Raw genomic sequence first — 144,179 nt, 5'->3', positions numbered from 1 at the left:
ATTAAGTTTGTCTCTCGTCTCAAGGAATTCATTCCTTGAGACTGATCTCATTTTCGCGAAGCTTTGATTAGTTTTGCAGGATAGCAGCCTATTTGCCAGGATGCCTACGATTACAGAGCATACAGAGCCATGTGGAAGATGCGGTGAAGAAGGACATGACCTTTACGAATGCACGGCGGGTGTAGAGCGTGCTCTTGCATATAAGAAGTTCAAGCAGGGAGTTCCTTTCTCCCAGTTATATGAGGAGATAAAGAGCGTTTCCACTCCTTCCACGCCAATATCACAGCCGGGCTCTCCTTCTTCAAGAGAAGCAATTGCCGAACTGAAATCCATCATGTTGCAATCGGATACTGTTATATCGGAGTTGAGAGAGCAAGTCGCGCAGTTAACACTCGCGGCAGACCAAGCCAAGACTCCTCCAAATTGCGATTCCGTCAGTGGGATGATTTTCCACAGTGACCTTATTCACGAAGAAAACGAGGTGTTGACAGCTGAGGATGACTCAGATGACGATTTAGATGAGTTTCTGCAGGAAATGCTTGCTGCGTGTGCAGTAACTACTCGATCGAGCAACACATCCACTCGATCGAGCAGCTCTAACCACCCAGTCACTCGATCGAGTGACAATGACGGTCGATCGAGAAGTGCAGGCCTCCAAGTTGGTCGATCGAGTGAATATGCTGAAGAAGACACTCGATCGAGTGTCAAGATAGGTCGATCGAATGAAATTGAGGAAGAAAGCGGTCGATCGACCGAGTAAGGGTGTTCGATCCAAAGACCGTAAGTGGCGAGAATCCTAATTTAATATCTAATGCCGCCACCGTGTCATCTCCCCTGCTTTGTGGAGACGTCACGAATTGATAAGGGGAAAGGGAAGGTTGCGGGACCACTCATCGCTACCAGGGTACCCTTCCCGAGCCGTCTGAAGGACGCAAGGATCGAGCAACAAGACGGTAAGTTCGTGGACATCGTGAAGAACCTTGTAATAATTGTCCCTTTTTCGAACTTGTCACTCAAGTTCCCACTTACGCTAAGTTTATGAAGGATATTGTGACGCGTAAGAGGAATTTGAGCGAATTTGAGACGATTTCATTTATGGAAGAGTCTAGTAACCTACTGTTAAATAAGGCCCCTCCAAAAATGAAAGACCCGGCGACTTTTCTATTACCCGTGTCATAGGTGATTTGATTATTGATAAGGCCCTTTGCGACTTAGGTGCCAGTGTTAGTGTCATGCCCCTTCCGTCTCGCAAGAAATTGAAACCGAGTCACTTCAAAGTGACTAACATTACCCTACGGATGGCCGATAGATCTCGTTAGGAGACCTTTAGGTGTCCTGGAGGATGTGCCTGTGAAAATAGGCAAGCTTTACATCCCAGTAGATTTCATTGTTTTGGATATAGCTTAGGACACCCGGACCCAGATCATTTTAGGAAGACCGTTCCTTTGTACAGCTGGGGCCGTGATTGATGTCAGACAGGGGCGTCTGACCCTTGCAGTAGGAGATGACGCTATCACATTCAGTTTGCCCACTACTTTAGCCCACCCAATGATAGAGGACACCTGTTATTCGGTCGATATTATTGATGAGTCTATTTATGACTTCTGGTCGGGTTCTTTTATGAAGGACCCACTAGAAGCTCTCATGCTTTTTGACGAGTGTACAGATAGCCCAGAGGACGATGACGCTGCGGTGGATTTGCTTGTCGATGATTTGGATGAGCATGAGGGAGAGCAAGTGGAACAAATGATCAGCACTCTTTGCTCCATTGAGGTAAAGGTACCGGAACGTAAGCCTCTCCCATCTCATCTTAAATATGCTTTTCTCGACGATACTGAGCAAAAGATCCAGTCATTGTTAGTGCCAAGCTTAGTGATGATCGGTGACTTCTTTGTTTATTTGTACTTAAGAAAAACAGGAAAGCAATGGGCTATTCACTGGATGATATCACGGGGATTAGTCCCGATATTTGTATGCACAGGATAGAGCTGGAGGAGGATCACAAACCTTGCAGGCAGGGTCAGCGTCGGCTGAACCAGAAGATGCAGGATGTTGTGATGGCTGAGGTAATGAAGCTGCTGGATGCAGGTATTATCTATTCGGTAGGTAATTCTAGATGGGTAAGCCCGGTATGGGTAGTCCCGAAGAAAGGAGGGACAAGCGTAGTTAAGAATGAGAAAAATGAATTAATACCTACCCGAGTAGTGACTGGTTGGCGGATGTGCATAGACTACAGACAGCTGAATGCCGCCACCAAGAAAGATCACTTTCCCCTTCCTTTTATTGATCAAATGGTAGAAAGGTTAGCTTCACATAAATTTTTCTGCTATTTAGATGGGTATTCAGGGTTCTTTCAGATCCCTATCCACCCGGACGATCAGGCTAAGACTACATGTACTTGTCCTAAGGGCGTTTTTGCGTATCGCAGAATGCCTTTTGGTTTGTGCAATGCCCCTGCCACCTTCCAAAGGTGTATGATGGGGATATTTTCAGAGTATATTGAGTCTATCATGGAAGTTTTTATGGACGATTTCAGTGTATATGGAAGTAATTTTTCTGACTGTCTGTCTAACCTTGAGAAAGTGTTGCGTATTTGTATTGAGGTTAATCTTGTCTTTGAATCGGGAGAAGTGCCACTTTATGGTCAACGAGGGAGTTGTCTTAGGGCACTTGGTTTCTGATAGGGGAATAGAAGTTGACAAAGCAAAGGTGGAAGTGATTCAGCAATTACCACCTCCTGTTAATGTCAAGGGGGTGAGGAGCTTCCTTGGTCACGCTGGCTTTTATCGCCGGTTTATCAAGGATTTCTCCAAAATTGCTAAACCACTTACACAGCTGTTGCTTAAGGATGCCCCTTTTGTGTTTACTGACGCTTGTCTTTCTGCTTTTAACAGGTTAAAGCAGGCCTTAGTCTCCGCGCCGATCATACAGCCTCCCAACTGGGACTTGCCGTTCGAGATCATGTGCGACGCGAGTGACTATGCACTAGGAGCGGTGCTAGGCCAGAGGAAAGACAAAGCCTTGAATGCTATTTACGCGAGCCGAACTCTGGATGAGGCTCAAGTGAAGTACACTACCACTGAGAAGGAGTTGTTAGCTGTAGTTTATGCCTTAGAGAAGTTTCGTACTTATTTAGTTGGGTCAGAAGTCACTGTCTTTACTGACCATGCAGCTTTGAGGCATCTTCTTGCTAAGAAGGAGGCTAAACCACGGTTACTGAGATGGATACTCCTTCTTCAGGAGTTTGACCTGCAGATTAAGGATAAGAAAGGAGCTGAGAACGTTGTAGCTGATCACTTGTCGCGACTGATGCGGCAAGAAGGGGAAGATTCTCTACCTATTGATGACTCTTTTCCTGACGATAGTTTAATTGCTGTTATATCGTCTATTGTTGACCAGGAACCTTGGTATGCAGATATAGCTAACTTCGTTGTCGGTGGCAAGTGCCGACCGACCTTTCTTCTCGCAGGAAGAAGCGTTTCCTCTATAACGCTAAGCAGTACTTCTGGGATGATCCTTACCTGTTTAAGGAATGTGCAGACGGTCTTTACAGACGGTGTATTCCACAGTGGGAGACCAAAATAGTCCTGGAAGGCTGTCACTCCTCTTCTTATGGTGGTCACCACGGTCCATCGCGCACCGTGGCTAAGGTACTTCGACTGGTTTTTTGGCCTTCTTTGTTTCCGACGCCAAATCTTTTGTTTCGACTTGTGATGCATGCCAACGATCGGGAATATTTCGAAGAGACATGAGATGCCACAAAACGGCATCCTAGAGGTTGAGGTTTTCGATGTCTGGGGCATTGATTTCCAAGGACCGTTCCGTCCGAAAAAGGTAAAGTGTACATTTTAGTAGTGTAGACTATGTGTCAAAATGGGTTGAGGCGATTGCTTCACCTCATTGTGACGGTAAGACCGTGATAAAAATGTTCAAAAAGATCATATTCCCCCGCTTTGGTGTCCCTAGGGTCGTCATTAGTGATGGGGGGATGCATTTTAAGGAAAAGAAACTCACTTCCATACTATCTAGAGTTGGTGTCCAACACCGGCGTGGTTTGGGGTATCATCCCCAAACTAGTGGTCAGGTAGAGGTCTCTAACCGTGAACTGAAAGAGATCTTGTCTAAAGTAGTTTCTAAATCACGGAAAGACTGGAGTCTTAAGCTAGATGACACATTATGGGCTTATAGAACTGCCTTTAAGACACCAATTGGTGCATCTCCTTATAGGTTAGTTTATGGGAAATCGTGTCACTTACCTATTGAGCTGGAATGTAAGGCCTGGTGGGCAATTCGTGAGCTTAATTATGATCCTAAATTGTGTGGTCAGAATCGTCTTTTGCAGCTTGATGAATTAGAGGAGTTTAGGCTCAATGCCTATGACAGCTCACGCATTTACATGGAAAAGACGAAGAGATGGCATGACAAGAGGATCCTACCTCGGGAGTTTCATGTGGGGCAGAAGGTGTTGCTGTTTAATGCCCGGTTGAGACTATTTCCTGGCAAGCTGAAGTCCAGGTGGAGTGGTCCATACACGGTGACAGCTGTTACCAAATTTGGATCCGTAGAACTTGAAGATTCCGAGGGCCACAGATTCAAGGTGAATGGCCAATATGTGAAGCACTACCATGAGGCGAATGAAGCGGACAACCGCGTTGAAGTCTTGCGCTTCGACGAGCTCGATGCGCCAGTTACTTGATACCAGAAAGGTCGTGCGGGACCTATTAAACCAGCGCTCTCCGGGAGGCAGCCCGGACAGTTTTATTTATGCTTTTGTTGAACTATTTGTTTTAATTGTTTTATTTGTTTTTCTTAGCTTTACGTCGAACTTTAGACGCTACTTTATGAACAATTTTTGTGCCTTCCTTGCCTTTATGCGTCTTTTACAGGCAGAAGTCACTCGATCGAAGGGTTTTGGTGTTCGATCGAGCACTTTCTGACGCGGCTGCTACTCGATCGAGGGGTGATGTCCTCGATCGACCAGGTCCCTACCCGTGCTTACTCGATCGAGTGATGCTGTGCTCGATCGAGTCCACTCATGCTGTGAAACATTCGATCGAGCTGTTCCAGGTGCTCGATCGAAGGGTCTTGACTCCCAGCCGCCGTTTTGCGTCTACAAAGCCACTGTTTGACTTTCTTTGACCTCCCATGTTCATGGTCGGTTTGGGGAGGTCCCGCTATATGACGTTTTGTAAGTTTCCCAACTCTACTTCTCCTTTTCCTTTCAGTTTGCACTTCTTCCCTATTTTTGGTACAATGAGGGCATTGTACGGTTTGGTTTGGGGAGGTATGCATCCATATCTGTGTCTGCATGTTTCTTGCATTTTTGCTTGCACGTTTATTTATTTCCGCATGCATTGTTGTTTTAATTAATTCCAAAAATCATAAAAATCATAAAATTCAAAAATTTTCAAAATTTTCATGTTTAAATTGAGTCGGAACGTTTGAACATTGACGCTACATTGAATCCTTATTTTGAGCCTTGCATTTTCTTGACATTTAGCTGGCGTGTTTATGTGCATAATCTACGAGTTTTTATTTCTCTCTTATCTGAACGAATAGACTTGATTCCTATGTCGGCAAGCTACATTACATTCTGAGGTTAGAGCTCTATAAACTGGTGACATTCATGACCGGTTTCATTTAGGATGTGAGTAGTACTCTCTTTAAGACATGTAACATCAATTTGCATAAGCATGAGTCTAGTCTTCTTCATACCTGTATGCATTCGGTCTGTGGATGGTGACACGTGTTAGGAGAGGCAGTCCCCCTTATTTCATTCTACCCATGAGCCTTACATAGCCAAATTGCCTTTTTGTCCTATCAACTACTTTCTATAATATTTCCTACCCTAGCTAAGCTAGTAACGAGTAGTTCTTGGAATGTGTTATTGCAATATGGTTATTTCATCTGATTTCAGAAGTTGGCGGAAGAATCAAGGGGAAAGAAAAAATGTGTTGAATTGAGAAAAAAAAATGAAACGAAAAAGAAAGAAAAGAAAGCGGAAAAAGAGACAGAAAAATTCAAAAGAAAAGAAGAAAATTCAAATGAAAGAAAAAAAAATGAGAATTGTGCATTGTTTGACACTCCCATGCCTTATTTATATCCTATGGGGAGTTGACGATTTTTGGTATTTTGTGAAGTTTAGTACATAGTTTTGCACCGTTTCATCTTGTTGTAATAAGTACGAAGTTGGGATGCAGTCTATATTTGGATCCGTTGTTGCTAGCCTAGCTATTAACTCCACTTATCCAAATTCATTTTTGCCCCTTCCTACCCATTACCTCACTAACCCAAATGTAAGTCCTCGGCACGTGTCTTGGTCATTAGTATGGTTGGAATGCTTATGTACGGTTATAGAGACTTTATTCATGTTAATTGCATGCATGTTCTTATAGGTCGAGTTAGGTGAGTGTCTTGCTTCTTCCTATCTTTCACGTATATACTCACCCTGTACCTGATTTTGAGTGACGAGCGACCCGTGAGAGTCCGACATCTTTGAATCTTGCAAGGTCGACGGTTCAGTAAGCTTGAAATATTAATTTAACTCGGTTGCACTTTTTGGCTGCCACTTTGTCATTTTGTTGCATTAAATTGGTTCTGGTGGATTATTGTAGCTGATGCGTTGGTCCCGTTCTATTGTTCACCCTTAGTTGCATTCATATTTGCTTGGGGACAAGCAAAGGTTTGGTTTGGGGAGATTTGATGCGTGTCTTTTATATAAGGTTTTCACCTCATTTTTACACGCATTTCTGTGCTTTTTATGTAGCATCTGGCTACCAATACCCCCGAATGTTCTACTTTGGTCCGTTTATTGTAATTTGCAGGAATTGACCGAGGAGGAGCTAAATCGAGCCTTAATTGTCCCATTTGCATGCATTCATGGGAAATAAGGAGCCGGAGTTTAGGAATCTTACACTTGGAGGACGTATGAGCTGAGTCAAGGAAGGAATTCAAGTCCTGATGCGCTTATATAGTTCGATCGTGTGCCTTTGTGCTCGATCGAATGCTTTACATACTCAAAGCTGCTCGATCGACCAGCTGAAGGAGTCGATCGAGGAGGTCCAGTGAGCAGTGCTCGATCGAGAGGTTGCCCTAGCTCGATCGAGTGTCTTGGAGTTCGATCGAGTAATCTCTCTGCTCGATCGAGAGAATTTCGTGTGTTTTTGGTTTATTTCCGCCTAATCCTTTATGGGCTTTGTAATCAGTCCATAGATTAGGTTTTAGATGTTTTTACAGTATAAGACTGAGGGGAGCATTTTCGTGACCCCCATCTCTTTTACTACGTACATTTCATCTGTTACTTTTGTCACTGTTCTTTGGAATTCTATTCTCTACCTTACTACTCGAATTCGGTATTATCATTTTAATTCTTTATCGTATTTATTCCTCTTAATTCCTTTTCCCTCTTTATTTCGTAACTGTTCAATTAAGTAGATTACTCACCATGTTTAGTTTAATTTGCTTAGTCGTTGTTATTGTTAATCTGATAGTTATGAGTAGCTAATTCCCTTTGCTAAGACTATAGGGGATCCATGATTTGAAGGGAGAGTAATCGAATTCTTTGGGTTAATGCTAGTATCGTCCATGTTGTTAAAATGCTACATATAATTGTAATTGCCTAATTGAGTCGACGCAATTAGACCCTTATTCTTAGTGGACCTTGACCTGGACCGAAAGGTTGGAAGGGGGAGACTAGTAGCGAACAATAGAGTATTGCAGCGAGGACGAAAGTTAAACTGTTTACACTTTAGGGTGAATTAAGGACCGAAAGGTGACGTTCGCTACCCCTTAGACTGTACTGCATTGACCTGGGACCTAGATTACTCGACCGGACGATTGTGGTGAACCGCTTGTCTTAGCTATTCCCTTTTATCTGTTAAACCCTCTTCCTTTTATTTCTCTTTTCTTTACTCTTTTAGTTTAGAAATCACAATTATAAACCCCAAGTTTGGTTACTTAGACGAGCCTAGTTTTAGCAGTCAATTTCCTACCTCTCTGTGGATTCGACCCGACTTCCCTAGCTATATTAGTTAGTTGGCCAGTTGGTTATTTTTGACAGGAACGCGACAGCCGTGTCAACAGGTTTCACGAAATAAGCTATAGGTTTCACAAAATAAGCTATAGGTTTCAGAAAAGCAGGCAAACGAAGTATTAACGAACAAATGACAAACATTAAGTCCAAGTTTGAATATAGTGTAACAATAAGCAATTAAAATTAATTGGATTTAAGTGATTTAATAAGTTTTTCACCAAATCGTAATAGATTAACCACCAAAAAACTGAAATGGAGGTAGTAAATATGTAAGAAAGGAGGAAAATCGTACGAAGCAGCGGGAAAATTGCTGCTCAATTGATTTTAGGCGTTCTGACGGTGCTTCATTATGCTCAATACACAATTAAACCTGCATAAAAACAAAATAATAAGGAATGTAAGCACAATGATAGGTGTGAAGACGAGATTAATCGGAGAAGAAGGAAGGAAAAGTACTGATAAATTAAAACCACAAACTATTGAATCGAAAGTACCTGAGTTAATGGCGGATGGCGATTGACAAAGTGAAGCTCACTATTAATGGCGATCGAAAGCTCACCTTTCTTACCTATTTAAGTATCTGATTTAATGTCGGAGAAGTGATACAAACATTATTTTGACGAAATCCAGTACATTAAACACGAAATCGAAAGACGAAATCAATCGAAAACTTATTAAAATCATAATAAAATAAGAGATAGAAATTAACTGACCTTACGACATTGCAGACCGCCATTGTTGCAAAGAGGAATGATGTAACACCTCGAAAATTGCTACGGATTATGGAGTTATGGATTGATTAACTGGCGAATTGATGATGATCGGTAAATTAGAACGAAATATGAGAAGAATTGGGGTAAATTGAAGAATTAGGTCATAATCGTATAGTGGATGAAATTGAGATTAATTTGTTACGAATTAGGAATTTGTAGTACGACAATAATTAAGATCAAGGAACGAGAGAAGGATAAGTTACTGTACTTCCGGATGATAATGGAGGTCAAAAAGCTCACTGATAATGGTGGACGGAAGCACGGCGAGAAAATGGTGAAAACGGAGGTGAAGAGATAAAGAGAGAGAAAGTGAACTGAGTAATGTGATGGAGTAAACGATTGAGTATGATTGAAAATGTGCAGTTTGTAAGTTTATACAAGGGGACACGTGTCAACATCTGAGACATTTGTAGTTTTTTAATCTGATGGTTTAGGAAGGGTACAGCTACTTCACCCTAAGAAGTTGTTGTCTGAATTTTCTGTATGTTGAGTACGGTAACCTGATTGAATGAAAAAAATGGTAATAATTTGATTGATCTGGCATGGTTAGTTATAATTGCATGTTTATTTATAATACATGTGTATTCCGTGAAATGGTAGGGATGATGGTCATGAGGTGCTTATCCGTTTATTCATATAATTTGTTGCGTTGTCATTTAGTAAAGTGGATTTGAGTAAGTTTTCTTGTCCGAGAAGTTATTTCTGAGTCACTGTTTATGGGATTGTGTATGTTGCGATGTCTATCGGTGTGGTTGTGGTGCCTCGGGTGGTGATCCGGGCACGATACTTAGTGTTGTGATGCAGGTATTTTCGCACTGCGGTGTGGCTGTTTGTGACGGTGTTGCGATGCCGTCACCGGTTGTGGTGGAGTAGGCGGGATGATTATGATTCGAGTTACGAAAGTACATACCAGTTACACATAAATTGTTGTTTTGTTTGATGTTGTTTCCTGTGAGTTTCAGTTTGTACAGATAGACAGTTGTTTTGTTTATTGATGTTTCTTACCAGTTAAGTTTTGGAATGAGGGTAGAGTATAATATGAAAGAGAGTGTATTTGTTTCCGTGGTTGTCATGGCATAAGGATATTCTGTTGATGGGACACAGTTGTCAGAATTTGTTACAATACATTTGATCTTGTTGTAGATGAGGCATCGGTGCACATAGTCATGGCAAGTGATTCGTAGAACATGTGTGGTAATGATCTGAAAGCTGCAGGTGATTCATAATCTTTCGTTGAGACAGTGAGTGTAGGGTGTTGGGAATTAGTGTCATGTTAAGTTATGTATGAGTTTTGCGGTAAAGAAAGAAAAGAACTTGAGGATCTAGTGTGAGTGTATGTAATAATTGTGGTTAGTGAGTTATGAGTATGGATAGGTGCAGGTATAGAGGATTATGTCGTTTTGGCAGTAATAGGGAACAATTGAAGTTTTGGTTAAGCTAAATATTTTGACGTATATGTTAGGTGGCGTGACGAGTGAATTGAAGTATGAGAATTGTTTAAGTAAGAGAGCCTTAGATTTATGCATGGCGAGTGTTCAGATTATAGGTGGTTATCTTTGACATGCGGTGGTGATGGGGATAATGAGAAGATATAGCTAGGATTTAGTATTAGTGAGTTACGAGGACGTAACATTTATCTTAAGAGGAGTAGGATGCGATAAAAGAGATTTTGATGGTTGTGCATATGGTAGTATAATTGGAAGTAGAGTGTTGGTGTAGCATAAAGGACGGATATTTGTTTTGATTTTATTAAAGGTCATGACCGTGCTTGTAGTAGTTCGATGTTTAGGAATGAGAGAATATTTCAATGATGTTATGAGTGTGAGTAAACTTCGAGGACGAAGTTCCTTTTAAGGGTGGTAGAATGTAACATTCCGTTTGATGTTATGAGTATTTTGATATTGGATTTTCTAGTGGATGATATGTTACGGAGCTAGCAGTAGTGTATGGAGTTAGTGTCGAGAGAGATATAATGTAGTTGATACGATATCATGAGACATGTTGTGGAGGTAAGTATAGTTGGTGGAGTTGGTGTTAAGAGTTCATGTGTTATAGGGTGAGGTTTTGTTTTGAGTTCTTAGTTGCGTTGTTGTGTCTTAATCGAGTAGGTAGGTTTGTTTTTATGTATGGGTTGAATTTCGGGGACGAAGTTCTTTTTAAGGAGGTAAGACTGTAATACTATAGTTTTACGAGTCTTTGGGTACTCTATCGAGTGGGGCTTACTCTGTCGAGTACGTATGTTTGTGTAACGAAGCGGTAGTCTGCCTGTAGGGTACTCGATCGAGTAGCCTTGGCACTCGATCGAGTAAGTGGCACTCGATCGAGTACGAGACTTACTCGATCGAGTAAGTCGGTCTTTGGGTGATATTTGACGGGTTTTGTTAATAAGGCGGATTAATATTTAATAACTTTTCGTCATCTTCCTAAACACTTTTGCAAACCTAATATACTGATAAAGAGAGAATTCATCCTACGTTGCCTTGTTCTTCCACTTTATTGACAAATCCCAGAGCTAGAGGAGTCGGTTTCATTCGTTCTTGATATCATTGTGATCCCTGCGTCAAGGGTAAGTCTTACGTATCATTTTTATAGCATTTGGATAGTTTTGGTTAAACCCTAATTTGGGAATTGGGGGTTTTATGATTATATTGTTGTGGTAGTGATTGTATGAATATGTGTATAAGAGGAGGGTTCATAGAAGAAAGATTTTGAGATAGCTGCTAGATCGTCTGAATAGTGATTGCATTCCAGGTAGGATTTCTCTACTCAGTATTAGTTACATGATGTGTGTGGTGATTGTGCTGTAGTTAGTGATTGTTGATTGATTCAGACGGTTGTAATTTCATATTGTTGATTGATTCAGACGGTTGTAATTTCATATTGTTGATTGATTCAGGCGGTTGTGATTTCATATTGTTGATTGTTTTAGACGGTTGTTGATTTTGTGTTGTGGTTACTGTTTATCTGTCTGTGTTCTTCAGGGTGCGTCCCTGGCTGAGTGGAGTCACTTGCGGGAGTGGCTTCACGCCCTTGATTCGCCTCCTGTGGAACCCGCCACAGAAGGGATGAGCACCTTAAGGAACATGGGTTTATCGCTCGATGAGATGAGCGGGGCTTAGATGGGAATGGCTGCGGTCCCCCACTGGCGGTGTGGAGTACCTGTTGCTATTGGGTACTCTGGCAGGGCTACACACTTTAGTGTGTAGTCAGTTGTGTGGAGATTGATGATGGAGACTAGGGATTGATGTGTTGATTGAGCTGCTTGGTATTTGCTTCATGTTGGTTTGTATCGTGTAATTAGTACTGACCTCGTTTAAATGTTTTAAAAACTGTGGTGATCCATTCGGGGGTGGTGAGCAGTTATTGAGCATGTATGGTATGACGCGTATGGGATAGCTGGGATGAGTCATCACATGGCTGTTAGAAGTCTTCCGTTGTGTCAGACGATGTTTTATAGCTTTGATAGTTTTAGCAGTAGACCGTCTGAGAATCTTGTATTTCAGTTTAACAGTTTTGGTTTTGATCATGTAATCACTTTAAACTATATTGTTATTTAATTATGTTTCTTCATTGTCATTTGATTATCATTGCCTCGGGTAACCGAGATGGTGACGTTCTTATACCTTAAGTGATCCTGGTAAGGCACTTAGAGTATGGGGGTGTCACAAAGACAGGTGTTAGTTAGGTATTTCCGATTCCATCGAGTTCCATAAGCATTCATATGAGATTCTAAAGCTTTGCAATGCTCGTTCAAATCTGAGTCTGGAAACATGATTAAGTCTTCGAGGCGAGTAGAAGGTTGAAGAAACATCCTAAGGAATATAAAGGAACAAGTTAGGGTACGGAAATTATATGCTAAAGATGTGCTATATGGGTATGCATATGATTACTAGATGTAAGCTTAGCATGCATAGAAATGTTATGAATATGCCAACTATTTGGTTTAGTATAAAGATCACCTAGGCCAATGAGATATTACCCACCCTTCCTTCTTGCTTGATTTAGATTTATTATTTGTTTCTTTAATAGCTTACCAACGACGTCTAACTTAAACAAGTGACATTGGACATATATTAACATTGATAAATATATTATAATCGTATATTTATATTTGTTCATCTATGTGAGACTCGAACCCACACCTTGCGCAATAGCACAATGCTCTACCTTTTGAGCTAATATATCACTACTACAAATGAGCACTTGGGCCACGGCTAAATTTGTGGCGCAAGTGCTAAATTTCCGTGGCTAAATCATTTTGCTACGGGAATACCTACCGTGACGCAAGTGGCCGTGGCAAAGAGATAGCCACGGGAAAAACAAGAACGTGGCTATTATTGAATTTTTGGCCACGGATTATCTCGTGGCTAATAACTCCCATGGCCAAAAAAATTTCCCGTGGCCAAAAATAATTCCCGTGGCAAACAATATATATGAATGTTAAATAAACAAAACGTAAAATAATTTGTTTTTTTGTCACAATGAATATTTTATCATATATGGAACCGTGACAATCTAGGTACTTGTTTTGCTAGTTAACTTGATTCATTTGAATGTTAACATGTTTTCACTAATCATGCATTCGTGCGCATCGGAGAGGCTTCCTAGGAGGTCACCCATCCCAACACTACTCTCACCTGAGCACGCTTAACCATAAAGTTCTTTTGATGTGCTACCGAAATTGAAAGTTAACTTTGTTGATATAATTAGCGTTTTAAATCCTTTTAAGTTTATTTTTTTTCTTTCAAAATTTACCTTTAATACTATTTAATTACAAAAATGTTACATGATTTACAAATTTTTGCGAGAAAAACATTATTTTGGCCAAAACACTCAAATTTTTGATGTTAACCTCCCGACTATAATTTTGACGTCATTTTTTTTTTTTTGTTGAAGTCAGCAAAACCGTTTTCTCCAAAAAGTAAACTTAATCCTGTTTTCCTAACATTTTTTTATTTCTTTAGTTTATCAACATTCTTATTTTTATTTCTCGTGTACTCATTTTTTCGTGTATTTTTCTATGCAAATTCTATAGTATGACCGTCGTATTTGCGATATCAAAAATGTGACCATTTTTTTTGTAAAATAATGACACCTTTTTAAAACTAATGGTCTTTTTTCCTCCAAAGTGGTCACTATTAACAAAAAAAGTAGTCACTTTATACCCAATAAACACGAAAAATACCGTCGTCCAACAGAATCGCTTATTTTCCTAAACTGATTTCTCTTTGTTATAATTTATCGTTTCTTTTCTCAAAAATTTCACATTATTTGCACTTGTGACTTCAAATTATTATAATTTCTATATTTTCCCTGTTATGCGCTTATTTTAAATGAAAAAAAATCACCATATTGAATTTTTATATTGATAATTTTTCCAATATGTTTTTTTTTAATTGATTTGTGGGAGATCATTTTTCCTTACTTCCATTTTTTAGCGCACTTATTTTACTTAATCAATTTTTCAATCTAATTTTTGTTTCTTTTTCACTCCTAAAAAAATTTCCCAAATTTTTTTTCTCAACAAGTTAAATTTTATATCAAACTCATACTTTTCTATAAATATCTTACAAATAAAGTTATAAATCTAATTTTGAAACGGTTTGACAATATATTAATTTTAGATTTCTCTAAGATATATGGTAAATAACTTATTTATTTAATTTAATATGCTATGTCTTTAAATGTGATACGATCATTTAAGATTGTTATTCAAGATTATAAAGTTTTAATTTAAAAAGTAAAAGAAATTCACGAGTTTATTAAACAAAATTATATATTAAAACAAATTTCTTAAATTATCAATGTTTGTAAAAACCTACAAAACATAATTGTGATTTGTAAAAAAAATCAAAAAATTTAGACGATAAACTTTTCTTTGCTTACATATAAGTTTATAAAATTTAAAAATTTCTTATTGATGTAAAAAAAAAACAATAAAAAATACTAATTAAATTAATCAAAGTGTTTCCAAAATTTTATATTTAAATGTATTTTTATATTATTTATATTTGATTAAATTTCATTCAGATTTTGTATTTTTTTATAATCAAGCAATTTTTAGGTTTGCCTTAACATGAAAATATCTTAATTTAAGTCGGAAAAGATACTCGCCACAGGTGTTTGTTTGTTCGTGGCTAAAAATTGTTTTTGCCATGGGATATTTCGTGGCTAAGTAAAATTTCGCCACGGGTGTGACATAGCTCGTGGCTAAAATGATTATTTGCCACGGGTGTAGCCTAATTCGTGGCGCGAGTGACTTTTTGCCACGAGAAAAGTTATCCCGTGGCATAAATTTTTTTCCAAAATAATGAATAAGTTTTTCCCGTGGCTAAGCAGAATTTAGCCACGAATTATAAATTCCTATGGCATAATTCGTGGCGCAAGTGACAATTTGTTGTAGTGATAGATGATAAGTACAAATAGTGCAACAACAAATAAAAACACATGAAACATGATACATCAACCTCATATAGTTATTTCTTACTAGGAAATTAACCAATTTAAGTCCTAAGTTCACATAACCGGGTCCAAGCTTTACAAAGTCAAGTCTAGATTTCACAAAATCAAGCTTAAGTTTGACAAAATCAAGTTTCACAAAATCAGGTCTAGGGTTCACATAATCTAGTCCAAGCTTCACAAAATCAAGTCCAGGTTTCACAAAATCAGGTCTATGTTTGCCAAAATCAGGTTTCACAGAATCAGGTCTAGAGTTCACATAATATACTCCAAGCTTACATAATATACTCCAAGCTTCACAAAATCAAGTCCAGGTTTTACAAAATTAGGTCCATGTTTGAACCTTATTTTGTGAACCTTGGACCTAATTAATCTTGTGAATCTCGGGCCTGATCTTGTGAACTTTGAACCCAATTTTGTGAATCTTGAAGCTAATCTTGCGAATCCTAAACCTAATTTCGTGAACCCTGGACTTAATCTTGCGAATCTTGGACTTGATTTTGTGACTTGGGGATTATCTAGTGAATGCTGGACTTAATTTTGTGAATCTAGGACTCAATTTAGTGAAACTGGGTCTTTATTTTGTGTATTTAGGACATACGCTCCCAGGAGATACGCTCCCATAGTGCTTCCAAAAGCGAAAAGAAGACTGCCAACACCCTTCAACGCTGCTAACGCCGCGATTAAATATTTCATCTACAACAAAACCAATAACTTGGTCAATAGAAGGTAATGATTTCACAATTTTACACGATATTTCAGACTTCATGTTTGAACGATAAAGGGTGCGTGAACTCATTTCTCACCTCAACTGGAGGCAGTTTAAACCCTGTGTGAGTTGTTACATATTTTGAGAAGACATTAAACTTTGGACGCAGAGCCCTAGCTGTTGGACCACCATCAACACCAAAGGCATTGAACCTGTACACAAAACAACTTTCACAATCAGAAACAACATATTTTAATGCAATGAATTGCACTAAAAATTTAAGTCACATACTACAGTGTTTCAGCATTTTAACCAATACATTATATCTTTTTTACATAATATATTCACATATTCCCAACTCACTCAGAAAGGAAATCTAACATTTTCAGGTAATAATTCAAAAGGCTTTTGCTTCTGACCATCAGAGTTCAATAACAAAACTGAGCAAATGTTGCATGATGCAAGTACACCAACATAAGCAATACTCCAACTTTATCCCTAGTTTCTCTACTAGGCTAGTACCATATCCCCATAGAGGTCGAACTACATAGGTTTACATAGGTGCATATGATGGCAAATCCAAAGCAAGAGATCGGTCAATAACGAAAATTCACTCAACAAACGAAAGTAAACACATAAAAACTAAATGCTGAAATAGATAAAAATGAATTTTCAAAAACTGATTTAAGTTAAGGTATGGAAAAATTGATTTAATTTGAACAAGTCAAGTACATTAACCTAGAAAAAAAACTGGTTTAAGTTGGACACAAAAGTATAGATATATCATAAACTAATAGCGGATGACCCCATCGCTTGCTACATAATACCTCCCTGCATACTAGCAGTAGCCTCACCAAGTAAACACAAGGTAGGGAAAAAAAAACAGAATTACTAAAACATTTCAGACATAGAAGTTCAGGTTTCGTAAAAACACATTCCAGAGAAGTAGAAATAAAAAGGCATAAAAAAACAAGGTAAATGATTCAGATCAAGGTTTGCAATAGCAGATTCTACCGTCACATTTGGACCTGCTAGATTCACAAAATAAGCTGTAGGTTTCACAAAATAAGCTATAGGTTTCACAAAATATGCTATAGGTTTCAGAAAAGCAGGAAAACGAAGTATTAACGAACAAATGACAAACATTAAGTCCAAGTTTGAAGATAGTGTAACAATAAGCAACTAAAATTAATTGGATTTAACTGATTTAATAAGTTTTTCTCCAAATCGTAAATAGGTAAGAAAGGAGGAAAACCGTACGAAGCAGCAGGAAAATTGCTTCTCAATTGATTTTAGGCGTTCCGACGATGCTTCATTATGCTCAAGAAACAATTAAACCTGCATAAAAACAAAATAATAAGGAATGTAAGTACATTGATAGTGGTGAAGACGAGATTAATCGGAGAAGAAGGAAGGAAAAGTACTGATAAATTGAAACCACAAACTATTGAATCGAAAGTACCTGAGTTAATGGCGGATGGCGATTGACGAAGTGAAGCTCACTATTAATGGCGATCAAAAGCTCACCTTTCTTACCTATTTAAGTACCTGATTTAATGTCGGGGAAGTGATACAAACATTATTATGATGAAATCCAGTACATTAAACACGAAACCGAAAGACGAAATCATTCGAAAACTGATTAAAATCATAATAAAATAAGAGATAGAAATTAAATGACCTTACGACATTGCAAACCGCCATTGTTGCAAAGAGGAGTAAGGTAACGCCTCGAAAATTTCTACGAATTATGGAGTTATGGATTGATTAACTGGCGAATTGATGATGATCGGTAAATTAGAACGAAATATGAGAAGAATTGGGGGAAATTAAAGAATTAGGTCATAATCGTATAGTGGATGAAATTGAGATTAATTTGTTACGAATTAGGAATTGCAAGTACGACAATAATTAAGATCAAGGAACGAGAGAAGGATAAGTTACTGTACTTCCGGATGGTAATGGAGGTCGAAAAGCTCAGTGATAATGGCGGACGGAAGCACGGCGAGAAAATGGTGAAAACGGAGCTGACGAGATAAAGAGAGAGAAAGTGAACTGAGTAATGTGACGGAGTAAACGATTGAGTATGATTGAAAATGTACGATTTGTTGGTTTATACAAGGGGACACGTGTCAACATCCGAGGTATTTGTAGTTTTTAAATCTGATGCTTTAGGATGGGTACAGCTACCTCACCCTAAGAAGGGTGCCTCACATGATTCTATATATATATATACAGGGTCAGGATCCGGTGAGAACCAGTAACATAATGAGAACCGTGAGAACCCTTACTAAATCATCATCAAATCTTGTTCTGAAAGATTTGATGGATCATTTACCCTTAGTTTAGTTTATTCTACCACATTTTCAGTATAGCTAAACAAAAAATTTTGATTTTATTAAAAAAATGTAAACTTAATGTACAAAAATACAATTAGGTATACTAAAATGGCTATAGATGCACGAAAACCAATACTAGGTGCATGAAAATTATTACATGCATGAAAGTGATTACTAGGTGCATGAAAATAGCAGCCTCTAGGTGCACGAAAACGAGTTCTAGGTGCGTGAAAATTGTTAGATACATGAAAAATGAGTACTAGGTGCATCAAAATTAATAAAATGTTTCTCTTCTCGATTCCGGTCAATAATTTATACTCTTTGGACCAAGAAATATGTTCTCTAGACATAAAATTCTATTTGAATCCAAATATGTCATTAGTTTTTAGAAATAAAATCATTAAGATGGAGTTCTAACGGTTCTCACTATGTAGGTGGTTCTCATAGGATCCCAAATCTATATATATATATATATATATATATATATATATATATATATATATATATATATATATATATATATATATATATATATATATATATATATATATATATATATATATTAATCTTCTAAGTCTTAAGTGACATGGCAGCTCATATTACAAGCACGTATGATGTGTCAATCAACACTGCAGTAGAGTAGGATGCTTTTAATTAGGCAATATAATATCATATAAGGGAATTATTTCTTTCCATAATTAATCATTTACTACAACATTTAACATTAAATTCAATTGGGATAGTAATTACCAAAACTAATACTTCGTATGATCATTTGCTTTATTTATTGGAAAATATTTGCGTAAAATTAATAACATTTCATGCGCAATTCAACTGTAGAATTGTCTTTACAAATGACATCATAAAATAATTATGTTATACCTGAAAAATAATTTAGTTACCAGAAAAATTAACTTAAAAGTAATATAGTTATGTATGAAGTTAAAAAAATAATAGAACGTTTGAACTTCTAATTTTTTCCATAAGAATTTTTATATTTGTAGAATAGTTTGATCTATCAAAGTATAATAGTCAAATATGTAGTAGCTTTCAAAAAAAAAAAGATTACAAGAAAAAATGGACAAAGTGAATAAGAAATGGATTGATAAACCTATCAAACGGGCCAGGTCAAAATACGGGTCGAATTGGATACGGGTTAGGTCTCGGGTTAGGTCAGGGTCAGAATACGGATCAAATACTAGTTTATGACGTCTTTTATTTTACCATTTTTAAGCCGGAAAATATTAATAATATAGTTATATTAATTATATTTCGTACTTATATTAAAAGATTATAAAAATAAAATTACTTAAATAAAATATTTTTTTTATTAAATTATATAAAAGTTATATAAAATTGATTTTAAAATATTTTTTTTATTAAATTATATAAAAGTTATATAAAATTGATTTTAAAATTATATTTCGTACTTATATTAAAATTGATTTTAAAAAAAGATTAAAAAAAATGGACAAAGTGAATAAGATGTGATTGATAAACCTATCAAACGGGCTAGGTCAAAATACGGGTCGAATCGGATACAGGTTAGGTCTCGGGTTAGGCCAGGGTCAGAATACGGGTCAAATAATAGTTTATGACGTCTTTTATTTTACCATTTTTAAGGCGGAAAATATTAATAATATAGTTATATAGTTACATAATGCAATAAGCACTCCAACATAAGATTCTGACAAGTATTATAGTTTAAATAAATTGTAGAAATTTTAATATATTTAATACGAAGTGTTTTCTTAAACTTATAATTATTCATTAAATTTAAATAACAAGTATTGTATTATGCATATCCAACCATAGTTCGTTGTTCTTACTTTCTAATAATGGTTTGTATAAAACATAACTACTAATTTTTGAAATTTATATGAACATGGTCTTTATAAACAAATTAAATTATAATACCATGAATTTCACGGGTATAAAACTCATTCACTTAGTTTTACAATAATATGTTGGGTTTTGTTGAAACTAGACAAAGTTTGTCTCATTTAAGACGACCGTATTCGTTATATTTGTAAAACAGGTCAAATAATATCGAATACTAAATAGGATAAGGGTTACATTCAGCTTTTTATCTCATTTACCTATTTAACCTGTTCTATTGTTAAAACAAATATGTCGTCTTTAAAAACAAATTTGTGAACAAGAATTAGTGGCCTTCCATTGCAAATACTCAATCCACCTATGTATTACAAATCGGACCCGTTATAATAAAATTAGTTCATCTTAAGCTACAAATCGGACAAGCCAAAGGTCGTCTCAATCACACGCCAAAACCATGTTCCACACACGTGCCACACCAAACCACAACAACCGACACCACACGGTGTACTGTTCAGGTCCACGGCAACCTTCGAACACCGTCGTGCCTGGCCGACGAAAACCGTAGAGGGCCACGACTCTTCCACATCCCGTGCCGACCGACCAAATCATCTCAAATGATTGCCAATCCTCTTTCACAATACCAACCAACAATAGAAAACCAACCAACAATGATAATAATATGATTATGAGATACGCAAGACAACAATTATATCAATATGCTCAACACAGCCAATTGTGACGATATGCTCAAGACAACAGTTATATAACCATCACCAATTAACCAAGTAACATAGTTGAGTAGTTAACCTACCTGACAAGCAATTACTCCAATTAATGCAATCTACTAAAAGTATTCTTCAACAAACCCGTTCCACAAGTCCGTCACCTTTTATCGCTTATTTTCTCTTTCCGTCTCTTAAATCTCCTTTCTCTTATTTTTATGAACTATTTTTCAGATTAGTTTTGTATATATAGTCTAGGTTTAGAGAGTATAAGATACTAATTAGAAAACTTAGGAAACTATTGCCTTATTTAATTATTATAGAAATTACTAGTATAATTCTTCTTATTATTATTAAATCCTGATACAAATCCTGACCAACACACATACAAGGCAATAAAACCATCCCTCCTACCTATATCACACGACCGAATGCCTTAATAACAGCTAAGTCCAATTCCCGACTTGCTTACTTACTTTATTTTTTAATTAACGTCTTATTTGCAATTATTATTATCAATGCCATTAATAAATTATTTGAACTACCTTATTTATTCTCATAAATATTATTAAATTACAGGGTATTACAGTCTCCCCCCCTTAAAATGAATTTTGTCCTGAAGTTCGCCTTGAAATACTATAACAACATCTATCAACATCCATACAATTGAGCAGCATTCCAACTTATGATAACACAATTGTCCATTTACTATTATCAACTATACCAACTTATTTTTTAAATGTAATTTCTTTTCACATTGAAATGAAATGATAATTTTTTGAAAAAAAAAAAGAAACTATACCAACTTACCAAAAGATGTCACAACAATAACTCAAAAACATTTATAGTATCACATTCTACCCCCTCTTAAAATTAACTTCGTCCCCGAAGTTTCAAGATACCAAACAACGGCAATAATTAAACTATTTATTATAACCACACAAGAACATGTAATACACATTTTAGCATAATACAACTATATATTTTAACACAACATTGATTGATGGATAAATGAATAACAACAATTTTCGAATTACGTTGAAATAGCAACACCATATTATATAGCATATTCGAACTAATATTTATTTAAACTTAACTACTAGCGAATACATTGCCAGGATAAATAACAATCTATACCAAAAGATACGCATAAATGTTTACTTAATCTTTTCTTGCTTTATATAACCCTCCGAAGTCTATCCCCAAAACGAGCCCGATTATGCCTCCTTGGTTTCGGGTTTGGTGCCTTTGCTTAACCAAGATATACCACATCTTCATCCAGCTCGTGAACTAAGGTTCTCTGTTGTGAGGTGAAGTCTATTATTATCATCGTCCAATGGTCCCATTCATACGGTATTTACTTCCTCCTCCTCATCATCGCTAATCTCTATCACCTCACATGCTTATCTCTTCCCTCCCCTATAGAAAATACACGACTCCACCTCTCTATAATTACTCTCAAAGATATGGATGACTTGTTCAAGTTTAAGATTGGTGCTATGGCTATCCGACCAACATACATAAACTAAGTATTTCAGCCTTTCCGAGACAACCGCATAACTGAGATGTGGAGGATAGGGATATCCATTATAGTATCTAGGGTTATCCTCAAGTCTCTGATTGTGTATAGTGTACTCAGTCATGTAACTTGCTCTAACTTTACCTAAGGGTCCATAAGAAGGTAGGGTACTAACCAAAGTATAGGCTATAAGACAGGTGTTAGTTAGGTATTTCCGATTCCATCGAGTTCCATAAGCATTCATATGAGATTCTAAAGCTTTGCAATGCTCGTTCAAATCTGAGTCTGGAAACATGATTAAGTCTTCGAGGCGAGTAGAAGGTTGAAGAATCATCCTAAGGAATATAAAGAAACAAGTTAGGGTACAGAAATTATATGCTAAAGATGTGCTATATGGGTATGCATATGATTACTAGATGTATGCTTAACATGCATAGAAATGTTATGAATATGCCAACTATTTGGTTTAGTATAAATATCACCTAGGCCAATGAGATATTACCCACCCTTCCTTCTTGCTTGATTTAGATTTATTATTTGTTCTTTTAATAGCTTACCAATGATGTTTAACTTAAACAAGTGACATTGGACATATATTAACATTGATAAATATATTATAATCATATATTTATATTTGTTCATCTATGTGGGACTCGAACCCACACCTTGCGTAATAGCACAATGCTCTACCTTTTGAGCTAATAGATGATAAGTACAAACAGTGCAACAACAAATAACAAACACATGAAACATGATACATCAACCTCATATAGTTATTTCTTACTAGGAAATTAACCAATTTAAGTCCTACGTTCACATAACTTAGGGTCCAAGCTTCACAAAGTCAAGTCTAGATTTCACAAAATCAAGACTAAGTATGACAAAATCAAGTTTCACAAAATCAGGTCTAGGGTTCACATAATCTAGTCCAAGATTCGCAAAATCAAGTCCAGGTTTCATAAAATCAGGTCTATGTTTGCCAAAATCAAGTTTCACAGAATCAGGTCTAGAATTCACATAATATACTCCAAGCTTACATAATATACTCCAAACTTCACAAAATCAAGTCCAGGTTTTACAAAATCAAGTCCATGTTTGAACCTTATTTTGTGAACCTTAGACCTAATCTTGTGAATCTCGGGCCTGATCTTGTGAACTCTGAACCCAATTTTGTGAATCTTGGAGCTAATCTTGCGAATCCTAAACCTAATTTTGTGAACCCTGGACCCAATCTTGCGAATCTTGGACTTGTTTTTGTGACTTGGGTAATATCTTGTGAATGCTGCACTTAATTTTGTGAATCTAGGACTCAATTTTGTGAAACTGGGTCTTTATTTTTTGTTTTTTAGGATATACGCTCCCAGAAGATACGCTCCCATAATGCTTCCAAAAGCGAAAAGAAGACTGCCAACACCCTTCATCGCTGCTAACGCCGCGGTCAAATATTTCATCTTCAACAAAACCAATAACTTGGTCAACAGAAGGTAATGATTTCACAATTTTACACGACATTTCAAACTTTATGTTTTACAACGATAAAGGGTGCGTGAACTCATTTCTCACCTCAATCGGAGGCGTTTAAACGTTGTGTGAGTTGTTACATGTTTTCGAGAAGACATTAAACTTTGGACGCAGAGCCCTAGCTGTTGGACCACCATCAACACCAAAGTCACTGAACCTGGACACGAAACAACTTTCACAAATCAGAAACATCTTTCAATGTAATGAATTGCACTAAAAATTTAAGTCACAGACCACAGTGTTTCAGCATTTTAACCAATACATTACAACTTTTTTACATAATATATTAATATATTCCCAACTCACTCAGAAAGGAAATCTAACATTTTCAGGTAATAATTCAAAAGGCTTTTGCTTCTGACCATCAGAGTTCAATAACAAAACTGAGCAAATGATGCATGATGCAAGTACACCAACACAATCAACACTCCAACTTTATCCCAAGTTTCTCTACTAGGCTACTACCATATCCCCACAGAGGTCGAACTACATAGGTCTACATAGGTGCATATGCTGGCAAATCCAAAGCAAGAGATCAGTCAATAACGAAAATTCACTCAACAAACGAAAGTAAACACATAAAAACTAAATGCTGAAATAGATAAAAATGAATTTTCAAAAACTGATTTAAATTAAGGTATGGAAGAATTGATTTAATTTGAACAAGTCAAGTACATTAACCTAGAAAAAAAACTGATTTAAGTTGTACACAAAAGTATTGATATAGCATAAACTAATAGTGGATGACCCCGTCGCTTGCTACATAATACCTCCCTGCATACTAGCAGTAGCCTCACCAAGTAAACACAAGGTAGGGAAAAAAAACAGAATTACTAAAACATTTCAGACATAGAAGTTCAGGTTTCGTAAAAACACATTCCAGAGAAGTAGAAATAAAAAGGCATAACAAAACAAGGTAAAGGATTCAGGTCAAGGTTTGCAATAGCAGATTCTACTGTCACATTTAGACCTGTCAGATACACAATATAAGCTGTAGTTTTCACAAAAAAAGCTATAGGTTTCACAAAATAAGCTATAGGTTTCACAAAATAAGCTATAGGTTTAAGAAAAGCAGGCAAACGAAGTATTAACGAACAAATGACAAACATTAAGTCCAAGTTTGAAGATAGTGTAACAATAAGCAACTAAAATTAACTGGATTTAAGTGATTTAATAAGTTTTTCATCAAATCGTAATACATTAACCACCAAAAAACTGAAATGGAGGTAGTAAAAAGGTAAGAAAGAAGGAAAACCGTACGAAGCAGCAGGAAAATTGCTTCTCAATTGATTTTAGGCGTTCCGACGATGCTTCATTATGCTCAAGAAACAATTAAACCTGCATAAAAACAAAATAATAAGGAATGTAAGCACACTGATAGTGGTGAAGACGAGATTAATCGGAGAAGAAGGAAGGAAAAGTACTGATAAATTGAAACCACAAACTATTGAATCGAAAGTACCCGAGTTAATGGCGGATGACGATTGACGAAGTGAAGCTCACTATTAATGGCGATCGAAAGTTCACCTTTCTTACCTATTTAAGTACCTGATTTAATGTCGGAGAAGTGGTACAAACATTATTCTGACAAAATCCAGTACATTAAACACGAAATCGAAAGTCGAAATCAATCGAAAACGGATTAAAATCATAATAAAAAAAGAGATTGAAATTAACTAACCTTACGACATTGCAGACCGCCATTGTTGCAAAGAGGAATGATGTAACGCCTCGAAAATTGCTACGAATTATGGAGTTATGGATTGATTAACTGGCGAATTGATGATGATCGGTAAATTAGAACGAAATATGAGAAGAATTGGGGGAAATTGAAGAATTAGGTCATAATCGTATAGTGGATGAAATTGAGATTAATTTGTTACGAATTAGGAATTACAAGTACGACAATAATTAAGATCAAGGAACGAGAGAAGGATAAGTTACTGTACTTTCGGATGGTAATAGAGGTTGAAAAGCTCAGTGATAATGGCGGACGGAAGCACGGCGAGAAAATGGTGAAAACGGAGCTGACGAGATTAAGAGAGAGAAAGTGAACTGAGTAATGTGACACAGTAAACGATTGAGTATGATTGAAAATGTGCAGTTTGTTGGTTTATACAAGGGGACACGTGTCAACATCTGAGGCATTTGTAGTTTTCTAATCTGATACTTTAGGATTGGTACAGCTACCTCACCCTAAGAAGGGTGTCTCACATGATTCAATATATATATATATATATATATATATATATATATATATATATATATATATATATATATATATATATATATATATATATATATATATATATATATATATATATATATTAATCTTCTAAGTCTTAAGTGACATGGCAGCTCATATTACAAGCACGTTGATGTGTCAATCAACAATGCAGTAGAGTAGGATGCTTTTAATAAGGCAATATAATATCATATTGGGGAATTATTTCTTTCCACAATTAATCATTTACTACACCATTTAACATTAAATTCAATTGGAATAGTAATTACCAAAACTAATACTCCGTATGATCATTTGCTTTATTTATTGGAAAATATTTGCGTAAAATTAATAACATTTCATGCGCAATTCAACTGTAGAATCGTCTTTACAAATGACATCATAAAATAAGTATGTTATACTTAAAAAATAATTTAGTTACCAGAAAAACTAACTTAATAGTAATATAGTTATGTATGAAGTTAAAAAAATAATTGAACGTTTGAACTTCTAATTTTTTCCATAAGAATTTTTATATTTGTAGAATAGTTTGATCTATCAAAGTATAATAGTCCAATATGTAGTAGCTTTCAAAAAAAAAGATTACAAAAAAAATGGACAAAGTGAATAAGAAATGGATTGATAAACCTATCAAACGGGCTATGTCAAAATACGGGTCGAATCGGATACGGGTTAGGCTCTGGTTAGATCAGGGTCAGAATACGGGTCAAATAATAGTTTATGACGTCTTTTATTTTACCATTTTAAGCCGGAAAATATTAATAATATAGTTATATTAATTAAATTTCGTACTTATATTAAAGATTATAAAAATAAAATTACTTAAATAAATTATTTTATTATTAAATGATGTAAAAGTTATATAAAATTGATTTTAAAATTAATTTTTATTTGAAATATTAAAAACATTATTTTTATATTTATTATTTAAAATAAAATATAAAAATATTAATAATTTAATAATATTCTTGATTTTGTATCTTTAACCCATTGGGTCGAGTCGAGTTTTGACCGTAAAATAACTGGTCATTTCGGGTTCGGGTTAATTTGGATTGTTGGTCAAGATTTACGGATCATTGACCCTTAAAAACCGGATGGGGTCGGGTTTACGGATCAGACCAAGCTCTAATAGGTTTAAATGGACATAATGCAATAAGCACTCCAACATACGATTCTAAGAAGTATTATAGTTTAAATAAATTGTAGGGATTTTAATATATTTAATACGGAGTGTTTTCTTAAACTTATAATTATTCATTAAATTTAAATAACAAGTATTGTTATGCATATCCAACCATAGTTCGTTGTTCTTACTTTCTAATAATTGTTTGTATAAAACATAACTACTAATTTTTGAAATTTATATGAACATGTTCTTTATAAAAAAATTAAATTATAATGCCGTGAATTTCACGGGTATAAAACTAGTTCACTTGGTTTTACAATAATATCTTTGGGTTTTGTAGAAACTAGACAAAGTTGGTCTCATTTAAGACGACCGTATTCGTTATATTTGTAAAACAGGCAAATAATATCGAATACTAAATAGGATAAGGGTTACATTCGGCTTTTTATCTCATTTACCTATTTAACCTGTTCTATTGTTAAGACAAATATATCGTCTTTAACACGAATTTGTGAACAAGAATTAGTGGCCTTCCATTGCAAATACTCAATCCACCTATGTATTACAAATCGTACCCGTTATAATAAAATTAGTTCATCTTAAGTTACAAATCAGACAAGCCAAAGGCCGTCTCAATCACACGCTAAAGCCATGTACCACACACGCGCCACACCAAACCACAACAACCGACACCACACGATGTACTGCTCAGGTCCACGACAACATTCGAACACCGTCGTGCCTGGCCGACAAAAACCGTACAGGGCCACGACTCTTCCACATCCCCGTGCCTGACCGACCAAATCATCTCAAAGCATTGCGAATCCTCTTTCACAATACCAACCAACAATAGAGAACCAACCATCAATGATAATAATGTGATTATAAGATACGCAAGACAACAATTATATCAATATGCTCAACACAACCAATTGTGACGATATGCTCAAGATAACAATTATAACAAATCCATCTTTTAACCATCACCAATTAACCAAGTAACATAGTTGAGTAGTTAACCTACCTGACAAGAAATTACTCCAATTAATGCAATCTACTAAAAGTATTCTTCAACAAACTCGTTCCACAAGTCCGTCACCTTTTATCGCTTATTTGCTCTTTCCGTCTCTTAAATCTCCTTTCTCTTATTTTTATGAACTATTTTTCAGATTAGTTTTGTATATATAGTCTAGGTTTAGAGAGTATAAGATACTAATTAAGAAACTTAGGAAACTATTGCTTTATTTAATTATTATAGAAATTACTAGTATTATTCTTATTATTATTATTATTAAATCCCGATACAAATCCTGACCAACACACATACTATAGGCCAATAAAACCGTCCCTCCTACCTATATCACACGGCTCAATGCCTTAATACTAGCTAAGTCTAATTCCCGACTTGCTTACTTACTTTATTTTTTAATTAACGTCTTATTTGCAATTATTATTATCAATGCCATTAATAAATTATTTGAATTACCTTATTTATTCACATAAATATTATTAAATTACGGGGTATTACAGTCTCCCCCCCTTAAAAGGAACTTCGTCCCGAAGTTCACCTTGAAATACTATAACAACATCTATCAACATCCACACAATTGAGCACCATTCCAACTTATGATAACACAATTGTTCATTTACTATTATCAACTATACCAACTTATTTTTTAAATGTAATTTATCTTCACATTGAAATGAAATGATATTTTTTTGCAAAAAAAAAAAAAAAAAAACTATACCAACTTTCCAAAAGATGTCACAACAATAACTCAAAAACATTTCTAGTATCACATTCTACCCCCTTTAAAATTAACTTCGTCCTCAAAGTCTCAGATAACAAACAACGTCAATAATTAAACCATTTATTGTAACCTCACAAGAACATGTAATACACATTTTAGCATAATACAACTATATATTTTAACACAACATTGATTGATGGATAAATGAATAACAACAATTTTCGAATTACGTTGAAATAGCAACACCATATTATATACCATATTCGAACTAATCTTTATTTAAACTTAACTCTTTGGCGAATACATGGCCTGGATAAATAACAATTTATAGCAAAAGATACGCATAAATGTTTAGTTAATCTTTTCTTGCTTTATATAACCCTCCGAAGTCTATCCCCAAAACGAGCCTAGTTATGCCTCCTTGGTTCCGGGTTTAGTGCCTTTGCTTGACAGAGATATACCACATCTTCATCCAGCTCGTGAATCGAGGTTCTCGTTGTCGAGGTGAAGTCTATCATTATCATCGTCTAATGGTCTCATCCACATGGTATTTACTTCCTCCTCCTCATCATCGCTAATCTCTATCACCTCACAGGCTTCTCTCTTCCCTTCCCTATAGAAAATACATGACTCCACCTCCTTATCATTACTCTCAATGGTATAGATGACTTGTTCAGGTTTAAGATTGGTGCTATGGCTATCCGACCAACATACATAAACTAAGTATTTCACCTTTCCGAGATGACCTCATAACTGAGATGTGGAGGATAGGGATATCCATTACAGTGTCTAGGGTTCCCTTCAAGTCTCTGATTGTGTGTAGTGTACTCAGTCATGTAACTTGCTCTAACTTTACCTAAGGGTCCAGAAGAAGGTAGGGTACTAACCAAAGTATAGGCTATAAGACAGGTGTTAGTTAGGTATTTCCGATTCCATCGAGTTCGATAAGCATTCATATGAGATTCTACAGCTTTGCAATGCTCGTTCAAATCTGAGTCTGGAAACATGATTAAGTCTTCGAGGCGAGTAGAAGGTTGAAGAAACATCCTAAGGAATATAAAGGAACAAGTTAGGGTACAAAAATTATATGCTAAAGATGTGTTATATGGGTATGCATATGATTACTAGATGTATGCTTAGCATGCATAGAAATGTTATGAATATGCCAACTATTTTGTTTAGTATAAAGATCACCGAGGCCAATGAGATATTACCCACCCTTCCTTCTTGCTTGATTTAGATTTATTATTTGTTCTTTTAATAGGTTACCAACGACGTCTAAGTTAAACAAGTGACATTGGACATATATTAACATTGATAAATATATATAATCCTCTATTTATATTTGTTCATCTATGTGGGACTCGAACCCACACCTTGCGCAATAGCACAATGCTCTACCTTTTGAGCTAATAGATAATAAGTACAAAAAGTGCAACAACAAATAACAAACACATGAAACATGATACATCAACCTCATATAGTTATTTCTTACAAGGAAATTAACCAATTTAAGTCCTAAGTTCACATAACCGGGTCCAAGCTTCACAAAGTCAAGTCTAGATTTCACAAAATTAACCCTAAGTTTGACAAAATCAAGTTTGACAAAATCAGGTCTAGGGTTCACATAATCTAGTCCAAGCTTCACAAAATCAAGTCCAGGTTTCACAAAATCAGGTCTATGTTTGCCAAAATCAAGTTTCACAGAATCAGGTCTACGGTTCACATAATCTAGTCCAAGCTTCACAAAATCAAGTCCAGGGTTCACAAAATCAGGTCTATGTTTGCCAAAATCAAGTTTCACAGAATCAGGTCTAGAGTTCACATAATATACTCCAAGCTTACATAATATACTCCAAACTTCACAAAATCAAGTCCAGGTTTTACAAAATCAGGTCCATGTTTGAACCTTATTTTGTGAACCTTGGACCTAATCTTGTGAATCTCATGCCTGATCTTGTGAACTCTGAACCCAATTTTGTGAATCTTGGAGCTAATCTTGCGAATCCTAAACCTAATTTCGTGAACCATGGACCTAATCTTGCGAATCTTGGACTTGATTTTGTGACTTGGGGATTATCTTGTGAATCTTTGCACTTAATTGTGTGAATCTAGGACTCAAGTTTATGAAACTGGGTCTTTATTTTGTATATTTAGGATATACGCTCCCATAATGCTTCCAAAAGCAAAAAGAAGACTGCCAACACCCTTCAATGCTGCTAACGCCGCGATCAAATATTTCATCTTTAACAAAACCAATAACTTGGTCAACAGAAGGTAATGATTTCACAATTTTACACGACATTTCAGACTTTATGTTTGACAACGATAAAGGGTGCGTGAACTCATTTCTAACCTAAAATGGAGGCACTTTAAACCCAATGTGAGTTGTTACATGTTTTGAGGAGACATTAAACTTTGGACGCAGAGCCCTCACTGTTGGACCACCATCAACACCAAAGTCACTGAACCTGTACACGAAACAACTTTCACAAATCAGAAACAACATCTTTCAATGCAATGAATTGCACTAAAAATTTAAGTCACAGACCACAGTGTTTCAGCATTTTAACCAATACATTACAGCTTTTTTACATAATATATTCATATATTCCCAACTCACTCATAAAGGAAATCTAACATTTTCAGGTTATAATGCAAAAGCCTTTTGCTTCTGACCATCAGAGTTCAATAACAAAACTGAGCAAATGATGTATGATGCAAGTACACCAACACAAGAAACACTCCAACTTTATCCCTAGTTTCTCGACTAGGCTACTACCATATCCCCACAGAGGTCGAACTACATAGGTCTACATAGGTGCATACGATTGCAAATCCAAAGCAAGAGATCAGTCAATAACGAAAATATACTCAATAAACGGAAGTAAACACATAAAAACTAAATCTTTGAAATAGATAAAAATGAATTTTCAAAAACGATTTAAGTTAAGGTATGGAAAAATTGATTTAATTTGAACAAGTCAAGTACATTAACCTAGAAAAAAAACTGATTTAAGTTGGACACAAAAGAATTGATATAGCATAAACTAATAGCAGATGTCCCCGTCGCTTGCTACATAATACCTCCCGCATACTAGCAAAAGTAGCCTCACCAAGTAAACACAAGGTAAGAAAAATAGAATTACTAAAAATTTTGGACATAGAAGTTCGGGTTTCGTAAAAACACATTCCGAGTAGTAGAAATAAAAAGGCATAACAAAACAAGGTACGAGATTCAGGTCAAGGTTTGCAATAGCAGATTCAATGTCACATTTGGACATGCCAGATTCACAAAATAAGTGTAGGTTTCACAAAATAAGCTACGGGTGATGCGTGTCTTTTATATAAGGTTTTCACCTCATTTTTACACGCATTTCTGTGCTTTTTATGTAGCATCTGGCTACCAATACCCCCGAATGTTCTACTTTGGTCCGTTTATTGTAATTTGCAGGAATTGACCGAGGAGGAGCTAAATCGAGCCTTAATTGTCCCATTTGCATGCATTCATGGGAAATAAGGAGCCGGAGTTTAGGAATCTTACACTTGGAGGACGTATGAGCTGAGTCAAGGAAGGAATTCAAGTCCTGATGCGCTTATATAGTTCGATCGTGTGCCTTTGTGCTCGATCGAATGCTTTACATACTCAAAGCGCTCGATCGACCGGTGAAGGAGTCGATCGAGGAGGTCCGGTGGCGGTGCTCGATCGAGAGGTTGCCCTAGCTCGATCGAGTGTCTTGGAGTTCGATCGAGTAATCTCTCTGCTCGATCGAGAGAATTTCGTGTGTTTTTGGTTTATTTCCGCCTAATCCTTTATGGGCTTTGTAATCAGTCCATAGATTAGGTTTTAGATGTTTTTACAGTATAAGACTGAGGGGAGCATTTTCGTGACCCCCATCTCTTTTACTACGTACATTTCATCTGTTACTTTTGTCACTGTTCTTTGGAATTCTATTCTCTACCTTGCTACTCGAATTCGGTATTATCATTTTAATTCTTTATCGTATTTATTCCTCTTAATTCCTTTTCCCTCTTTATTTCGTAACTGTTCAATTAAGTAGATTACTCACCATGTTTAGTTTAATTTGCTTAGTCGTTGTTATTGTTAATCTGATAGTTATGAGTAGCTAATTCCCTTTGCTAAGACTATAGGGGATCCATGATTTGAAGGGAGAGTAATCGAATTACTGGGTTAATGCTAGTATCGTCCATGTTGTTAAAATGCTACATATAATTGTAGTTGCCTAATTGAGTCGACGCAATTAGACCCTTATTCTTAGTGGACCTTGACCTGGACCGAAAGGTTGGAAGGGGGAGACTAGTAGCGAACAATAGAGTATTGCAGCGAGGACGAAAGTTAAACTGTTTACACTTTAGGGTGAATTAAGGACCGAAAGGTGACGTTCGCTACCCCTTAGACTGTACTGCATTGACCTGGGACCTAGATTACTCGACCGGACGATTGTGGTGAACCGCTTGTCTTAGCTATTCCCTTTTATCTGTTAAACCCTCTTCCTTTTATTTCTCTTTTCTTTACTCTTTTAGTTTAGAAATCACAATTATAAACCCCAAGTTTGGTTACTTAGACGAGCCTAGTTTTAGCAGTCAATTTCCTACCTCTCTGTGGATTCGACCCGACTTCCCTAACTATATTAGTTAGTTGGCCAGTTGGTTATTTTTGACAGGAACGCGACAGCCGTGTCAAATTTTGGCGCCGTTGTTCGGGGAGGTGGTGCATATTTGTTGCTTTAATTAAGTTTGTCTCTCGTCTCAAGGAATTCATTCCTTGAGGCCGATCTCATTTTCGCGAAGCTTTGATTAGTTTTGCGGGATAGCGGCCTATTTGCCAGGATGCCTACGATTACTGAGCATACAGAGCCATGTGGAAGATGCGGTGAAGAAGGACATGACCTTTACGAATGCACGGCGGGTGTAGAGCGTGCTCTTGCATATAAGAAGTTCAAGCAGGGAGTTCCTTTCTCCCGCTTATATGAGGAGATAAAGAGCGTTTCCACTCCTTCCACGCCAATATCACAAGTAGGGCTCTCCTTCTTCAAGAGAAGCAATTGCCGAACCGAAATCCATCATGTTGCGGGATCTTTTGTTATATCGGAGTTGAGAGAGCAAGTCGCGCAGATTAACACTCGCGGCAGACCAAGCCAAGACTCCTCCAAATGCGATTCCGTCGGTGGGATGATTTTCCACGGTGACCTTATTCACGAAGAAAACGAGGTGTTGACGGTGAGGATGACTCGGATGACGATTTAGATGAGTTTCGCAGAAATGCTTCTTTGCGTGTGCAGAACTACTCGATCGAGCAACACATCCACTCGATCGAGCAGCTCTAACCACCCAGTCACTCGATCGAGTGACAATGACGGTCGATCGAGAAGTGCAGGCCTCCAAGTTGGTCGATCGAGTGAATATGCTGAAGAAGACACTCGATCGAGTGTCAAGATAGGTCGATCGAATGAAATTGAGGAAGAAAGCGGTCGATCGACCGATAAGGGTGTTCGATCCAAAGATTGTAAGTGGCGAGAATCCTAATTTAATATCTAATGCCGCCACCGTGTCATCTCCCCCTGCTGTGGAGACGTCACGAATTGATAAGGGGAAAGGGAAGGTTGCGGGACCACTCATCGCTACCAGGGTACCCTTCCCGAGCCGTCTGAAGGACGCAAGGATCGAGCAACAGACGGTAAGTTCGTGGACATCGTGAAGAACCTTCGTAATGTCCCTTTTTCGAACTTGTCACTCAAGTTCCCACTTACGCTAAGTTTATGAAGGATATTGTGACGCGTAAGAGGAATTTGAGCGAATTTGAGACGATTTCATTTATGGAAGAGTCTAGTAACCTGTTGTTAAATAAGGCCCCTCCAAAATGAAAGACCGGCAGACTTTTCTATTACCCGTGTCATAGGTGATTTGATTATTGATAAGGCCCTTTGCGACTTAGGTGCCAGTGTTAGTGTCATGCCCCTTCCCGTCTGCAAGAAATTGAAACCGAGTCACTTCAAAGTGACTAACATTACCCTCTGGATGGCCGATAGATCTCGTTAGGAGACCTTTAGGTGTCCTGGAGGATGTGCCTGTGAAAATAGGCAAGCTTTACATCCCGAAGAGATTTCATTGTTTTGGATATAGCTTAGGACACCGGACCCGGATCATTTTAGGAAGACCGTTCCTTTGTACAGTGGGCCGTGATTGATGTCAGACAGGGGCGTCTGACCCTTGCAGTAGGAGATGACGCTATCACATTCAGTTTGCCCACTACTTTAGCCCACCCAATGATAGAGGACACCTGTTATTCGGTCGATATTATTGATGAGTCTATTTATGACTTCTGGTCGGGTTCTTTTATGAAGGACCCACTAGAAGCTCTCATGCTTTTTGACGAGTGTACAGATAGCCCAGAGGACGATGACGCTGCGGTGGATTTGCTTGTCGATGATTTGGATGAGCATGAGGGAGAGCAAGTGGAACAAATGATCAGCACTCTTTGCTCCATTGAGGTAAAGGTACCGGAACGTAAGCCTCTCCCATCTCATCTTAAATATGCTTTTCTCGACGATACAGAGCAGTATCCAGTCATTGTTAGTGCCAAGCTTAGTGATGATCAGCTGACTTCTTTGTTAGCTGTACTTAAGAAAAACAGGAAAGCAATGGGCTATTCACTGGATGATATCACAGGGATTAGTCCCGATATTTGTATGCACAGGATAGAGCTGGAGGAGGATCACAAACCTTGCGGGTGTGGTCGGCGTCGGGTGAACCGGAAGATGCAGGATGTTGTGATGGCCGAGGTAATGAAGTCTTTGGATGCGGGTATTATCTATTCGGTAGGTAATTCTAGATGGGTAAGCCCGGTCGGGTAGTCCCGAAGAAAGGAGGGACATCGTAGTTAAGAATGAGAAAAATGAATTAATACCTACCCGAGTAGTGTTGGTTGGCGGATGTGCATAGACTACAGAGGCACGGTGAATGCCGCCACCAAGAAAGATCACTTTCCCCTTCCTTTTATTGATCAAATGGTAGAAAGGTTAGCTTCACATAAATTTTTCTGCTATTTAGATGGGTATTCGTGGTTCTTTCAGATCCCTATCCACCCGGACGATCGTGCTAAGACTACATGTACTTGTCCTAAGGGCGTTTTTGCGTATCGCGACGAATGCCTTTTGGTTTGTGCAATGCCCCCGCCACCTTCCAAAGGTGTATGATGGGGATATTTTCAGAGTATATTGAGTCTATCATGGAAGTTTTTATGGACGATTTCAGTGTATATGGAAGTAATTTTTCCGATTTGTCTGTCTAACCTTGAGAAAGTGTTGCAGTATTTGTATTGAGGTTAATCTTGTCTTTGAATCGGGAGAAGTGCCACTTTATGGTCAACGAGGGAGTTGTCTTAGGGCACTTGGTTTTTGATAGGGGAATAGAAGTTGACAAAGCAAAGGTGGAAGTGATTCAAAGAATTACCACCTCCCGTTAATGTCGGGGGTGAGGAGCTTCCTTGGTCACGCTGGCTTTTATCGCCGGTTTATCAAGGATTTCTCCAAAATTGCTAAACCACTTACACAGCTGTTGCTTAAGGATGCCCTTTTGTGTTTATCGACGCTTGTCTTTCGCTTTTAACGGGTTAAAGCGCAGGCCTTAGTCTCCGCGCCGATCATACTGACCTCCCAACCGGGACTTGCCGTTCGAGATCATGTGCGACGCGAGTGACTATGCACTAGGAGCGGTGCTAGGCCAGAGGAAAGACAAAGCCTTGAATGCTATTTACTATGCGAGCCGAACTCTGGATGAGGCTCAAGTGAAGTACACTACCACCGAGAAGGAGCTGTTAGCTGTAGTTTATGCCTTAGAGAAGTTTCGTACTTATTTAGTTGGGTCGAAGTCACTTGTCTTTACCGACCATGCAGCTTTGAGGCATCTTCTTGCTAAGAAGGAGGCTAAACCACGATTCTTCGAGATGGATACTCCTTCTTCAGGAGTTTGACCTGCAGATTAAGGATAAGAAAGGAGCCGAGAACGTTGTAGCTGATCACTTGTCGCGATCGATGCGGCAAGAAGGGAAGATTCTCTACCTATTGATGACTCTTTTCCTGACGATAGTTTAATTCTTTGTTATATCGTCTATTGTTGACCAGGAACCTTGGTATGCAGATATAGCTAACCGTTGTCGTGGCAAGCTGCCGCCACCTTTCTTCTCAGAAGAAGAAGCGTTTCCTCTATAACGCTAAGCGATTTACAGGATGATCCTTACTGTTTAAGGAATGTGCGACGGTCTTTGAGACGGTGTATTCCATGTGGGAGACCAAAATAGTCCTGGAAGGTGTCACTCCTCTTCTTATGGTGGTCACCACGGTCCATCGCGCACCGTGGCTAAGGTACTTCGATCTGTTTTTCTTGGCCTTCTTTGTTTGCCGACGCCAAATCTTTTGTTTGACTTGTGATGCATGCCAACGATCGGGGAATATTTCGAAGAGACATGAGATGCCACAAAACGGCATCCTAGAGGTTGAGGTTTTCGATGTCTGGGGCATTGATTTCCAAGGACCGTTCCGTCCAAAAAGGTAACAGGTACATTTTAGTAGCTGTAGACTATGTGTCAAAATGGGTTGAGGCGATTGCTTCACCTCATTGTGACGGTAAGACCGTGATAAAAATGTTCAAAAAGATCATATTCCCCCGCTTTGGTGTCCCTAGGGTCGTCATTAGTGATGGGGGGATGCATTTTAAGGAAAAGAAACTCACTTCCATACTATCTAGAGTTGGTGTCCAACACCGGCGTGGTTTGGGGTATCATCCCCAAACTAGTGGTCAGGTAGAGGTCTCTAACCGTGAACTGAAAGAGATCTTGTCTAAAGTAGTTTCTAAATCACGGAAAGACTGGAGTCTTAAGCTAGATGACACATTATGGGCTTATAGAACTGCCTTTAAGACACCAATTGGTGCATCTCCTTATAGGTTAGTTTATGGGAAATCGTGTCACTTACCTATTGAGCTGGAATGTAAGGCCTGGTGGGCAATTCGTGAGCTTAATTATGATCCTAAATTGTGTGGTCAGAATCGTCTTTTGCAGCTTGATGAATTAGAGGAGTTTAGGCTCAATGCCTATGACAGCTCACGCATTTACATGGAAAAGACGAAGAGATGGCATGACAAGAGGATCCTACCTCGGGAGTTTCATGTGGGGCAGAAGGTGTTGCTGTTTAATGCCCGGTTGAGACTATTTCCTGGCAAGTCAAGTCCGGTGGAGTGGTCCATACACGGTGACAAAATTGTTACCAAATTTGGATCCGTAGAACTTGAAGATTCCGAGGGCCACAGATTCAAGGTGAATGGCCAATATGTGAAGCACTACCATGAGGCGAATGAAGCGGACAACCGCGTTGAAGTCTTGCGCTTCGACGAGCTCGATGCGCCAGTTACTTGATACCGAGAAAGGTCGTGCGGGACCTATTAAAACCGCTCTCCGGGAGGCAGCCCGGACAGTTTTATTTATGCTTTTGTTGAACTATTTGTTTTAATTGTTTTATTTGTTTTTCTTAGCTTTACGTCGAACTTTAGACGCTACTTTATGAACAATTTTTGTGCCTTCCTTGCCTTTATGCGTCTTTTACAGGCAGAAGTCACTCGATCGAAGGGTTTTGGTGTTCGATCGAGCACTTTCTGACGCGGCTGCTACTCGATCGAGGGGTGATGTCCTCGATCGACCAGGTCCCTACCCGTGCTTACTCGATCGAGTGATGCTGTGCTCGATCGAGTCCACTCATCTTTGTGAAACATTCGATCGAAATGTTCGGTGCTCGATCGAAGGGTCTTGACTCCGGCCGCCGTTTTGCGTCTACAAAGCCACTGTTTGACTTTCTTTGACCTCCCATGTTCATGGTCGGTTTGGGGAGGTCCCGCTATATGACGTTTTGTAAGTTTCCCAACTCTACTTCTCCTTTTCCTTTCAGTTTGCACTTCTTCCCTATTTTTGGTACAATGAGGGCATTGTACGGTTTGGTTTGGGGAGGTATGCATCCATATCTGTGTCTGCATGTTTCTTGCATTTTTGCTTGCACGTTTATTTATTTCCGCATGCATTGTTGTTTTAATTAATTCCAAAAATCATAAAAATCATAAAATTCAAAAATTTTCAAAATTTTCATGTTTAAATTGAGTCGGAACGTTTGAACATTGACGCTACATTGAATCCTTATTTTGAGCCTTGCATTTTCTTGACATTTAGCTGGCGTGTTTATGTGCATAATCTACGAGTTTTTATTTCTCTCTTATCTGAACGAATAGACTTGATTCCTATGTCGGCAAGCTACATTACATTCTGAGGTTAGAGCTCTATAAACTGGTGACATTCATGACCGGTTTCATTTAGGATGTGAGTAGTACTCTCTTTAAGACATGTAACATCAATTTGCATAAGCATGAGTCTAGTCTTCTTCATACCTGTATGCATTCGGTCTGTGGATGGTGACACGTGTTAGGAGAGGCAGTCCCCCTTATTTCATTCTACCCATGAGCCTTACATAGCCAAATTGCCTTTTTGTCCTATCAACTACTTTCTATAATATTTCCTACCCTAGCTAAGCTAGTAACGAGTAGTTCTTGGAATGTGTTATTGCAATATGGTTATTTCATCGATTTTGAAGTTGGCGGAAGAATCAAGGGGAAAGAAAAATGTGTTGAATTGAGAAAAAAATGAAAATGAAACGAAAAAGAAAGAAAAGAAAGCGGAAAAAGAGACAGAAAAATTCAAAAGAAAAGAAGAAAATTCAAATGAAAGAAAAAAAAATGAGAATTGTGCATTGTTTGACACTCCCATGCCTTATTTATATCCTATGGGGAGTTGACGATTTTTGGTATTTTGTGAAGTTTAGTACATAGTTTTGCACCGTTTCATCTTGTTGTAATAAGTACGAAGTTGGGATGCAGTCTATATTTGGATCCGTTGTTGCTAGCCTAGCTATTAACTCCACTTATCCAAATTCATTTTTGCCCCTTCCTACCCATTACCTCACTAACCCAAATGTAAGTCCTCGGCACGTGTCTTGGTCATTAGTATGGTTGGAATGCTTATGTACGGTTATAGAGACTTTATTCATGTTAATTGCATGCATGTTCTTATAGGTCGAGTTAGGTGAGTGTCTTGCTTCTTCCTATCTTTCACGTATATACTCACCCTGTACCTGATTTTGAGTGACGAGCGACCCGTGAGAGTCCGACATCTTTGAATCTTGCAAGGTCGACGGTTGATAAGCTTGAAATATTAATTTAACTCGGTTGCACTTTTTGGCTGCCACTTTGTCATTTTGTTGCATTAAATTGGTTCTGGTGGATTATTGTAGCTGATGCGTTGGTCCCGTTCTATTGTTCACCCTTAGTTGCATTCATATTTGCTTGGGGACAAGCAAAGGTTTGGTTTGGGGAGATTTGATGCGTGTCTTTTATATAAGGTTTTCACCTCATTTTTACACGCATTTCTGTGCTTTTTATGTAGCATCGGCTACCAATACCCCGAATGTTCTACTTTGGTCCGTTTATTGTAATTTTGGGAATTGACCGAGGAGGAGCTAAATCGAGCCTTAATTGTCCCATTTGCATGCATTCATGGGAAATAAGGAGCCGGAGTTTAGGAATCTTACACTTGGAGGACGTATGAGCTGAGTCAAGGAAGGAATTCAAGTCCTGATGCGCTTATATAGTTCGATCGTGTGCCTTTGTGCTCGATCGAATGCTTTACATACTCAAAGCTGCTCGATCGACCAGCTGAAGGAGTCGATCGAGGAGGTCCAGTGAGCAGTGCTCGATCGAGAGGTTGCCCTAGCTCGATCGAGTGTCTTGGAGTTCGATCGAGTAATCTCTCTGCTCGATCGAGAGAATTTCGTGTGTTTTTGGTTTATTTCCGCCTAATCCTTTATGGGCTTTGTAATCAGTCCATAGATTAGGTTTTAGATGTTTTTACAGTATAAGACTGAGGGGAGCATTTTCGTGACCCCCATCTCTTTTACTACGTACATTTCATCATTACTTTTTGTCCTTTATTCTTTGGAATTCTATTCTCTACCTTACTACTCGAATTCGGTATTATCATTTTAATTCTTTATCGTATTTATTCCTCTTAATTCCTTTTCCCTCTTTATTTAGAATCGTTCAATTAAGTAGATTACTCACCATGTTTAGTTTAATTTGCTTAGTCGTTGTTATTGTTAACGATAGTTATGAGTAGCTAATTCCCTTTGCTAAGACTATAGGGGATCCATGATTTGAAGGGAGAGTAATCGAATTCATCGGGTTAATGCTAGTATCGTCCATGTTGTTAAAATGCTACATATAATTGTAATTGCCTAATTGAGTCGACGCAATTAGACCCTTATTCTTAGTGGACCTTGACCTGGACCGAAAGGTTGGAAGGGGGAGACTAGTAGCGAACAATAGAGTATTGCAGCGAGGACGAAAGTTAAACTGTTTACACTTTAGGGTGAATTAAGGACCGAAAGGTGACGTTCGCTACCCCTTAGATCATCGCATTGACTGGGACCTAGATTACTCGATAGGACGATTGTGGTGAACCGCTTGTCTTAGCTATTCCCTTTTATCTATTAAACCCTCTTCCTTTTATTTCTCTTTTCTTTACTCTTTTAGTTTAGAAATCACAATTATAAACCCCAAGTTTGGTTACTTAGACGAGCCTAGTTTTAGCAAATCAATTTCCTACCTCTCTCGTGGATTCGACCCGACTTCCCTAGCTATATTAGTTAGTTGGCCAGTTGGTTATTTTTGACAGGAACGCGACAGCCGTGTCAACAGGTTTCACGAAATAAGCTATAGGTTTCACAAAATAAGCTATAGGTTTCAGAAAAGCAGGCAAACGAAGTATTAACGAACAAATGACAAACATTAAGTCCAAGTTTGAATATAGTGTAACAATAAGCAATTAAAATTAATTGGATTTAAGTGATTTAATAAGTTTTTCACCAAATCGTAATAGATTAACCACCAAAAAACTGAAATGGAGGTAGTAAATATGTAAGAAAGGAGGAAAATCGCACGAAGCAAATGGGAAAATTCTTCGCTCAATTGATTTTAGGCGTTTCGACGGTGCTTCATTATGCTCAATACACAATTAAACCTGCATAAAAACAAAATAATAAGGAATGTAAGCACAATGATAGGTGTGAAGACGAGATTAATCGGAGAAGAAGGAAGGAAAAGTACTGATAAATTAAAACCACAAACTATTGAATCGAAAGTACCTGAGTTAATGGCGGATGGCGATTGACAAAGTGAAGCTCACTATTAATGGCGATCGAAAGCTCACCTTTCTTACCTATTTAAGTATACGATTTAATGTCGGAGAAGTGATACAAACATTATTTTGACGAAATCCAGTACATTAAACACGAAATCGAAAGACGAAATCAATCGAAAACTTATTAAAATCATAATAAAATAAGAGATAGAAATTAACTGACCTTACGACATTGCAGACCGCCATTGTTGCAAAGAGGAATGATGTAACACCTCGAAAATTGCTACGGATTATGGAGTTATGGATTGATTAACTGGCGAATTGATGATGATCGGTAAATTAGAACGAAATATGAGAAGAATTGGGGTAAATTGAAGAATTAGGTCATAATCGTATAGTGGATGAAATTGAGATTAATTTGTTACGAATTAGGAATTTGTAGTACGACAATAATTAAGATCAAGGAACGAGAGAAGGATAAGTTACTGTACTTCCGGATGATAATGGAGGTCAAAAAGCTCACTGATAATGGTGGACGGAAGCACGGCGAGAAAATGGTGAAAACGGAGGTGAAGAGATAAAGAGAGAGAAAGTGAACTGAGTAATGTGATGGAGTAAACGATTGAGTATGATTGAAAATGTGCAGTTTGTAAGTTTATACAAGGGGACACGTGTCAACATCTGAGACATTTGTAGTTTTTTAATCTGATGGTTTAGGAAGGGTACAGCTACTTCACCCTAAGAAGTTGTTGTCTGAATTTTCTGTATGTTGAGTACGGTAACCTGATTGAATGAAAAAAATGGTAATAATTTGATTGATCTGGCATGGTTAGTTATAATTGCATGTTTATTTATAATACATGTGTATTCCGTGAAATGGTAGGGATGATGGTCATGAGGTGCTTATCCGTTTATTCATATAATTTGTTGCGTTGTCATTTAGTAAAGTGGATTTGAGTAAGTTTTCTTGTCCGAGAAGTTATTTCTGAGTCACTGTTTATGGGATTGTGTATGTTGCGATGTCTATCGGTGTGGTTGTGGTGCCTCGGGTGGTGATCCGGGCACGATACTTAGTGTTGTGATGCAGGTATTTTCGCACTGCGGTGTGGCTGTTTGTGACGGTGTTGCGATGCCGTCACCGGTTGTGGTGGAGTAGGCGGGATGATTATGATTCGAGTTACGAAAGTACATACCAGTTACACATAAATTGTTGTTTTGTTTGATGTTGTTTCCCTGTGAGTTTCAGTTTGTACAGATAGACAGTTGTTTTGTTTATTGATGTTTCTTACCAGTTAAGTTTTGGAATGAGGGTAGAGTATAATATGAAAGAGAGTGTATTTGTTTCCGTGGTTGTCATGGCATAAGGATATTCTGTTGATGGGACACAGTTGTCAGAATTTGTTACAATACATTTGATCTTGTTGTAGATGAGGCATCGGTGCACATAGTCATGGCAAGTGATTCGTAGAACATGTGTGGTAATGATCTGAAAGCTGCAGGTGATTCATAATCTTTCGTTGAGACAGTGAGTGTAGGGTGTTGGGAATTAGTGTCATGTTAAGTTATGTATGAGTTTTGCGGTAAAGAAAGAAAAGAACTTGAGGATCTAGTGTGAGTGTATGTAATAATTGTGGTTAGTGAGTTATGAGTATGGATAGGTGCAGGTATAGAGGATTATGTCGTTTTGGCGTAATAGGAACAATTGAAGTTTTGGTTAAGCTAAATATTTTGACGTATATGTTAGGTGGCGTGACGAGTGAATTGAAGTATGAGAATTGTTTAAGTAAGAGAGCCTTAGATTTATGCATGGCGAGTGTTTAGATTATAGGTGGTTATCTTTGACATGCGGTGGTGATGGGGATAATGAGAAGATATAGCTAGGATTTAGTATTAGTGAGTTACGAGGACGTAACATTTATCTTAAGAGGAGTAGGATGCGATAAAAGAGATTTTGATGGTTGTGCATATGGTAGTATAATTGGAAGTAGAGTGTTGGTGTAGCATAAAGGACGGATATTTGTTTTGATTTTATTAAAGGTCATGACCGTGCTTGTAGTAGTTCGATGTTTAGGAATGAGAGAATATTTCAATGATGTTATGAGTGTGAGTAAACTTCGAGGACGAAGTTCCTTTTAAGGGTGGTAGAATGTAACATTCCGTTTGATGTTATGAGTATTTTGATATTGGATTTTCTAGTGGATGATATGTTACGGAGCTAGCAAAGTAGTGTATGGAGTTAGTGTCGAGAGAGATATAATGTAGTTGATACGATATCATGAGACATGTTGTGGAGGTAAGTATAGTTGGTGGAGTTGGTGTTAAGAGTTCATGTGTTATAGGGTGAGGTTTTGTTTTGAGTTCTTAGTTGCGTTGTTGTGTCTTAATCGAGTAGGTAGGTTTGTTTTTATGTATGGGTTGAATTTCGGGGACGAAGTTCTTTTTAAGGAGGTAAGACTGTAATACTATAGTTTTACGAGTCTTTGGGTACTCTATCGAGTGGGGCTTACTCTGTCGAGTACGTATGTTTGTGTAACGAAGCGGTAGTCTCGCTGTAGGGTACTCGATCGAGTAGCCTTGGCACTCGATCGAGTAAGTGGCACTCGATCGAGTACGAGACTTACTCGATCGAGTAAGTCGGTCTTTGGGTGATATTTGACGGGTTTTGTTAATAAGGCGGATTAATATTTAATAACTTTTCGTCATCTTCCTAAACACTTTTGCAAACCTAATATACTGATAAAGAGAGAATTCATCCTACGTTGCCTTGTTCTTCCACTTTATTGACAAATCCCAGAGCTAGAGGAGTCGGTTTCATTCGTTCTTGATATCATTGTGATCCCTGCGTCAAGGGTAAGTCTTACGTATCATTTTTATAGCATTTGGATAGTTTTGGTTAAACCCTAATTTGGGAATTGGGGGTTTTATGATTATATTGTTGTGGTAGTGATTGTATGAATATGTGTATAAGAGGAGGGTTCATAGAAGAAAGATTTTGAGATATTTTGCTAGATCGTTCGAATAGTGATTGCATTCCGGGTAGGATTTCTCTACTCGGTATTAGTTACATGATGTGTGTGGTGATTGTCTTTGTAGTTAGTGATTGTTGATTGATTGACGGTTTGTAATTTCATATTGTTGATTGATTGACGGTTGTAATTTCATATTGTTGATTGATTCAAAGCGGTTGTGATTTCATATTGTTGATTGTTTTAGACGGTTGTTGATTTTGTGTTGTGGTTCTTGTTTATCTGTCTGTGTTCTTGGTGCGTCCCCTGGTGAGTGGAGTCACTTGCGGGAGTGGCTTCACGCCCTTGATTCGCCTCTGTGGAACCCGCCACAGAAGGGATGAGCACCTTAAGGAACATGGGTTTATCGCTCGATGAGATGAGCGGGGCTTAGATGGGAATGGTGCGGTCCCCATGGCGGTGTGGAGTACTGTTGCTATTGGGTACTGGCGGGGCTACACACTTTAGTGTGTAGTCAGTTGTGTGGAGATTGATGATGGAGACTAGGGATTGATGTGTTGATTGAGCTGCTTGGTATTTGCTTCATGTTGGTTTGTATCGTGTAATTAGTACTGACCTCGTTTAAATGTTTTAAAAACTGTGGTGATCCATTCGGGGTGGTGAGCGGTTATTGAGCATGTATGGTATGACGCGTATGGGATAGCTGGGATGAGTCATCACATGGCTGTTAGAAGTCTTCCGTTGTGTCAGACGATGTTTTATAGCTTTGATAGTTTTAGCGATGAGACCGTCCGAGAATCTTGTATTTGATTTAATGATTTTGGTTTTGATCATGTAATCACTTTAAACTATATTGTTATTTAATTATGTTTCTTCATTGTCATTTGATTATCATTGCCTCGGGTAACCGAGATGGTGACGTTCTTATACCTTAAGTGATCCTGGTAAGGCACTTAGAGTATGGGGGTGTCACAAAGACAGGTGTTAGTTAGGTATTTCCGATTCCATCGAGTTCCATAAGCATTCATATGAGATTCTAAAGCTTTGCAATGCTCGTTCAAATCTGAGTCTGGAAACATGATTAAGTCTTCGAGGCGAGTAGAAGGTTGAAGAAACATCCTAAGGAATATAAAGGAACAAGTTAGGGTACGGAAATTATATGCTAAAGATGTGCTATATGGGTATGCATATGATTACTAGATGTAAGCTTAGCATGCATAGAAATGTTATGAATATGCCAACTATTTGGTTTAGTATAAAGATCACCTAGGCCAATGAGATATTACCCACCCTTCCTTCTTGCTTGATTTAGATTTATTATTTGTTTCTTTAATAGCTTACCAACGACGTCTAACTTAAACAAGTGACATTGGACATATATTAACATTGATAAATATATTATAATCGTATATTTATATTTGTTCATCTATGTGAGACTCGAACCCACACCTTGCGCAATAGCACAATGCTCTACCTTTTGAGCTAATATATCACTACTACAAATGAGCACTTGGGCCACGGCTAAATTTGTGGCGCAAGTGCTAAATTTCCGTGGCTAAATCATTTTGCTACGGGAATACCTACCGTGACGCAAGTGGTCGTGGCAAAGAGATAGCCACGGGAAAAACAAGAACGTGGCTATTATTGAATTTTTGGCCACGGATTATCTCGTGGCTAATAACTCCCATGGCCAAAAAAATTTCCCGTGGCCAAAAATAATTCCCGTGGCAAACAATATATATGAATGTTAAATAAACAAAACGTAAAATAATTTGTTTTTTTGTCACAATGAATATTTTATCATATATGGAACCGTGACAATCTAGGTACTTGTTTTGCTAGTTAACTTGATTCATTTGAATGTTAACATGTTTTCACTAATCATGCATTCGTGCGCATCGGAGAGGCTTCCTAGGAGGTCACCCATCCCAACACTACTCTCACCTGAGCACGCTTAACCATAAAGTTCTTTTGATGTGCTACCGAAATTGAAAGTTAACTTTGTTGATATAATTAGCGTTTTAAATCCTTTTAAGTTTATTTTTTTTCTTTCAAAATTTACCTTTAATACTATTTAATTACAAAAATGTTACATGATTTACAAATTTTTGCGAGAAAAACATTATTTTGGCCAAAACACTCAAATTTTTGATGTTAACCTCCCGACTATAATTTTGACGTCATTTTTTTTTTTTTGTTGAAGTCAAAAAACCGTTTTCTCCAAAAAGTAAACTTAATCTGTTTTCCTAACATTTTTTATTTCTTTAGTTTATCAACATTCTTATTTTTATTTCTCGTGTACTCATTTTTTCGTGTATTTTTCTATGCAAATTCTATAGTATGACCGTCGTATTTGCGATATCAAAAATGTGACCATTTTTTTTGTAAAATAATGACACCTTTTTAAAACTAATGGTCTTTTTTCCTCCAAAGTGGTCACTATTAACAAAAAAAGTAGTCACTTTATACCCAATAAACACGAAAAATACCGTCGTCCAATGTAATCGCTTATTTTCCTAAACGATTTCTCTTTGTTATAATTTATCGTTTCTTTTCTCAAAAATTTCACATTATTTGCACTTGTGACTTCAAATTATTATAATTTCTATATTTTCCCTGTTATGCGCTTATTTTAAATGAAAAAAAATCACCATATTGAATTTTTATATTGATAATTTTTCCAATATGTTTTTTTTTAATTGATTTGTGGGAGATCATTTTTCCTTACTTCCATTTTTTAGCGCACTTATTTTACTTAATCAATTTTTCAATCTAATTTTTGTTTCTTTTTCACTCCTAAAAAAATTTCCCAAATTTTTTTTCTCAACAAGTTAAATTTTATATCAAACTCATACTTTTCTATAAATATCTTACAAATAAAGTTATAAATCTAATTTTGAAACGGTTTGACAATATATTAATTTTAGATTTCTCTAAGATATATGGTAAATAACTTATTTATTTAATTTAATATGCTATGTCTTTAAATGTGATACGATCATTTAAGATTGTTATTCAAGATTATAAAGTTTTAATTTAAAAAGTAAAAGAAATTCACGAGTTTATTAAACAAAATTATATATTAAAACAAATTTCTTAAATTATCAATGTTTGTAAAAACCTACAAAACATAATTGTGATTTGTAAAAAAAATCAAAAAATTTAGACGATAAACTTTTCTTTGCTTACATATAAGTTTATAAAATTTAAAAATTTCTTATTGATGTAAAAAAAAAACAACAAAAAAATACTAATTAAATTAATCAAAGTGTTTCCAAAATTTTATATTTAAATGTATTTTTATATTATTTATATTTGATTAAATTTCATTCAGATTTTGTATTTTTTTATAATCAAGCAATTTTTAGGTTTGCCTTAACATGAAAATATCTTAATTTAAGTCGGAAAAGATACTCGCCACAGGTGTTTGTTTGTTCGTGGCTAAAAATTGTTTTTGCCATGGGATATTTCGTGGCTAAGTAAAATTTCGCCACGGGTGTGACATAGCTCGTGGCTAAAATGATTATTTGCCACGGGTGTAGCCTAATTCGTGGCGCGAGTGACTTTTTGCCACGAGAAAAGTTATCCCGTGGCATAAATTTTTTTCCAAAATAATGAATAAGTTTTTCCCGTGGCTAAGCGAAATTTAGCCACGAATTATAAATTCCTATGGCATAATTCGTGGCGCAAGTGACAATTTGTTGTAGTGATAGATGATAAGTACAAATAGTGCAACAACAAATAAAAACACATGAAACATGATACATCAACCTCATATAGTTATTTCTTACTAGGAAATTAACCAATTTAAGTCCTAAGTTCACATAACCGGGTCCAAGCTTTACAAAGTCAAGTCTAGATTTCACAAAATCAAGCTTAAGTTTGACAAAATCAAGTTTCACAAAATCAGGTCTAGGGTTCACATAATCTAGTCCAAGCTTCACAAAATCAAGTCCAGGTTTCACAAAATCAGGTCTATGTTTGCCAAAATCAGGTTTCACAGAATCAGGTCTAGAGTTCACATAATATACTCCAAGCTTACATAATATACTCCAAGCTTCACAAAATCAAGTCCAGGTTTTACAAAATTAGGTCCATGTTTGAACCTTATTTTGTGAACCTTGGACCTAATTAATCTTGTGAATCTCGGGCCTGATCTTGTGAACTTTGAACCCAATTTTGTGAATCTTGAAGCTAATCTTGCGAATCCTAAACCTAATTTCGTGAACCCTGGACTTAATCTTGCGAATCTTGGACTTGATTTTGTGACTTGGGGATTATCTAGTGAATGCTGGACTTAATTTTGTGAATCTAGGACTCAATTTAGTGAAACTGGGTCTTTATTTTGTGTATTTAGGACATACGCTCCCAGGAGATACGCTCCCATAGTGCTTCCAAAAGCGAAAAGAAGACTGCCAACACCCTTCAACGCTGCTAACGCCGCGATTAAATATTTCATCTACAACAAAACCAATAACTTGGTCAATAGAAGGTAATGATTTCACAATTTTACACGATATTTCAGACTTCATGTTTGAACGATAAAGGGTGCGTGAACTCATTTCTCACCTCAATCGGAGGCGTTTAAAACCTGTGTGAGTTGTTACATATTTTGAGAAGACATTAAACTTTGGACGCAGAGCCCTAGCTGTTGGACCACCATCAACACCAAAGGCATTGAACCTGTACACAAAACAACTTTCACAATCAGAAACAACATATTTTAATGCAATGAATTGCACTAAAAATTTAAGTCACATACTACAGTGTTTCAGCATTTTAACCAATACATTATATCTTTTTTACATAATATATTCACATATTCCCAACTCACTCAGAAAGGAAATCTAACATTTTCAGGTAATAATTCAAAAGGCTTTTGCTTCTGACCATCAGAGTTCAATAACAAAACTGAGCAAATGTTGCATGATGCAAGTACACCAACATAAGCAATACTCCAACTTTATCCCTAGTTTCTCTACTAGGCTAGTACCATATCCCCATAGAGGTCGAACTACATAGGTTTACATAGGTGCATATGATGGCAAATCCAAAGCAAGAGATCGGTCAATAACGAAAATTCACTCAACAAACGAAAGTAAACACATAAAAACTAAATGCTGAAATAGATAAAAATGAATTTTCAAAAACTGATTTAAGTTAAGGTATGGAAAAATTGATTTAATTTGAACAAGTCAAGTACATTAACCTAGAAAAAAAACTGGTTTAAGTTGGACACAAAAGTATAGATATATCATAAACTAATAGCGGATGACCCCATCGCTTGCTACATAATACCTCCCTGCATACTAGCAGTAGCCTCACCAAGTAAACACAAGGTAGGGAAAAAAAAACAGAATTACTAAAACATTTCAGACATAGAAGTTCAGGTTTCGTAAAAACACATTCCAGAGAAGTAGAAATAAAAAGGCATAAAAAAACAAGGTAAATGATTCAGATCAAGGTTTGCAATAGCAGATTCTACCGTCACATTTGGACCTGCTAGATTCACAAAATAAGCTGTAGGTTTCACAAAATAAGCTATAGGTTTCACAAAATATGCTATAGGTTTCGGAAAAGCAGGAAAACGAAGTATTAACGAACAAATGACAAACATTAAGTCCAAGTTTGAAGATAGTGTAACAATAAGCAACTAAAATTAATTGGATTTAACTGATTTAATAAGTTTTTCTCCAAATCGTAAATAGGTAAGAAAGGAGGAAAACCGTACGAAGCAGCAGGAAAATTGCTTCTCAATTGATTTTAGGCGTTCCGACGATGCTTCATTATGCTCAAGAAACAATTAAACCTGCATAAAAACAAAATAATAAGGAATGTAAGTACATTGATAGTGGTGAAGACGAGATTAATCGGAGAAGAAGGAAGGAAAAGTACTGATAAATTGAAACCACAAACTATTGAATCGAAAGTACCTGAGTTAATGGCGGATGGCGATTGACGAAGTGAAGCTCACTATTAATGGCGATCAAAAGCTCACCTTTCTTACCTATTTAAGTACCTGATTTAATGTCGGGGAAGTGATACAAACATTATTATGATGAAATCCAGTACATTAAACACGAAACCGAAAGACGAAATCATTCGAAAACTGATTAAAATCATAATAAAATAAGAGATAGAAATTAAATGACCTTACGACATTGCAAACCGCCATTGTTGCAAAGAGGAGTAAGGTAACGCCTCGAAAATTTCTACGAATTATGGAGTTATGGATTGATTAACTGGCGAATTGATGATGATCGGTAAATTAGAACGAAATATGAGAAGAATTGGGGGAAATTAAAGAATTAGGTCATAATCGTATAGTGGATGAAATTGAGATTAATTTGTTACGAATTAGGAATTGCAAGTACGACAATAATTAAGATCAAGGAACGAGAGAAGGATAAGTTACTGTACTTCCGGATGGTAATGGAGGTCGAAAAGCTCAGTGATAATGGCGGACGGAAGCACGGCGAGAAAATGGTGAAAACGGAGCTGACGAGATAAAGAGAGAGAAAGTGAACTGAGTAATGTGACGGAGTAAACGATTGAGTATGATTGAAAATGTACAGTTTGTTGGTTTATACAAGGGGACACGTGTCAACATCTGAGGTATTTGTAGTTTTTAAATCTGATGCTTTAGGATGGGTACAGCTACCTCACCCTAAGAAGGGTGCCTCACATGATTCTATATATATATATACAGGGTCAGGATCCGGTGAGAACCAGTAACATAATGAGAACCGTGAGAACCCTTACTAAATCATCATCAAATCTTGTTCTGAAAGATTTGATGGATCATTTACCCTTAGTTTAGTTTATTCTACCACATTTTCAGTATAGCTAAACAAAAAATTTTGATTTTATTAAAAAAATGTAAACTTAATGTACAAAAATACAATTAGGTATACTAAAATGGCTATAGATGCACGAAAACCAATACTAGGTGCATGAAAATTATTACATGCATGAAAGTGATTACTAGGTGCATGAAAATAGCAGCCTCTAGGTGCACGAAAACGAGTTCTAGGTGCGTGAAAATTGTTAGATACATGAAAAATGAGTACTAGGTGCATCAAAATTAATAAAATGTTTCTCTTCTCGATTCCGGTCAATAATTTATACTCTTTGGACCAAGAAATATGTTCTCTAGACATAAAATTCTATGCTGAATCCAAATATGTCATTAGTTTTTAGAAATAAAATCATTAAGATGGAGTTCTAACGGTTCTCACTATGTAGGTGGTTCTCACCGGATCCCAAATCTATATATATATATATATATATATATATATATATATATATATATATATATATATATATATATATATATATATATATTAATCTTCTAAGTCTTAAGTGACATGGTACTCATATTACAAGCACGTATGATGTGTCAATCAACACTGAGAGAGTAGGATGCTTTTAATTAGGCAATATAATATCATATAAGGGAATTATTTCTTTCCATAATTAATCATTTACTACAACATTTAACATTAAATTCAATTGGGATAGTAATTACCAAAACTAATACTTCGTATGATCATTTGCTTTATTTATTGGAAAATATTTGCGTAAAATTAATAACATTTCATGCGCAATTCAATCGTAGAATTGTCTTTACAAATGACATCATAAAATAATTATGTTATACCTGAAAAATAATTTAGTTACGGAAAAATTAACTTAAAAGTAATATAGTTATGTATGAAGTTAAAAAAATAATAGAACGTTTGAACTTCTAATTTTTTCCATAAGAATTTTTATATTTGTAGAATAGTTTGATCTATCAAAGTATAATAGTCAAATATGTAGTAGCTTTCAAAAAAAAAAAGATTACAAGAAAAAATGGACAAAGTGAATAAGAAATGGATTGATAAACCTATCAAACGGGCCAGGTCAAAATACGGGTCGAATTGGATACGGGTTAGGTCTCGGGTTAGGTCAGGGTCAGAATACGGATCAAATACTAGTTTATGACGTCTTTTATTTTACCATTTTTAAGCCGGAAAATATTAATAATATAGTTATATTAATTATATTTCGTACTTATATTAAAAGATTATAAAAATAAAATTACTTAAATAAAATATTTTTTTTATTAAATTATATAAAAGTTATATAAAATTGATTTTAAAATTAATTTTTATTTGAAATATTAAAAACATTATTTTTCTATTTATTATTTAAATAAAATATAAAAATATTAATAATTTAATAATAATAATAATTTTGTATCTTTAACCCATTGGGTCGAGTCGAGTTTTTACCGTGAAATAACAGGTCATTTCGGGTTCGGGTTAATTTGGATTGTTGGTCAAGATTTACGGATCATTGGCCCTTAAAAACCGGGTGGGGTCGGGTTTACAGATCAGACCAAGCTCTAATAGGTTTAAATGGACATAATGCAATAAGCACTCCAACATACGATTCTGAGAAGTATTATATTTTAAATAAATTGTAGGGATTTTAATATATGTAATACGGAGTGTTTTCTTAAACTTATAATTATTCATTAAATTTAAATAACAAGTATTGTATTATGCATATCCAACCATAGTTCGTTGTTCTTACTTTCTAATAATTGTTTTTCTAAAACATAACTACTAATTTTTGAAATTTATATGAACATGTTCTTTACAAACAAATTAAACTATAATGCCGTGAATTTCACGGGTATAAAACTAGTTCACTTAGTTTGACAATAATATGCTGGGTTTTGTTGAAACTAGACAAAGTTGGTCTCATTTAAGAGGACCGTATTCGTTATATTTGTAAAACAGGTCAAATAATATCGAATACTAAATAGGATAAGGGTTACATTCAGCTTTTTATCTCATTTACCTATTTAAGCTGTTCTATTGTTAAGACAAATATATCGTCTTTAACACGAATTTGTGAACAAGAATTAGTGGCCTTCCATTGCAAATACTCAATCCACTTATGTATTACAAATCGGACCTGTTATAATAAAATTAGTTCATCTTAAGTTTTTTTTTAAATGGTGGGAAAAAAAATTTTTAAAAAGGATTTAACCTTTTCAGTGTAAACGAGTCCATATATGATAAAAAAAATTGGCCGTTTAGTTTGTGTAATTGTGAAATTTTATTAAGAAAAATATATGAAAGTGGCCGCTTTTATGGTGAAGTCGTTCAACCACTATACAATTTTGATGTAAAGTCGCTGAGCAATTAAGCGGTTTCTTTTATGTCCTACGCGAATCCAATTTTGATAATAACTTCACTTCAACCTCCTTTTATCAAATTTTTAATCGCTAATAAATTTGTGTTTTTGTTTTTGGAAAGAGTAATAAATTTGTGTTTAGGTCCGTTTTAGAGCTGATTAAACGCGGGCTTGGGCCGGACACGGGCCAGGCTTAGCTGCTAAAAAAGTGTCCGGCAGGCCTTATTTTATAGCCCGAGCTCGCTAAGCGGGCTAGTTTCCATTATCCGTACCCGTCCACTTCAAAAGAGGGTGCCGGCCTTGTAACACCCCCATACTCCAAGTGCCTTACCAGGACCACTTAAGGCATGGAAGTGCTACCATCTCGGTTACCCGAGGCAATGATAATCAAATGACAATGAAGAAACATAATTTAAATAACAAAATAGTTTAAAGTGATTACATGATCAAAACCAAAACCAAAACCAAAACTGAAATACAAGATTCTCAGACGGTCTACTGCTAAAACTATCAAAGCTATAAAATATCGTCCGACACAGCGGAAGACTTCTAACTGCCACGTGATGACTCATCCCAGCTATCTCATACGCGTCATATCATACCTGCTCAATAACTGCTCACCACCCCCGAATGGATCACCACAGTTTTTAAAACATTAAACGAGGTCAGTACTAACCACACAATTTATATAATCCAACAACACAACAATCAACACAGCTCAATCATCACAGATATCCTCCGAACTCCATGCCCAACTCCACAATACTGACTACACACTAAAGTGTGTAGCCCTGCCAGAGTGCCCATCGCAACAGGTCACTCCACGCCGCCAGTGGGGGACCGCAGCCGTACCCACCAAATCCCCGTTCATCTCCGTTGAGCGATAAACCCAAATTCCTTAATGTGCACATCCCTTCTGTGGCGGGTTCCACAGAAGGCGAATAATGGGCGTGAAGCCACTCCCGCAAGTGACTCCACTCAGCCAGGGACGCGCCCCGAAGAACACAGACAGATACAAACAATCACAACTACTATCAGCAACCAAATCCAGCAATCGTCACAATACGAGTATGATAATATTCAACAACCACAAAACACCAACACTTTATGGGACTAATCCGACCTCTCAAGCTCCGGGATTTGCCAATAACACGGATGAATGCGAAGAACGTAACTTGAAACTCCCTTTTAATGTTATTAGGTTTGTAAAAGTGAATTATGAAAGTGACGAAAAGATTTATATATTAATCCATGTTGTTAACAAAACCCGTCGAATTATCACCCGCTAACTGAGCTACTCGATCGAGTAACTGACCTACTCGATTGAGTGCCGCCTACTCGATCGAGTACCAAAGCTACTCGATCGAGTACCCTACAGGTCAGAAACTATTTTAAATTGCAAAACACCCCTACTCGACAGAGTAAGGCCCACTCGATAGAGTACCCAGAGACTCATAAAACCGTAGTATTTCAGTCTTCCCTCCTTAAAAAGAACTTCGTCCCCGAAGTTCAACCCATACCTAAAAACAAACCTACCTACTCGATTAAAACACAACAACGCAACTAAGAACTCAAAACAAAACCTCATCCTATAAAACATGAACTCTTAACACTAACTCCACCAACTACTCCTACCTCCACAGCATGTCTCACAATATCGTATCAACTACATTATATCTCTCTCGACACTAACTCCATACACTACCAACACAAACGCTGCTAGCTCCGTAACATATCATCCACTAGAAAATACAATATCAAGATACTCATAACGTCAAACGGAATGTTACATTCTACCACCCTTAAAAGGAACTTCGTCCTCGAAGTTTACTTACACTCATAAACATCATCATGCCACTGTCAAAACTCTCGAACTCCTAAACATCATCATCCAACCCTTACCACTATCGAAATATTCTCACACTCCTAAGCATCACACTACTACAGGCACGGCCATGGCCTTTTAACAGTATCAACCACAAAACAAATCCCTCCTTTACGCTACGCTAATACTCTACTTCCAATTATATTATAACATGCACAACCATGAAACTCTCTTTTATCGCATCCTACTCCTCTTAAGACAAACGTTACGTCCTCGTAACTCACTAATACTAAATCCTTAGCTATATCATCTCATTATCTTCATCACCACCACATGTCAAAGATAACCGCCTATACCCTCACACTTATAACCATTCCTATTTCCAAGGCTTTCTTGCTTAAACAGTTCTCATACCTCAACTCATTCTGCATGCCATCTAACCAATACCACAAAATCCTGATCATAAGAGACACTCTAACTGTTCCACATTACCGCAACACGACATACCTCTCTATATATACTATATAAAACTCCTATCACCAAAAGCATTACTCATGATCCACATCTGTTACGTACATTCACACTAGATCCTCAAGTTCCTTTCTTTCGTTACCGCAAAACTCATACATAACTTAACATGTCACTAATTCCAAACACCATACACTCGTTGTCCCAAAATCTGATTATGAACCCTCTGCAGTGTCCATATCAGTACAACACATGTTCCACAAATCACTTGCCATGACTATGTGCACCAATGCCTCATCTACAACAAGATCACATGTACTGTAACAACTTCTGACAACTGTGTCCCATCAACAGAATATCACTATATCATGACAACAACGAAAACATATACAACTCTCTTTCATATCATACTCTACCCTCACACCCAAGCTGAAACTGGTAAGAAACATCAACAAACAAAACAACAGTTTACATGTTCAACCAAAACTCACAAGGAATAGCAGCAAACAAAACAACAATCTATGTTTAACTGGTATGTACTTTCGAAAACTCGCATCATAATCATCTCGCCTACTACACCATAACTGATGACGGCATCACAACACCGCCACCAACAGCCACACCGCAGTGCGAAAATGCCCGCATCACAACACTAAGTACCGTGCCCGGATCACCACCCGAGGCACAACAACCACATCGATAGACATCACAACTACATACAATTCCCAGAAACACGGACTCGGTATAACTTTCCGGACAGGAAAATTTACTCAAAACGGCTTTACTAGATCATAACGCAACATATTATATGAATTAAACAGATAATAACCTCATGAATATCATCCCCTTACCATATCACGGAATAACATATAACATGAATGCATACAAGTATAACCCGATCCATGAGATCACTCAAATTATTACCTTTTTGAATATCATTCAATTAGATTAGCGTACTCAACATGCATTACAGAACATTCAAATAACAACTTTATAATAATCACACCATACCACTTCTTGTGAGGTCAAAACCTCACACAAACATTTATATATATCACAGACCCGTAATCACATCCAACCAGTCAATCCTGATCACGTAAGTTACCACTCGATAAAGGGTACCTGTCGCCCGAGCTTAACTCATAAGCCCCTCATAATATATTCTCCCATTCACATAACCATCACCTCATGCCAAGTATAACCATACCATTACTTTTCAACGATTATCACCCGCCTCATCTAACCATGTCTTATACTTCCTTACAACCATACATTCAATCCGGCCTCTACAAAATCATCTTCATTAGAATTGCTATCTTTCTTATCTATCATCACCCTTAACCACTAGTGGCAACACCTCAACACTACCGTCGTTCGGACATCAAGCCTCTTACACTCATCTCTAAACATCACGGTTTCTTTCCTATCTTCGGTTAATCTCCCAAATAACGAACATCAACCTATCAACAAAATTTACCTCAACATTCTTCCCAATACTATCCCGAACTGTATCGTCATCTAACTCTCCACCAAAATCTCATAGAGTGCAGATACTAAATCAACCTCTTACTCCCTTAATTCCTCGAAACTCATGATTAATCATGTTGTCCTGAAACTTCTGTATGACCATTAACTCACTTACTCTTGGTAGTATCATACATCCCGATGATTCCTTACTTTTATATCACATAACTCCGGTGGACATTTTTCTCAGCTTACTTTTATCCTTATTTTCTCTTTATACTCAACAATACCATTTAATAACTCAACTCCTTATTACTTCTACCTAACTCATTAGTGCTCCAATTACCTTCTCATCGCTCCAAAACTCAAATCCCATTATTTTATATCGATATCATCTCACTCTTTCTTACCATGGATCTTCTCTTATTATGCTATCACTCACAGTTGTCACTAATCTATCCATAAAATCAACGTTCACTGTTCAAACAATTGCATCTCCTTTGTACCTCTCTAGAAATCACAATTCATTTCATACCGTTAATTGCCCAAGGAAATCACACAGTAGTTTCATCTCTTAATAAACCAAATCTCCCAAACTCACTCACTGTGTACAAATCTACCTCGCGACATGTCTCCATAAAGTTCACTATATAACACTCTTCTCAACCCCTTTAAAACGAACTTTCACTACATATATCCTTAACCCACACGACTCCTAACCATCTCCCTCCATAATTCTTTACACGTCTTAAGCTGCCACTATCCACATCCTTACTTTCAATCTTTTTATTCTCACGTTCCTTAGACTCACATCATCCCTTGCCCATATTTACTTGCTTTTACGTTACTCAACACACCATCATATCACTCATCTCATCTCATCTCAGAAAACATGCTCTATGTCTCAATTAAGCCATAACGATCTTCCTTTTCTTTTTCCACTATCTATCACAACCACATATAACTCATACTCACCACAGGTGCCACTTCTTACATCATAAGATTGGGTAACTTACGCATTAGGCTCAACATACATATAAAACAATGCATAAAGAATAAAAATAACACCTTTGAATTAAACGTAATATGCAACGAAGTCAAAGATAAGCACATGACCCAAAATAGGGGTCACTAGTTCGAGTACAAGCCACTCGATCGAGTAAGTGACTTACTCGATCGAGTAGGTGAAATTCAGAGACACGTATAAAAATTTTACCAGGGTTACTCGATCGAGTAAGGAGTACTCGATTGAGTTCCAAGATGCACTCGATCGAGTAAGGGCCACTCGATCGAGTACCCTACGCATTTCTCAGCACTGTCCAGTTTTCGTAAAACGGTCATAACTCACTCATTTCTTGGTCGTTTTGGGCGTGCGACCTATCGTTAGAATCGTAAAAGAACAAGCTATCACCTCCAATTGGAATCACATCAAAATCATTTATGCATCTCAAGTTATAACAGTTTAAAGACAACCTCTTTATAATCGAAAAACACAACTACTTGATTTTAACTTCCAAACGACTTAAACAACAACAAGGTAGACAAAAACAACTCAGTACTCATAAAACCAGTATTGCTAATCACATGTTACTATCTTCAAAAGTCAAGCAACAACATCCATCATGCACATATATTATTTAACTTATTAATCATGTACTAACCGCATGCTTTAATTTTATAACTTTTCGTAACACAAAACATTCTCATACATTACAATCCTATTTCCATGTTACTAACGCAACAATATTATAAATCCACTTCATCATCTAAACATATTTATATTCACAAAATCCATATTCTCACGCAATTGACACTCCATCTTTTCCAATCAGTTTATCTATTTCAACTACATTCTTCATCTACAAGTGCATATGATACCACAGTAGACAATTATATGAACTTATTATCTAACTTTACGCAAACAGAATTATGTAAAATCATATCAAATCCCCTAATCACAAGTTACTAGTATGTACACATTATAAATCATTCATCCTGCAACATCATTATTCATCACATATTATCACATATGAACTACTTTCTTTTTCCACCACATCATTCGTCATTCTCACATACCTTTCCAACTATTCCAATCAACATGGTAACCCAACTATCATCCAACATGCTTTCAACCAACAACATACAAAATCACACTTATTCATGCCACACATCACTATATTGGTACACAATTCACAAAATAAACACATAGCGATCCCGAATCATATCCCATGGTGACCGGTTCAAAATTGTAGGGCGAGTTCGCGACTTTAGGATGTCTCCCAAGTTTTTGCATTAGCTCCTACAACTCCTACCCCGGGTTCATTTTATTTGACTCCCTATGTTCATTGGATTCATTGGTTACAGGTTTCAGGATCGTCGCTCTGATACCATTTTGTAACACCCCCATACTCCAAGTGCCTTACCAGGACCACTTAAGGCATGGAAGTGCTACCATCTTGGTTACCCGAGGCAATGATAATCAAATGACAATGAAGAAACATAATTTAAATAACAAAATAGTTTAAAGTGATTACATGATCAAAACCAAAACCAAAACCAAAACTGAAATACAAGATTCTCAAACGGTCTACTGCTAAAACTATCAAAGCTATAAAATATCGTCCGACACAGCGGAAGACTTCTAACTGCCACGTGATGACTCATCCCAGCTATCTCATACGCGTCATATCATACCTGCTCAATAACTGCTCACCACCCCCGAATGGATCACCACAGTTTTTAAAACATTAAACGGGGTCAGTACTAACCACACAATTTATATAATCCAACAACACAACAATCAACACAGCTTAATCATCATAGATATACTCTAAACTCCATGCCCAACTCCACAATACTGACTACACTAAAGTGTGTAGCCCTGCTAGAGTGCCCATCGCAACAGGTCACTCCACGCCGCCAGTGGGGGACCGCAGCCGTACCCACCAAATCCCCGTTCATCTCCGTTGAGCGATAAACCCAAATTCCTTAATGTGCACATCCCTTCTGTGGCGGGTTCCACAGAAGGCGAATAATGGGCGTGAAGCCACTCCCGCAAGTGACTCCACTCAGCCAGGGACGCGCCCCGAAGAACACAGACAAATACAAACAATCACAACTACTATCAGCAACCAAATCCAACAATCACAACTACGAGTATGATAATATTCAACAACCACAAAACACCAACACATTATGGGACTAATACTGAGTAGGGAAACCCTACCTGGAACAGCAACACAATCAGACGGTCTCAACAGTTGTATCAAAATTCCTCTTCTACGAATCCTCCTCCTAACATATAATCACATAATTACTAACAATCACAAAACTAACACAAATCCCCAATTCCCAAAATTAGGGTTTAACAAGACTTAATTAAATATCACAAATTCGATACGTAGATCTTACCCTCGACGCAAGGATCACAAAGATGTAAAGAACGACGGAATCCGACCTCTCAAGCTCCGGGATTTGCCAATAACACGGATGAATGCGAAGAACGTAACTTGAAACTCCCTTTTAATGTTATTAGGTTTGTAAAAGTGTATTATGAAAGTGACGGAAAGATTTATATATTAATCCGTGTTATTAACAAAACCCGTCGAATTATCACCCGCTAACCGAGCTACTCGATCGAGTAACTGACGTACTCGATCGAGTGCCGCCTACTCGATTGAGCACCAAAGCTACTCGATCGAGTACCCTACACGTCAGAAACTATTTTAAATTGCAAAACACCCCTCTTCGACAGAGTAAGGCCCACTCGATAGAGTACCCAGAGACTCATAAAACCGTAGTATTACAAGCCTGCGGGCCTGACTAAAATCAAATACAGAAATTAGTGTTTTTATTATAACACGAGTTTGTTATCGCTACATCCCACTAAAACTTAACAATTCTCTTTAAAATCTTACTCTTAAGAAAGTATACTAATTTTCAAATGATAAGTTTACTAGATTTTGGAAAAAACACAAGTTTGACAATGTTCTACTACAAACATCAAAAGTTCATTTTTGCATTGGTGTTTTTGCGGCATTATCAGTGGTTAAATACACTCCCGTGTAATAAATACTTAAAAGGTACTATCTTTATACGACAATCCCGTTAGCATGTCCATTCTCGAAGAATCTTTATACGACAAGTATAAATACCGACAATCTTCCACTTATACGTAAGGCATAAGTATTTATTTGCGCTACCTAATTGGTTTAGAGTGTACAAATTGTAAATGAAATGAGCAGAGAACGTCCAAGGATTGAGGGTTTTTGAGGACTTTTAAGAGGTTACTTTTAATAGCGGGCCTAGCGGGCCGCCCAAGGGTAATTTTATTTAGTCCAAGCCCGTCATTTATTCTAGCGGGCCTAGTTTTCTTGTCCGTTACCCGTTTAATTTTTAATTTTTCTTGTCCAAGCACGCTATTTTAGCGGGCAAAACAGACTGGGCCGAACGGGCCGACCCGCACTTGATCAGCTCTAGTCCGTTTGTATAATTATATTAGCGTAAAACCACCTCACCTGAAACAAGTGAGGATCCTCTCTATTTCTCATAAAGAAATTCAGGTCCATTACTTTTCAATGGTCTGGATTAAATCTGGACTCGATCGGATGATTGTAAATTTATTTGGAAATAAAATGGTAAATAAATAGGATTGGGATATAGAATATAGTAATATTTTGTGAGAGCAAATGGAGATAAAAAAATAGAAACAAATAATGGGGGTAGTTATGTAAATGCAGTGCGTCTTGCTTTAGACCACTGCTTTTTAAGACGGACAACATGTTATCATTTGATAGTAAAATGTGTATAATTTTCTGATAACATGTTACCATTATTTTCCTCACTATTTTCAGGATAAAAAGTAACAGCTCTAATAATAACATTTTGTAGATTCACTGTCTACATTCTCTTAATAAATGGCAACATTCTCTTAAAAAAATGAGGGTTGAGTGTTTTAAGTGCGAGTTTGTCGTTTTGAGTTGGTAGAAAAATGAGATTGAATCAAGTGGCTGAGATGGATCATCTTCTCTTAAGATAAAAACAAATGACGCAACACAAAATACAAATGGGAAAAAAACGTAAATTGGTACGCCTAAAAAAGACAATGATAAAAGGAAACAAAAAAAAAAGAGAATGGGGGGCGTTGGTTGCGACGAGGGAAAATCCAATGGCAGAATAATAATGAAGAGATGTACTGTAATACTGTATGTTGGTATTCAGAATATAATATTAATATATTTAATGATAATAGTACGTTACCAATTAGAATGGCTGATGAGCTGAGGTCATCCTCTATCTCCGCTCTAAATCCAGTGGTGCATCAGTCATGCCAATGTCAAACTAGTACTCTCTACACTTTATCAGATCCAATCATGTGCTACTGTCGTTAGTATCGTATACCTAGGTAGCACCAAAATGGACACGGACACGACACGGACACGTGACACAGCATCTCTTGAAATTTAGGACACGGGACACGTTATTTAAATTTAATAAAATATATATTTTATAATTATAAACGTTTGATTTTATTTTTATAAAAGTATTTGATATTAAATTTAAATAAATGAATCTAAAACTTGCCCTTGATTATAATTCATTTTCATTTACCATCCAAACGAATCTTTTAATCAATCTCTTTCGACAGCTCATTTCACGCTTAAAGAACATCATTCACCCCAAATGATGTCTAAATATCATGGACACGCGTCGGACACGGCCGAAATACCATGGACACACGTCGGACACGTGCCCGAATAAATGTAGAAAGTTAGACACGGCTTTATATGTGTCCGACACATTTCAACGTGTGTCTGAGGAGTGTCGGTGTCCGACACGGTGTCGGACACGGGACGGCTGATTAGGAGAAGTGTCCGTGCTACCTAGTCGTATACTACCCATACGGGCGATACCCATTTACTCTTGATCTTAACCAAATAACCTAGAGGAGTAGTGTCTATTTATAAAAGAGGCTTTTTTCAAGCGATTCTAAGCTGTCCACATCATCAAAAATCAATTTAGGAAAGTATCATAAAAAATATTTTCTGGTATAAAAAATAAAGTAAAAAATCTTTTAATTATTTATAATATATTTCCTAAATTATATTCAAGTGATTTTTCTAATTTTTATATAAAAACTTTTTACATTTCATTTGAAGAAAAAAGTATTGTTAAAAAAATTATGAATATAGTATAATTAGAATCGTGGTAAAAAATGTTATCATTAGAGTATAGATTTCATATTATTTGCACATATTTAAAACGATATACTTCTTAGTATTTTATATGTTCCACAGAACATATATAAATAATAAAAGTCCCACATCGAAAGATTAGCATAAGGTAGGGTGTTGAGTCCCACATCGAAAGATTAACATAAGGTGGGGTGATACTATGATTATAAATATAAGGCATCTTTGAAATTTATTTATCAACCCAACATCTTTTGAGTCTCTCAAGTATTATATTAGAGAGTTCTTAAGAGTTTGTATCATTATCTTTACAATATGATATAAAAAATAATGTGGATAATGTTTTAATTATTATAATAATATTTCCTATATTAAAATGGATTATAATGTTTATAATGTTTTAATTATTCAATTTAATGAGAATAAAAATATAAAAATGAGTTAGGTATGATTTCATTACAATAGGACCAACTCACTGAATATTAGTCAAACAATTAAGCGGACAATAGTTGAAGAAATCCAAGTCTAGCAAAGAGCTCATGCTTCAGCTACCATCTTAACTCTAAGAAATGCCAACACACTCATAATAAAATGTTACAAGAACATTTTTCTAAAAGACCCATAGGCCATAACGGCTCATGTTTAAATCTTTTTTTGTTGTAATAGGTACTTAAATTAAAAGACTTACAAACAGAGTTCATACATCAATTAAGGGGGAGTGGGAGGCATGACTCCAAAGAACAATTCGTTATTAAAACGAGTTAGATTTCGAATTAGGTGCGATTGTGCGAAAAAGATGGTGTACTTCTTAGTATGTTATATGTCATACATTGAAAAATAATGTAGATATGGTGAACATACTCCGTATAAATAGTAGAAAAGGTGTGGTCATCCTATTATAAATAGTAGAATTATCCCACATCGAAATTAACATAAGGTGTGCTTATCCTATTATTATGAATAGTAAAATTGTCCCCACATCGAAAGATTAACATAATGTGGGGTGATCCTATGATTATAAATATGAATCATCCTTGGAGCTTAAATATCAACCCAAAATCTTTTGAATCTCTTAAGTATTGTCTTATATAGCTCTTATAAGAGTTTGTATTATTACCTCCACAATAGTGAAATTTATTTGTATTAATACTTTTGATTTTGGTGGTTTCACAATTATATAATGAATTATAATTATATCATCCCATTTCTACTCAAATTTAGTAGTTTAGCAATAAGCTATTTATTTTTAAATATTTAAGCTGAATTTTTATATAACGAACATACATCAGTAGTATACTTATTATACAAGAGACTTTACAAGTAACGTTACATAATGTTAATTTTTCAAGTTTTAGCATTTTTTTTCGTTTAGAGAGTCCAACCCTTAAAAACTACTTAATATTTATAAGAAAATTAATTTTATATGTAAGAAAAACTTTGGACTTTAAATAAGATTAGTTTGTTAGCAATAAGATAAAATTGCACAAATGTTACCTATATACGTGCGAAAAACTTTAGACTCTAGATAAAATTAGTTTGTTAGTATTCGCTCATCATTAATCGGTTTGGATGTTGAACATAAGAATATTAACATTTAGTAATTGCTCATATTATTAAATATAATTACTATTAGATATAATGAGTAGCAATTGTCCGTATTTCGAGATTCGGTTGGTTGTCGAGCTAGGTGTGAAAAAGATGGTGTATTTCATAGTATGTTATTTGTCCCACATTGGAAATTAATGGAGGTGTTGTGAATATACTACGTATAAATAGTAGAATTGTCCCACATTGAAAGATTAACATAAGGTAGGGTGATCTTATGATTATAAATAGAAGTCATTCTTGAAACTTGGGAATCAACCCAAAATCTTTTGAGTCACTTAACTATTGTGAAAGAGAGCTCTTATGAGTTTCTATTATTAACGGTTAAAATTAAAATTTAACAAACTATAATTTTGTCTTCACTAAATTCTATGTTTGTTTATATTGGCCAAAAACATAGATGGGTTTATCTTTTACGCCTTTGCGGTGGAATGATAGCAATAAGATGATCATAGGAGTAGTATACATTACATGTGTTTTGTGAAATAAAGAACATAAAAATGAACTCCGTTTATCATTAATTAGAAGATTTAATTATTATTATTATGTAAGATGGTCTTATTAATTGAACAAAAAAATTTGAAATGACTAATTTAAAAGCATGACATGTGTAAGTAAATTGTCCATATTTGAAGGATAGGTATATGGTTCAAACAAAATATATACTCCCTCCGTCCCAGTCAATAGTTTACATTTTTTTATTTCCCCTCACAAAATACAGCAAATGTAAACTATTCATTAATTTCACACCTGTCTTTATATTAATCATAAGGGCTATCAAAGCGTCCCGATTTTCTTACACTTATGATGATTAGTACTTAGGGGTCGTTTGGTTCGACAAGTCGGAATGGAATGGAATAGAGTTTGATAGTATGGTGGTATGGGGTTCTAAATCCATACTAACCTAATTTTATTTGGTTCAATAGAAGTTATAGAAGGGGGGAATGAATGGAGTTTGAATCCAAGGTGGGGGGGAGGGGTATGAGATTCCAAAGGGTTAGGGGTGGAGTTAGAATCTATTGGGTATCTAACCCCGTTCCAAAATCACCCAACCAAACACTTGAATGGAGTCAATCCATTCCATTTCATTCCAAATTAGCAAACCAAACACCCCCTTAATAAATTTTGCTAGAATTCAAGATAATAAAGCTTTAGAAGCTACTTAATACTTAGAATCAAGTACGTATCAAGAGACCATAAAGGATTAGGATATTTCATTTTTTTAGAATTATGTGACACCCGGATTTGAACTTCGAGACACCTATTCAATAATGTTTTATAACTTAGTTTTTAAATAGTTAAGGTCATTAACCCGTACGAGGTACGAGCTTTCAAACTAGTTTTGGTAATATAAGAGGTGGTAATTGAGTCAGTTGGATTTGGGTCTAGGTTGGGTCTAATCGAGTCGGGTTATATTAGATCGTGACTACATTCGGGTGGGGGTTTGGGTCACTTACGGGTCCAGTTAATCGGGTCGATTCACATCTTGTGTACGGGTCGGGTCATTCATATATATTTAATGGGTTTAGGGTTGTTTTGGTTTTCGGGTCAACGAAACTTGGGTCGTGTTCAAGCCGAATTGGGTCAGTTTGGGTTTTTGATAACATTCAAGGGTTGTAGTTCGGGTCAATTCAGGTCTCGTCAGCCTTTTCGAGTCGAGTCTGTTGAAACCGAATTTGAATAGTTTTAATATTGATGATGTCTAAGACCAATTAATCTCATTGTTTATTTAATCGTGTACCTCTTAAATTTTAATCTTATAGCTCAAGAGCTCTAATCGTCAATGAGGATTGCACAAGGATGATCAAAGATGAAGATTGTCATAGATCGAGTCATGGTGTTGTAAGAGATCATTAAATTCAGATAATTAACTAACTGCTTCAAAATACATAGTGCAGTCCACTGTGGTTTATGCCTTGTCTTTGAAAGAAACATTTCGAAAATATTTAAACTCTTGAAAATCGTTTTCCAAACTTTCGACAAACCTTATACACTTCAGAAAAATTTGGTTTGATCATTTAAATTGAGAAGAAAGCTTTTGATGTCTTGAAAAAGAGTTTGCTTGCACAAAAAGACACTTACCAAAAATGGGTTCTTTACTTTTACAAATATCGCAATGTTTATGGTTCCGTTGAACACCGCCATTTATGCTCTTTCTTGATAAAAAAAAAACTTAACCCATATTTGTTAGTGTGTGGGCAGCAAGATTACTTGAATAATTAAACTAGATTACTTATGAAAGTAACCGAATTCTTGCATAAGGGGTCTCGGTTTACTTATTCAAGAAACCGTCCAATTTGCTAGTGTTGCCCAAGCAAGCTTTATACAATATTTATAATACTCGGACAATTAGATTGTGTGATGTTTTAATTTTGAAGTATACACTACTTGGACATTGTAAATAACATACTAATTTCATTTGGATAAGTGTGCAACAACGATTTAAAACGAGAAAAAGACTTAAGCTTTAATCGAGTAAATTTGCAAAATTATTTATCACTTTCAAATACTTGAGTCGTGTTTTGCAAAATCTTTCAAGTCTTTTTAATAGAGCTAGTTCATTACACTAAGTAACGTATTCATGTTCGATGATCTCGTGTTAAGAACTTAAAAGTTATCTCCACGTTCATTGTGTGAACATACTTAGATTCGTGTGTCTTGTAACAAAACCGAGTAGCACCAAACCAAAGTCTTATTGCGGAGTAGCTTTAAGCACGAAGTATTTGAAGCACAGTAGCTTAAGAGCATGGAGTCTTTTGGCGGAGTAGTCCAAAGCAAAAGTCTTATTGCTGAGTAGATTTGAGCAAGAGTCATGGAAGCGGAGTAGCTTTTAAGCAAATAGCAACGGGAGTAGGTTGGGGAGTTGTTTTATTATTCGGGGTTTTAGTTTGTATGAGTTTACATTTCTGAAACGTTTAATAAAATAATGCTGGACGTAGGTCGCAGAGTAGTGGCCGAACCAGTTTTGAAAACATCGTTTGTTTTGTCTATTTATATTTTATTTCTGCTGCACTTTAACTCTCAATCTTATTTCCAAATCCACTGTTGATTACACTGTGACTTATATTTATTGAATTGTCGTTGCATACTTCTAAGTTCATAGTTCCAAGTACCAACGTCTCCTTTCATCTAAGTGTTGTCAAAAGTGTTTAAGAGTTTTAAAAGAAGCTTTCACTAAGCTTAATTTTTTAAATAGACACCTAATTCACCCCCTCCCCCTCTTAGATGTTCTCTCCCTTGACTCTTCAATTGGTATCAGAGCCTTGTACTCTTGATACTGGTTAATTATCAGAGAGTTGATCCTATAGTCATGGACGAAAAATATACTAAGTACCCTATCTTCAAAGGGAATAACTACTCGTGGTGGAAACACGCCGTATGGAACACTATGTCAAAAGCACGAATTATGAGTGTTGGATTATAATTCAAAAGGGTCCCCTTGCTATAACGGTCACTGACCCTGATGGGAATAGTACCGTAAAAAGTGAGGAAAGTTATGTCGAAGTCGATTATCGTAAAGTCGTGAAAAATTCTAAAGCCATGTCCATTCTTCAGTATGGCTAAAGAAATTTGGGACACTCTAAGCCTTGCTTATGAGGGAACGTCTCAAGTTAAGGAGCATCGTATTGACCTTCTCATGCAATAATATGAGATGTTTAATATGATGAAAGACAAGTCAATAAATGGTTTTTCTTCTCGCTTTTCTAGTATTGTTAATGAACTAAAAAGTTTAGGTAGAGAGTTTGAATCCGAGGATATAGTCTGAAAGATCCTTCGAAGCTTAAGTGATAAATGGCAACCAAAACTGACGGCTATTGAGGAGGCTAAAAATCTATCCACATTGTCCCTCAATGAACTAATGGGCTCACCCATGGCTCATGAGTTAACTCTCATGAAGCGTTCGGGAATGTTCCAAAGTTAGAAGTTTTGCTCTCAAATCAACCGCTAGTGATGAGAAATATGATGGAGATGCGAACAAGCCATGTACTCACGTTATATGTTGGATACGATCAATAGTCAATGGAATAAAATAAGAGGTGGTCCATAATCAGCCCAAAATAGGCCACAAAAACGCAGCAAGAACAGCAACAAATTGCAACATAATTTAAGACCGTCACAAATGACACAAAAACAAGAATAAATGGGACCTAAAACTGGGCTAAGGATAGGACGGTCCTGGAAATCGTTTGGCTTGTCCTCGCCCTCGCATTAGCATGAGCAATGAGAAAAGGAGGAAGAACCACGACCAAAAACAACAAACCCAACATACGACACAATACACGACCCAAATGACAAAAGAAATAGTCATGCAGACTGTTGCTTTAGGACTGAAAACAGGCTGTTTTTAATGACAAAAGTAACAGTTAGGCGGACTGTTGCTTTAGGACTGAAAACAAGTTATTTTTTGTGTGTTGTTTGCTCTCGGTTTGGGGGCTATTTTGGAGGGTTTATTTGTGTGAAAGATAGAAAGATATGACTTAAATAAGATCACAAAGCATGTTTAAGCCTGGGATAATACTCTTCCAAAGTACTAAGCAAATGGATAGAGTTCATCTCAAAACACTAAGTAATGGAGGTTGTTCAAGCACAAAGCAAAAAACTAAAGAAATGGGTTTTCAAAAACCTCATATATTCATCTCAACTAATCTGATTTTTACAAGGATATGTGAGCTCTATATATAGAGACTCAAGTTAAATCTAGGCCATTCATCTAAGAACAAATCCTAGGGCCATAATTAAAAGAGAAACGAGAAAAAAGTATAAGTTGACATTTTACACTTAAAACAAAACACATGACAAAGTTAGAGTAGCCTTGGCAGCCATGTATATGGCTGATGGCAGCCCTTTGTTTGTGTGTTGGCATCCCTTGAATTATTGTCTTTGCTCTTCAATTGCTCTGGCACCTTTAGGAGACACAAAAGGGGACCATTTGTTGTCATTTTCTCTTGGAATCTTTGCAATTGTGCTCATCTTTAACCTTGAAAAACCAGCTATTTTAGCACCATATCTTGGCCTACCACATTTGTTTCAGTCACAATTATAAAACGTTTAATAATTCTAGTAAGAAACGTTTTCTAAAAAAGAGAATTTCTTCCACGGTGGCTTGTTTCAAATGTGGTGAGAAAGGTCACCTTATCAAAGATTGCCCCAAGTGGAATGAGTTCAAATCTAAGGATACACGGGATTCTGCTAAGAAATATTTTAAGCATAAAGTCAAGTCTACAATATGGGGTGTATCTGATTCCGATGAGGATGAAAGCCTTGAGGAATAACTGGATGCAAACGTTTGTATGACAACTCGTCATGATCTCGATGGTCCCAAGTCTTTAAAGAAAGGATCCGCAAAATGTCTCATGACGCACTCCGACGATTTCGACTACGATTCTGATGTTGAGGTAATTAATCTCAAGAAAAAGGTTAGATCCTTCTCCAAAGAAAAGCTGAGTTTAATGTTTGATGACATACTCGACAAGTGTCTAGCTAAAAATGATAAACCGGATGCTATGCAAACTCAAAGTGAGGATATACCCAAGGAGAATGTGAGTCTAAAAGAATGTCTAGATGAGATTGAGCAGATTAAGATTATACTCACACTTAAAAGAGAAATTAAGAAATTGAAAAAGGAAAACTTAATTCTTGCTAACGAGGTTAATCAGACAAAAGCCACAGTGGACTCCACCGTGACTTAGCTTCTGCTGTTAATATTGAAACCGAGTCATTATTTAATTATGTTTCTGTTTACCTAAAGAACGTGACTCTGATGTGTCTAATTTATATATGATTTTACCCCCTATTTTAGGTCGGTTTCATTTGATTATTGCACTTTTATTTGTCTAATTGTGAGCTAATTCCGTGTTCTAGGTGTCTTTGCTTGTATTCATTGTATTTTGTAGGAAATGGAGAATTCTGAGCAAAGAAATTGTAACACCCCCTTCTTACCCGGCCAAGGTAATTGGGAGATGTTACCATCTCGGTTTCCCGAGGCGGTGAAATCGGAGTTACAATTAAGAAACAATTAATATAAATAAAGTATTAAGTGATTTACATAACCGTGAAAAGATGCATAAACGATTACAACTCATGACTACTATGCTATTCTAGTCAACTATGCTCGACTCGAACGTCATCAAGGCTCGTCCTGTCTCCCACGTGCTACCAAAGCTAACCTGTACATAAATGCTCCCCATATAATCGGAAATATCATATGGATCGACACAGGCCACCCCGGAAATAAGTGATAATTACACAGATATACAACACGTCAGTTTCAATAATTAAATATAAGACACGACTAGATAAGTAAGATGCGACATATTAATTACATGAATGGGACACGAATATGCAATCACCATACCAGTACCGGGACACACCCAGACGTACCCACAACCACCGATGCCAGGGACACTCCCACGACACCACACCTCACACAAAGGTACCGGGACACGCCCAGACGTACCGGGTCCGGAAGCCAACCGGATCCCCTACCAGATGTCGTGCCTCAACCACACGAGTCCCTCCGTAACTCAAGCCATTAATATGCACATCCCTCTTGGAGTGGGAGGCTCCAAGAGGCGACTCAAGCATAAGATGGTTTTCCAACCGTCTTATGTCTCCTCAATAACCAAGTAACACCACCAATGATTTTCAACACAACACAACGATGACCATACATGGAAAAATGCAACACACACCAATTATATGACTCACAATAAACTCAATCCCAAGGTATCATGGATAAACTTTCTTCAAATACCGACACGATATCCAAATCGACTCATACACGGAATGATGATGAAACACACACAAATATGCACATGACAATATTGAAACCGAGTAGGATAAACCTACCTTTTAGCAATCTCCTCAAGCTACCCGATTCCCAACCGAAACCGTCTCAAGGAACCATCTCATCCTATACAAATAATAATAACTATCACAATACATCCTATACTAATATATACTACAAAACCCCTTAGTATTACACCTTAATTACCTTCATTACACATATTAATTACCAATTAATTACTCATAACCAAACCCCCAAAAGTTAGGGTTTAAAAGACTAGAAAAGGGTAGATCTTTACTTACTAGATTAAGGAGATGAAGAGGAAGGTGTGAAATCCTATAATCCAAGCTTGAATCCCAAGTAGAAGGTGTTTGTAAGGGTTTTAGAGAGAAGGGAGAGAGTTTTGAGAGATAAGGAGAAAGATAGAAATGATTTTAGAGTTAGGCGAGAAAGGGTTTAACCCGTGTTCTGAACAGCGTCACTCGATCGAGTACCGAGTCCACTCGGTCAAGTGGACTCACTTGATCGAGTAGGTACCTCACTCGATCGAGTATACCTTTCACTCGATCGAGTGGACCCACTCGGTCCACTACAGCTCCACTTGGCCTAGTCTAGTGTAAGCCTATCCTTTACTCCTGAGTGATCTCTTATCTGGTCTAAGGTCCTCTCACGGATCCTAAGATCCAAGTATGGGTCTCACAATGACTGGGTATTACAGAAATCCCGAGCATGAAGAAATGAACATGGGTTGATGCAAGTAAAGAAATGAAGATAAAGCCCAAATAATGTCCAAAAAAGTTCAAGTGGAAGTTGAGGCTTAGGATTCCAAAATGTTCTCTAAATCGAGGAATTAAGGAGCTTAATGACGGAACATTGGATGCCATTTTCTAATTAATCAAGGATTAATAGCAATTGACCGAGAAACCTGCGTCCCTGATCGGGGGTTACCCTCCTCTAGGACTTTTACGTTTCACCCTTTATTCCTATATAAAGGGTGATTAATCCGTTATTAGGAATCATCTTTAATACACTTTTCATACTCTTAAGAACAGAAATACTCTTAGTTTTCAGAATTATTTAGATTTACTTTAAGCATTTCCTTGTTATAAACAATTTACTTCAAGCATTTGTTCTTTTTAATTCAAGCATTCTATTCAAGTTATTTTGGTTTATCACTTGTGTTCTTCTTGTTCAAGTTCTATTTCTGTGATTATGGTAATTTCATAACTAGTTCTACTTCGTTAATACATTCGTCATTTCCTTTATCATATAGTTTTCATTATTGTTATTAGCATTTTACATATTGTTATTAGTTTGTTACAATTTGTTATCAAGTTATTATCATCATAGTTTATTCTAGCAATTTCATTTACATATCTTATCATTAGTCATTTCACTAATCATATGTTATCATCATTTAGCATATCTCTAATTCTTATACATTCATTTAGTTATATTTTTATTATCATCATGTTTATTTATTCGTATGTCATTATTTTAATTTCCAATATGAGTGAGTAGTTCATTTTGTCTAGGGAAAGGAAAGTCATGCATAATTAGTGATTGTAATTGTTGAAAATAGGATGTTATGATATTGTTTAATCATTTCTATCATATGCTTGTATCGTTTGCTAATCTTTGGTAATTGATCACTATCTTTGATTATATTTGTTAATTCACTTTTCTAAGTTGAGAGGCACGAAATTGAATTAGACTAAGCATGTTTTAGTAGACCGATCTAGTCATAGCGAAAGCTCACTAGAACCCGTTCTATGGTTGACAATAAGGCTGAGAGGTGGTTGTCATTAGACCTAAATGATCAACGTTATTATCAACTCCTATGTTTAACTTGAGCATTTACATATTTGCATGTGTGACCCGACTCCCCTAAACTCTTTTAGCATTATATATTTTACACCATTTTAATTACAAGTTTACCAAACAAACCCAACAAACAATCGTAACCAACCTAGATAGAATTCTACACATAGCAATTCACTACGCAATTCCCGTCTCCTTTTGTTCGACCCCTACTTTACCACATTCATTTGTTAGCCAAGTCTAAGGTATTTTAGTTAGGTGTGCGATAGCCTATCAGACTCCTTGTTAGTTGACCTCACCTTATGTTAGAATCATATCAAAGATGTAACACCCCCATTTATTCAGGATCCTTTAGCTAGACATTCCCAAATAAATAGGACTGTTACCATCTCGGTTTCCCGAGACAGTGAATAACAAAGTCCAATTCACCAAAGTACATTAAATTAAAACTTAGCGATTACATGTTATTACAACTTAACCAACTAAAACTTAATATAAAATAATTACAACTCGAAACGGAAATAAATAAAATGATCTCATAATCTATGTGGTCTAGACTTCTAGGTAGGTTGACTAGTCCTCACGTGTGACACCCTTAAAATTAACGATAAATAAAGGCGTAAATTCTACGGAAAAACTGGTAGGATATGTTTGTAATTGGTTCAACTAGATAAAACCTGTAATTTCAAAAATTTTCCTAAACCATTCACAAACATTTCCAGAAGGAGAGTGCCATAACCTGCAATTTCTAACAAACTAATTTACATACATAACTAACGACGCGGGAATATAGTAATACAAGCCAAAATTGAAGAGGGAGACATATGTCCCTTCAAAAAAAATATACATAACCAAAAGTTAAAAGGTTTACTATACAAATAGCCAAACTAGGTCCAAGGTTCCTTATGCTCACTAGCTCGTCTGTGACCCCAACTAAATCTTCAACCTGTCAATCGCATTTTATACAAACACGAAAGCCACAATTCAGTGGGGAGTAACTTCGAGTCCTCCCAGCCACGAAACGTCATATTTAATGTAACATGTAATAAAACATGTAAACAACATGATAAACAATTTAATTATCAAGTATTCTAACCTATGACCCCCCTAACTGACCAAAATAAACTATCATGTGAAACATATAACAAATAGTAATCCAAACTTTATCAATTGTAACCGGCTTACATCTCACCTATTACAATTCATAAAATCACCATACAAGAAAGGGCAATATATCAAAGACAGGCATAAGTTCTTAGTACCGTCAATAGTCACTCTGTAACTCGAGTCTATACCACGAGGTAGGGAAGGTAATTGAACCGGTATCTTGGCTCAGCGGTTAATATTAATAAAACATGGCCAAGACACAACACAACCCTAGCCTAAAATCTGCGCAGACCTAGACATGAGGATACACACCACCGCACCCAAGACCCACAATTTTTCTAAAACAAAGTGAGTACCCTAAGGAGTCCACCAAAGGGTTGGCTAGTACTTAAGCTGACCACTTACTATCAAAATAAGTAACGAGGTCATGCCCCAACTTGGATATAAATCCACTAGTCAGGAACACAGAGGCTATTAAGTAGTGAACATATACTCGTCAGAGACTATAAAGACCTATCTATGACAAACACAACAACCTGCAAAAAGTATTTAATCCCAATTTCCAATTCTAGCAATATTAACAATATTAAAGGCTTCAGGGAATCTAGGGCCGTTTCTACAATATAAGAACTATTAAATTCAACCAATTATACATGTGAATTAAAACTTGATAAATGGCCTAAAACAAGAAAAAGGCCGATTATCCAATTCATATAAAATTTCATCCAACCGAATTTTTACCCGCAACCCCAGCCCTGCGACAGGTACGGGTTAAATTGCGGCTGACCAATCACTCAATTAACTGACATCGAATCAGTCAAAGGGACCAAGGCTCAGTTTTCGGCACAATCAACAAAACATTACAATTATCACTATAAAATTCATTCTGAGCCTAACCATTACAATTTCATTTTATGATTTATCCTAACATGTGTCAACTACCATAATAAACATGCTTTTTACTATTAAAACAATTTTCACTACTAACATGATTCAATTCAAAGTGTACTCAAGTGTAACTTATACTAAACATATCATTAATGAACCCGAAATGACAAATATTGCATGAAAAACCGCGAAACAAGCAACGGGCTGACCCGGGCCAGCCGTGGGCCTGCCATGGGCCTGCCGGCCTGCTGCCGCCACCCCCACACCTCCATTTTTTTCCGTTTTTGTTCAGTATAAGACCGTCTGAAACATAATTAATCGTCCCCACTACTAACATGTTAACTTAAACTAACAAAAATACATGAATTAGCCATGCATGCAACCATTTTATCATATGGAATTAACTACTTAAATAAAAATCACAAAACATACAAAAACAACAAAGATTGTGACGATTATTCGTCGAGTAACTCGCAATATGTTACCTTAAGCTAGAAAAAGAGCAATTAGCACCTTAAAACCCAAACCCTAACAAGCAACTATCCGCTATCTTCGACAATATACGAGTCCCCAAACTCGTCTTCCAATTCTTCACCTAAATAAACAATAAAAACACAATTATAAGTATAAATACCGAATTTGTGCCAAAATTCGTCTTAAAACAACTTCAAGAAAACTGAAATTAAAACATACTAGGTTGTAGATCTCGACGAGGGGATTCCGGAAATATAAATTTCGTGAAAATCTGATAAGAAATGATGAAATTAAGCTTTGATTTTGTATAAAATGGTGTTTGGTTTTTGGAAAGATGTTTGATGAAGATGAACATAAGAAAAAATCAGAAAAATGAAGGGGAAGGGGGAGGTGCCGCGTGAAAGGGAGAGGAAAGGAGGAAAGGTGCGGGTTTAGTCGGGATTTTACGAGTCGGTTTTTGCTCGTTTCGATAATAATTAAAACCGTTGGTCAAATGCAAATTCCGACAAGACCAAAGTTCTTAAACACGAGATTACAAGAAAATTGAGTATTCATACGACCCATTTCCAAAATCGTTTGCCCAATTTTCAATAGAATTGTCATTTTTCCCCGAAAAGCCCTTATTTCGAAATAAAAAGTTTTTACACGGTTTAAACTATTTTTAAACATTTCGAAACTATCAAAATAAATACTTTTCTTCAAAATATAATAAAATTATATTTCTTTGAATTATTTTTACTTTAAATACATTAATATCAAATTTTACTTGATTAACTAATTATTTTCAAAATATATTAACGGTCCGAATTTACGGGGCGTTACAATCACCCCTCCTTTTAAAAAAGTTTCGTCCTCGAAACTCAGAAGGAGAAATCATAGTATACAACATCTTAATAATATAGTTATAAGAAAATACAAGTATCTTTTCAATGAAACGGTGATACTCTCGTTGATCAGACAAGAACATCCACATTCATATCAAGATATAAAAATATTTCTACACCAATAAATGAGAAAACCCATTATTGGGACGTCTCCAACAACGAGATTTAACACTCATTAATGTTAAAACCATTAAAAATCATAAAAGCATTTTCAAAATTTTAGTTTAAAGTTCTATAATAAGAATAATAATCAAAAGAGCTGTATGAATTTCATGAGGTAAGAATTGAAGTCGAACCTAAATGGGTGTCAAAGATGGAGTTTCATAGGTTACCAACATCAAACTTATGAGAGGAGTATGATGAAGTAAGAAAAAGAGGTATGAGCAAAGAACGCTCATGATCAAGGAAGAAGGAAAATCGGACAACAAGGAAATGCGGACACTTTTATCACAAACTACAACAACACCCAAAACGGTTCCAAAAACTTCCTAACAACAAAACTCATAACCACATCACTCCCAAGGGTTTCCTCAATTGTTTATGTTACCTTATCCTAATCTATTCCCTGAAACAAGATATTCCACTATAAGCGTGATCTCATCGTTCCAAATCCTCAAACATCCAGAAACAACTTCCACAAGCCTAAGGTCAAAGCTTCCAACAAAGCTATATTCGTATCCAACTAGTGTCAACTATGGTTTCCTCAAAAAGTAAACCTTCAATCAAGAATCCCAATACCAAGCTATAAACTCCAAGAGAAAGTTCCTCAAATATTCCACAAGATTCTCATTTCAAAACAAGGTAGTAACATACCAACCCCAAACTCTCAAAAATCAATAGGATCTCAAGTTTTCTATCCTTTTGCTTATTAAGGATTGCCAAAAGCGGATCTACACTCAGCTACAACATCATCCCATCATCTCAAGTACTCAATGCGACCTCAAGGTCTATAAATCTATAGGGTTAACAAATTCTTCTCAACACTAAGTCTCTCTCAACTCAAGAACTCTCAAGAGTCAAATAAAATACCAAATCACATCACCAAACCATTATGGTCATCAACATCTCAAGGAATATTCTTTCTAATTGACATCCTAAAACTTACTTACCATCAAATTCCCAAGGAACAAGGTCTTAATTGTAACAACACTTTATCACCTCAAAGTTCCTAAAACCATAAGTGAAACTATGTTCTTTAACCTAACAATTGGTGTCAACCAAACCATTACCCTTTCTAGTTACCAAAACAAGTGCTAAGACTTCCCAACAATGTAGCTTACTCTCACTCTCATAACATACTTCAAGTAGTAATCAATATCACTCACTAAAACCAACAAATAATCCCACATTTAACATTTCCCACACGATAACATATACATTATCAAACCCTCATATCCAAAATGATTATGGAAGCCAAACCCAAACTCGGCTACTTAGTCAATCCTATATCCTCAAATCACATCTCACTAACTCTGTAAACATGGTCAACAGGGTACCAACTATACTAAGGAGATAAGGAGTGATAACGGGATAGAGAAACGGTAAAATATTTTCAAAGGGTGCATGAACACGACAAGTTAGGAAACTAAGGAGTCGACCGTAAAGATAACGGTTGACAAAAATAAGAGGTATTCGAGTTAAGAAGATATCTAGGGCAAGAAGAAGATACGTAAACTTTGGCATAAAAACAGGGTTCAACAAACGTTAAAGAGAAAGGAAGGAGAACAGAAGCGGCATAATGAAAGGGTTACCGCTTACCAAACACTCATCAAAGCTTATGATCGATATGATAAGGTTACATCACTAAGGTGCTCAACAAAGCCTCAAAAGTCTACCAAATCATAGGACTAACAAGGACTCCACAATGGTAGGTATTCCTCAACTCAATTGGTTCTAAGAGCCAAAATCAATTCACCACACAAATTCATTTGTTACCATCCATGTCCCAAAGTATCTCCTTTACCATTCTCATCATCGAACTTCACTTACTATGTCATCCCCAAGTACCATGGCTTGTTTACTCCCTCATCTCACGACTTAATACTTCTAGTCTCCGATACCATAAATTAGAATCACATCTTTGAACTCACGAACTACATTGAACAACATTCCACCAAAATTCCCAAATTCAGATATGATTAAAAGGGTCAACCACGTGTTCTCAAATTTCGAAAGGTCAACAAAGGCTACTCTATACTAGATTTGGTCAACTCAAAAGGTTTAACAAACTAACTAATTCCAAAGTACGATACCAATCCATTAAGCAACGTCAATGTCCTATTGTATTCCTTTCAAGGCCTACAAGGATTAGGGCTAACTATCATTCCTTAAATTTTCCACAAGAAACATCAAGACTCTCAAATGAAGTAGCTAAGGTTCATTCCATCTTATGTACTAAGGTAGTACCCATGCTCAATCATCTATAACAAACAAGCTCTCAATAGTCATAAATCCCAAGGTGTTTCTCAACTCACTAGGCTCCCATATCAAGCACAACTAACAAGACTAACCAAAGGATCCCAAGTTATATTCTCCTATACAACTCAAACCTTAAACAATCAATTTCTCAACTCGTTCACGCCCTCCAAAGTTACATTCTCTCAAAACCGGGTTCTCTTGAACAAGGGGACTATCCTGTGGAATAAAAGGAAGGTGTCCACATGGACTTTTATTATAAGGAGAAAACGAACCAAGGATGAATCAGGAGAAAGAATTGAAGAGTAGTTACCAAGGCGAGATAAGAGGAATTTGAAAGACGAATGAACAACGAAATTGGAAGATTAAGGTAAGATACACTGAATACGGAAAGAAATATCAAGAAAGTGGAAGCATTCTTCATTTAGCATAACCAATCTTTAACGGCACCAAAATTAATAACTAACAATCAACAAACCTAACAATTAGCAATCACAAACAGACTACCACATAAAATCCTAACTCTACCCATCCTACCCATCTCTCAAGTTTATTATTTAAAGGTCAAGTGATTTTAGGTGGGGTGCACAAACGTGCGTCGGGAGCAAATAAGCTCGATATTTTGTGACACCCTTAAAATTAACGATAAATAAAGGCGTAAATTCTACGGAAAATCGGTAGGATATGTTTGTAATTGGTTCAACTAGATAAAACCTGTAATTTCAAAAAATTTCCTAAACCATTCACAAACATTTCCAGAAGGAGAGTGCCATAACCTGCAATTTCTAACAAACTAATTTACATACATAACTAACGACGCGGGAATATAGTAATACAAGCCAAAATTGAAGAGGGAGACATATGTCCCTTCAAAAAAAATATACATAACCAAAAGTTAAAAGGTTTACTATACAAATAGCCAAACTAGGTCCAAGGTTCCTTATGCTCACTAGCTCGTCTGTGACCCCAACTAAATCTTCAACCTGTCAATCGCATTTTATACAAACACGAAAGTCACAATTCAGTGGGGAGTAACTTCGAGTCCTCCCAGCCACGAAACGTCATATTTAATGTAACATGTAATAAAACATGTAAACAACATGATAAACAATTTAATTATCAAGTATTCTAACCTATGACACCCCTAACTGACCAAAATAAACTATCATGTGAAACATATAACAAATAGTAATCCAAACTTTATCAATTGTAACCGGCTTACATCTCACCTATTACAATTCATAAAATCACCATACAAGAAAGGGCAATATATCAAAGACAGGCATAAGTTCTTAGTACCGTCAATAGTCACTCTGTAACTCGAGTCTTTACCACGAGGTAGGGAAGGTAATCGAACCGGTATCTTGGCTCAGCGGTAAATATTAATAAAACATGGCCAAGACACAACACAACCCTAGCCTAAAATCTGCGCAGACCTAGACATGCGGATACACACCACCGCACCCAAGACCCACAATTTTTCTAAAACAAAGTGAGTACCCTAAGGAGTCCACCAAAGGGTTGGCTAGTACTTAAGCTGACCACTTACTATCAAAATAAGTAACGAGGTCATGCCCCAACTTGGATATAAATCCACTAGTCAGGAACACAGAGGCTATTAAGCAGTGAACATATACTCGTCAGAGACTATAAAGACCTATCTATGACAAACACAACAACCTGCAAAAAGTATTTAATCCCAATTTCCAATTCTAGCAATATTAACAATATTAAAGGCTTCAGGGAATCTAGGGCCGTTTCTTCAATATAAGAACTATTAAATTCAACCAATTATACATGTGAATTAAAACTTGATAAATGGCCTAAAACCAGAAAAAGGCCGATTATCCAATTCATATAAAATTTCATCCAACCGAATTTTTACCCGCAACCCCAGCCCTGCGACAGGTACGGGTTAAATTGCGGTGACCAATCACTCAATTAATCGACATCGAATCGATCAAAGGGACCAAGGCTCGTTTTCGGCACAATCAACAAAACATTACAATTATCACTATAAAATTCATTCTGAGCCTAACCATTACAATTTCATTTTATGATTTATCCTAACATGTGTCAACTACCATAATAAACATGCTTTTTACTATTAACACAATTTTCACTACTAACATGATTCAATTCAAAGTGTACTCAAGTGTAACTTATACTAAACATATCATTAATGAACCCGAAATGACAAATATTGCATGAAAAACCGCGAAACAAGCAACGGGCTGACCCGGGCCAGCCGTGGGCCTGCCATGGGCCTGCCGGCCTGCTGCCGCCACCCCCACACCTCCATTTTTTTCCGTTTTTGTTCAGTATAAGACCGTCTGAAACATAATTAATCGTCCCCACTACTAACATGTTAACTTAAACTAACAAAAATACATGAATTAGCCATGCATGCAACCATTTTATCATATGGAATTAACTACTTAAATAAAAATCACAAAACATACAAAAACAACAAAGATTGTGACGATTATTCGTCGAGTAACTCGAAATATGTTACCTTAAGCTAGAAAAAGAGCAATTAGCACCTTAAAACCCAAACCCTAACAAGCAACTATCCGCTATCTTCGACAATATACGAGTCCCCAAACTCGTCTTCCAATTCTTCACCTAAATAAACAATAAAAACACAATTATAAGTATAAATACCGAATTTGTGCCAAAATTCGTCTTAAAACAACTTCAAGAAAACTAAAATTAAAACATACTAGGTTGTAGATCTCGACGAGGGGATTCCGGAAATATAAATTTCGTGAAAATCCGATAAGAAATGAAGAAATTATGATGAAATTAAGCTTTGATTTTGTATAAAATGGTGTTTGGTTTTTGGAAAGATGTTGATGAAGATGAACATAAGAAAAAATCAGAAAAATGAAGGGGAAGGGGGAGGTGCCGCGTGAAAGGGAGAGGAAAGGAGGAAAGGTGCGGGTTTAGTCGGGATTTTACGAGTCGGTTTTGGCTCGTTTCGATAATAATTAAAACCGTTGGTCAAATGCAAATTCCGACAAGACCAAAGTTCTTAAACACGAGATTACAAGAAAATTGAGTATTCATACGACCCATTTCCAAAATCGTTTGCCCAATTTTCAATAGAATTGTCATTTTTCCCCGAAAAGCCCTTATTTCGAAATAAAAAGTTTTTACACGGTTTAAACTATTTTTAAACATTTCGAAACTATCAAAATAAATACTTTTCTTCAAAATATAATAAAATTATATTTCTTTGAATTATTTTTACTTTAAATACATTAATATCAAATTTTACTTGATTAACTAATTATTTTCAAAATATATTAACGGTCCGAAATTACGGGGCGTTACATCACGCATTCCCACAAGCTCCCAAGTCAGCTAATCTTTGCTACCTGTCAAATCTACTCCCCATTATGGTTCACCGCAGGTGTTCACGAATACACAGTCAACCATGAGGTTGAGTAGGGACTAACTAAACAACGTACAATAATACTAAATCCAACTCAGTCAAGATAATCGCATGTTATGATAACACCCATAACCTTCAACCATCCATGTTATACTCCAATCACCACTACTCCTTCCAAAATCCGTGTTAACGCTTCCTCAGCTCCGAATGTGCACATCTCCCTAGTAGTGAGCCTACTAGGGAAGAGACTCTGAGGGGCGGCCAGTGATCAACTGACGCCACAAGGACTAACAGTTGCTCAGACCGGTCCCTTCAAATAATAACCAAGGACTAGCGGTATATCTGTCCCTTCAACAAATAACTCACATGGACTAGCGGTATATTGGTCTCTTCAATCCACCAACAAACAAGGACTAGTAGTTTGGTCCCTTAAAATAAAATCATCATCACCGACTCAACAACATCCAAATTCCCATCATACTCATAACATCTCCAACACCATAATCTAAACTTCATATAATCGCAATCACAATACTCCAAGAATCATATATTCACAAACAATTACAATTGCACAATTAAATAGTTGAGTAGGATAATCCCTACCTGGCAAGCGATTCCAATTAAGCAGCTCAAGCAATCCCAAATAATTAAAGAAATCCGACCCGATTATAATTTCTTCACAAATCAGCCTATCATTATAATTATTCCATCAATTATTAATGATCACTTTCATCATTATTAACTATAAATTATCTTTATTCAAATTAATTAATAATTATTATTATTATTTAAGGTCTACGGTACTTAAAACTCGATTTAAATACAAAACCTGAGTCACCCAATAAAAACCCATCTTAAACAACAAGTCAACCCATACTATTACGTGAGAACTACCTAAAAAACAAAGCACACCACCCATCACCCAACCAAACATGCAAATCCCGTGTTCAACCCTTCGCTCAAACCCCCTCCTTTAGCCACCTATTACGCCACCCGCAGCCACCTTCAGCACCACCCAACCTGCCTCACCCTAGCCCGCACCTTGACCAACTCCGACAACCCTTAACCATCATCTGAACCGTCCTAAACAGGCCCCAAAACCACGACCTAAACAGCACCCGAAAACCCGACACGAAAATAACAAAACCCGCCAATTCACCACCCTACTGCCACCATGACCACCCGTGGCCGCCACCGTGGTCTCCCTTGACCCACGGTGGTTCCACCACTTGCAACAACCCCGTACAATAGGCCAAAACGACACACAAAATGAAAGACAACATAAAACCCGTTTAACCACCACACCCGACACCTCAGCGTACCAACCACCACCTCAGACTACCCCATTAATACCAGTAGGACCACCTATCGCCGAACTAACCAACCACCCAGACCCCAGGTCACGTTGACAACCACACACGACACAAACCCCGTCTTTCTCACCCACGACCTCCCTTATTTAGACGTCCAAAACAACACCCACGGTGGTCAACTGTGGTCAAGATTGGTCTTATAAAAGTCATGACAGTTATTATTATTATTATTATTATTATTATTATTATTATTATTATTATTATTATTATTATTATTATTATTATTATTATTATTATTATTATTATTATTATTATTATTATTATTATTATTATTATTATTATTATTATTATTATTATTATTATTATTATTATTATTATTATTATTATTATTATTATTATTATTATTATTATTATTATTATTATTATTATTATTATTATTATTATTATTATTTATTATTATTATTATTATTATTATTATTATTATTATTATTATTATTATTATTATTATTATTATTATTATTATTATTATTATTATTATTATTATTATTATCATATATTATTAGTCTTACCATAAGTAGGATTTCCTCATATTATCTTTACTAATCTTATTATTATTACACTATTATTATTAATAGTATTATTGATATAATTATTCGTATCTTTACTTAATTATTATTTCCTTATGTTTATTATTAAATCTTGATATAAAATCCCGTACCACCTACATATAATTTCGGCTTCCTTACCTTCTCATAAAATCACACGGTCCAATATAGGAATACCAGTCCATTTCCAATTCCCGACTTGCTTAGTTGCTCCATTATTTAATTAACGTCTTATTTTTAATTATTATTAGAAATGCCTTTAACTAATTAGTAAATGGAAGCATTGACGGGAATAAATTCACCTTTATGACATCTTCCAAGAATAATCCCACCTTTCAATAATCCGAAAATAATCCCAACTTTTAACCCCATCTTCTTTAAACAATCCCTCCGAAAAAAATGACTTGCTATAGTGGGTAATGTAAGTATCTACAAATTGTTGTTTCAGTTGCTTTACTTCAATATCATTTCTCTCTCCTTCATGATAAACAAATACTCCAAATCGACAAAAAAATCTGTAACTTAACCTGTTCATTGTCTTACGTACCGATATAAGTAATTTATGAACAAGGAATATACGGTAGTGACGATAAAATATTAAAATAACCCAAAATTAATATAATTATACGTACAATAGCATGTAATGACATAATGCACACCAAGGGGCTGAACAAAAGACGTACTCCAGTAACTAGTTCCACTGGTTGGTACCTAAAATTCCCCCTTTTGCATTAATTCATGTGTGAGATCAAGACTTTGTGAGTATTTTCTCCTGTGAAGCTTTCAAAATGCTAGTTTTACCTAATACGACTCCATAATGGAGTAAAACAAGAATTTAGTTAAAAATTTACATCTCCATAGTGAAGCAAAAGTGGTACATAATTCGTCCAACTAATCTACTTGTTGATAGATGATGAAGCTTGACTTGATAGTGGATCTTGATTATCATTGATCGAGCAAGTATTGACCATCATAGGCCCTCGTGATGAACCTAAATCCTGAAATAAAGAAACAATCCCAAAATTATGAACATAACGTCTTTCATTTATCGTTAAACATATAAATAGAAGTATGAATTAGAGAATTTGACAACTTACGTTTATCATTGTGGCACCATCATTGCATATAAATACTCCAAACCCGATTGGAAGTCTCCCCCTACCTCATCGACCACCCCTTCTACCCCCACCACGTCCACTACTAGTCCCTCTACTACCACCTCCTCCAACTCTACTGCCCAATCCTCCTCTAATTACTCTTCCTCCTCTGCCTAACATAGTTGGCTGAGCTGTGGCAGTCTTATGTATCTGACCTTCAACATTTGTAGCAGCTTGACTAGCCCCATCACCTCTATGTTTTGGTTGGAAGTCTTAACTCGACGTTCATGGACCTATTTGGACATTTTCTTTTATTATGACCCTTGGTTTGACATATAGAACATGTCATTTCAATCCCATGTCGAGTTAACTTGCCAGGCTTTTTAGGACATTCATGTGGCCCCTTGATCCTATTCTTCCTTGGCCTTCCTGGGCCAATTTTGAAGGAAGGGGGTTCTAATGGACATTCAATCCTAGGCTAATGTCGCTCTCCCTCACAAGGTGGAATGGAACCTGCATACGCTTTCAAGTACACATCTCTTTTATAGCAATCTTCCACAAACTCTTCCGCTTCTCTATGACAAAAAAATATGGCAGCTATTGCATGACAACAAGGAAACCCGCACATGTCCCACCTCCTACATGTGCAAGTTTTTGCTTCTAAGTTAACATTAAGACTATCCAAAGAATGAGTGACTTGAAACAAATAGTCATCTGAAGGAAACGCCTCACAATTTGCCGCTTCAAGTTTCTCCTTTTCTAACTTGGCTTTAATCCTAGGACAAATTTGTGAGTTTGACTTCTCCATTTCCTGTCGTTTCTTTACCAACCTCTGCATTAATAAAACTCTTATATCCTCAAGCATATATATCAAATGTTTGGTTCTAGCATTAATGATCCACCCATTAAATGTCTCGGCTAGGTTACTAGTAATGGTGTCTGATTTCATGGAAGTACTCATAAAAGCCCCACAGAATAACTTCGGATTATCTCTTAAATCCTAAAGCAGCATTAGCATCAGCTTCTTCAAGCTCATTTAAATCATCAAGGTAGTCGGCCTCATTATATGCTTTGGCTATTTTCCAAAATTTCATTTTCATGTCATCACCCTTGTAAGTCTTGTGCCACAGAGCAAAAATATGTCTAGCACAGTGTCTATGTTCAGCTAATGGCAGAACTGAAGCTACTGCATGAATGATGGCCTTAAAAAGAGAAAAAAATAAAAACCATAGTAAGAAAGAGAGATCGGTGCATATACGAACTAGTACATTTCATGGCCGTATACATAACACTTAAAAAAGAAAAGAACTTGATTATTACCTGATGCTTATCAGAGACGATAGCCATGTGTTCACCTTTACCCAACTCCAAGCTTATTTGCAATTGAGTAAGGAACCACTCCCAACTAAGATTATTCTCACCTTCAACAATTGCCCAAGCTATTGGATACATTTGATCATTTCCATCTCTACCAACAGCAACCATCAGTTGACCACCAAGAAACGTTTTTAGAAAACATGCGTCCACACATATGATCTTCCTACATCCTTCCTTCCACCCCTTTTGCAGCCCTTCAAAGCATACATATAACCTCTGGAAAACTGGTGTTGTTGTAGACTTAGGGTCATTGACTAACACCAAGTGGGTTCCGGGACTAGATTTTTTCAACGCTTTCAGATACCTGCCAACTTTAAAGTAGTGGTCTTGCGTAGACCCATGTAACATTTTATGTGCCCAATATTTCACCTTGTATGCAAAATCTCTCAAAATCACTACCTTATATGCCCTCCTAACTGTATCAATGATCTCTTTAGCTGGCCAGTGTGGCCTAGCTTTAAAAACTTCTAAGAACTGCGTAGCAAGCCACGTAGACTTCAGTTGTCGATTCTTCTTCATGGTTCTGTTACATTTATGCTCACTAACAACCTTTTTAACAACAAAAGTAGCTCTCCTCGAATCCCATGATCCATACAACTTAAATGGACACCCTTTAACACACTCCACACCTAATCTTTATTGTCTCTTCTCATCACTAACATCAAATTTCAAGTTTCTACTGATACCCGTCGTTGTGAGTACCAAAAATAAAATTTATATTTCCTATTAAAACTAACTTAGGCTAGTGGTAACAGGGTCGAACCACAAGGAGGCGAATGTAATTAATAATTGTCTAATTCTAGTCTAAGGTAACGAATGTGGGGGTTGAATTGATTTGGTCTATAACTAAGGCAATAAACTAAATAGACGGATAAAACAGATAAAAGAAGGGGTACTAGGATGGTCGGTTCACCATAGTTTCGGCGGCAGCATACTAAGTAGGTCTAAATCAAGCACATGAGGGGGGAAAACAAGAGGTCCTCTCGGTCCACTCTTAACAAATAGCATCTTTCGATCTCGCTACAAGTCCCTAATATCACTAATACTGACTCTCGTCCTGAAAAGTGACTTATAATCTAAACTTTACCTATCTTTCGATCTCAGCATAGTTTAGTCATTTTAATTGGTGATCTAACAACTTTCCCTATCTTTCGATCTAATGGGTCAGTTATATATTAAGCATTCAACTAGTCGCATGCATTCGATTCGTCAAATACAACATTTAAATCAATTAAAACGAAGGTAAACCTCACGTGGTCAGTCGATCGACCAGGTATGGCGGTCGATCGACTGACACGCGATTTCAGGCCATATTATTCTACGCCGCCTACACTATAATTCCCCTACATCCTAGCACGAATAAATTATCTACTCATACTAAGAATGATAACAACAGTAGGATTGGCTAAATAAATTACAGAATTCATGATTGATACGGTAAGATAAACAATTAACATAAGATGGCAATTCGGCTTGGGAAACTGATCTAGCAATTCTATAACCATGAAAGAAAGCAAAATAACTTGAACAAAACAGGAGAGTACCGTGTGAATTTCGAAGGAAAAGAACAAAGCCGAATTATCAAAGTCAATTGTATTCAATCCCGAATTAATCCTTGAATCCTAATTATTGATAAACTAAAACTGTATATTAAACTTGAGTAAAAATTCGATGTAAAACTTAATGTAACTGGATGCCTATTCTGAAAACTCAAGCTGCGTTATATAGGAAAAGTACGCAGCTATTATTCCTAAACCTAATGACTCATGGGCTTGATAAATCTCGATCTTTTAATTCTCATCTGAAGTAGCGACTTGGTCGATCGACTGAGAATGGCGGTCGATCGACTACCCTGAGCTGAACAGTAGCTACTGGAACCTGCAGGTTGGTCGATCGACTGAAGGTAGTGGTCGATCGACTGAAGTTGCTGATAGTTGGCTTCTATAATCTCGTGGATTTGTCTTTTGGGCCTTGAAACGCGCACCAAGCTCGTTCCTTAAGTGAATTCTTCACGTCAAATGCAATGCAGGATACTCGGGGATTGATTTAGCTCAATTTCCGTTGAATTCTTCACATTTCTGCAATAATGTACAAAAACACGAAAGTAGACAGAAATAGGGGAAATGGTAGCTTAAACTACACAAATGAGCTCTGAAATGCGTGTAAAATGAGGTGTAAAACATCATATAAATGACACGCATCAAACTTCTCCAAACCAAACCCTTGCTTGTCCCCAAACAAGAACTAAACTCGATCTAATGACCTAATGGAACGAGTTCAATCTCAGAGCGAATTACAACATGTAAAGCCTAAACCATTTTAATGCAATAACCAACAATCAATTAGCAATTATGAATCATGCAACCGAGTTATGAAGTCGTTAAAAAACTGCTGAACCATCAACTATAGAGACTTATAAAATTGGACTCTCACGGGTCGCTCATATCACACATAAGCACAGGTGAATATATGTAAGAGGATAGAAAGAATTCATTTTGTAAAGACTCTCACCTAACTACGACCTATAGGAACATGCCTGCAATATAATATGAAAGTAATCTCTATGACCGTACATATGCATTCCAACCAACAAAAGACCAAGACACATGCCGAGGTATATATGGATATGTGAGGTATGGGTAAGAAGAGGCAAAACATTTACGGGAAAGTGGAGGTACAGGTGATCAAGCTAGTACCAAAACGGAACCATATGACAACATCCTTCTTCTTGCTCAAAATTCAATCGATACGGTGCTATAGCAAGCACAAAACTCACAATCTCCAGTATAACAGTAATCAACCAACTCCCCATAAGATACTAATGCAACATGGGAGCAAAAATCGCCATAAGATAAGGATTTTGAATTATGCGAATTGATTTGCTTCGGAACCCAGTCGATCGACTTGATGTAGGGGTCGATCGACTGAAGTAAACAGTACAGAACTCTTTTTTCTTTTTCGAATCATTTTTTTTCTTTCTTTCTTTTTTCTTTTCTTTGAACTTCTTTCCTCCTTCAATCTTTTTATCCAACAAAATCTCAATATGAGCATTAGCTACCAAAAACTAAGTAACAATCCCAAGAACATATACTACTAGCTTGACAAGGGCAGGCTAAATGTAGGATGTAGTAATGGGAGAAAAAGGCTATTTTTGGCAGTGTGAAGCTTATGGGTAAAATGAGAAAAGGAGACCTCTACCACATTTGTCAACAAACCACAAACCGAATGCATACAGGTATTAAGCAGATCAAGTTCATATTTATGCATATTTGTGTAACATGTCTCATAAGGAGTACTACTCACATTCCTAGATAAACTGGTCATAGATGACACCAGTTATAAGCTCTAAACCTTAGAAAATATGATGTAGCTTGCCAAAATTCTAAGTCAAGTCTCAAGTTCAGCAAATAATTTAAAGAAAACTCGTAGATATGCACTTATACGATTCTACTAATAACATGTCAATTAGCAAGGTTCAGGCAGAAACAAATGCAATTGCAATATCATCATTAAAATACTACTGTTCCGACTCGACCTATATGCTGAAATAAACATGCAAATTTTTGAATTTTGATGAAATTTTCCAATTTTTTTTGGAATTTTCTGTATATATAAGAGAAATGAAATAAACAATGCAAGCCAAAAATGTAAATGTGCAACTAAAATGCAATAAAACAATGCAAATGAAATGCGACGCAAAACCGTTCCCCAAACCAAATCGCACAATGTCCCCATTGTGCAAAATCATGTAATGAAGAAAAGAGAAACGAGAATTTGCGATAAGTAAATATGACATGGAGTGGAACTCGGGAACTCACAAGACTTTAAGCGCAGCAAAAGGAAACCTCCCCAAACCAGCGTGAGCTAGGAGGTTTGAAGAGCTAGATGCTACAAATAAGTACCTGAAAGACAAACAAATACCATGCATAAAACCGAGAAAACAATAATGAAGCGGTAATTATGTACATAATTGAGAAAATAGAAGAAATAAATAAAATGACGGAAAATAAAGTGGAGTAGAAAACTGCCTCAATTCCGCAAATCGACCAAACACAGCAGGGGAGAGGTCGTGAACAGTGCACAAAGAAGTGCGAGGCGGTCGATCGACTACATAGCCGGTCGATCGACCGAGTGAACAGAATGAAGCTCCGGAACAGACAGCCGATCGATCGACCATACAGGGCGGTCGATCGACCGAAAATACTGCTGTAACTTCTGATTTCTTCGTATTTGCTCAATAACTTGAGCTAATGAGGTCTAAAAACCTGCAAGTGCACAATAATACGCGCCCAAAATTGCGCAAAACCCAAAGTAAAGCCTAAAGTGCTTAAAAATCCTAAATAGAAAAATTAAATGCAAAGTCTCGCGCACACAAAAGCAATAAAAATAGTTTAAAAGCAATAAAATAAAGTTTTTGATAAAGCGCATGATCAACTAGTAGTTGATCAAGAATGGCCACGGTATGGCCCACTTCGTCGGCTTCTGGCTTCAAGAAGTAGCCTCAATAGTGCTCATCTTCTCGGCGGCACTCTTCTCAACTTTAGCATCCGTATAGCTCAACGGATCAACATGTTCGTCATCTCCCCAATCAATGACCTCTTCCGGCTCATCAAAGTCCAAGTCGGACATTCTCACTCTGGCTGGCTCATCTTCAAGCTCCTCATCAGCGCCATAGCTCAGGCATCCAAGACCGCCTCTTGAAACGACTTGCTCCTTCACAGCTGGAGTAACAGGTATCTCTCCCTTCCCCAAACCAGCTCCTACAATGTCTAAAACAGAAGAATCTTCCTCCACTTTGCTCCCAATCTGGGGCGGAGGTGTTACAACAGGAGTAGGAATAGAGACAGGCATATCAGGAAGTATAAAATAAGATTTCTTTTCAGAAACCGTATTGCAAGTGACAGGCCACATGGGGTCCTTCTTCCTAGCTGTCTGAGCAAAGACAATGGAGTGTTTCCCTACTTTGAAGGTTAGGGTCCCATAGCCAACATCAATAACTGCACCAACAGTGTGCAGAAATGGCCTACCTAGAATGATAGGTATGTGGGCATCCTCAGGCATATCTAGGACCACAAAGTCTACAGGGAAGAAAAACTTCCCTATTTGCACAGGGATGTCCTCTAAGACTCCTATAGGCTGGACCGCAGAGCGATCAGCCATCTGAACGGTCATGCTCGTAACTGCAAACCTATTCAATTTTAACTTTCTAGCAAGACTCAAGGGCATGACGCTAATACTAGCTCCTAGGTCACATAATGCCTTCTCAATAGAGAAGGTACCTATATTACAAGGAACGGAAAAGCTACCTGGGCCCTCTAGCTTATGGGGTGCAGTGTGTGTCAAATAAGAACATGACTCTTTAGTGAGTGCGACAATATGCACAGTTTCAAGTGACCTCTTTTTAGACAGTAATTGCTTCATAAACTTCATGTAAGCGGGCACTTGATTCACTAATTCAAGGAAAGGTACTTGTACGTTTAAACTACGAACAACATTTTCAAATTTATTCAAAGATACATGTTCCTTCGTCGGCACTAATCTCTCCGGATAGGGGGCTGAAAGTAGCAACGTAGCCCTCTCCTCTAAATCTCGCATGCCGGCATCCGTGGACTTAGGCTGGAAGTCCACTACCTTCTCCTTATTGAAGCTTGACCCCTCTTCAGACCGTCTCAAATATGAACCATTGATCGACATTGGGTCGTACTTCGGAACCGGGACTGACCCATCAGCACTCGGGTCTTGCCCCAATACTTTCGGAGTTGTCGTACCCCGAAACAAGTGATCCCTCAGATTATTGGGCATTGGAGGACGAAATTGTTCAATATCAGCAGCGCCCTCGGTCGATCGACCATGTTGCTCGGTCGATCGACCGGATTCGATAAGATACGGTAAGCTCCTGTAACTCGCACTTTAGTCGATCGACCGGGTGTATCAGTCGATCGACTAATATACCTGGTAGACGCCTTTTTCTTTCTATTACTTGTTACAGCTTTATTCGGACTCGGTTTTGCCCCATCTTTTTTATCAGTGTCCTCGACCATGGCAGGCCCCTCCAGAGTAGACCTACTCCTCAAAGTAATGGCATTTAGGATCTCTTTCTGGTCAGTATGAGTCGGTAAGTGTCCCGGAGCTCGAGTGGTACTCTTGCTAGCCAATTGAGCAATTTGGCTCTCTAGAAGTTTCATTCTGGCCTCTCTAGCTTGGGACTCCTTTTGCAACATATTCTTTAACTCAGAAAGTCGAATTTTGAGATTGTTTTTCTTTGCGGCACATAGGGAGGTTTTTGAAATCGTTGTTGCTTATGTGGGGGCACATAAGTTTGTCTTCTTTCTTTGTTGTGGAGGTTGAGTAGGATTTAAGACATTTTGACTACTCCACCTCAGATTTGGATGAACATTCGGCTCATAATAGGTATTCGTTTGCCTATAATGTTGAAAGGCAGCACAAGACTCAAAGGGACTAGGACAATTTTCTGAAACATGTCCCTCGGCTCCACATCTTTTGCAGACGAAAGGACCGTCTGACACAGTATTTATATGGTAGATTCCCCCTTTTGAAGCTCCTCCCAACTCGTATTTGTCAAATCTTGCCGTGAGAGCTTCTACTGCAGCCACAGAAGGAGATTCAGCACTTCTCCTTTGATTCCCCCTGGAATTCCCATACTCAGCTTTATGGGTGGCTAAGTCATCAATGATCTTCCACCCTTTGGTCTCTCCAACATTCTCTGCAAATCGGCCACTTGCTGCAGCATCCAAGATAGCTCTTTGATCATCATAGAGCCCATTATAGAACTGATTGCATAGTCTCCACTTCTTAAACCCATGGTGCGGTATGGTTCGCACCAATTTCTTGAAACGGAGCCAGGCCTCATGAAAGTTCTCATCCGGCCCTTGTTTAAAGCTCGTGATCTGAGCTCTAATCGCATTGGTCTTCGAGGCAGAAAAGTATTTCTTGTAAAATGGCAAGGCCAACGAACTCCAATCGGTGATCCCATGAGCAGCTCGATCCAGGTCTCTGTACCACTCCTTTGCAGCATCGCGGTGTGAGAATATAAACATAGTCTCATTTATTTAGTCCGGGGTCACGCCAGTGGGTGCGGGTATGGAACATCAATAATCAATAAAGGTCTCCATGTGATTGGCTGCATCTTCAGTTGCAGCTCCCCAGAATTGGTTTCTCTCAACCAAATTAATATAGGCGGGCTTTGGCTCGAATTTTCGATCTTCCCCTGGTAATGCGAATCCTTTGTAAAGATTCGCAGCAGTCGGCTCAGAGTGACTAGCTATGCTCGCTTCTTCAGCCATGACTGGAATTTCTGGAGAAGTGACGGTCTCAGCTGATGAAGTGGAAACAGGAGAGGAAGGTGGATCTTCCTCAAATAAGGCGTTCTCGTAGTAACTTGACAGAGTACTCAGCTCTTCCTCTGTCGGCAATACCCTAGATGATCGTCTCAACTCACGCAAGGTCTTCTCAATCTCAGGATTAAAAGGTACTAATTCGCCACCCTGTGACCTGCGCATAAGAAGAAACACTACAAAAAGAATATGAGAATAGTTTAAGGAACGAATGTTCCTTAAACTAAGAAACAGACTAAAATAAAACAACTAAAAATTAGAACAATTGCCTCCCCGGCAACGGCGTCAAAATTTGACACCCGTCGTTGTGAGTACCAAAAATAAAATTTATATTTCCTATTAAAACTAACCTAGGCTAGTGGTAACAGGGTCGAACCACAAGGAGGCGAATGTAATTATTAATTGTCTAATTCTAGTCTAAGGTAACGAATGTGGGGGTTGAATTGATTTGGTCTATAACTAAGGCAATAAACTAAATAGACGGATAAAACAGATAAAAGAAGGGGTACTAGGATGGTCGGTTCACAATAGTTTCGGCGGCAGCATACTAAGTAGGTCTAAATCAAACACATGAGGCGGGAAAACAAGAGGTCCTCTCGGTCCACTCTTAACAAATAGCATCTTTCGATCTCCCTACAAGTCCCTAATATCACTAATAATGACTCTCGTCCTGAAAAGTGACTTATAATCTAAACTTTACCTATCTTTCGATCTCAGCATAGTTTAGTCATTTTAATTGGTGATCTATCAACTTTCCATATCTTTCGATCTAATGGGTCAGTCATATATTAATCATTCAACTAGTCGCATGCATTCGATTCGTCAAATACAACATTTAAATCAATTAAAACGAAGGTAAACCTCACGTGGTCAGTCGATCGACCAGGCATGGCGGTCAATCGACTGACACGCGATTTCAGGCCATATTATTCTACGCCGCCTACACTATAATTCCCCTACATCCTAGCACGAATAAATTAGCTACTCATACTAAGAATGATAACAACAGTAGGATTGGCTAAATAAACTACAGAATTCATGATTGATACGGTAAGATAAACAATTAACATAAGATGGCAATTCGGCTTGGGAAACTGATCTAGCAATTCTATAACTATGAAAGAAAGCAAAATAACTTGAACAAAACAGGAGAGTACCGTGTGAATTGCGAAGGAAAAGAACAAAGCCGAATTATCAAAGTGAATTGTATTTAATCCCGAATTAATCCTTGAACCCTAATTATTGATAAACTAAAACTGTATATTAAACTTGAGTAAAAATTCGATGTAAAACTTAATGTAACTGGATGCCTATTCTGAAAACTCAAGCTGCGTTATATAGGAAAAGTACGCAGCTATTATTCCTAAACCTAATAACTCATGGGCTTGATAAATCTCGATCTTTTAATTCTCGTCTGAAGTAGCGACTTGGTCGATCGACTGAGAATGGCGGTCGATCGACTACCCTGAGCTGAACAGTAGCTACTGGAACCCGCAGGTTGGTCGATCGACTGAAGGCAGTGGTCGATCGACTGAAGTAGCTGATAGTTGGCTTCTATAATCTCGTGGATTTGTCTTTTGGGCCTTGAAACGCGCACCAAGCTCGTTCCTTAAGTGAATTCTTCACGTCAAATGCAATGCAGGATACTCGGGGACGGATTTAGCTCAATTTCCGTTGAATTCTTCACATTTCTGCAATAATGTACAAAAACACGAAAGTAGACGGAAATAGGGGAAACGGTAGCTTAAACTACACAAATGAGCTCTGAAATGCGTGTAAAATGAGGTGTAAAACATCATATAAATGACACGCATCAAACTTCCCCAAACCAAACCCTTGCTTGTCCCCAAGCAAGAACTAAACTCGATCTAATGACCTAATGGAACGAGTTCAATATCAGAGCGAATTACAACATGTAAAGCCTAAACCATTTTAATGCAATAACCAACAATCAATTAGCAATTATGAATCATGCAACCGAGTTATGAAGTCGTTAAAAAACTGCCGAACCATCAACTATAGAGACTTATAAAATTGGACTCTCACGGGTCGCTCATATCACATATAAGCACAGGTGAATATATGTAAGAGGATAGAAAGAATTCATTTTGTAAAGACTCTCACCTAACTACGACCTATAGGAACATGCCTGAAATATAATATAAAAGTAATCTCTATGACCGTACATATGCATTCCAACCAACAAAAGACCATGACACATGCCGAGGTATATATGGATATGTGAGGTATGGGTAAGATGAGGCAAAACATTTACGGGAAAGTGGAGGTACAGGTGATCAAGCTAGTACCAAAACGGAACCATATGACAACATCCTTCTTCTTGCTCAAAATTCAATCGATACGGTGCTATAGCAAGCACAAAACTCACAATCTCCAGTATAACAGTAATCAACCAACTCCCCATAAGATACTAATGCAACATGGGAGCAAAAATCGCCATAAGATAAGGATTTTGAATTATGCGAATTGATTTCCTTCGGAACCCAGTCGATCGACTTCATGTAGTGGTCTTCATCCTCATCTAGTTCATGTTCTATATTTTCTCCTTCACTAACAGATTTATTTTTTTCTTGTGCGAAAGGATATAGTCTACACTCAACAGCCTCTTCTTGTAGTTTTTTTACAAGGTCAAAGAGTTTTCTATTACATCCTCTAACTTTATTCCTTGCTTCCACGAACTCATCATCACTAGTTTTGACATCACCATCATTCAACCCCTCACCTTCATCTTCTAAGACTTCATCAAATAACCCTTCACCATATACATCTATATCATCTGTCCCCACATTATCTACACCCACATCATTAGTATCACTCTCATCTTCATCATCTGTAACACCATCACCATCCAAAGGAACATATTCCTTCTCATCATCATCAGAGTAATCATATTCACATAATATGTCATTCCATTTTAGAGGACTCTCTGGTCTAGGATCTTCCCAATCATACTCTTCAGCTACTTCTATCACTTTTTTTTTTGTGTGGGAAGATGTTTGAAGAGGTTCTTTTGTTGTGAGTGAGTGTAATGTCCGCTCTGTTTCCATGGGGTTAGTGTTTTTATTAGTTGTCACATGGTATTCCTCAATGGTCAGCTTTTGGGATTGAGCTCTCTTAGGAGTAAGCTTTTTTAGACCTTTTTTTTGTGAAGGGATATTCTTGGTTGGGGTGTTTTTTGTTTGTGGGTCTTCAAGAATGACTGGTTCATCCACACCATGTTCAACATACACATCAATGACCTTACTCTTGGCAACAATATCAATCATTTCAAGTACCTCTTTGTCATGGTACACTTTTCCTAAACCCTCATCTAAACTTTTTCCAGGCAACAAGTAGTATATGCACTTAATCTTACTGTATAAATTACACTTCGGTGCTAACTCCTTCAACCAAAACGAACAAAGTTCATCCGAATCTTCTTCAAAATTCTTAGTCTTCCCTCCAACATAATATGTTTTGTTTCCCACCTTCTTAACACTACTACAAATACAGGCAACCACAACGGCCCTTTAACAACGCTTATTCACGAAAATCATCAAAACACGTTGTAGAATTAATTTCGCGAATTTTACCAAACTTAATTACAACGGTTCTGTGTTGTTAACCGTTGTTATTGGTTTTAACAACGGGTCATACTTGAAAAACCGTTGTTAATGAAAAAACTAAAAACGGTTAAATTTTAACCGTTGTTAATGGTTTGGCGCCTAATTAGTGACAAGTAATCACAATGGTTATATTAGAACCCGTTTTTAATACTTTTTAACAACGGTTGTAGACTCAATAACCGTTGTTATTAATGTTATGAAAATCTTAAGAACAACAGATTGCTTTATTCTGTTATACGCTACAAAACACAAACACAAGCTAATACTGCTACTATATCATCCTCCATTTCTCCCTGATCGTCTCTCTGTCTTCATCTCCGTCACTGTTGTCACCGTCTTCTCTCCCTCATCGTGTTTATCAATCAGGTATATATATGTTTCTTAGCAACGCTTATAGATATAGGATTTTTTGGGTTATTATCTAATTTGTTGATAATTTAGCTTAATTGCTTTCCTGAATTTCGTTTATTTGTTTGCCTATTATTGTATTTTCTGAATTAGTTGCCTATTATTACGAATGTAGAATAATGACTCGAACTTGGATGATTGATGCAAATATGAGTGACCGCACCTACAAGGATGGTTTAGCTGAATTTTATGAATTCGTTTCGAACAATTTGAAAGGTTCTTCTAGTATTGCATGTCCTTGTGAAAGATGTGGTAATATTAGCTATATGGCTTTTTCCGGACGTTAAAATACACCTAGAAAAGTGGAGATTTAGTCGATCCTATACACGTTGGATTTTTCATGGGGAATCATTAGAGGAAGAGAATAACTCGGAAGAAGATGATGTTGAGGTACACGAAAGGCTAATCGATGATCCCGAGTTTGTCGAGTTTTTGAGTTGGAAGAGTTGGAAGTAGAGAAGTTGAATGTTGGGTTTATAGATAATGAAGAGAATGATGATGAGTCCATTACTTTTGAAGATGTAGGTGATGACACTAGTAATTGGGATGACCTTAACAACATGTATGAGAAGTTGTGTGAGTCGAAGCACCTCTCGTATCCTGGTTGTAAGTTCACAAAAATGTCTACTGTGGTGAAGTTGTATAATATCAAGGGGGCAAATGGGGTGAGTGACACGTGTTTCACTAGTTTTTTAGCCTTGATAAAGGAGTTGCTTCCTGATGGTAATGTTCTACCTGTTAAGACATATGAGGCGAAAAAACTAATAAGAGGAGTGGGTATGAAATATGAGAAAATACATGCATGTCCAAATGATTGCATATTGTATCGGAAATTATATCAAAACTTAACCAATTGCCCTAAATGTTTGGAGTGACGTTATAAGGATAAGGAAGGGATCCCGGCTAAGGTGTTGTGGTATTTTCCATTGATACCAAGAGTCATAAGGATTTATGTGAATCCCGATGATGCAAAAATGTTAACTTGGCATGAAACAGGAAGAATAAATGATGGAAAGCTAAGATACCCGGCAGATGGTAAGCAATGGAAATCGTTCGACGCTAAGTATCCCGAGTTCGGCAATGAACCTAGAAACTTACGTCTAGCATTGTCCACTGATGGAATGAACCCACACGGAAACATGAGTAGCCAACATAGTACTTGGCCAGTAGTGTTGGCTATTTATAACTTACCTCCATATGTGTGCATGAAAAGAAAGTATTTGATGTTGTCGTTGTTAATTTCCGGCCCTAAACAACCTGGAAATGATATAGATGTATATTTGGAACCTCTTCTAGATGATTTGCGATTGTTGTGGGATAGTGGGATAGAAGTATTTGATGCATATAAGAACGAAACTTTCAATTTGAGAGCGATGTTATTGTGTACAATAACTGACTATCCGGCTTATGGCGACCTTTCTGGGCACACAGTTCATGGGAAAGAGGCTTGTCCATTGTGTGGGGAGGATATCGAGTCTGAATACTTGAAGTCTTCTCGTAAGTATGTGTATATGGGAAATAGGAGGTTCTTGTATCATGACCATTGTTATCGCAAGATGCAGAAAGCATTCAATGGAAGACAAGAACTTCGTCAACCTCCTAGAATTTTGAGTGGGCATGATGTTTATCAGAAATTAAAGCATATTGAGATAGATTATGGGAAGAAGAGCGGCTCTAAATTGTCTACTCGTGGGTATAAGAAAAGATCCATATTTTTTTGATAAACTTCCATATTGGCCTGACCTGGAGGTCAGGCGTTGCCTAGATTTTGTACCTTGGGCCCGTGTACTTGAGATACCAGTATCTTTTCGAAAGATTGATGAAAGTCTACAAGGACTATACATCTAATCGGTATCGTTCGGAAGGTTGTATTGCTGAACGCGCTATTTTAGACGAAGCTCTTTCATATTGTTACGCTCATCTCTCCCCTGAGGAGTTGATTGGCGTTCCTAAGAATCGTCATAGTGACTGGATGACCGGAAAAGGTATTAGGGGCCGGGTTGAAAAAATTATGACACGTGAAATGTTGCATTTAGCACACACGTATATGCTAAACAACGAAGATGAGGTGAAACCTTATATTCAACAACACAAAGATGAGCTAAAATACGATCACCCAAACAAGACCGAGAAGTGGATTGCGAACGAGCATACGAAGACGTTTGCAGAGTGGTTTAGGAATATTGTCTTAGAGTGTACTGATCAAACTGGTGATGACATCTCTCCTAGGTTACTACGTCTTGGTTTAGGTCCAAATGCCAGGGTCACCTTTTACAACAGTTTTGCCATTAATGGATATACTTTTTACACCCGCGAGCAAGATGAGTTGAGCACAATGCAAAATAGTGGTGTGAGTTCTGAATTTGAGGCAATGCACTTTGCTACTTCAAAAGATAAAAAGCCTATTTGGGGAAAATGACTTTATTATGGTGTTATTCAAGAAATATTGGTACTAGATTACATTGATTTCACAATGCCTTTGTTTCGATGTAACTGGGTTGATAACAACATCCATTGTGTTCGAAAGGATAAGATGAGATTTACGTTGGTCAATCTGGGTAAGGTTGGCAATAATAAGGACGATCCTTTCATAATGGCATCCCAAGCTAAACAAGTGTTCTATGTCACCGATCCTATGGATAAGAAGTGGTATGTTGTACTGCCTATAAGGAGTAGAAGGAGTAGTCCATCCGATAATGGTGATGATGATCAGGATGTCGTTTTTGAGGGAATGGATCAGTCTACCACTGTATCTTATTTCGACGATGTTGACACTGATCATGAGGACACTGAAAGCATCTATATGCGTGATGACCATGGTGAAGGTATTTGGGTTAACGAAGAAACTATGACATCCAAGAAACGCCCCGATCCCCGAGATAGTTCATCAGGACACAGTGATATGGACGACCAACATTTTGAGTCATTTTCAGACCAATAATTTGATGGTTTAATTTATTGGGAAATCAATAATGGTCATTGTTAAATAAAAATTCCCAAATTTGCATGGCATGGTAAATCCTGTAGCTTAGATATGCAGTATGCATGCATGCAGGTTTTATCTTATTTTCTTGATCTTATTATTAGATGTGGATGCTGGTGTTGAAATTGCTGAATAATGTTGCAAAGATATGGTGCTTCAACATTAAAGTATGTATTGTTACTGAGTTTGACTGATCTTTGGAACTACATAATTTAAAAAAAAAGGTTCAACAATAACAACGGTTATATTTAAATTACCCGTTGTTAATACTTTCAACAACGGGTGTAGTACCTCTACCCGTTGTCAATGATTTTTTTGACATATTTCATTTTGGCGCAAATTTGGTGAAAATATATTACAACGGGTATATTTTAACCGTTGTAATAAAGTTTTGACAACGGTTGACTTTTATTGACCCGTTGTTATTAACATATAACAACGGTTCTTCTTTGAGCACCCGTTGTCAATAGTTTGTCTTAACAAAAAACTAATTTACAAACCTATACAACATACCATACACAAACACACACAACATTAGTTCAACTGTTGGTATCCTGAGTTAATTCTTCTCTCTTCCTCGCTTTCTACATTATCGTTGCCGGCCGTCGCCCAATTTCCGACGCCCAGATTCTGTTGCCTTCCCTTATCATCATGCTCGTTCTCTTTATCATCATCATCATCATCAGGTATGTTCACTTTAATTTTGTGTTTCGTCATTAGGGTTTTAAGACGATCATCTTTTTTTCTTTTTCATGCATCTGTTTGTTTTTCGTCTTCTTTGTTATCTTTATCATCCCGCATCATCTACTTCACTCCTCTTATTAGGGTTTAGGATTTTAGAAGCTCAATCTGTTGTTTTAAATTTTCATTCCTATTAGGGTTTAGGGTTTTAGATAATACTCTGCATGTACGTTGTTAAGTTGTTCATTTCCTATATCATTCATATTTGGGTTTTAGGATTATCATGGGTGAAAAACGTAAAAGAAGTCAAAAGAATAATAAACCTGAGGATAATAAGCCTGGTGAGAGGGGTGCTACGAAGTGCCAGAAAGTCATTGCAGCTATAGCCGCTAAACAGCCGTTGGAAATAACATGGAGTGAGATGGGTTTCCCTACTGGTCCAAATGCGGGTTATTTCTCCAGTTGGATTGGTACTTGCACAAGACAGTTTGTGCCTATCCATTTAGATGATGTTAGAACTTTGAATCCAAAATTGGCGGAGTTATACTTGGCTCGTGTAAAGGAAGGCTTTATTATACCCGATGAAAGCCATGATAAGTATTTAATGCATAAGGCAGCGGATGTCCACAGGCAGTGGAGGTGTGACGTTGCTAGGGATTGGTTGTATGTGGACAAAGCAACGGGGGAGATGCGTAAGAGCCCACCGGAAAACAAGTGTCCCACCATCAGTCAGGAACAATGGGATCTTTTCGAAAAGATGAGAACTAATGAGAAGTTTCAGGTTAAATATCCTCGCCTTTTAACGATTTACGTATCATTTTTTTAATTAATGAGTCCTTTATATAATCTTTTTATTATCTCATATACTTGCGCTTTTATATAATTATTTGAAGGCCGTTAGCATAAGAAATCGTGCTAACATTTCATGCAAGAAGGGGAAATGGTATGGTTCTCGAGGCGGTTACAGAAAGATAGAAGAGAACCTCGTAAGTAGCATGCATTATTCCCCTGTGAGACTTTATTTTTTTAATCACACTTGGACTTGCATTGATACACATTTACGTTTATAAATGTTACCATGTTAATGTGTATGTGGCAAAGGGAGTGAAAGAGGTGGATCGGCATGTAACTTATAAAGAAGGGCACACGCCTAAAGGATCCCGGTCGCGTGACAAATATGATGAGGAAGTGTTGGCCAACATAGTAAGCATTATTTTATTAAGACGAGTTCATTACTAACTTTATTATTTTAGTCACAAATATAATTTGAAGTTTATTAAATATATTATAGGACAACGTATTGAAAGAGGTAGAAGAAGGGAAATTCACTCCCAGTGGTCGTAATGACGTTCTTGCTAGAGCGATCGGCCGACCTGAACATCCAGGTCGTTTGAGGGGCGTCCCGTTACAGGTTGGAGTAACGAAATATTATAGGACAACTGCCCCGATAAAGAAGAAAAGGAAGACTAAGTCCGAGAAGGCTGACATGGTAACATTTATTCTATTATTTTCATTTAAGTTCAAATCACATGTTATTGTTGGGATAAAAATTGCTGACACATTACATTCTTGGCACACAGCTTCAGTTAATGGCATCCATACTACTAAAGCTGAATGCTGGAGGCAAGCTTTCTGAAGATGAAGTGAAGATGATGGAGGATGTCATTTCTAAAGGGGGTAATAATAAGGTACAACAGATTGGTCAAGAGGCCGCTACTACCTTGGCAATACATGAGAAGAAAGTATCGGTCAACGAGATTCAGAAATATCAGGTACCTAATAATGCTTCTGAAGTTGTAACAACTAAAGCCGATCAGGTACCTAATACTTCCTTATTTTTTTTTTTGGGTAAGATCAGGGGGTGTGTTCCCTGCCAGGTCTAATGCTATAACTTTGACATGGTGCCATTGGTTAATTTTATTTGGTAAATAATGGGTCTGAAAAGGAGATTCAGCTTGAGAAGACGGCTGATGGAAAACAGCATACATCCCCTTCAAGTCAGTTCCCTGTTTTCAGTAAGGTTAGAAGAAATACCTTTATATATATGTTAAATTTTTAATTGTTGAATGTTTTTATATGTTAAATTTTTTTTTTTTTTGTAGGGAACAAAAAAGCCGGCTTTGGCGGATAAGCCTAAGTCCACAGACATGCCAACGACCTCGTCGAGACAACAACTTCATGAGGTATTTAATTAACTTCTCCATTTTTTTAAAAACCTCGCTCCCTTTATTTATATTTTGTCTGTATCTATAAAAAGCATGGTAATTTTGTGTAGGGGACAAAAAAGACTGATAAGCCTAAGTCCCCAGTCTTACCTGCTACTACTACCTCATCATTGAAAGAGCAGGTTGACGAGGTATTTAATTAAGTACGCTTTTATTTTTATTACTCCAACTAGGATATGTTACCTTTGGATTTTTTATTATTTTAATTATCTACTACATGTGTAGGCTGGTGGTAGTAGCACAAAATCAAAGACTCATTCTTTCCCGGACCTGAAAGAAGTTAGGAGTTTAAACTCCACACAATATACTGGGAAGGATTACATGCAAAAAGTAAGAACGGTGACGATGAGGAAACTGCATGAGGAGGCTGGCCATCGCATAGCCACCAAGCAATTGATAGTTATTCCGCTCGAGGAGGATATTCTAGGGGTTGAGCGCCAAGCACTTCTATCATGGGATATGCTAGCCATTTGGGCTTGCCTAGACCAGATTGATGTGGCACACCTATTTGTTTGGATGAAGTAAGTTTCTTAATAAATAATTTCATATTCTAATATTCTGACTACTAGATAGTGTTTTAAATAACGGAATTAATACCATAATAATGTAGGATATTAAAATTGAGATTGATCCCCGAGAAGAATATTCCATCTGATCAATACAGATTCCTGTGCCCCTATGTTTTATCTTTATTTATTCCGGATTTCTCATTCGAAGAATGGGTAGATTATATTGCTCAGCAATTGGCGACAACCAAGAAGCTGATTTTTGGTGCTTATAATGAAAAAGGGTAATAAACAAATTAATATTACGTTTCCCCCTACAATTGCATTTTCATAACTAATATATGTACTTGTTAATAATGATGATGTCTCTTGATGTAGGACTCATTAGGTGCTAGCAGCCATCATGCCGACAAGGAATAAAGTTTTCTGGTTGGACTCTTTACATAATCAACCAAGCGAGATTTTAAGCACTTGATTAATAAGTAAGTTTATAATACTGATTTATTTATAATAACATTAAGTTTCAATTTTTATTTATAGCAAAAATTTCATTTTTGCCCCTAAAAAAATGAGTGTCTGCCTCCTTTTGTTTTTTTTTTAAATAAGGGCCTTTGAGAAGAGAAGAGCTAACGAGCAAAATCAACCCACGAAAGATTCTGATGATGGCCCTAATTTTATTACGATAATAGGGGTACGTGCTCAAATACAATCCATTAAGTGCAAAAATCTGTGTTTAATACTAATACAATACTTAAAGTTCAAGATTCTGATGTGAGCCTTCTCTCGTCTGTTTGTTTTTATGTAATAATAGGCCCCTCTCCAGCCAGATAGCATACAATGTGGATACTACGTTTGTCGGTTCATGTTGGAGATTATTAGGCGAAGATATATCATTATTCCAGAAAAGGTTAGTAATTTAATAATGTGTTTATTACTTTTTTTAAATTAGAGCTAATGTTGTCTTGCTTGCTGCTATATATACCATGATGTTGCTATGCAGTAATTGATGTTGTTACAATAATGTCTTCTCTTTGTTTTTTCCGCAGTATGTAATCAACCCGTCACAACAGATTGAGCAGTACTCAAGTATAGATATAGACGAGGTAAGGGACATGTTGGGCAAATACGTCTTAGAAAATAGAAATGCATGATACTCAGAGTTTAGATCAACTTATTAGTAAATTTTTTGTTGAAGTTAGGGAATGATTAGTTCATGTAAATTCAACTCCTTGTAAGTATATATATATATATATATATATATATATATATATATATATATATATATATATATATATATATATATATATATATATATATATATATGATGTCTTGTTGTGGTTGAATTGAATCTATTGAGTTCGATGAACCCAATTTGTGATTTATCTTTAGTCTTTGGTATATGGTGTCTTCTTTGATATATGCAGGTTTTTGAATGGCATGAAACAAATTTAATTTTTCAAAACACTAGGAGTTCGTAATAAAAACGGTTACTAAAAAAAAAAACCCGTTGTGAAGACCTTTCACAACGGTTAATAAAAAGAACACCGTTGTGAATGACAATTTTCAACAACAGGTTTTAAACGAAGAACCGTTGTTAAAAGTCTTCACAATTTTGGAGGTAAAGTTACAACAACGGGTTTTAAAATAAGAACCGTTGTTACTAACAATTTCAACAACGGGTATGTAGCATAAACCCGTTGTCAAAAGACTTCACAATTTTGGAGGGAAAGTTACAACAACGGTTATACATATGACAACCGTTGTTATATTATTCCCTCCAAATTTTTGAAACACTTTCCACAACGGAGAACACCCAACAACAACGGCTTTTAACCGTGGTGAATACTTTCGACAACGGTTTCATTAAATAACCAAACCGTTGTAAATACCTTCTACAACGGCCGCTTTAACAACGTCCGCTTTTTGTTTTTACAACGGTTTTTACCCGTTGTTATAGCCTGTATCTGTAGTAGTGTAGGTTGTGCAAAGCCTTCAGCAAAGTAGTTTTCATTTTTTTCTTATATGCACACAATTCAAAATAAGAATCATAAGCAGGCTTGACTGCAACAAAAGTAGCTGGCTTATACTGTATGTTGTGTGGTTTTGTTTTTGGGGAAGACAAAGTACTTTCAGTGACTTTTGCCCGTTGACGTAGTAGTAATTGCTTAACTTCTGCAAATGTAAAGATTATAGTACTTACGATATATTAATATTCTTACCCTAATATATTTAAAGAACAAGTAATAATTAACGTCTGCATATAGGTGCCAATGGGATGACAATATTGATGAGGTTGTCAGGCCATTGCACATAAGAACTTAGGGCTTCTTTCAAATAAGTGACCTCCTCATTAGGAAATGGTACTTTTACTTCGCCATACTCGTCTTTATATAATTGGGACACTTCCACTTTCCTGCATTTGTCGCTAAGGGGTATACCCTGAACCTTAACTTGTTGAAGCCGATCGTAAGCGAACACGTATCCCCTGGCAACATCAACTTTCTGTTTCTCCTGTAAATAGAACAGATGACAAGCCACCTTTCAATCGCCCTTAACGACAGCTTTAATCAATTAGTACACATACATGCACTACCTTTAATAAATTTCATAAGTAAAAAAACGTGTATGATATGAATAATTATAAACTAGCAACTATTACCTTTTTCGGTGTTGAGAAGAACGTCTGATCATCAACTACCTCAATCTCATCCTGTGTCACGGCCTTCCTGACTTCCTCTTTCTCTTCAACTGCCTGATATCGATCCTCGGCTCCCATCTCAGTCTCCTTTGCCATTTCCTTCTCCCTTACCATATCCTCCTCGACTTACTTTTGTACATTAACACTTGTCCATATAACACGTACTAATTTTCCAAATCATCATGTTTATACTTGTTAAGATGTTTAACACCATTGATGACATGATTACCATGATGATGTATGAGTAGTATTCTAGCTAGGGTTATTGAGGCATTAGAGGAGTAATCATGGGTTAGATCTATGCTTAATGAGTTCATATCAATGATTGTATGTTGTTTTTTCAACTTATGCACATGTTATGCTTGATGAAATGCTTGATTGACAACCTAGCATGATTCTCTAACTTTTTCAACAAGACTTCTAAGACATAAATCAACTCAAGGCTTGTTAGACCATGCATAGAGTTGAATTGGGAGATCCAAGTCGTTGTACGTGTCATAAGCTATAAATCAACTCGACTCTAAGACCTAAGTCTCCCTAGGAATTGTAAGACATAAATCAACTCGATTCCAACACAACTATAATCGTTTGTATGACTCATTATTGTGATTATACCATGTTTTCCCTATGAACCCATGACACCCTAGTGTTTTTAATCACTTGTTTACATCTCTATTTATTTGACTTGTTATTTTTGTTTACATTTTCATTATAGTAGTTTAGCTTCAACTCAAACGCAAATTGTGACACAAAGACCTCTAATTACTCATTTACTAGTAGTTTGTTTAGTTTATAAATATAGTTTGATTTGGTTTTGTGGACAGCGGGCCGTCCACGGGGGCGCTTGGTGAAAACGAAACAAGCGTTTGCATTTTGTATGGAGTCGCCACCAATTTTTATGGGAAATTGGAACCGTTCGAATACCTCGTGTCATGTCAAGACACAAAGTAAAGACATGAACACTAAGCAATCGTTACCCTTAGCATTCTATGTCTAGAATGACTCTCGTGGATGCCAATGAACACGGGTGTTCACAGATATCTGGAGTAAGGGGTGAGGGTACGTATTAGGAAGCTCTTTTGATCGAACACCTAATCCCGCCTGCCTCGATAGCGGCCTCTACTAATGATTAGGGAAGTTGTCTATACTTGATATATCGTCGGCTACATGCATGCAATGCAACATCCATAGATTAATCCTAACATGTGAAGATTTAACTAAGTCGGTTGACAATTAATTAGCATACAATTGGGTCGAAGTAGGATTTAATGTCCGTTTACATGTGAAAACATACAAACAATAAAAGAGATACAATAATTGAATTACAATAATGAAAATTACAATAATTACATTGGATTAGGCGATTTATGTCGAAAATACCTTTAAAACGGATAATTTGGGAAAAGAATAAAAGGAAGAAATACGAACAGGACAGAAGGTGATAATACGAATAATAGTCGATTAATACGTAGTCTGAACAAACTAGGTCAAGGCAGAAACGGAGTTTCAGGGACAGAACTCAGCCAAGAACAGGCGCAGCAAAGCTGCGTCCCTTGGAATAGGCGCAGCAGACGCTGCGTCTGTTCCTTGGCTCAGTTCTGGCTGTGAAACCGTATTTGCAAGCCGTTAATGTCGATTGGTGATTTTAATGATTAATTTAATTATTTACTTGGGTGAAAGTGATTAACAGGTTATTTAACACATGAATAGGTCATAAAAGCAGTAAAACATGAATGAGACGGATGCAACCGGATTAATTTCACGATGAAATAATGATAGAGGTGAAAAGTATTAATGAGTCCTACGAATTAAATCAATTAACTACGTTAGATACAACGGATTAATGACGAATATGCGACGAATATGACAAAGGACAGATTAAACTATATCAAAGACGAATTCCAGAAACCCAACATGAACAAATTGAATCTCTACAACCCGAAATTGAACTTAATGACGAAAACCAGCAAATATTGGATTATTAGGGATCTAAGTCGGATTTATGACAAATTAGACATGAGAATGACGGTGATTATAATATACATGTGGATTATATACTATCGTGACGAAGAATTAACAGACGAAGCAAGCAAAAGAAAGAATTTGAATACGAATTACAGAGGACAAACGAAGAAGAAAGGAAGCAGGAACTGCGGCAGCCTCACGAAGAGGCGCAGAGAGGCTGCGCTCCTTCAAGAGGCGCGAGAGTTCTTTGTGTCCTTTCTCGATGGTTATCTACTGGAAATCCGCAAAAACAGGTTTTAACAAGGGGTTTTAGAAATCGGTTTTAACGGTATTTTCGACGTAAACCTTACAATTGATGATACAAAAAGTAAAATACAATAAATAAAAGAGGAATTTACACCCTCAGACTTACATGTTGACGAAACGAGAAGGACTAAGATATCGATTAGTGATGCTCGACGCGAATGCAAAGAAAGTGCCCTCGTAAGAGGAAAACGATTAATTAATTAAGTTGATTATTGTGTAGTTGGTCAAATTGGTCGGTCATGCAACGGAGAGGCTGGTACCCGGAAAGATCCGAGCTTACGTGGTCGAAAGTTCAAGCACGTAGGCGCCAATAAGTAAGAACAAAGTCTAGAATGCAAAGGGAGAAGAGAAGGGTGGACACTCGCGTGAGAAATATGAGGAACGAAAGCTCCTATTTATACTAATCACGTGAAGGAATTAGGGTTTCGGAGACTCTTTGGAAGTGAATCTCGGAAAGATATGAAAATGATACGAAAAATACGCAGAAAAGGGCCTGGGAAGAGGCGCAGCAGCCACTGCGTCTCTTGGAAGAGGCGCAGCACCTGTTGCGTCTATTCCCAGGAGGTTTCCTCCTGCTGAAGAAAGATTTCCGCGTTTGAGTTATGGTAGGATGGAAATAATTCGATCTTCCTTAATATCTTATATGAATATTACGGGAATATTATTTGCCAAAAGATAAAATTTGTGAAATATGGAATAGAAATATCCGGAACATTCCAGAACATTCTGACTCGGGATTTAACAGTTATCAGAAAATGGAGACGGTTTTAGGCCCGGACTCCGAATGTACTCTAATTACTGCCAAAACGACCGTATCGAGACGTAGATGACAACTAAGAGGTCGACATTAATATTTGAGCAATCACTTGACGATAATCTTACGAGCTGTCACAAATCGTTCCGCGTATCAAACATGCGGCCCAATCATCACCGGGTGGTTTGCGGGAGGTGCAGAAATGAGGTATCTACAGAGCCCCCACTTTGACTGAGGCTTGGACAAGGCGAAAGTCAAAGTATAGCCATCAGGTCAATCGAAGATTACAACCTGACGACCATGGTGACGCGAGGCGGCTCAAGGGGTCTGAGCCAAGGACCTGTCGTCGGGAACATTTTAGAGTCTGTCGACTATCGGGGAGGGTCGTTTAAAGTCCATTAGACTACGTAAGGAGGCTCGCCAGCCATAAGAAGAAACCATACCTGAGACTTCTTCCTCGAGATGCTTCCGGAGTTGCGTAGGAGCTAAGGTTGAGCATGGGAGCTAAGGGTAAGACCTAAAGGTTATATAAGGATTGTGCTAGGGTGTGGGGCCCTAAAGGAAAGCATCGGCGGGAAGGAGGCCTAAAATAAGTTCAACTTAAGGGGTAAACCGAAGGTTGGGTATAGGAACTCTATTGGCTTGGGGAACTTGAAGGCTTATGAACCTAAAAGGATTGGGATCCTATAGTTAAAAAGTCCTAATTTCGGGTTTACGAACCTAAGAAAGAAGGCTTTGGGTTTGGGAACTTCTGGAGAACGACACCCTCGTCGAACTCCACGGGAAAACGAGAAATATTGAGAGTAGCAGGACACGGCTGGGAACTGCTGGAGGGAAAACTGTTTGGATAATCTTCGGAAAAATATTGCAAGTAGCAGAACACAGCTGTGAACTGCTGGAGGGAAAGATCTGCTTGGGTAGATGTTAATTCTCACGTCTTGAGAGAGACAGTACGTCCGCTTACTCTCGCTGGAGACACCATGAGGAATTATTCTTCTTGTATGAGAGGGAAAGTATATCCGCTTACTCTCGCTTGAGACATAATGAACGCTTGTCGAATTCTTATGAATAAGTAAATGCTCGTTGCGACAAGCAAAATACGGGTCTTGGAAGGAATAAACAGTCTGCTGCTGGCTTGGAAATACGAGCCGGAACGAAAGAAAATCGTCAAACGGGCCAAAAGAGTGAAAATAGCATCGGGGAAGAGGCGCACCAAAGATGGGCCCACGAATAACGAACTTATAACGAATTTTTGAAAATCCGTATGGAGGGAACAAAAGGAAGAGGCGCAGCAAGAGCTGCGTCTCTTGGAAGAGGCGCAGCGCCTGCTGCGTCTTTTCCCCAATTTGGCTTTCCTGCGTAAAAACGCGAAAATCAGAGGGGTTGTATTCATTTGCATTCGAAACATAAATCTCTCATTACTCTCTCAAATCTTCACCATTTCCGCCAAGGTTTGATTCAAAAGCTTGCTTTAAACATGACTAATCGAGGTATGTGTCTCAATCTTGCATTAATCTTATACATTTGTCCAATTTTGAGCCGCGAAATTTAGGGTTTTCGACCCTTTTGATCGAAAATTTGGGGCTTTTCCCCCAAATGGATTTGCCTTGTCAAATTGATGTTGGAAATGGATATAGGTAATGTTAGGAACATAACCATGTGTTTGTTTCGAATTTTTGTCAAGTTTTGAGCCTTTGAGTGAAATTTTGAGACGGTTTTACAGCTAAACCGTAAATTGCTTTTAAAATAGCCTTAGGATTTCCCATTTGCGATGAAATTTGATACTTGGGATCCTTGGATGATGGGTAAACTTTCTACCATCTCGGAATTTTGGTTTGTGACAACTTTTTCAGGACACCTTTCTAGGGCATAATCGTCGTTATAGCGAAATGCTGCCGAAATTTCGACTTGAACCCAGAACTAGGCTTCGAATTGGACTTGACTTGACCCCATTTATCACATGAGTGATCGGGTTGATGGGAATATGGCCATGGATGGCAAGGAAAGGGCGATTTCAGGGCCTTGAATGCTCGAAAACTCCTTAACAAAGGCTCGTCGTCATGTGACGCTACCTGAATTTGCTTTAACGTTGCAGGTGATGAGGCTTCTACTTCTGGGAGAGCTCCCATGGAGATAGACGCCGCTACTGTTGAGGAGGCTTTAGAGCAGGCCTTCACCGCTGCGGTGATGGCTGCTGAGTTTCACGAGGAGGAGGCCGTCGAGGAGGAGGAGATCCCGAGACGGGCCAACGTCGGGCGAGGAGGTCGTCAGCTGAGGGGAGCTTCTGCGTGGGCTGAGACCTGGGAGAGTAGGCACCTCGTGTGGGCTGCAGAGGGTCACCTGTCCTACAGGACGGTGAAGAGTTTGGTAAATAGGAATTCACTACTCACCACCTGTCCTCTTTCATTCTTTTTGTCCAAATTTCATTCAAAACTAAAGATAGCTTTGTTTCAAATCATAATAGGAGGCCGGGAACATTAGGTCGTTCTCGGGGTACACGACGGCGATGGAGCACTACGAGCGGCTGTCGGCGGAGGAGAGGGCCATGATCGAGCGTGGAGCGTTCGGTCCTTTGGTACAGGTCTGGAGGGATATCGTGAAGAGGAAGTTGCGGGCTAACCTTAGCCTGGTCCTCGCTTTCTTGGACCGATTCTGGGATACGACTTCCACGTTTCACCTGCCTTTTGGTGAGGTGGGAGTCACTTTGGAGGATTACGGCATGATTTCTGGTCTGCCGTGTGGGGCCGAGGAGATGGTGTGGCCGGAGACTGCCATGAGGGCGGACTCGGCCGAGGCGACGAGATTGATCGGCTGGAACTTGTCGCCGAAGGCTGTTCGATCTGATCGGGTTTGGTACCCAGTTCTTACGTTCGAGACTACTTTGCGGGGAAGACCCCGGCGCTGGTGACGATCGATGTGAGGGAGACGGCTCCTCCTCCCTGCACAGCTGAGCAGAGGGCTCGTCTGTGGCTTTGGTGGTTCTTGTCTTCGATTTACCTCGGAGACAAGGGCGAGAGGCTGTCGACGAAGCTTCTTCCCTTCCTTTCTGACCTGAGTTCCCTAGGACGTTGGGACTGGGCTACTGCTGATTTTGCGGTCCTCATCCACTTTATGAGGGCCATGGTTCGTCCGGAATTGATGGAGAAGGGGACTTCTCCTGGTGCTGTCGGACCTGGACTACTGTTGGAGGTATGAACCTTCCTTTAGACCAAAGTAAATTCCTTTCTTTATCAAATCACGAAAGATCGTCATTGATTATTTTGTTTTACAGGCGTGGGTGTACTCCTACTTCCCGAGTCTCGCGCCCAAGAGGACGGAGCCGCTAGAGAGGGCCTATCCTGTGGTGAGGGATTGGGTGATGTGCCGGACGAAGAGCAAGCGTTCTTCTCACAACGTCTACCGGCGGGACGTGAACGCTCTTCAGCTGAGCAGCGTGAGTATCCCATTCGTATTTATTTATACTTCTTGCTTTTAGTTGATCATAGGAATGATCTTTGCCTTATCTTGTCACAGTGGGTGCCCAGACCTTGGGCGGAGTACGCTGGAGCGCCTCCTTTCGTGGCTGAGGTCCTTCGACCTAGGAGCCCGAGTCAACTGCTGTTGAGGACGTCGATGGGTCCTGTGTGGTACTTGGGCGAGCGTTTGACTCGTCAGTGCTCTCGGGACGTGTTGACGACTCCCGTCGATCCTCCCAGGACGATGTTTAGGGAGCCTTCTGAGGCTGAGAGGGAGGCGGACTTGGCTGGTGCCAGTGGTGACGACCTTCTTCTTCCTGGCGAGGACTACTCGACGTTCCTTTACGGGAGGTTGGCGTACTGGCCGGTAGTGGTGAGTATCTTTTACTCTTTCTTGATTTGATTTTGAGAATTACGACGAAAGATCATCGGTTAGTGAGAGCTATTTGTCTTTGCAGGAGGTCGAGGCGGCGGGCATCGAGCCCCCAGTGTACCCCGAGACCCTCGAGTACACTGACGCGACCGGGAGGACGACGATCTCCGAGCTGCGTGACTTTGACGTAGCTGTGACGGATGCTGGCCTAGACGACTGGCAGCATCTGATTCGGAGGGTGAGCCTCTAGCTTGTATAACTTTCGTGTAGGAACACATTTGATTGAGTTTGTTCGATTTGCTGAGAATTTTCTTTTGAAAATGCAGGTCGCGCCGTCCCGGTTTGTGGCGTTGTGGAGGGTGGCCAACCGGCTGCGAGCTACTGCCATCGAGGCACTCGTCGGTGGTCGAGGTCGTCAGGTATGAACTTTACACCTATTTGATTTTTTTGATTATTGATTTCCAATTTTGCTTGAATCGATTGACACGAGCCAATTTATTGCTGTTTACAGGGTGATCGCGAGCTGGAGCGAGAGTTGACCCAGTCTCTGGAGGAGACATCTCGCGTGTAAAGGGAGCTCGAGGTTCGGGATGCCGAGATCGCTGCTCTTGTGGCGAGAGTTGCCGAGTTGGAGGGCGCCCAGCCGTAGTTTTGTGTAGTTTTGTAGACTTGTACATTTAGACATTTGATTTTGAACATTTTGGACTTTGTTTGGGGCGTAGGCCCCCAGGTTGCTTGTACATTTGCTTTGTTTGGCGTATATACGACGGCCTGAGTGCCTTTGCTGCTGGGTTGTGTCGCTTGTATCTGCAGGTTAGTTCTTGAACAGGTTTGGTAGATAACGGTTTGCGTCCTCATGCTGCCGAAATTTACATAGAAATCACGCAAAATATACATTTTTATATACATATGGCCTTAATTAGCGCAAAATGAGACTCAAAAGAAAAAAAATACAAAAATTTTGCCGGAAATGACCGGACGGTAGGGAGGGTTACCCCCTAAAAAAAAAGAAAAAAGATAAATCTATAAGTTAGAAAATGTAGAAGTGAAATGCTGAAATTCGTTAAAATGAAAACAAATGAAAATTATTTCCCAAAAGAAAATGAATGAAAATTATTTCCTAAAAAAAAAAAAAAAAAAAAGAAAATGAAAATTATTTCCTACAAAAGAAATGAGTTAAGTGTGATGAAATGGCGAAGGTGTCGATGTCGCCTCGAAATGCGTGCCCGCGAATCTAGGAAACCTGAAACATGGTAAACTTCGTATTTACCAAAATAAAACTCTGTAGGAGTAGGAAACCATTCGTTATAGAATTAGGAAAGATCCAATGCGGAAATCACAGAAGTGAGACTAGGGAAGAGGCGCAGCATGAGCTGCGTCCCTTTGAAGAGGCGCAGCAGGTGCTGCGCCTGTTCCCAAGCTGGTCCGTGCTGGCGGATTTTTGGAAACAGCAATTAGTATAAATAGAAGCGTCGACGGAGCTTTAATTCACATAAATCTTCCGTCTCTTCTTCGTCTATTCACATAAAACTCCCAAAATAAATCTTCAAGAGAAAATTTTCATTATGAATACTTTGGAGATCCGCTTGAAGGAATGGACCAATGAATTTTCGAATATGGAGAAGCATGACATGGGTGCTTATAACCTTGGGTCTTTGTTGAGTTTGAAACTCATTAAGGTTGTAAAACCGTTCTTGGATGCTTGCCTTGACTATTGGGACCCGAATTATCATGTTTTCGCGTTCCCAGGAGGTGACATTTGCCCATTTCCTGAAGAAATCGCTGCTATTGGTGGGTGGGACCCTGAACATTTACCTGCCATTCCTTCTACTGCACAAGGGTATAAGAGCAAATTTAGAGACTTGCTTGGACTGACCAGACTTGAGGTGGATCGTCTAGTTACCCCGAAAGGTGTGAGAATGTTGGATTTTATAGACCGATTCATCAACAGGGCCGACCCTACTGTTTCTCATGTTGCTAGGAGGAGGGCATTTGGCTTTTGTTTGTTGCATGTATATGTCTTTCAAGGGCACATTGATGAAGACTTGAGAGGTGATCCCCGTCTTTTGGGCCTTATTGAGCAAATGGAGCTGCGCAGGAGCCCAGCTTGCTTATGCTTAGGAGAGATTATTTTGGGCTTGGATAATAGGAAATCCAACCGCGATCTGCCATTCTTGGGGAGTCCCGTCATTTTGCAGGTAAAAGACACGCTTTTCTTTTTTTTTTCGTTTTCGTTTTCGTTTTTTTTTTTTTTTTTTTTTTTTATGTCTAATACCTGCTTTTGGTAGGTTTGGCTTATGGAACGGCTCCGATTGATCGAGCCCCCAGTTCATGCACTTTCCTATCATGCTCGTTCGATTGCAATGAGGACGAGGTTGTACATGGTGGACTTCACCCGGGTCTGCGATTATTAGAAGAACAAGCTGAAAAATGATGATGGTCCGTTGATTAGGTGGGTTGTACCGTGGTGGCACCTCAAGTCTGTCACTGGAGTATCTTCTTTGGATCCCACTAGGTCCGTGCGCATTCCGGGATTGGAGTTTATGGTATGCATCTTTCCGGAAAGACTGATGAGGCAAGTTGGGCCGAAGCAGACGATCCCGAGGCTTGACACCGTCCCGCAGACTGCTATGGCGCTTACTACCGAGAGCCGAAGGGAGTGGGCTATTAAATGGGCCCAAAGAAACATGTGGTTCTTGAGCTTCTCCGCCAATGCTTTATGGGTGTCGGATTCTTATCTGAGGTGGAGAAAGGCTGCAACTTCAGAAGAGCGCGAGAGACTGAGGAAACGCGAGCCTGTTGACTACAAGGTGCGCGAGGGAGAGAAAGAGAAGGAGAAGCATCTGACGGAGGGAGAAGAAGAAGCCAGGTTTCAGGTCATTCATCCTTCGAAGAAATCAAAGACTACTCCTGTCGCGGAAATGGTGGTTGGCAAGAATGGAAGAGCCAGGCCTCGAGAAAGACCGTTGGTGATTAGGTCTGAAGTGGTGCAAGAGCGCCCAGCTCGAGGTCGTGACAAGAAATATGACAAGAATGACAAGGGCAAAGGGAAGATGGAGGAATAGTCCGAGTCTTTATTTATTATTATTTGGTTATTATTATTATTGTTGTTGTAATAAAAAGGAAGGATTTTTAGAATCCTAGCCTATTTTATTTTTATTATGTAACGTACTATTATTATTTTGGAAACGAATGAAATAAAAAGGTTAAATGGTTATGAAACCGTTGGGATTTTCTACTTATTATTCTTGTCGAATTTCAAATGCAATGCAAATGTCCTTCTATTTACATTTTTAGATATGATGGGTTGGATCCTGTGAAGGATTGCCTACGTATTCACTTAAAAAGCGAAATCAAACCCTTGCGCGTAGTTCGAGTAAATGTAAAAGAATAATTGTTCGAAGCAAGAGCTTGTAATGAACATAGAAAATAAGCATGAGCTTTTGCTTACTCTGGAGGTGCGAATTTAGTTTGTTTGATGATATGAGGATGACAATTTTGTCAAAATGCAAGAGCATAGTGACATTTGCTTATTTCAGCTGGGCCAGGGGCCGTTAATTTAGTGCCACAAGAGCGACACATGGGTTTACGCGAGGCGCGTGTTTGGTCCTATTCTAGGCATAGTACCGTTTCAGTTGGTCAAGGTTTGTGGGGTTTGAAAACTCATTCCCATCTAGGTCTGTGATTCTAACTGCACCCCCTGGGAGTATGGATTTGACTAGAAATGGTCCGGCCCAATTAGGTTTGAATTTTCCCCTTGGGTCAACAGGTAAAAGAGCTCTAACCGATTTGAGTACTAAGTCTCCTTCTTTGATGTTTCTTGGCCTAACCCTTTTGTTGAAAGCTTGTTTGATACGTGCTTGATATGTTTGGACATTATGTAAGGCGCGCAGCCTACGTTCATCCAGGAGGATGAGTTCTTCATATCTATCCCTCTTCCAATCGGCCTCTGGGATTTGACTTTCTAGTAGAATACGCAGGGATGGTATTTCTAGCTCGACTGGTTGTACGGCTTCCATGCCGTAGGTCAAATAGAAAGGAGTAGCCCCAGTGGGCGTCCTGACAGATGTACGATACCCCCATAAGGCAATGGGTATTTTGCTTGGCCAATCTCTGTAGTTGTCAATCATTTTCTTGAGAATCGTGACAACATTCTTGTTTGCCGCCTCTACCGCGCCGTTAGTCTGTGGTCTATAGGGCGAAGAGTGGTGATGCTTAATCTTGTATTTGGCTAGCAATTGCTCGGTTTCAGCTTGGAAGTGTGACCCGTTATCGCTAATGATCTCATGTGGGCAACCATATCGACAGATGATGTTGTTTTGTATGAATTTTGCCACATTTTTACCTGTAAGACCAGTGTAGGAAGCCGCTTCTACCCATTTGGTAAAATAGTCGATTGCCACTAGAATGAAACAGTGACCTCCTGTTCCGGCTGGGGTTATCTTTCCGATTATGTCAATTCCCCATGCAGAAAATGGCCAAGGAGATGTCATTGTGTAGAGCAACGAAGGAGGGACATGTTGTACATTCCCGAAGATTTGACAATTGTGGCAATGTCTTACGTATTTGATGCAATCGGACTCCATTGTGGTCCAATAATATCCCAGACGGGTGATTTTCTTTGCCATCATAGGCCCACTCATGTGAGGACCGCATTCTCCGTCGTGGACTTCTTCCATCACCTTTCGTGCCTGTGAATGATCAAGGCAACGTAGGACTACACCAAGAGGTGTTATTTTGTATAATTCTCCTTGCATGAGAACGTATTGGGAAGCTAATAGGCGTATAGCACGTTGTCCCCTCTTGTCCATATCCGGTGGATAGGTACCATTAAGCTTAAAATTAAGGATTGCTTGGAACCAGGGCTCCTGTGCGATTTCCTCTTCATCGGTGATTTGGTGGACATAAGCCGGCTCTGACTGTCGTTCGATACACAAAGGCATTTCCATCATGTGATCCGGCATTTTTATCAAAGATGCGAGTTTCGCAAGAGCGTCTGCAAATTGATTTTCCTCCCGAGGTAGGTGTAGGTAGGTTACGTGATCAAAGAATTGAGCGACTTGGTCTATCCTAGCCTGATAGGGTGCGAGGCTTTCGCCGGATTTTCCAAGATCCCGTAACTTGGTTAGTGATCGTGATGAATCCCCATGTACTCGGAGGTTTTTAATGCCTAAGCTTACTCCCGCTTGTAGTCCAATGAGACAAGCTTCGATTCTCGCAAAGCATTGTTTGTCACCTCGAAGTCGAGTTTGACAGCAATTGGTGTATGCTCACCTTCAGGAGAAATGAGCAATACTCCTATTCCGAATCCTCTTAAGTTGGATGCTCCATCAAAGTATAGGTCCCAGGAGTCTACATCAGTTTGAAGTATATCCTCGTCGGGAAATGACCAAGTATCTATGGTTTGTGCGTCGTTGATAGGATTTTCTGCGAAGAATTCGGCGACGGCGCGACCTTTTATGACTTTCAGTGGCACATATTTAAGGTCAATTCTCGAGAGCATCGAGTCCATCTTGCCAGGACGTCCGTTGAGGACGGGTTTCTCGAAGAGGTATTTGACTGGATCCATTTTGGAGTATATCTTGACGGAGTAGCTAAGCATGTAGTGACGTAGCTTCTTCGTTGCCCACACAAGAGCGAGGCATGTCTTTTCGAGTTGTGAGTATTTGCACTCATATTCCAAGAACTTCTTACTTAGATAGTAAATAGCTCTTTCTTCACTTCCTACAGTTTGAGCCAGCATAGCACCCATGGCGGTTTCAGTTACTGTGAGATATAAACCAAGAGGTTGATCTCGTTGTGGCGGCATGAGCACTGGTGGTTTAGCCAATATTTCTTTGATTCGATCGAATGCCTTTTGACAATCGTCATCCCACATGGTGTGGTCTGTTTTCTTGAGTTTCTTGAAGATAGGCTCACAAATCATCGTAAGTTTCGATATGAATCGACTTATGTACTGTACTTTTCCCAGGAATCCTCTGACTTCTTTTTCTGTTTGAGGTTGTGGAATTTCGATCAGAGCTTTGATTTTGGAAGGATCTATTTCTATACCTCGTTGGCTAACCACATATCCCAGGAGTTTGCCAGATGTTACCCCAAATGTGCATTTCTGAGGATTGAGTCTCATGTTTTACTTTCGTAGCCTTGCGAAGAACTTGCGAAGGTTCGCAATATGTCCCTCTCTTTACTTGGATTTGACGATCATGTCATCTACGTATACCTCAACTTCTTTGTGCATCATGTCATGTAGGAGTGTAGTTGCGGTGCGTTGGTATGTAGCTCCGGCGTTGATCAATCCGAACGGCATTACCGTAGGTTCCCCATTGGGTGACAAATTCGGTCTTATGCATATCTTCCATGGCCATCTTGATCTGGTTATAACCCGTATATCCATCCATGAAGGATAGTAACGCGTGGTCTGCAGTATTGTCTACCAATATGTCAATGTGAGGTAGAGGGAAGTCATCTTTTGGACTCGCTTTGTTCAAGTCCCTAAAGTCAACACAGACACGGATTCTCCCATCCTTTTTGGGTACGGGTACTATGTTAGCTACCCAGTCAGAATACTCGGAAACTTTGATAAACCCGGCTTTGAATTGCTTGTCAACTTCTTCCTTAATCTTTAGAGCCCACTCTGTTCTCATTCGTCGAAGCTTCTGTTTTACAGGTTTGAAACCTGGCTTAATCGGAATCCTATGTTCGGCAATATCCCTGTCGATTCCTGGCATATCTTTGTAGGACCAAGCAAAAACGTCTTTGAATTCATTTAGGAGGTCTATGAAATCGGCCCTTTCGGTAGAGCTCAAGGTAGTCCCTATCCTAAGTTCTTGGGGTTCTAGTTCGGTTCCTACATTGATGGGTTCAGTGTCCTCTATTACCGGTCCCCCTTCCCCTTCCTGTAGTATTTCTTTGGCTACGTAGGTAGGTAGTTCGATTGAGTCTGGGTCTTGGTCATCCTCAGTATCATCGTAAACAGAATTGCACTCAAGGTAACACAAAGAGTAAGCAGAACCTGATTTATTCATATTAAGATTTGAGTAAAGTTGAAACAAAGAAGCCAACTGATCCATGGTCAGTGGCGGCAAAGGGACAGTGGTTGGGGCATTTCCCGAACTACCGTGACTACTCGAGGCTAAGCTAGGAGAAACGAAGGGAGTGGGGATGACAACAGGAGTAGACCCTCTAATGACTTCTCTAGACTCCGACTCTGACTCCGACTCCGACTCGAACTCATCGTCTTCTGGTTCTCCTTTGAACATCTCTCCTTCTCCAGTGGTGAGCTTGAAGAGTCTTCCTTGATTGTTGGTCCATTTGATCGATTTTCTCCATCCTTTCTGTCTTGTGTCAGTTTCTGTGATCAACGCGGTGAGGTTGAAGCGATCGTCTTGAAGTATCATAGTAATGATCTCATCCTGTGCGGCCCTAACGAATCGATCTTCTCCAAACAATAGGCTAACAGCTTGTTCGTCTAAGCAAGGTGCTTGACGGGTTTTGACGGTAGGAACCGTTTCTGAAGGGATGAAGTAGCAATTGTGAAAGATCTCGATTCCGGCCAACTTCCTCTCAAGATAATGCCAAGGTTCGGGAAATCCATGAAAGAGCTCCGAACTTCCTTCTTGAACAAAGTACCCATTTAAAGTAGGGAGGTACGGCCTCATTTGGATTCCTACGTGCTTGCGGTTTTGGACTTGGGCAAGCATTTCGAGGACTTCTTCTTTTGTAGGTTTGTATCCTAGTCCAAGTGGTATCCTTGTTGAGTTGCCTTCCTTGTATGGTGCGAAGGTATTCTTCCGAATAGGGTTCAAAGGCATTCCAGGGAAGTATCCCTGGGATTTGAGTATGTGGTTGACCACCAAGTTAGAGTAGGGATTATAGTATAAGGGTGCCAACTCACTTTCTATGACGCTTACACTCTGGAAGCCCCCAAGTTCGTATACGGGATCCGCAAGGACTTGATTTTTTGATTGCTTCTCGATTATTGCCTTGATGGGTGACGAAGTGATCGTCACTACTTTGCCATTTAGTGGGATCTTGATCTTTTGATGAAGGGTGGATGTTACCGCTTTGGAAGCGTGGATCCAAGGCCTTCCCAGAAGTATGTTGAATGAAGCTTCGATGTCCACTATTTGGAAGTTAACCTTTCGTTCGATTGGTCCCGTGGCTATGGTTAGGTTGGCAAGTCCTACCACTTTTCGTCGGGTACCGTCATATGCACGTACACCTTGATTGGTAGGAGTCCAATCCGACTCTTTCATGCCTAGCTTGTATGCCGTTTTGAGGGGTATGACGTTGACCGCGGAACCATCATCCACCAAGGTCATTGGCACATTCTTCTTTAGACAAACGACAGTGATGTATAGAGCAAGGTTGTGACTAGCGCCAAAAAGTGGCAAATCTTCATCCGAGAAAGTAATAGGATTACTTAGCTTAGGTGATTCTTGGAAGACCAAGTTGACTACATCTTCGGGAGTAGAGTTATGTGCTATGTTTAGCTTGGCCAAAGCTTGCAGTAAAGCTTGGCGGTGTGGAAATGAGCTTGCTACTAGTTGCCAGACTGAAAGATCGGCCTTTGTTTTCTGTAATTGCTTGAGCAAATGATCAGTGGGGTCATCTTCGTTGTCATTTGGTGTGATGACGTTGGTTGGACCGTTTTGAGTAGTGCTTTGATATGGGCGACCCGAACGAGTTAGGTGGTCCACATCTTGGTCTTCACCATTTTGGACTATTTCTTTGACTAGGGAGTTTTCAATGAGATACTCGTCCTCATCGTCATCGGCCCAAACCCCATTGACTGCGGCTAGTTCCCTCATTCTCATGATATCACCTTCTAGTCGTATGATTTGATCGACTAGTTTATCAACCGCGGTGACTACTTCTTGCATAGTGGCATTTTGAGAGAAGATCAATGGTACACGTTCTTTGGGTATTGCGTTGGGATTGCGTAAGGTTGTTACCATGCTTTCTAGTTCCCAAACTTGTCTATCTACACTCCTTGCCCATGTGATGAAGTCGGAAATGGTAGGGGATATAGTAGAGTAGAGCCTTTCTTTCTCAATTGCATGAATTTCATTTTCGGTGGGAGAAATGAGGTGTGAGCAATCTAAGGTAGATTCATCACTTGTGATAACTAGAACTCCGAGAGGATTCTGAGTGTTGTTGGGCTTACCTCCTGGTGGTATTGGAAGTCGACCATCTTCAATCATATCTTGAAGCACGTGTTTCAACTTGTAGCATTTTTCTGTGTCGTGCCCTTTGCCCCTATGGTATTCACAGTATGAATTTTCGTCCCAAAACTTGGATTTCCTTTCGGGTTCGGGAGTAGGTCCAATGGGTTGGAGTTTACCTTGCTTCATTAACCTTTTTAGAGCGTTGGAGTAAGTATCCCCAAGGTTTGTGAATTTCCTTGGTGGGGTAGTTTTCTTGGATGGCTCGAGAAGATTAACCTCATCGGTCTTGCTAGTAGAGCCGTATGAACGACTTGTGGACCCTTGATATCCTCGACCTACCGTTTTGGACAAGTGTCCTTTACGGATGTCATCTTCAATCCTTGTTCCTAGTACGGTCAAGTCTTTGAAGGTTTTGATGTTTTGGTATCTCAAATGGTTGGCATATATGGGTTTGAGATTATCCACAAACTTCTCCACAAGAGTAGCCTCATCCGGGCGTTCAACTAGTTAAGTGCTAGTCTTCCTCCACCTACTTAGGAAGTCGGTGAATCCTTCTTTGTCATTTTGGGTAAGAACCTCTAGAGTACGCATGTTGACTTGGATCTCGGCATTATCCGCATATTCTTTAGAGAACTCGATTGCGGCATCATCCCAAGTGGCGACCTTCTTGTGATCTAAAGTGTAGAACCATTGCTTCGGGATGGTGTCAAGAGATGAAGGAAAGATCCTTAAGAACATCTCGGGTTTGATGCCTTTGATAGACATGTAATCCTTGAAGGCACGAATATGGTTCAAAGGGTTCTCGTGTCCCTTGAACTTAGGGATATCCGTCATGTTAAAGTTAGTTGGCAATTTGGAATTGACGGCTTCATACTTGCGATTGTTCTCCCTATAAATGTCATCCCCCTTAAGGTACATCAATTGCTCCTCTAGGTATTGGAGTCTTTTCTCAGCTGCAGTCGTCCCCATGAGAGGATTCTCATCCCTAGATTCATCATCGGAGTTACGTAGCACTTCACTTTCAAGAGGAGACAACCTTCCTTCTACGGCATAGATACGGCCCTCGATGAGCTCGAGGCGGTCATAGGTTTGTTCTTGAGTAGATTGCATTTGGGCTAGCGCGGCTAGGATTCGATCATTACTATTCTGGAGCTGGTTGAAGTTTGCTTCATCACTTGATCCGGGCATCTTGGAAACTGGATAAGAGATCGGCGACGAATCAAAACACGATCGACCATTCTATCACACTTGCTAAAAGAGGAAAAGTTTTGACTCGTGAAGTGGGTGTGTGCCACTTGTGTTGAGTGAGTTTTGAAGAAAGACAAGGTCTTTGAAAATGTGTGTCCTAGTCAACTGTAGTGTAGTTGTAGGAGTGGACTCGAAGTGAGGTATTGAAATGGGCTTGTGGCCCGAATTTTGACACGACAAACGGACAGAGTTTTGACCGGATTTTGCGCTAATTGGAAGCCCTATTTCGAAATTCTTGTTTGAAAAGGGTTTTGATTTTTTGAAAATTCGTCATGGTTTTGTTTAGAAATAGTGATCACGTAAGGTTTACATATTTATACAAGCATTATAACGGGATGCTGAGTGCATTTAGAAGGGTTTTGGTTTAAAGGGTGGGTTGCCATACCGAACCATCAAACCCGAAGTCTGTGGAGAGGCTCGTGCCAAACAAGAGTGAGGCCGATTCCTAGTCCATTTCCTCAAGTAGTGAAGGCCCTTGATACAAACAAGAGTAAGCATCATGGTATGGATGACGTCAATCGCTATCCATCCTCAGGCCCAAATAAGAATTAGGACCGTTTAGACGGGACGATTGGTCGAATGGGTTGGGTTGGGCCTAGGAAGGCCGAATTAAACGGTCTAGGAAGACCGAGTTATGAAAACAGACAATTGTCTTGTACAAACTATTCCCTAACCTTGTTCAAGTTTCACCCTTGGCTACACGTAAGTGTATTATCCCCAGCGGAGTCGCCAAACTGTGGACAGCGGGCCGTCCACGGAGGCGCTTGGTGAAAACAAAACAAGAGTTTGCATTTTGTAGGGAGTCGCCACCAATTTTTATGGGAAATTGGAACCGTTCGAATACCTCGTGTCATGTCAAGACACAAAGTAAAGACATGAACACTAAGCAATCGTTACCCTTAGCATTCTATGTCTACAATGACTCTCGTGGATGCCAATGAACACGGGTGTTCACAGATATCTGGAGTAAGGGGTGAGGGTACGTATTAGGAAGCTCTTTTCATCGAACACCTAATCCCGCCCGCCTCGATAGCGGCCTCTACTAATGATTAGGGAAGTTGTCTATACTTGATATATCGTCGGCTACATGCATGCAATGCAACATCCATAGATTAATCCTAACATGTGAAGATTTAACTAAGTCGGTTGACAATTAATTAGCATACAATTGGGTCGAAGTAGGATTTAATGTCCGTTTACATGTGAAAACATACAAACAATAAAAGAGATACAAGAATTGAATTACAATAATGAAAATTACAATAATTACATTGGATTAGGCGATTTATGTCGAAAATACCTTTAAAACGGATAATTTGGGAAAAGAATAAAAGGAAGAAATACGAACAGGACAGAAGGTGATAATACGAATAATAGTCGATTAATACGTAGTCTGAACAAACTAGGTCAAGGCAGAAACGGAGTTTCAGGGACAGAACTCAGCCGGGAACAGGCGCAGCTGAGCTGCGTTCCTTGGAATAGGCGCAGCAGACGCTGCGTCTGTTCCTTGGCTCAGTTCTGGCTGTGAAGCCGTATTTGCAAGCCGTTAATGTCGATTGGTGATTTTAATGATTAATTTAATTATTTACTCGGGTGAAAGTGATTAACAGGTTATTTAACACATGAATAGGTCATAAAAGCAGTAAAACATGAATGAGACGGATGCAACCGGATTAATTACATGATGAAATAATGATAGAGGTGAAAAATATTAATGAGTCCTACGAATTAAATCAATTAACTACGTTAGATACAACGGATTAATGACGAATATGCGACGAACATGACAAAGGACAGATTAAACTATATCAAAGACGAATTCCAGAAACCCAACATGAACAAATTGAATCTCTACAACCCGTAATTGAACTTAATGACGAAAACCCGCAAATATTGGATTATTAGGGATCTAAGTCGGATTTATGACAAATTAGACATGAGAATGACGGTGATTATAATATACATGTGGATTATATACTATCGTGACGAAGAATTAACAGACGAAGCAAGCAAAAGAAAGAATTTGAATACGAATTACAGAGGACAAACGAAGAAGAAAGGAAGCAGGAACTGCGGCAGCCTCACGACGAGGCGCAGCAGGAACTGCGCTCCTTCGAAGAGGCGCAGCGATTCTTTGCGTCCTTTCTCGATGGTTATCTACTGGAAATCCGCAAAAACAGGTTTTAACAAGGGGTTTTAGAAATCGGTTTTAACGGTATTTTCGACGTAAACCTTACAATTGATGATACAAAAAGTAAAATACAATAAATAAAAGAGGAATTTACACCCTCAGATTTACATGTTGACGAAACGAGAAGGACTAAGATATCGATTAGTGATGCTCGACGCGAATGCAAAGAAAGTGCCCTCGTAAGAGGAAAACGATTAATTAATTAAGTTGATTATTGTGTAGTTGGTCAAATTGGTCGGTCATGCAACGGAGAGGCTGGTACCCGGAAAGATCCGAGCTTACGTGGTCGAAAGTTCAAGCACGTAGGCGCCAATAAGTAAGAACAAAGTCTAGAATGCAAAGGGAGAAGAGAAGGGCGGACACTCGCGTGAGAAATATGAGGAACGAAAGCTCCTATTTATACTAATCACGTGAAGGAATTAGGGTTTCGGAGACTCTTTGGAAGTGAATCTCGGAAAGATATGAAAAGGATACGAAAAATACGCAGAACAGGGCCTGGGAAGAGGCGCAGCAGCCACTGCGTCTCTTGGAAGAGGCGCAAAGACTGCTGCGTCTATTCCCGTGGAGGTTTCCTCCTTTGAAGAAAGATTTCCGCGTTTGAGTTATGGTAGGACGGAAATAATTCGATCTTCCTTAATATCTTATATGAATATTACGGGAATATTATTTGCCAAAAGATAAAATTTGTGAAATATGGAATAGAAATATCCGGAACATTCCAGAACATTCTGACTCGGGATTTAACAGTTATCAGAAAATGGAGACGGTTTTAGGCCCGGACTCCGAATGTACTCTAATTACTGCCAAAACGACCGTATCGGGACGTAGATGACAACTAAGAGGTCGACATTATTATTTGAGCAATCACTTGACGATAATCTTACGAGCTGTCACAAATCGTTCCGCGTATCAAACATGCGGCCCAATCATCACCGGGTGGTTTGCGGGAGGTGCAGAAATGAGGTATCTACAGGTTTTTAGCGACGTGACCAAGGTCAGGAAGACCTTATACCATACAACGTCATCTCCGTTCCACATTTCAGTGTAGCTTTCGTATGCTGCTTGGTGGTCGTCCGAATCCGTCGTTCCGTCGAATTGGATTATTGGCATCTTTATCTTGGGGACTTTCGTCCTTATAATCTTTCCATCTAGTGGGTTTGGCATGGGAGGATGACTCACTTTCGGCGACCGCTCCTGGGTTGCTGCGTATTCATGTTCCTCTTATCTTCTTCAGTCAAGTGGGAGAACACAGATTTAGTCTTCTCGCTCTGCTTGGTTCTCTTGGAAGTGCTCCTAGGGGTAGTGTGATCATCATATGATGATGCGATCAACTACTGCACTGTGTGAGTATGGGTCATCTTGCCACGTTTACTACTCTCCTACCTCTAAAGGAGTCTTGTCACTAAACAGCTGTTTGGGAGTGATGCGGGTTGGACGTTTCTCAATGTTATCCCTCCGTGGAAGGGTTCAGAGAACAACCTAGGCTTGTTGTAAAGCCTTGATTATCGTAGCTAACTCGTTTGGATTCAAAGTTGTGTGCTGATCAGCCGTGGCCTTGGGTGGTTTTGGCGTGTCATCAAGAACTGCTACTTCCTTGAGGCGGGTGCTAGCGTCAAGAGGGATGATGGTACCATGTGCCACCGCTTGGACCTGTGGCTGATTGGCAAATCGGGTTGGCGGAGATCCTGACTGTGTTAGGTTGTGAGAGTACTTAGCACGTATGGAATGTCTTTCTCTAGCATTTTCCGATAAAGGCATCTTAGGGTGATTCTTGTAGGACTTTTATGTACAGTTTCCCACAGACGGCGCCAAATTTTTTCGGGTTGAAAATAATCAAGTCAGCGTCAGCAAAGTTAAGGTCGGGTCGACGTGCTCCTTTTGGATATTGGATGAGATAATGATGTCCCTCTTCCTCGAGCTTTGCCTGCACACATAACAGACAGGGCCTCGGGGGGTGTCCCGAGGGGCCCCTCTCCAATGGCTAAGTCAGTACAGTATCTTCGTGAGGCTTGATCTCGGTCTCTATGTTAGATGCTTTTAGGTAGTCTTACTTCTAGAGAGAGAATGGAGTTGTTGTTGTTGTGATTGCCTAATTGCGATTGCTTGTTGTCCCTTACAAGGATCTTTGTCTTTATAAAAGTGTCTTCCCTTGGAAGGAACCCAAGGGAAGATATTTTTATGGTAGAGGATGTGTACCTTAGGTGTGACATGGTTGACATTCAGACCCGTTTGACCCGCCGATTGGCATGCAGGTTGGGTCGACTCGGCGTGCCCTATCAGTTGCCAAACGTCACAGTGCCACCATTGTAGGCTTATAGTGAGAGAAAATGGTTTTCACTTCTCGTCATGCGACGTGAACATACACTATCCAAGTACCAATTTTTGCGGCTTCCCACTAATGCCTATAAGAAATCAAACGGTTAGTTTAGAAACTTAAAGAAGTTTGGGCTCCTTTTTGTGAATCGTATCATTAATCAAATCTTTGCGAATCCACACCTTTTTAGCAACTTTGATGTTTTTATCTATGCCAGTTCTTCTTTTAGGACAACCAATAAATACATGACCGGTCTTACCACGATAATAACAACTGATATACTTGGGAAGGCCAACATATTTTCTTCTTCAAAAATCAGTTTTGCTTGGGTCTTGCTTTCGAATGCAACAATGGACAATACTGTATGTTTGAAACCGAGTCCAGCTGGCTTTTAATATTGTTGGGACTGACTTGTGAGAAAGTCCAAAACAGTTTGGCTTCCTTCCTATTTCTTGTAAAATTATTTAGCATCATTTAAATCTTTGGTCAATGTTCCAATTTTAGCAAGATGGTGAAGATTTAGTCGTCCTAGTTTGTCGAAAGCGTGTTTAGCACCTTCTGCCTCATCACTTAGCATTTCAGCTATTTGTTCAAGATCTTTTGTAATACCCCGTATTTTGATATTAATTTATGATAATAATTTATGTAATTTAGTACTTAGTTAAAGGCATTTCTAATAATAATTAAAAATAAGACGTTAATTAAATAATGGAGCAAGTAAGCAAGTCGGGAATTGGAAATGGACTGGTATTCCTATATTGGGCCGTGTGATTTTATGAGAAGGTAAGAAGGCCGAAATTATATGTAGGTGGTACGGGATTTTATATCAGGATTTAATAATAAACATAAGGAAATAATAATTAAGTAAAGATACCAATAATTATATCAATAATACTATTAATAATAATAGTGTAATAATAATAATAAGATTAGTAAAGATAATATGAGGAAATACTACTTATGGTAAGACTAATAATATATGATAATAATAATAATAATAATAATTATTATTATTATTATTATTATTATTATTATAATAATAATAATAATAATTATAATTATAATAATAATAATAATAATAATAATAATAATAATAATAATAATAATAATAATAATAATAATAATAATAATAATAATATAATTTGTAGTGGTAATAATAATAATAATGGCAATTCCTATACTAATTAGAAAAAGGTAGTTATAATAGTTTCCTAATTGACCTCACATACTCTCTAATCTTACACTATAAATACCATGTTAATTCTGAAAATTAATTCATAAAAATAAGAGAAGGAGTTTAAGAGACGGAAAGAGCAAATAAAGCGATAAAAGGTAAGATCGTCACAACTCATGTTTATATCGTCCTAATAATTTAAGTTAACGTTTATACACCGTATGGACCACCGTGAACAGTGTCGTGGACCTTAGTAGTTGCCCTTGACTGTCATGACTTTAATAAGACCAACCTTGACCACAGTTGACCACCGTGGGTGCTGTTTTGGACGTCTAAATAAGGGAGGTCGTGGGTGAGAAAGACGGGGTTTGTGTCGTGTGTGGTTGTCAACGTGACCTGGGGTCTGGGTGGTTGGTTAGTTCGGCGGTAGGAGGTCCTACTGGTGTTAATGAGGTGTCGGGTGTGGTGGTTAAACGGGTTTTGTGTTGTCTTTCATTTTGTGTGTCATTTTGGGCTGTTGTACGGGGTTGTTGCAAGTGGTGGAACCACCGTGGGTCAAGGGAGACCACGGTGGTGGCCACGGGTGGTCATGGTGGCAGTAGGGTGATGAATTGGCGGGTTTTGTTATTTTCGTGTCGGGTTTTCGGTTGCTGTTTTGGGCGTGGTTTTGGGGCCTGTTTAGGACGGTTCAGGTGATGTTAAGGGTTGTCGGGGTTAGTCGAGGTGCAGGCTAGGGTGAGGCAGGTTGGGTGGTGCTGAAGGTGGCTGGGGGTGGCGTAATAGGTGGCTAAAGGAGGGGGTTTGAGCGAAGGGTTAAACACGGGATTTGCCGTGTTTGGTTGGGTGATGGGTGGTGTGCTTTGTTTTTCACGTAGTTCTCACGTAATAGTATGGGTTGACTTGTTGTTTAAGATGGGTTTTTGTTGGGTGACTCGGGTTTTGTATTTGAATCGAGTTTTAAGTACCGTAGACCTTAAATAATAATAATAAAAATAAAAATAATTAATTAATTTGAATAAAGTTAATTTATAGTTAATAATGATGAAAGTGATCATTAATAATTGATGGAATAATTATAATGATAGGCTGATTTGTGAAGAAATTAAAATCGGGTCGGATTTCTTTAATTATTTGGGATTGCTTGAGCTGCTTAATTGGAATCGCTTGCCAGGTAGGGATTATCCTACTCAACTATTTAATTGTGCAATTGTAATTGTTTGTGAATATATGATTCTTGGAGTATTGTGATTGCGATTATATGAAGTTGTGATTATGGTGGGAGATGTTATGAGTATGATGGGAATTTGGATGTTGTTGAGTCGGTGATGATGATTTTATTTGAAGGGACCAAACTGCTAGTCCTTGTTTGTTGGTGGATTGAAGGGACCGATATACCGCTAGTCCTTGTGAGTTATTTGTTGAAGGGACCGATATACCGCTAGTCCTTGGTTATTATTTGAAGGGACCGGTCTGAGCAACCGATAGTCCTTATGGCATCAGTTCATCACTGGCCGCCCCTCAGAGTCTCTTCCCTAGTAGGCTCATCACTACTATGATGATGTGCACATTCGGAGCTGAGGAAGTGTTAAGACGGATTTTGGAAGGAGTAGTGGTGATTGGAGTATAACATGGATGGTTGAAGGTTATGGGTGTTACCATAACATGCGATTATCTTGACTGATTTGGATTTAGTATTATTGTACGTTGTTTAGTTAGTCCCTACTCAACCTCGTGGTTGACTGTGTATTCGTGAACACCTGCGGTGAACCATAATGGGGAGCAGATTTGACAGGTACCAAAGATTAGCTGACTTGGGAGCTTGTGGGAATGCGTGAGGACTGGTCAACCTACTTAGAAGTCTAGACCACATAGATTATGAGATCATTTTATTTATTTCCGCTGCGAGTTGTAATTATTTTATATTAAGTTTTAGTTTGTTAAGTTGTAATAACATGTAATCGCTAAGTTTTAATTTAATGTACTTTGGTGAGTTGGACTTTGTTATTCACTGCCTCGGGAAACCGAGATGATAACAGTCCTATTTATTTGGGAATGTCTAGCTAAAGGCTCCTGAATAAATAGGGGTGTTACAAAGTGGTATCAGAGCAAAACGATCCTCGGGCCTAACCAATGAATAATAATGAACTTAGGATGTGTCTAAATAAAATGAACCCCGGGTAGAAACTGTTAGGAGCCCCTTTTAGTACCGTTAGGAATGCGCGCGCCTAATTCGTACCTTGGCCCTTCCAGTTTTGAACCGGGAACCCTAAGAGAATAATTGAGAGTGTGGGGTAATTTAAAATAAATATAGTATATTTCTCTTAGGAGTTCTTGTTGCCTTGTTTACATGTTGTTTTCGTTAATGTTTGCGGTTACGGGGGCATAACCTTGTTTTACGGAAGAGGGATGTGATATGATTTATTTTAAGCATTATTATAAGCATGTTGATATGAGGAAGTATGTTGGCATGTATGTGGAATGTCTGAATATGATTAAACACGTAAAGTATTAGTTATTGTGTGGAATTGTGAAGAAATGTGATTTTGGTTGATTTCACAAGATTTTACCCTTGATTGTTTTGGCTGCCATTTACTGTCTATTTAAAATCCTTGTACGAAATTTTTATGTGTGATACCCTTGTGAGTTAGATTTCATATGCCACTAGTCTCATGTTCAAATAATGTACGGTTTAGGAGGAATAAATATTTTAGTGGACAGTGGTCAAAATATTTCTGTACAGTAATGTTTTCGCGCCATGTTTTTGTAAAATTTGCCGTTTAAAAACTACTTAATGATTTGGTATAATTCCAACTCCACTGTTTAATAGACTCGTGTATGTTTCTAAATTGATAAGCCACGTTACAAGGAAATATTTTTACAATTTATAGTAATTTTTACAATTTGACCTAAGTTTCTGACAAGTTGCTGTAAAATTTCTGTTTCGACCAAATAATTTGTAAAATGCGTTATAAATTGACCTTATGAGTTTTTGACTTGATTCTTTTTATCATGGTTTACTAACTCTCTGTATTTTCTAAAAAAAATAAGTCCTCAAGAAGTAACTATGTTATTATTTATTAATGATTTTTAAAATTTATAACATGTTTTCTTAGCCTTGAAAAATATCAGTTTTGTTTCTTATCTCTTGTACATTATATTTGATGTTGTCAATTATGTGAAGTAGAATGACATGTCTAGTGACATACGGAATGTGTTTACCTAAGCCTATATATATATGATTACAATAATTGCATCCATGTTTAAGTTAGATATCATTATTAAGAAAAGATTAACTAATTAATTATGCGTATTTTGTTATAGATTATTATTTATCTTGGTAATGTATTCGCCAATAGCTAAAGTAAGAAGTTGAAATTTTAAAAAAAAAAAATTAGATCAAATAACCTATATGATGTGATTTTGCTAGTAAATCAAAGATTTTGTTATCCATTTAACCATTAATTAGTGTTGGAAATTAAAGTTGTTTTATATTACAATGTGTGTTTCATGCTTTATGGCATTACAACAATGATTTGGTTGTTCCTATTGTTGATATTCTGAACTTTGAGGACGAAGTTTATTTTTAGGGGGAAGGAATGTGATACTACGAATGTTTTGAGTTATTGTTGTGATAGCTTGTGATAAGATTGGTGTGGTGAATAATCGTAAATGGATGATTGTGTTGGATGGTGCTTAGTTATGAGGATGTTTATAGTATTGTGGTAGAAGTTGCGGGCGAACTTCGGAACGAAGTTCATTTTAAGGGGGGAAGACTGTAATACCCCGTATTTTGATATTAATTTATGATATTAATTTATGTAATTTAATAAGGAAAAATTGACGGGGATAATCCCACCTTTACAACATCTTCCGAAAATAATCCCACCTTTCAATAATCCGAAAATAATCCCAACTTTTAACCCCATCTTCTCTAAATACCCTCTTTTACCTGTTACCTGATTAAAAGGTTTCAAATGTCTTACTTATATTTTTTTTTTATTTATCTCTTCATCTCCCCCACTAAACCCATAAACTATTCTAGACAAAATTGAAACTTCCAGAGAGATGAACGATGAAAACATTCACAACTAAAAACCTCATTTCATAGGGCACCATCAAAGGAATCCAAAATTCCAATAAAAAAAGCAATCACCATATTCTTCCATTGTTAACATAATCGAAAAGTTTTGATCAATTAAAATCCCAATTCACCATACCTTTTCCATTGTTAAGAAGCTGTACTTGTCGTCATTGAAGACTACTCTTCATCTTATTGTCTGCACTTTCAATTAAAACCGACTCTGATCTCCAGGTTAAATCCTAAAACTCAATTTATTTCTTTTAATTGCGAAATTTTCATTATAGATTCAGCAAACCCTAGAATTTTCGTTTTGTAGATTAAGTTCAAATAAGAGAAGATAGGCAATTACGGAGTATTTAGTAAAGATTAATGTTGATTGTTATGTATTTAAGTTAATTGCACGTTTTCTGTTTGATTATTGATGTTTTTAACACCTATCTTTGGTCTGAATACTTGCACATATCATTACAAAAAAACCATGGTTCTTGCGACAGACGATCTTCGACTGAAAATATATCAGTCGTTATTTTAAACTTTGCAACCGATTTGAAAATTTTCGGCCACACTTTGGTCGCTAGTCAGCGCGAGATAAAAATTTAGACACGCGGGTTTTTTACGACCTCTGAAAAAGAATAGCGGCGTATTAAATTGGTCTCTAAGTTACCGGTTTCTTATGATATATATTTCCTATATCGTCTGAATTAGTGTACTAGTGCCATCGACAATTTTCTTTACTTTTAAATTCTTCATAAAACACATCCTAGCTGCACTTAGATTTGGCAATCTAAACTCGTAACAATATTGTCAATTGTGAATAGACTAGTGAACAGAGTTGGTAGTGATTAGTAATCAAGTGGCCTTATAATTTTTACTTCATGCTTTTTTACTACTGATTATTGTTGTTATTGAAGGTTACTCATGACGTTGGTTACGTTAAGATTTTGGCATGGTGGATTGTTTACACTGCTACAGATACAGGCTATAACAACGGGTAAAAACCGTTGTCAAAACAAAAACCGGACGTTGTTAAAGCGGCCGTTGTAGAAGGTATTTACAACGGTTTGGTTATTTAATGAAACCGTTGTCGAAAGTATTCACCACGGTTAAAAGCCGTTGTTGTTGGGTGTTCTCCGTTGTGGAAAGTGTTTCAAAAATTTGGAGGGAATAATATAACAACGGTTGTCATATGTATAACCGTTGTTGTAACTTTCCCTCCAAAATTGTGAAGTCTTTTGACAACGGGTTTATGCTACATACCCGTTGTTGAAATTGTTAGTAACAACGGTTCTTAGTTTAAAACCCGTTGTTGTAACTTTACCACCAAAATTGTGAAGACTTTTAACAACGGTTCTTCGTTTAAAACCTGTTGTTGAATATTATGCGCGGTATTTGTGAAAGTCATTCACAACGGTGTTCTTTTTATTAACCGTTGTGAAAGGTCTTCACAACGGTTTTTTTTAGTAACCGTTTTTATTACGAACTCCTAATGTTTTGAAAAATTAAATTTGTTTCATGCCATTCAAAAACCTCGCATATATCAAGAACACCATATACCAAAGACCAAAGATAAATCACAAAGTGGGTTCATCGTAACTCAATAGATTCAATTCAACCACAACAAGAAAAAACATCATATATATATATATATATATATATATATATATATATATATATATATATATATATATATATATATATATATATATAGAATTAGGATCACATGAGTCCACCCTATCTTTTGAGTCCGTGAGTCCATGATATAATATCACACGTTATATTAAATAATATCACAGCTTACAGTATCACACGTTATACTAAACAATATCACAGTTGGAAAAAAAACTTTTTGACAAAAAAAAATTGAAAAAAAAAATCGTGATATTGTTTTGTAATACAATCACACGTTATGCTAAACAATATCACACGTGATACTAAATAATATCACAGTTTTCACGAAAAAATAATTGTTTAAAAAAAATTTCGAAAAAAACAAATTTCGTGATATTGTTTTGTAATACAATATCACAAGTTATGCTAAACAATATCACAGTTTACATGAAAAAAAAAATTCGAAAAAAAAATTCCCGAAAAAAAAAATTTCGAAAAAAAAAATTTTTTAAAAAAAAAAATTTCGAAAAAAAAATTTTTGCAAAAAAATATTTCGTGATATTGTTTTGTATAGTGCGTGATATTGTTTTATGGACTCATGGACTCAAATATTTAGGTGGACTCACCGGATCCTACCTCTATATATAATATATATATATATATATATATATATATATATATATATATATACTTACAAGGAGTTGAATTTACATGAACTAATCATTCCCTAACTTCAACAAAAAATTTACTAATAAGTTGATCTAAACTCTGAGTATCATGCATTTCTATTTTCTAAGACGTATTTGCCCAACATGTCCCTTACCTCGTCTATATCTATACTTGAGTCGCTTTCAATCTGTTGTGACGGGTTGATTACATACCTATGTTAAAAACAAAGAGAAGACATTATTGTAACAACATCAATTATTGCATAGCAACATCATGGTATATATAGCAGCAAGCAAGACAACATTAGCTCTAATTTAAAAAAAGTAATAAACACATTATTAAATTACTAACCTTTTCTCGAATAATGATATATCTTCGCCTAATAATCTCCAACATGAACCGACAAGCGTAGTATCCACATTGTATGCTATATCGGTGGCGAGGGGCCTATTATTACATAAAAACAAACAGACGAGAGAAGGCTCACATCGGAATCTTGAACTTTAGGTATTGTATTAGTATTAAAACATGATTTTTGCACTTAATGGATTGTATTTGAGCACGTACCCCTGTTATCTTAATAAAATTAGGGCCATCATCAGAATCTTTCGTGGGTTGATTTTGCTCGTTAGCTCTTCTCTTCTCAAAGACCCTTATTTTAAAAAAAAAAAAAAAAAAAAAACAAAAGGAGGCAGACACTCATTTTTTTAGGGGCAAAAATGAGCTTTTTGCTATAAATAAAAATTGAAACTTAATGTTATTATAAATAAATCAGTATTATAAACTTACTTATTAATCAAGTGCTTAAAAGTCTCGCTTGGTTGATTATGTAAAGAGTCCAACGAGAAAACTTTATTCCTTGTCGGCAGGATGGCTGCTAGCACCCAATGAGTCCTACATCAAGAGACATCATCATTATTAACAAGTACCTATATTAGTTATGAAAATGCAATTGTAGGGGGAAACGTAATATTAATTTGTTTATTACCCTTTTTCATTATAAGCGCCTTTAAATCGCTTCTTGGTTGTCGCCAATTCGAGCAATATAATCTACCCGTTCTTCGAACGAGAAATCCGGAATAAATAAAGATAAAACATAGGGGCACAGGAATCCGTATTGATCAGATGGAATATTCTTCTCGGGGATCACTCTCAATTTCAATATCCTACATTATTACGGTATTAATTCCGGTATTTAAAACACTATCTAGTAGTCGGAATATTAGAATTTGAAATTATTTATTAAGAAACTTACTTCATCCAAAAAAATGGGTGTGCCACATCAATCTGGTCTAGGCCAGCCCAAATGGCTAGCATATCCCATGATAGAAGTGCTTGGCGCTCAAACCCTAGAATATCCTCCTCGAGCGGAATAACTATAAATTGCTCGGTGGCTATGCGATGGCCAGCCTCCTCATGCAGTTTCCTCATCGTCACCGTTCTTACTTTTTGCATGTAATCCTTCCCAGTATATTGTGTGGAGTTTAAACTCCTAACTTCTTTTAGGTCCGGGAAAGAATGAGTGTTTGATTTTGTGCTACTACCACCAGCCTACACATGTAGTAGATAATTAAAATAATAAAAAATCTAAAGGTAACATATCCTAGTTGGAGTAATAAAAATAAAAGCGTACTTAATTAAATACCTCGTCAACCTGCTCTTTCAATGATGAGGTAGTAGTAGCAGGTAAGACTGGGGACTTAGGCTTATCAGTCTTTTTTGTCCCCTACACAAAATTACCATGATTTTTATAAATACAGACAAAATATAAATAAAGGGAGCGAGGTTTTTAAAAAAATGGAGAAGTTAATTAAATACCTCATCAAGTTGTTGTCTCGACGAGGTCGTTGGCATGTCTGTGGACTTAGGCTTATCCGCCAAAGCCGGCTTTTTTGTTCCCTACAAAAAAAAAAATAACATATAAATTTAACATATAAAAACATTCAACAATTAAAAATTTAACATATATATAAAGGTATTTCTTCTAACCCCAACTGCTTTCCGCTGCTAAGGCGGAGATGGCCGAGCCAAGTAGATGTGAGTTTCAGGCCATTGGATGAAACTTCCAACCGCATCTCCCAGAATGGTAATGTCGTCACGAATCGGGACAGCGTTTGAAAGATTTCATGGCCTGGAAAGGCTGTAGTTATCTCTACTTTGGTATGATTCGGCAAAAGTTTTTCGCCATGAACTACAGTTTCCGCTGCTGCAGATTTGGTGTGCATTTCTACGAGACCCCGGCCAACACGCACATGTGGCTTTTCGGTTTTAGGGTCAGCAAGATTAACTGGCCTCTTGTTTACGACTTGAAGAATATACACATACATTATTATATCCCAAAATTTAATAGAATTCATATAAATTTAACTAATTAAACACTTCATGTATACCTTATTGAAAACAGGGAACTGACTTGAAGGGGATGTATGTTATTTTCCATCAGCCGTCTTCTCAAGTTGCATCTCCTTTTCAGACCCATTATTTACCTAATAAAATTAACCAATGGCACCATGTCAGAAGTTATAGCATTAGAGCTGGCAGGGAACACACCCCTTGATCTTACCCAAAAAAAAAAAAAAAAAAATTAGGAAGTATTAGGTACCTGATCGGCTTTAGTTGTTACAACATCGCTCTCAAATTCAAAGTTTCGTTCTTATATGCATCAAATACTTCTATCCCACTATCCCACAACAATCGCAAATCATCTAGAAGAGGTTCCAAATATACATCTATATCATTTCCAGGTTGTTTAGGGCCGGAAATTAACAACGACAACATCAAATACTTTCTTTTCATGCACACATATGGAGGTAAGTTATAAATAGCCAACACTACTGGCCAAGTACTATCTTGGCTACTCATGTTTCCGTGTGGGTTCATTCCATCAGTGGACAGCGCTAGACGTAAGTTTCTAGGTTCATTTCCGAACTCGGGATACTTAGCGTCGAACGATTTCCATTGCTTACCATCATCTGCCGGGTGTCTTAGCTTTCCATCATTTATTCTTCCCGTTTCATGCCAAGTTAACATTTTTGCATCATCGGGATTCGCATAAATCCTTATGACTCTTGGTATCAATGGAAAATACCACAACACCTTAGCCGGGATCCCTTCCTTATCCTTATAACGCCACTCCAAACATTTAGGGCAATTGGTTGAGTTTTGATATAATTTCCGATACAATATGCAATCATTTGGACATGCATGTATTTTCTCATATTTCATACCCACTCCTCTTATTAGTTTTTTCGCCTCATATGTCTTAACAGGTAGAACATTACCATCAGGAAGCAACTCCTTTATCAAGGCTAAAAAACTAGTGAAACACGTGTCACTCACCCCATTTGCCCCCTTGATATTATACAATTTCACCACAGCCGACATTTTTGTGAACTTACAACCAGGATACAGAGGTGCTTCAGACTCACACAACTTCTCATACATGTTGTTAAGGTCATCCCAATTACTAGTGTCATCACCTACATCTTCAAAAGCAATGGACTCATCATCATTCTCTTCATTATCTATAGACCCAACATTCAACTTCTCAACTTCCAACTCTTCCAACTCAAAAAACTCGGCAAACTCAGGATCATCAGTTAGCCTTTCGTGTACCTCAACATCATCTTCTTCAGAGTTATTCTCTTCCTCTAATGATTCCCCATGAAAAATCCAACGTGTATAGGATCGACTAAATCTCCACTTTTCTAGGTGTATTTTAACGTCCAGAAAAGCCATATAGCTAATATTACCACATCTTTCACAAGGACATGCAATACTAGAAGAACCTTTCAAATTGTTCGAAACGAATTCATAAAATTCACCTAAACCATCCTTGTAGGTGCGGTCACTCATATTTGCATCAATCATCCAAGTTCGAGTCATTATTCTACATTCGTAATAATAGGCAACTAATTCAGAAAATACAATAATAGGCAAACAAATAAACGAAATTCAGGAAAGCAATTAAGCTAAATTATCAACAAATTAGATAATAACCCAAAAAATCCTATATCTATAAGCGTTGCTAAGAAACATATATATACCTGATTGATAAACACGATGAGGGAGAGAAGACGGTGACAACAGTGACGGAGATGAAGACAGAGAGACGATCAGGGAGGAATGGAGGATGATATAGTAGCAGTATTAGCTTGTGTTTGTGTTTTGTAGCGTATAGCAGAATAAAGCAATCTGTTGTTCTTAAGATTTTCATAACATTAATAACAACGGTTATTGAGTCTACAACCGTTGTTAAAAAGTATTAAAAACGGGTTCTAATATAACCGTTGTGATTACTTTTCACTAATTTGGCGCCAAACCATTAACAACGGTTAAAATTTAACCGTTGTTATTAGTTTTTTCATTAACAACGGTTTTTCAAGTATGACCCGTTGTTAAAACCAATAACAACGGTTAACAATACAGAACCGTTGTAATTAAGTTTGGTAAAATTCGCGGAATCAATTCTACAACGTGTTTTGATGATTTTCGTGAATAAGCGTTGTTAAAGGGCCGTTGTGGTTGCCTGTATTTGTAGTAGTGTTGGCTGTAAAGAAGTCACCTAGAGGGGATGTAGTCATGATTAACATTGAAGAGGAAATTATGGGCGCAACTGATATAGCCGTACTGGACCCGAAGCAACTGATGGAATTTGCCGACCTTGACAATTTAGATGTTGTTCACATTTTGATTTGGATGAAGTAAGTTCTATTAATAAAACTATTTAGTCATTTCCATTTACGAATAATGATGTTTGCTTAAATTATCAATTACAATAACATTCTTTGTTCCATGTGGCATAATAGGTACATGACTAATCAGATCACTGAGAGGAAGTTCCCAATTCACGCCTACGGATTCTTGAGTCCTAAGGCGTTCCATGTGCACATAATTTTATACGAAGAACAGGTCAATAGTATCGCTCGTCGGTTGATGTCGACCAAAAAACTATGGCTTGCCCCCTACAATGAGAATATGTATGTATAGTACGTGATTATGATAATGAATCACGATTCGATAAATTTATTATTAACATGCTTACATGCATGTAAATGAACTAATTAACAGTTCAATGTCCCAAATTGAATGGAAGCATTGGGTGCTACTGGCAATCCAAGTGGAAACAAAAACAGTGTACTGGATTGACTCTCGCGAAGGCAAACTCTCTAACAGTATAGTAAAGATGGTAACTGAGTAAGTTTACAACCTTCAATAATGTCATTTGTTATTGTATGACTTGAGTCATATATATGCAAATAATAATGGCATGTATATATTTATGAATTAGTGTTTTTGAAGCAAGAAGAAGATTATGTCCACTTGGGAAATATGAAAGCAACACTAATCCCAATTTTATCACCCTTTTAGTAAGTGTATTCTTAATAATTACTCGTATAATTTAATTTATGTTTATGCGAGAGGTTGATTATCTAATTCAGCTGATTTGTGTGTGATTTATATAATAGTATCTATTTGGGCCAAATTCTGCGCATTGGGCCAACAAGAAGGTGGGTCCATCAAAACCTACACTATGGATTGGGCCGAGTAAAATAATGGTCTTGAGGAGCCCGTGAGTTGAAAGCAATCAGGCACATTTTTGGGAGAATAGGGAGAACAGGACTCCGAACAGCAAATCATGGGATGTCAACGAGAAGAAGCCCAGCAACGACGACATTTGGCTTTACTTACCGCATAAGCAACCTAAACCCTATTAGGGTCTAGGTCCTATATACATACATGAGGAGGAAGTGAGAAAGATCATTCATATTCACATACAAGAACACAATACATTGTGCTAACTAGAAAATCGTACTGCTGTACTTGTATTCATCCTAATATTAAGAGCTAGTTCAATCCTTGGAAGGGTACCGTCCCTTCCCGCGGTCGTTTCCCATATTGGGTTTTCCGTGTCACCAAATCTCTTGTGTCAATCTTAATTTACGTCTTTATCTTCTTCACTTAACGTTCATACAAATAATATAATCCGCATAAAACGCATAAGACCACTTTGACCTAATTTAACCTAATTTGGTAGAAAAATACCAAAACAGTTTGGCGCCCACCGTGGGGCATAGTGGTCGTCATCGTTAATCTCTCAGCATAGAATGGACGGAAGCAAACACGCATCATCAACATAATCAGCGGGGCCAGGAAGTAATTCGCAATTGATTCCACCGAACCCCATCCAGAATCAAGTATCAGCGGCTCCAACTCAGGCACCCGGACATGC

At 37.7% G+C, this 144,179-nt stretch overlaps 1 protein-coding gene across 1 annotated transcript; it reads right to left on the bottom strand.

Annotated features, from left to right (window-relative positions):
* Positions 1-87,261: 87,261 nt before the first annotated feature.
* LOC141607763 (uncharacterized) lies at positions 87,262-87,732 on the bottom strand. The gene has a single exon (XM_074427113.1). The coding sequence runs from the start codon at positions 87,730-87,732 to the stop codon at positions 87,262-87,264; it is 471 nt and encodes a 156-aa protein (XP_074283214.1).
* Positions 87,733-144,179: the final 56,447 nt, after the last annotated feature.

This window comes from Silene latifolia, chromosome 10, assembly GCF_048544455.1.
Source record: "Silene latifolia isolate original U9 population chromosome 10, ASM4854445v1, whole genome shotgun sequence".
NCBI classification, from domain to species: domain Eukaryota; kingdom Viridiplantae; phylum Streptophyta; class Magnoliopsida; order Caryophyllales; family Caryophyllaceae; genus Silene; species Silene latifolia.
This window is presented reverse-complemented; position numbering and strand designations above follow the sequence as displayed.

Coding starts and splice junctions, on each gene's coding strand:
- LOC141607763 (XM_074427113.1), bottom strand. CDS start 87,732: ATGAAATCAGACACCATTACTAGTAACCTAGCCGAGACATTTAATGGG.